We start from the raw sequence: 141,885 nt of genomic DNA, 5'->3' as shown, positions 1-141,885 counted from the left end.
CTCTGCCTCTCCTTCTCTGTGTGTGATTATGATAAATAAATAAATCCTTAAAAAAAGACGCTTTGGGAAGGTGTGCCTGCTCCCCTTCGACTGAACCACAGCTCCTCCTACAATCTGTTGAGCCCTCTTTGGAATTAATTTACATCGCTCACCTCGGCCAGCCCTCAGGACGGAGGCTGCTCTGTAGGCAGACCACACTGCCATCTTCACTTCACAGTCCTCTCCATGCACACCAGTGATGTAAAGGCATGAAGAAGGAGGGCCGGGGAGCAGCCGACTCTCAGAGCGAACTCTCCGTGGGCAGCACTCACCGCCCGACCCCACCCAGCAGAAGATGGCCCACGGGCTCGGATGCCTGCCACTCAGAGATCCAGATGGAGCTGCCGGCTCCTGTCTTTGGCCTGGCCCAGAGCTGGTTTGCTGTGGCCATTTGGGTAGTGAACCAGCAAATGGAAGACCTCCCTTTCTCTCCATCTCCGTCTCTCTCTCCCTCTCTCTGTAACTCTGCCTTTCCAATGCATAAATGTTTAAAACAAACAAGCAAAAACAGGCACTCAGATATGGGACTTGGGAGTCCCAAGTAGCAGCTTAACCTACTGTGCCACAACACGTGCTCCTAATGTAGTTTCCTTTAAAAACAAACAACAAACAAACAAACAACTTAAATGTGTCATAAACAACACCACCACGGAGATCTCTAATTTTCTATAACCATCTGCAGCAGTTGTTGTCAACATTTCCATAAAGTTGAATACCAGGGCCCAATTTCTAGAGGTTATTCAGTAATTAATGAAAGAAGTTTTTAACATTCTAATGTGCACTGGAGGTTGAGAAATAATGAACTTCAACTTATTCTCTCCAAAAATATAATTTTCCAAAATATTCAGCCTCTCTAGTGATTAAAGAAGACTGAAGCAATAACCTGTCATTATCTCAGATTAATAGATAGGCAAGAACTAAAGAATGCCAATACCCAAGCATCAGCATGGTGTTTTCTTCAGTGAGTTACTGCACGGATCACGGATTTAACTTGGTGGCCCCTGTATGGTATTTAAAAAGAGCTTTTGAAAAAGAAGAGGAAGAGGAAAAAGAAAAAAAGAGCTCATTGAGGTTAGCCAAGAAACTGTTAAGCCTGGTTTCCAGTGTGTGTGTGTGTGTGTGTGTGTGTGCCTGTGTGTATAGTGGATAACTACACAAAATGCATGGCTTGCAGTGGGTCAGAGGGCAAAGGGTTTGAAAAATACTGGAGGGGCAGCGCCGTGGTACAGTAGGTTAATCCTCTGACTGCAGAGCTGGCATCCCATATGGACACGGGTTCTAGTCCCGGCTGCTCCACTTCCAATCCAGCTCTCTGCTATGGCCTGGGAAAGCGGTGGAAGATGGCCCAATTCGAATCGGGCAGCTCCAGCCGTTGTGGCCATCTGGGGAGTGAACCAACGGAAGGAAGACCTTTCTCTCTGTCTCTCCCTCTCACTCTCTGTAACTCTACCTCTCAAATAAATAAATAAAATGTTTAAAAGAAAAGAAAAGAAAAGAAAAATACTGGAGAATGTGGGAAAAACACCCTTTGCCCAGCTGCCGTTGGGAATGTAGTTGGTTACCCAGGTGTTTCTCTTCTGAGAATTTAGTCTAAGGAAATAATCTCTCAAATGCACACCTTCAGGTAAGAATGTTCATTTCCTTGCTGTTTACAATAGTGAAAACTAAAAAGACCAACCATATGAATTGTGGTTAAAATCCATGCAACAAACTGCAAGGCAATAAATTTGTATCTATTGACTTGGAAGGGTTTTCAGATACATTGAAAAGCAAAACCCCACGGTGGAGAGGAGAGGTTAAACACACAGACCTGGAATCCACTGGGTGGGCTCTCTGCCATGAGCTGCACAGTCTTGATCCAGAAACTTAACTTTGTCAGGCAATTCTCATACCTACTCCAGGAGGTGGTTGTGAGAATGAGCAGAATTAATACGTGGAGAAGCCCCCCAGTCAGTGTCAAGCGCTTAGTAAGCCCTCCCAAAACGCTAGCTCTACCCATATCAGAGAGAAGAGATTTCACATTCTAAATCTTAACAGCGGCCATTCTCAGAGTGCTGGGATTACTAGGAAATCTCATATACATTTTTGTATATTTAAAATTTATAATCAGAACATGAAAAGACAGAATAAAAATTAGAAACACATTCTTCCACCTTAGGGTTCTAAGACATCTTTAATTTGATGATTTTAGGTTTAAAGATAAATAATACTAAAACAGAAATGGCAGTAACATGTTACCATTGGATATTTCTTACTTCTTGAAAGAGACAAGGTTTGAGGGAACTTTTGCCCCGTCAGGCAATGAACTCCACTCTGGAATTCCACTTCCGTGACACTGGAATTCCGGTGATACCTGCGACTGGTACACTCTGCTTCCCAAGCTGCTTTCTCTCACGTTACCCATCTGAGCCCGCTGATAGAAACCTGTGTCAAATTCCCCAGAGCCACTCTCCCCTAACATCAGACAACTGCATTTCTCATAAGCTGGTAATGACATCCTGTCCAAAGGGAACAAATCAAAGTGAGCTGTCTTTCGTGTTTATCCACGAGTTCCAGACAGGAACCTTAAATGGCCCTGTGTGTGTGGGCGGGGACACTCGTTATTAAGGAAAATGGGAAATTACAGAAATGCACGGAAAAAAGGATTTTAAAATAGCCATTGTTTCCCCACTCATAGTCCATTATTACCATGTTAGTATATTTCCTCCCAGTCTTTTTTTTGTGTGTGTGTGTGGAGTTATCTTGGATAGCTCTAGTCATAGCATCGACTTGAGGTTATATCAAAGGCACACACACCAAGCTATCATATAATTTTCAAAACCATTTTAATGAAGAGGTAAGAATTTTCTTTAAATTTTTTTATTTATTTTTATTTGAAAGGCAGAGAGACAGAGATAGAGGGAGATCTCCCATCTGCCAGTTCACTCTTCAAATGCCTGCAACAGCCATGGCTGGGCCAGACCAAAGCTAGGAGTTCAGAAATCAATCAAGGTCTACAGTGTGGCTGCCAGGGACCCAAGTACTTAAGCCACCATCTGCTGTCTCCTATGGGACTCATTAGCAGGAAGCTGCATCTGAAGCGGGGAAGTCAGGACTCAAACCCAGCACTCTGTTATTGTGGGATGCATGCTAAATCCACTGCACCACAAAGCCTGCCCCAGGTGAATAATTTAATGATTCAGATTGCTTGCAAGTTTTATCTATTATAAATAGAATTATGAAAAATGTTATGTTTGTAAATTTTATGCTGCTAATTTGTTTTAGCTTTTTGCATATGTAAAATTTAAAAATGGAAGTGCTGTGTCAAAAGTCATGAGTATTGTAAGTCTCAGGACTGCTGTTGATATATTAAAATTGACTCCGTTATCTGATTGCTCTCTCTTTTTTTCTCACTGTGGTGGCTTTTCTCATTATACTATGACTCTAGATTCTAGTAGATTTCTTTTTATCACTTGGAAACTTGGTCCTGCATCTTCTAGAAATGTGACAAATACTGAAATTTAATTTCATGAAGTTTATCTGTAATATAATGGCTTTTGAAGTCATTAGGAGTGTATTTGGGGCCATGCTATCAATGGAGAACGTAGATTTATGATTACTACTTAGCAATATTTTATTATGTACAGCTTATTCCATCAAGGATTCATTTATTTATTTTATTTATCTTTCTTGCTCTTTATATTACACCTTAAATTCTTTTTTATAATTTTGTTTTACATTGCACAAGAGTTTTATGCCTTTTTTTGAACATGTAATAATTGTACATATTTATGGGGTATAGTGTGATGTTTCAAGACATTGATACAGTGTATACTAGTCAAATTATAGTAATTAGCACTTTCTCTTCCTTATCTAAACTTCGCTTGCAAACTTCATGCTCCTCTCTTCCAGCTCTTTCTTGCATAACCATGGGTGACAGCTAAAGTCACCCCAGGTGTGCTGTGAAATGTTAGAGCTTATTCCTTCATCTAACTGTGTTTTGGTGCCCATTATCCAACCCCCCTCTACACCCACTTCTCTATCCTTCCCAGCCTCTAGCAATCACTATTCTACATTCAGTTCAACTTTGTTTTCTAACTTCCATATATGAGAAATATCATGTAGTACTTGTCTTTCTGTATCTTATTTCAATTAACATAATAGGGTCTGCTGTTCCATTCATTTTGCTGCAAATTTCAGAGTCTCATTCTTCTTTATGGCTGAATTATATTCCATCACATATATATTCCACTTTTTTTAATGCATTCATCCATACATGGGCACCTAGGTTGACTCCATATCTTGGTTATTGTGAATAGTGCTACAATAAACATGGGGTTGCAGGTATCTCCTTAATGTGATGATTTCATTTCCTCCAGATATATCCCCAGAAGTAGGATAGCTAGGTCCCATGGTAGATCTACTTTTAGTTTTTTGATTTTTAGTTTTTTGATGAACCTCCATTAGTCGTCCCTAATGACTGTGCTAATTTGCATTTCCATCTTGTATGCATAAGATGCAGTATCTTTAGGCCATTGAATCTTCTTCACAGAGCTGTATACTTCCACAGTAGTGATGTGCTGCACTACGTGTGCTGATCATCTCAGTACTCCCTTAGGGCACAGTCTCCCTTTGAAATGGCTAGGTTGAGCCTGAATATACACATTTTTATTTATTTTTTTATTTTTTGACAGGCAGAGTGGACAGTGAGAGAGAGAGACAGAGAGAAAGGTCTTCCTTTTGCCATTGGTTCACCCTCCAATGGCCACCGCGGCCGGCACACCACACTGATCTGATGGCAGGAGCCAGGTACTTCTCCTGGTCTCCCATGGGGTGCAGGGCCCAAGTACTTGGGCCATCCTCCACTGCACTCCCTGGCCACAGCAGAGAGCAGGCCTGGAAGAGGGGCAACCGGGACAGAATCCGGCGCCCTGACCAGGACTAGAACCCGGTGTGCCGGCACCGCAAGGTGGAGGATTAGCCTAGTGAGCCGCGGCGCCGGCCACTGAATATACACTGAATAAATGCTGAAGACTATTGCACCAGGGTTTCTGTCCCCACGAAATAATCCCAATGGTTTTGGTGTGGAATTACAGGAAGCCCATGGATTGATCTGGAAAGAAAGCTTATCCTCACAGAGTTACCTTTCTCTGCCGGGCCAGCCGCCCGTTGATTCCAGCCCTCCATGCATTGCTCCTGAAAATCCGTGCCTTTAGTTCCGTCCCATCTGCTTCCCCCTTCTCCTGTCCCCACTGTAGTCTCACTTTGCACTCTCCCATTTCCTTGGGTAATAATCATAAACATAACACAATAGGAGTTTCATGTGGAGTAGATGAAAAACCCTGAGTCACTTATTTAATGAAACAATTAGTTGACCTGTGTGTTGCCATCAAGGCATAGAATCACAGTTCTCAACCTGCAGGGGCCAAATTCTCTAAGCCATTTATGTCATCTCATTAATGACCTTAAACTTCCACAGTTGTGTGTTCTATTTTTAGCTCTTTGGCTCCACCTTCTGGGTCAATTTCTGCATATTAGGGGGAAATACAGTTGAAAGTCCCTGGCACAGGGCTGGGACGAGTGTGAGGTGAGTTGGGTGCAGGGCTTCAGGTGTCCCATCTGCCTCACCCTGGGCCCAGCCTGCCCTCCAGGGAACCCAGCCACTCTGTGCCAGCAGGTGCAGGCCAAGCAGTTGGGAGATGAAGTCAATCCCCCCCACCCTCCATGGCTCTGCCCAGGGGCCGGCTGTGGTGAGAAGCCCTTGGCCCTGCCCCAAGGCCTCACCTCAGCTTCTCCTGGTCACTCTTTCCTTTTGGTAGCAAAAGACATCAGCAAGCCAAGCCAGTGCGACCGCCACATGCTGCGTGCCTGCTCTCACAGGCTCCCTGGGCCCATCAATTTTACCCAGAGAAACACTTTATCCGAGCTGCCTAAGGGGTCAGCGGGGTCACGGTCTGCACTCCGGCCTCAGCTGTCTTGACCACCCTGAACCACCTCTGACCAGCAGTGCCCAGTTAAGCCTCAAACCCAAGAAGAGCTGGAAATAAGCCAGTGCACACAGGCAAAATAAAACACATTGTAAGGCTGGCGCCGCGGCTCACTAGGCTAATCCTCTACCTAGCGACGCCGGCACACCAGGTTCTAGTCCCGGTTGCCCCTCTTCCAGGCCAGCTCTCTGCTGTGGCCCGGGAAGGCAGTGGAGGATGGCCCAAGTGCTTGGGCCCTGAGCCCGCATGGGAGACCAGGAGAAGCACCTGGCTCCTGCCTTTGGATCAGCGCGGTGCGCCAGCCGTGGCGGCCATTGGAGGGTGAATCAACGGCAAAAGGAAGACCTTTCTCTCTGTCTCTCTCTCACCGTCCACTCTGTCAAAAAAAATAAAAATAAAATTAAAAAAAAAAAAACACATTGTAAAGCCTTCAGCGGGGTGGGGCTGGATACATGGCTGGCTTGCCTCAGAAGTCTTTGTGGGCTGTTCTAACATCGGTTTATGCTGGTTCTATTTAGTCGATGTTTCATGACGTGATGAGGCCTTTTAAATCTTTAGTTTTGTGCTTTTTGAAGTAAGTAGTAAATCAGCAAAAGGTTGGGGGAGTTTGGATAAGGAGAAATTTGTTTACTTAATTAACAAAAGGTGGGGACATTCTCTTTGGTAAAAAAAAATTGGCACTGAAAACAAAGAATCTGAGATGATGAAATTCGGAATGAATGAAAAATGAGAGGAAAAAGAAAAAAATTTCTGGAGTGAATAATCAGGAAGCAAATATCAGAGAACAGAAATGTGCTGGGGTAGCAAGAGGGGAACCCCTGGCTCAGGGCAGCAGGTGGGGACCCCAGGGCACTCAGTGCCAGCCCAGTGGGCCTGCCCCCCACATCCCACACAAGCTGCTTGCAATAATCTCAGAACTGTCACCCAGAGCCGTAAGTCATGTTCTGAATAACGACCACAGGTCAGCAGGAATGCTGACCTGCACAGCCCACACACACCCAGCCACGTGAAGAAGCTGCGCTGCTGTCCATTGCAATGTTGCCTGTCTCCCATACAGTAAGCTGTGAAAGGGAACAGACACGTCCAGAAGACCCCAGGCTCTACATCCCCAGGCTCTGAGGATGCCTGCAACGCTCTGTGACAACAGCTGTGCTCCCCGGTGAGCATTAACTCACTTCTGGAGCCCTGTTAGCCACCCCGCCGTCTACTGCCCAGCCAAGGTGAGGCGCTGTGTGGGGTGTGGGTTACACCACCACAGTCTTAGCTTCTGCCAGTAACTTAAGTGCTAGAAATAACTCGGATCCAGAGTGAGAGGCCAAGGACACAGAATGAATAATGCTAGCTTTGTCACCAAACACACACACAAATTTCTATACATTCTGACCTATGAGAAGTCTTCAAAAATTTCATGAAAAATATACGTTATGAAGGCCAGCACTGTGGCATAGTGGGTAAAGCCACCACCTGTGGCATCAGCATCCTATATGGGCAGCGGTTCGAGTCCCAGCTGCTCCATTTCTGATTCAGCTCTGCTTTGGCCTGGGAAAGCAGTGGAAGATGGCCCAAGTGCTTGGGTCCAAGTGCACGGGAGACCCAGAAGAAGCTCCTGGCTCCTGGCTTTGGATCAGTTCAGCTCTGGCCATTGTGGCCTTTTGGGAAGTTAACCAGCAGATGGAAGACTTTTCTCTCTCTCTGCCTCTGCCTCTCTGTAAATCTGCCTTTCAAATAAATAAATAAATAAATCTTTAAAACAAAGTATGTTATCAAAAAATTTTTAAACATTGATTTCAAATTGTTTGCAGCAAAAGAAACACCCTTTTTTAAAGAAACTTATATTTTAATTACATTTTCATGATATTTTGAAGTACTCTCACTTATTATAAAGTACATATAGATTTAATTTGGGGATTTTTGCACCTTAATTTGCCTCCAAGGAAAATGTTTGAAGAGGAATCAAGTTAAGTTCAGTGAGCAGTGTAATAATTTAAGGGGCATCATATTTTTAAAGATTCATTTATGTATTTATTTGAAATGCAGAGTGATGGGGGGTGGAGAGAGAGTGAAACAGAGAGCTTTGTTCATCTGCAGGTTCTTTCCCCAAATGGCCGCGACAGCCAGGGCTGGGCCAGGCAAACGCCAGGAGCCCCAGACTCCATCCAGGTCTCCCACAGGGACGCACATCCTTGGGCCTCTTCCGCTGCCTTCCCAGGAACATTAGCAGAAATGCTGGATTGGAGGCAGAGTAGCCGGGACTCAAACCACGTTCTACTAAGGATGACAGCATCCCCTTGAGGGGCATCATGAACCTCACTGGAGCCTTGGGAAATCTGACCAGAAACTGCGTGAATGGCAGCCAGAGGCAAGGGTGCAGGACAGGACCGAGGGGCCTGCATGGCCCTGGAGCTGCACTTCCCAGAATCCCGGCCACGTGGGGAGGGCAGATCCAGCGGGCTCTTCCCGCTCTGTGGCTGGCTTCCCCAGCTCCGAACACCAGACATGCCATTCATGGTGTTCTCCGAGCCTGGAACATGGGAAGCTGTAACAAGTACCTGTTGAATAAATAATTTTCATTTCAAATGTTGAAATGGTGTTGTATTAGTTTCCAAGGGCTGCTAAAATTAAAAAGAGAGAGAGAGAGAGACTAGGTGGCTTAGATAACAGCCTTCCCTCACAGCTTGGAAGCCACCAGACCCGGATGAAGGTGTTGGCAAGTGTGATCTCTCCTCAGCCTGTAGATGGCATCATCTCCCTGTGTGCTCACATGGTCCCCTCTGTAACTGGGGGCGAATGTCCTCTTCTCATTAGGACACCAATCACAGGGCACCAGGCCCACACTGGACTGCACTGCACTGTCACCAGGCAAGCCCCCTTCACAGTGGGGCAGAAACTGCTGCAGATGGAGACGCAGAACCAGAGTTGGCTGAGAGGTGTTTTTTTTTTTTTAATAGATTTATTTACTTATTTAAGAGCTAGGGTTACAGCAGAGAGAGGGAGAGACAGAAAGAGAGGTCTTCCATCCACTGGTTCACTCACAAAATGGCCACAATGGCTGGAGCTGGGCCAATCTGAAGCCAGGAGCCAGGAGTTTCTTCTGGGTCTCCCACACAGGTACAGGAGCCCAAGGACTTGGGCCATCTTCTACTGCTTTCCCAGGCCACAGCAGAGAGCTGGATTGGAAATGGAGCAGCTGGGACTTGAACCAGCGCCCTTATGGGATGCAGTGCTGCAGGCGGAGGCTTAACCTACTATGCCACCATGCCAGCCCCTCTAGAGTTTCGTTTTTCCACAACCTCACAAGCAAAGTATCATTCAAGTATCACAGAAATTAAATAAAATCCCAACACGAGACTGTGGGAGGTCATGTTCCAGTTCAGTTATCCCCCCTGAGCACCCCTTCAGACAATGTGGAGAACTTGTTGAGACACTCTGAACCCTACCTCCAGAGACTTTAACCTCGTAGGTCTGGGCAGGCCCAGGAACCTCCAGTTGATTGACAGCCTGGGAGGTTCTGTCCCAGGGCCCCCTGGCTTGTGTGCCAAGCAGGGGTTGCATGGCACTGCAGCCACCAGGCTGATCAGCTAAGTCTCTGCCTGGTGCAGACACACTCTCCTCTCCTGTGAACCAAGGGCTCTATGTCACCTATCCTTGTTTGAAAATTATGCAACATTAGCTACAGATTATTGCAGCTATTTCGGGCCAAGTTATGCGACAGGCATAAAATCTCAATCTTGCAAATTTTAAAGATAGAGAACCTGGGGCTTACAGTGGAAAAGTAATTCACCCAGGCAAGGTCAGGCTGCGGGTAGGGGTCCCGGCCTGGCTTCAAACCAGACGGCCAGGCCTCAAAGCTCCAGTGATTCCTAGACTATTAAATAAGGCATCCTTTCAAATTCTGCAGTGAGAACTTGTATTCAGTGCGTTTAAAAACTCTGTACAGGAAATCAGCTCATCCCAGAGAGTGCTAAGGTTCAAGGCATGTCGAATGTGCTCCCTTCGAAGACAACATTAAGATCTAGTAAGCAGCAACATAATTTTAACAACAGATTTTTGGGAGAATAAAACACTAAAGTAAATATAGATGTCTAGTTTAATATGCCTAAAAACTTTTGAAATATCAAAATACAAAGAAAGGAAAGATTGAACCAATTAAAAAAGCATAGTTAGACAACACAGCCATTAGCTTACAGTGCCACCTACTGTAAAGAAGTGGAAACTACATTAGCCCTCAGCACAAGGGTTTTCCAGGGTATTTTATTGCCCAGTTGTCTAACAGAGACTTTCAAATAAATAATCAAGTCTCTAATATAATGCTGAGCATTGTAATGCTCTAGGGGAACAGAGAACAGTGTTTCCAAAATATATCTAACATCTAACCCCAGGACACTTTCTTCAAGGAGCATCTGTGTAAGAGACCTATTCCTCAGGACACAGGAGAGGAGTCTCACAGAGACCCTAGGACCAGGAAGGAAGCATCCTAAAGACTTTCCTGTTGGGAACTCCCATGTGGGTGCAGGAGCCCAAGGACTTGGGCCATCCTCTGCTGCTCTCCCAGGTGCATTAGCAGGGAACTGGATCAAAAGTGGAGCAGCTGGGATTTGAACTGGCGTCCATATGGGATTCTGCGCTGCAGGCTGGGGCTTTAACCCACTGTACCACAGTGCCAGCCCCCCAAAAACAGTTATTTCTTGTTGGTCAGATCATAGTGATTTTAAATTGTGCATTTGGGCTTAAGTATGAATGTATTTTACAATGTATATAACTTTTATAACATCTAAAAAACCTATTAAAGGGGCCAGCGCTGTGGTGTAGCAGGTAAAACTGCTACCTGCAATACCAGCATCCCACATGGTCACCAATTCGTGTCCCGGCTGCTCTACTTTCCATACAGCTCCTTGATAATGGACTGGGAAAATCAGAGGAAGATGGCTTGGTGTTTAGTGATAATGATAATCTGGCTTACTATGCAAAGTCCAAAAAGAGAATGGATGTCATATTATTTGCTGTGTATATTGTCTTCACTGAATCATGCCACCTACATAATATCTTTCGTTTCTCATTTTATGATCATTATCATGAATCCCATGAGATATTAATATCTCTGTTTTTTTAAATAGCATGTTCATATATAAAATATATGCATACAGTGATTATGGCAAAATGTTAAAAATTATTAAACCTTTAAAAATAAATATAATTTTAAAATCAAAATTACTTGGGGCCGGCGCTGTGGTGCAGCAGGTTAAAGCCCTGGCCTGAAGGCCAGCATCCCATATGGGCGCCAGTTTGAGACACGGCTGCTCCACTTCCAATCCAGCTCTCTGCTGTGGCCTGGGAAAGCAGTAGAAGATGGCCCAAGTACTTGGGCCCCTGCCCTACGTGGGAGACCCAGAAGAAGCTCCTGGTTCCTGGCTTTGGATTGGCCTAGCTCCAGCCATTGTGGCCAACTGGAGAGTGAACCAGTGAATGGAAGACCTCTCTCTCTCTCTCTCTCTCTCTCTCTGCCTCTCCTCTCTTGGTGTAACTCTGACTTTCAAGTAAGTAAATATCTTTAATAAAAAATCAAAATTACTGTTGTTAAATATTACATGAATATATGTAAGTATAAGAATTTTGCGAGGAGGCAAGATGGCGGAATAGGAAGGGAGCACACTGATAGTCCGGGGAGAGACAGTTTAATAAAAGTGGAGATACTGCAGGTTCAAGGAAGAGTAGGGGAAGAAACAGCAGAAGAAACTCTTCCGGAACGCGTGATTCACAGTGGACCTGCGTGGAGAGCGTGGGAGCCCACAGTTCGGGACACCAGCGGCAGACTCAACACACCAGCGCTGGAACGCGAGGTGAGCTGAACCTCAATAGCCAGAGACACCGGCAGGCAAGCGGAGAGAGGAGACTAGAGGGAACGACCCCCGGGAGGGGGGAAGTTCACCAGGCTAACTGGAAGAGAGAGAGAGAGAGAGAGAGAAAAAAAAAGGTGACTGGTACGGACACGGGTTTCTCTCTCTCCGCTCACCTCTCAAGGGCGAGCAAGACAAAGAGCAGGCGCCATCTTGGACATACGTCATAAGCAGAGCGACCTCAGGTCTGCACCAGCCCTGAGCCTAGCAGAAAAACCTGACTCTGGGCGGGGCTAATTAACAGGAGATTAGGACCTAGTAAATTTGTGGTGCTACTGAACTGAGACTGTGAAAAAAGAGACGGTGGGGGAGAGAACTCACAGAATTCACGTGAGTACTCTCCAGAGACGCTATAATTCCGTAACTTTGGCAACCCAGTGGGAGACTGAAGGAGAATTTGAGCCCACTCTGAGGGCAGAACAGATTCCCTGTGTGGTCCTTGGGAAAGAGCTTCCGATCTCTGGCTCCTGTGCGTATATCATTTGCCTGCTAACTACCTCCAACTTTGTTCAGCTGTGCAGAAGTACTTCCCTTTTGAATCAAAAAAAGAAAGAGAAAGAGAGAGAGAGAGAAATCTATCACGCCTAACCTGGGAGTGTCACCTTTGGCACACCAAACAGAGCTCTCAGGCCACACCCATCTCAAGCCTCTAAGGCTCCATCAAAAACAGACAGTCCACTTAATCTAGAGTCATAGTATAACAAGAAAAAGCACCACAGTGAAGAAACCAAATATCTCCAATATGCCAAATAACAAATGCAAAAACCGAGATAATAGAAACAAGGAAGTCACCATGACGCCCCCAAATGAAAAAGACACCCCAATTCAAGATTATGAAGATGATGAGATAGAAGAAATGCAAGAAGCAGATCTCAAAAAATTGATAAGAACATTAAGAAGTTCTCAAAAACAAATTCTTGAACTACAGAAATCCTTAATGGACAAGATAGAAAATCTCTCTCGTGAAAATGAAATATTACGGAGGAATCAAAATGAAACAAAACAACTAGTACAACAGGAAACTGTGATAGTGACGAGAAATCATAATGAAGTGAAAAATTCAGTAGATCAAATGAAAAACACAATAGAGAGCCTTACAAACAGAATGGGTGAAGCAGAAGAGAGAATTTCGGACTTAGAAGACAGAGAACAGGAAAGGATACAGTCAGACCAAAGAAAAGAAGAGGAAATTAGAAATCTAAAACATATTGTCAGGAATCTTCGGGATACTATTAAAAAACCCAACATTCGGGTTCTAGGAGTTCCTGAAGGCATGGAGAGGGAGAAAGGATTAGAAGGCCTTTTTAGTGAGATATTAGCAGAAAATTTCCCAGGTTTGGAGAAGGACAGAGAAATACTAGTACAGGAAGCTCACAGAACCCCTAGTAAACATGACCAAAAGAGATCCTCACCACGACACGTTGTAATTAAACTCTCCACAGTGAAACATAAAGAAAAGATCCTAAAATGTGCAAGAGAGAAACGTCAGATTACTCTCAGAGGATCTCCAATCAGACTCACAGCTGACGTCTCATCAGAAACCCTACAAGCTAGGAGGGAATGGCGAGATATAGCCCAGGTACTAAGAGAGAACAACTACCAGCCCAGAATATTACATCCTGCAAAGCTATCATTTGTGAATGAAGGTGAAAAAAAGACTTTTCATAGCAAACAGAAATTGAAAGAATTTGTTGCCACTCGTCCAGCCCTGCAAAAGATGCTTAAAGATGTGTTACACACAGAAACACAGAAACACGGTCATCAATATGAAATAAGGTAAAGGAAGGAAACCTCCCAGCAAAAGATCACAGGGAATTCAAAGCATATATTAGAACTTATATTTGGCAAATGGCAGGGCAAAGTTACCACTTATCATTAGTCACATGAACGTTAATGGCCTGAATGTCCAGTTAAAAGACACCGATTGGCTGATTGGGTTAAGGAACAAAACCCATCTATTTGCTGCTTACAAGAAACGCATCTTTCCAACAAAGATCCATACAGACTGAAAGTGAAAGGCTGGAAAAAGATATACCATGCCAACAGAAATGAAAAAAGAGCGGGCGTAGCCATCTTAATATCGGACAACATAAACTTTACCACAAAAACTGTTAAGAGTGACAAAGAGGGACACTATATAATGATTAAGGGATCAATACAACAAGAAGATATAACAATTATCAATGTATATGCACCTAACTACAGGGCACCAGTTTATCGAAAAGATTTGTTAAGGGACTTAAAGGGAGACTTAGACCCCAATACAATAGTACTGGGGGACTTCAATACTCCACTCTCAGAAATAGACAGATCAACAGGACAGAAGATCAACAAGGATACAGTAGATTTAAATGACACTATAGCCCAAATGGATCTAACAGATATATACAGAACTTTCAATCCTACAGCTAAAGATTTTACATTCTTCTCAGCAGTACATGGAACCTTCTCTAGGATTGACCACATACTAGGCCATAAAGCAAGTCTCAGCAAATTCAAAAGAATTAGAATCATACCATGCAGCTTCTCAGACCATAAAGGAATGAAGTTGGAAATTAGCAACTCAGGAATCCCTAGAGCATACGCAAACACATGGAGATTGAACAACATGTTCCTGAATGAACAATGGGTCATAGAAGAAATTAAAAGAGAAATCAAAAATTTTCTGGAAGTAAATGAGGATAACAGCACAACATACCAAAACTTATGGGGCGCAGCAAAAGCAGTGTTAAGAGGAAAGTTTATATCAATAGGTGCCTACTTCAAGAAATTGGAAAGGCACCAAATAGATGAGCTTTCAATTCACCTCAAGGATCTAGAAAACCTACAGCAAACCAGACCCAAATCTAGTAGGAAAAGAGAAATAATTAAAATCAGAGAAGAAATCAACAGGATTGAATCAAGAAAAACATTCCAAAAAATCAGCCAAACGAGGAGCTGGTTTTTTGAAAAAATAAACAAAATTGACACCCCATTGGCCCAACTAACTAAAAAAAGAAGAGAAAAGACCCAAATCAATAAAATCAGAGATGAAAAAGGAAACGTAACAACAGACACCACAGAAATAAAAAGAATCATCAGAAATTACTACAAGGACTTGTATGCCAGCAAACAGGGAAACCTATCAGAAATGGATAGGTTCCTGGACACATGCAACCTACCTAAATTGAACCAGGAAGATATCGAAAACCTAAACAGACCCATAACTGAGAAAGAAATCGAAACAGTAATAAAGACCCTCCCAACAAAGAAAAGCCCAGGACCAGATGGATTCACTGCTGAATTCTACCAGACATTTAAAGAAGAACTGACTCCAATTCTTCTCAAACTATTAAGAACAATCGAAAAAGAGGGAGTCCTCCCAAATTCTTTCTATGAAGCCAGCATCACCTTAATTCCTAAGCCGGAAAAAGATGCAGCATTGAAAGAGAATTACAGACCAATATCACTGATGAACATAGATGCAAAAATCCTCAATAAAATTCTCGCCAATAGAATGCAACAACACATCAGAAAGATCATCCACCGAGACCAAGTGGGATTTATCCCTGGTATGCAGGGATGGTTTAATGTGTGCAAAACAATCAATGTGATACACCACATTAACAGACTGCAGAAGAAAAACCATATGATTATCTCAATAGATGCAGAGAAAGCATTTGATAAAATACAACACCCATTCATGATGAAAACTCTAAGCAAACTGGGTTTGGAAGGAACATTCCTCAATACAATCAAAGCAATCTATGAAAAACCCACAGCCAACATCCTATTGAATGGGGAAAAGTTGGAAGCATTTCCACTGAGATCTGGTACCAGACAGGGATGCCCACTCTCACCACTGCTATTCAATATAGTTCTGGAAGTTCTAGCCAGAGCTATTAGGCAAGAAAAAGAAATTAAAGGGATACAAATTGGGAAGGAAGAACTCAAACTATCCCTCTTTGCAGATGATATGATTCTTTATTTAGGGGACCCAAAGAACTCTACTAAGAGACTATTGGAACTCATAGAAGATTTTGGCAAAGTAGCAGGGTATAAAATCAATGCACAAAAATCAACAGCCTTTGTATACACAGACAATGCCATGGCTGAGGAAGAATTTCTAAGATCAATCCCATTCACAATAGCTACAAAAACAATCAAATACCTTGGAATAAACTTAACCAAGGACGTTAATGATCTCTACGATGAAAATTACAAAACCTTAAAGAAAGAAATGGAAGAGGATACCAAGAAATGGAAAAATCTTCCATGCTCATGGATTGGAAGAATCAATATCATCAAAATGTCCATTCTCCCAAAAGCAATTTATAGATTCAATGCAATACCAATCAAGATACCGAAGACCTTCTTCTCAGATCTGGAAAAAATGATGCTGAAATTTATATGGAGGCACAAGAGACCTCGAATAGCTAAAGCAATCTTGTACAACAAAAACAAAGCCGGAGGCATCACAATACCAGATTTCAGGACATACTACAGGGCAGTTGTAATCAAAACAGCATGGTACTGGTACAGAAACAGATGGATAGAACAATGGAACAGAATTGAAACACCAGAAATCAACCCAAACATCTACAGCCAACTTATATTTGATCAAGGATCTAAAACCAATTCCTGGAGCAAGGACAGTCTATTCAATAAATGGTGCTGGGAAAACTGGATTTCCACGTGCAGAAGCATGAAGCAAGACCCCTACCTTACACCTTACACAAAAATCCACTCAACATGGATTAAAGACCTAAATCTACTACCTGACACCATCAAGTTATTAGAGAACATTGGAGAAACCCTTCAAGATATTGGCACAGGCAAAGAATTTCTGGAAAAGACCCGGGAGGCACAGGCAGTCAAAGCCAAAATCAACTATTGGCATTGCTTCAAATTGAGAAGTTTCTGTACTGCAAAAGAAACAGTCAGGAGAGTGAAGAGACAACCGACAAAATAGGAAAAAATATTTGCAAACTATGCAACAGATAAAGGGTTAATAACCAGAATCTACAAAGAGATCAAGAAACTCCACAAAAACAAAACAAACAACCCACTTAAGAGATGGGTCAAGGACTCAATAGACATTTTTCAAAAGAGGAAATCCAAAAGGCCAACAGGCACATGAAAAAATGTTCAAGATCACTAGCAATCAGGGAAATGCAAATCAAAACCACAATGAGGTTTCACCTCACCCCGGTTAGAATGGCTCACATACAGAAATCTACCAACAACAGATGCTGGCGAGGATGTGGGGAAAAAGGGACACTAACCCACTGTTGGTGGGAATGCAAACTGGTCAAGCCACTATGGAAGTCAGTCTGGAGATTCCTCAGAAACCTGAATATAACCCTACCATTTGACCCAGCCATCCCACTCCTTGGAATTTACCCAAAGGAATTTAAATTGGCAAACAAAAAAGTGGTCTGCACCCTAATGTTTATTGCAGCACAATTCACAATAGCCAAGACCTGGAACCAACCTAAATGCCCATCAACGGTAGACTGGATAAAGAAATTATGGGATTTGTACTCTTTAGAATACTATACCGCAGTAAGAAACAACGAAATTCAGTCATTTGCAACAAAATGGAGGAATCTGGAACACATAATGCTGAGTGAAATAAGCCAGTCCCAAAGGGACAAATACCATATGTTCGCCCTGATCGGTGACAACTGACTGAACACTAAAAAGGAAACTTGTTGAAGTGAAATGGACACTATGAGAAATGGTGACTTGATCAGCATAGCCCTGACTGTTAATGAACAACTTAATACATTATCCCTCTTAGTAGTTTTTTTTGTCTGTTCTACTTAATATGACTGGTTTAATTCTGTAATTAATACACAGTTATTCTTAAGTGTTGAAATTTAACTGAAATGTGATCCCTGTTAAACATAAGAGTGGAGATAAGAGAGGGAAGAGATGTATAATTTGGGACATGCTCAAGCTGACTTGCCCCAAATGGTAGAGTTAGAAACATACCAGGGGATTCCAATTCAATCCCATCAAGGTGGCATGTACCAATGCCATCTCACTAGTCCAAGCGATCAATTTCAGTTCACAATTGATCATAATGAAAGGACTAAGAGTCAAAGGGAGCACATAAACAAGTCTAGTACCTGCTAATACTAACCGATAGAATAAATAAAGGGGAGAGTGATCCAACATGGGAAGCGAGATACTCAGCAGACTCATAGAATGGCGGATGTCCTAAACAGCACTCTGGCCTCAGAATCAGCCCTAAAGGCATTCTGATCTGGCTGAAAAGCCCATGAGAGTATTTCAGGCATGGAAAGCCAAGACACTCTGGCAAAACAAAACAAAACAAAACAAAACAAAACAAAACAAAACAAAACAAAACACCTAAATGAAAGATCTCTGTGAGTGAGATCTCAGTGGAAAGAAGAGGTCTTCAAAGAAGGAGGTACCTTTCTCTGAAGGGAGGAGAGAACCTCCACTTTGACTATGACCTTGTCTAAACAAGATAAGAGTCGGAGAACTCAGGGGGCTTCCATAGCCTTGGAAACTCATGACTGGAGCATAGGGAGATTACTGATGCCATAAACAGGAGTGTCAATTTGTAAAGTCAACAACAGGAGTCACTGTGCACTTACTCCTCATGTAGGATCTCTGTCCTTAATGTGCTGTACATTGAGGCTTAATGCTATAACGAGTACTCAAACAGTATATTTCACTTTGTGTTTCTATGTGGGTGCAAACTGTTGAAATCTTTACTTAATGTATACTAAACTGATCTTCTGTATATAAAGAGAATCGAAAATGAATCTTGATGTGAATGGAAGGGGAGAGGGAGTGGGAGAGGGGAGGGTTGCGGGTGGGAGGGACGTTATGGGGGGGAAGCCAATGTAATCCATAAGCCGTACTTTGGAAATTTATATTCATTAAATAAAAGTTTAAAAAAAAAGAAAAAAAAATTTTGCTCGAGATAAAGGCTTCTTCAATCTGAGGTTTCTTTCTTTTGACTTTGAAATTTATTTCCATTGCACCTTCAAATGTTTTCTCCACTGCATTTTTTTTTTTTTTTTTACAGGCAGAGTGTACAGTGAGAGAGAGAGAGACAGAGAGAAAGGTCTTCCTTTTGCTGTTGGTTCACCCTCCAATGGCTGCCGTGGCTGGTGCGCTGCGGCCAGCGCACCATGCTGATCCAAAGCGGGAAGCCAGGTGCTTCCTCCTGGTCTCCCATGGGGTGCAGGGCCCAAGCACTTGGGCCATCCTCCACTGCACTCCCGGGCCACAGCAGAGAGCTGGCCTGGAAGAGGGGCAACCGGGACAGAATCCGGCGCCCCGACCGGGACTAGAACCTGGTGTGCCAGCACCGCTAGGCGGAGGATTAGCCTAGTGAGCCGTGGCGCCGGCCTCCACTGCATTTTTACACCATTCCCTCCTGTTCCAGTTCTATCCTCGATATACATTAGGAAAGTTAAAACTAAGCTATCTCCGCTTTTAAAAACAGTCCCCAGTGCCTCTGAAGCGTGGCTGAATCTGCTCTCCCATCACGGTTCACCTTCAGTGCAGCTGCTCCATTACTTTTCCCACGTCCCTAACAAGTGGTGTCATACAGTTTCCCATGGTTTCACTGTCCATGGGTCCAGTTACTCATAGACAACTACAGTCCAAAATTATTGCACAGAAGATTCCAGAAAGAAACAATCCGTCACTTCTACATCACTCTGTGCTCTGAGCAGTGTGATGAGTGGTCGCGCGGTCAGGCCGTGTCCCACCTGAGGTGTGAATCTTCCCTCTACCCGCACGTCCAGGCCGAGCCACGCTAAGCAGTGACCAGATCCACTGCCTTGCTATCCCAGGGCTGTGCTCCAGTAACCCTCATTTTACTTAACAGTGGCCCCAAAGCACAAGTGGTGATGCTTGCAAAGGGAAACCATAAAGCTCTTCCCTTAAGTGGAAAAAAAAATGAATGCTGTCAACTTAAGAAGAAAAGAATCCTGTACTTAAAGCTGCTATGCTGTGCCGCATGGAAGCATCTGAAGTTATGAAAGAGGAAAAAGAAGTTCTCGTCAGTTGTGCTGTCAGGTCTCAAACTGCAGAAGCGACAGGCACGGTGTGGGGTGAGTGCTGAGCTGGGCTGCAAAGGCATTCAGTCTGTGGACGGCAGACATGAACAGAAGGTGTGCTGATTGTTATCCGTGTCCTATTTTGTTACTAGGCATTGTTAACATTTTACTGTACCGAATTTATAAATTGAACTTTATCATAGGCATGTATATATGGGGAAAAAACATAGCATAGAGTTCAGGCATCCATGGGAGTGGTGGACTGTATCTCCTGCAGAGACTAATATATTCATGTTATTTTTTATGCCTAATATTTCCATTTGTTTTAGCTCCACATTTTGCCCTGATCCCATTGCTAATATCATATTTCATTTTAAATATACAAATAGTGGCCGGGGTCGCGGCTCACTTGGCTAATCCTCCGCCTGCAGCACCGACACCCCGGGTTCTAGTCACGGTCGGGGCGTCGGATTCTGTTCCGGTTGCTCCTCTTCCAGGCCAGCTCTCTGCTGTGGCCCAGGAAGGCAGTGGAGGATGGCCCAAGTGCTTGGGCCCTGCACCCGCATGGGAGACCAGGAGGAAGCACCTGGCTCCTGGCTTCAGATTGGCGCAGTGCGCTAGCCGTAGTGGCCATTTGGGGGGTGAACCAATGGAAAAGGAAGACCTTTCTCTCTGCCTCTCTCTCTCTCACTAACTCTGCTTGTCAAAAAGTATATACAAATATTTATCATACCTGTTTAAAAGTCTTGATCCATCTTCTCTCACAATTCCATTTCTAAGATGTGGTCTTAAAAAAAAAGATTTATTTATTTATTTGAAAGGCAGAGTTACAGAGAGGCAGAGGCAGAGAAAGAAGAGATCTTACATCCACTGGTTCACTCTCCAAATGGCCACAACGGCCACAGAGCTGGGCCGATCTGAAGCCAGGAGCTTCTTCCGGGTCTCCCGTGTGGTTGCAGGGACCCAAGGACTTGGGCCATCTTCCACTGCTTTCCCAGGCCACAGCAGAGAGCTGGATCGGAAGTGGAGAAGCCGGGACACCAACCGGCGCCCATATGGGATGCTGGCACTGCAGGAGGTGGCTTCACCCACGACGCCACAGCGCCAGCCCCAGCTGTGGTCTTATAGTCGTTGCACCTGTTAGGCACTCAGTTATTGAACCACTCTCTCGGATAAGTGCGCATCCGGGACCGCCGGGAGTTTGGGTGTGGGAGTGGAGGGGTGGCGATGAGCAGAGGGTGGCGATGAGCCCGGAGTCCCTGGCTCCCGAGAGCCACATCTGTGCCTCGTGCTGTTCGAACTCTCACGGAAGCAGTAGCCCAGCAGCCCGAGGGTGTGGGTGTGGGCAGGGAGCAGGCCCGGGTGCCCTCATTCCCACTAATTCCCCAGCCAGCAGCGCCCTGGGGCTGGTCCGATTGTTCCAGAAGACTGCGTGCAGGGAGAGGTGACAGCGCCGTCTTGCCACCGCGTCCTACCCTCTCACGAAGGCAGTCTTCGGGCTGGGGGCTGCGGTTCCCAGACCCCGCAGCTTTCCAGACCTAACCACGCGGGAGGGAGGCAGTGGCCTCCACACAGCCGCCTCGGTGGACAGGGCAGCTCCCTGCCAGGAGCCGAAGAACTTCGGAGAAGCCACCTAGGCCACATCCGGGCTAATTCCTGCTGTCCCGTGCCTCAGTTTCCCTCCTCCCTAGATGACGGGTCACAAGAGCTTCTGCCTTGCTGCTTAATTAGGAACGCCCGAGACGCGGTGGGCACACGCTCAGTGCCACCTGTAAGCTGTGTGGAATGCACCTGTCTGAGTCCCCGCCCGCAGGAGCAATCCGCCGGGACTTTGTTCTTCCTGCTCCCGGTACAGGCGGTTGACCCAGCGCGACCCTAGCGAGGGCCCGCGCGGGGTCGTGGCGCGGCCGTCTCTGCCCGGGGCCTCGCGGTGCAGTCGCTGAAATGGACGGTGGTTGAAGCTGGCGGGCAGGGAGGCGTCCGGCCACGCACTGCTGACCCTGCCAGCCGCAGGCCAGGCGGCCTCCGGCAAGACGCAGCGACCTAGTGACCTGCGTGCAAAGGCGGCCGCGGGGCGGCGCTGCGCCCGATCCGCCCCTCTCCCCGCCCGGCCCGGCCCGGCCCGGCCCGACCAGGTCCGGCGTGCAGGCTGCGGGCGCTGAGTCTCCGCGCAGGGCAGGCGGTGCCGGCGGCTGCCAGTCCCCGGCCGAGCGGCTGCGCACGCCATGCAGTGCCTGGGTGCCAAGTACACGGTAAGTGCCCGCAGTCGCGGCTCTCGGTGGGGGGGTGGGTACGGAAGCCAGGAGACAGGTCAGGTTCCCTCCCTCCTGCACGCACCCCACCCCACCCCCGCTTCTCCTTCTCCCTCCGGCTTGCCCTGGAGACACTTGGCCGAAAACACCCTGGGTCCCACCCAGGGGCTGGGGCAGGGGTGAAGGCAGACGTTGGCCGCCGTTCGTGAATTTAGGACCGCCCTCAGGTGCACCTCCAGGTAAGGATTTGGTGGGTGGAGACTTGAAATCAGCGCTGCACGGAGCAGGTGTTTCAAAGGGTCTGAAAGAGCTTCAAGTGGCCTCGTTAAAAAAAAAAAATCATACATATAAAACTTTGAAAAATTTTCAAGCAGGTTTGGGCAGGTTCTCGGGTTGTGTCCACCTGGTTGTTTAACCTCTTTTTTCTCAACTCTTCCCTTTTCTGGAAGGTTTCTGCAGAGAAAACTCCCAGGCAAAGAGAGTGGCGACCCCAGATTTATAGGAAATGCACGGATAAGACATGGTTATTCGTGTTCTTTCTGTTTTGGACTGGCTTGGTAAGTGTGAGGCTTTGCTGGGAAGAGGCATGCGCAGGAGGGGTCTCCGAGATAATTGCGCCCCACCTGTAAATCCCCGAGAGAGGTGCCTGCCATGAGCCCAGGAAAAAGCAAACAAGCGAGCAAACGTAGTTCTCCGGCATTCTTCCCAGGCATCTCCTCACCTCCTAGTCCCTGTGGAGAAGCGGCTGGGGGCGGGGGTGGGCACGGCGCCTCCTCTTACAACCCGAGCTCACTTTACCTTCTACCACACCTCTACATCAAATACTCCCCAAGCCTATGCTGTTCTCCCATGGAGGAAAAATCCAGGGCAAGCCAAGAAATGAATGGTTTTTACTTTAGCACTCTTCCATTTTAAAGATTTATTTGAAAGGCAGAGTTAGAGTGTGTGTTAGTTTCCATCCTCTGGTTTACTCCCCAAATGGCTGCAATAGCCAGATCTGGAGCTAGGAGCTTCTTCCAGCTCTCCCACCTGGGTGCAGAGGCCCAAGGACTTGAGCCATTTTTTACTGCTTCCCCAGGCGCATTAGCAGGGAGCTGGATCAGAAGTGGAGCACCTGGGACTCGAACCGGCGTCCACATGGGATGCTGGCACTACAGAGGGCAGGTTAATGTGCTGTGCCACTGTGCCGTCCCCTGCTTTAGCACTCTTGGTTCACTGTGTTTAGCAGTTGGATTAAACCCCTTAGTTAAATAATGGCTGCTGTTTCCCACTCTGGCCTCCTGATAGGTGTGATTGCTGGTGGACCTCACCAGGCTGGGCCGCAACAGTCCTGGAGGAGTCTCTTAGAAGCTGAGCCTCGACCGTTTTGTATTTATTTTAGAGTTGGAGGCAATAGCAGGGAAAGGCTCATTAAACTTTTTCAAAGGCTGTGCAGATGAAATCAGCCCTGCCAGGTTGAGGCATGCTATTTGCTGCATGGTAAATGATTAATTTCCAGAACCTGATAATAACCACCAGATACTAATTACCTTTGTTGAAAAGAATTCCATTTGAATAGGCCCTAAAATATCACATTTGTTCCTCTTCCCAAGTGAGAAAGGCATTTGTTCACATGCTGACTTTGCAGACTGGTTTCACAGGACAGACTTGGTTCCAGGCCCTGTGGAAGGTCGGGTTCTAGAAGGCGTACCCCATGTGTCTTTGTTGCTTAAGCTGTGGAACTTTGCTCTAGAAGCTGAAAACGACAGCGAGTGCACCTGAAACACCTTCTGCTTCCGTTCCCCCACTGATGTCTGGTGTCTAACCCGGGTCTGTTGTTATTTAACCACTAGGAGCCGGTTCCTGCCTTGTGCCTGATGGCTTTGGCCTTGGGCTATTAATGTTAGTGGGTGGTCTGCCCTAGCCACTCCACACTTCAAGCCTAACACATCACCACTAAACTCTCAGCTCAGCAGCCACCTGGGGAAAGGATTTGTAGCTGGCCTATCACAAGCTGAAGAGTTATGAGCCAGCTGAGAGGTGGCACAGAGGTAGAAACAGCTTTAAAATCACATTTCTTTTGTAAAGTAAATCTGAAGGGTGCAGTAAGTCCAAGCTCTCTTTACTGCACTCAGTTTTAATCAGAGTCCTTCCTTAGCTGACTGGCTTCTAGAATATTCTGCAATACATTAGCCACAGACATGCATCTGAAACAGCAAGGAATGCTTTATCTGCATCTGCGGCTCAGCCTCCGGGTCATAGGCTGGACCTCCTGCCAGGGGATGTCCTGGACAGGATTACTGTTGAGGGTATTCCCCTGAGTTAGGGCTGGACAGAGGAGGCTTGGGGGAAGGGTCCAGAATTAGCAAGCAGAGATGGTCTTGGCAGATAGAAAAAGTGCCAGTCTGTGTTTATATTTGCGCAAAAAGCAAAGTGTGTGTTTGTGTTGAAAAGAAAGTTTGAACGTCTCTGCCTCTGCTGCCACTCCTGTGTCTTCTCCTACCCCGCCCTTTCCAGTTCCTCTTCCCAGACTCCACTTCCCTGACCGCCCCCTCCTTGGGGAGCCCCCAGCCTGGCGTACACTCCTGTATCCCCTGTCATGTGAGGTTGCACATGTATGTTTGGAACTAGATCAAGGATGTTGTACAGTATTCATGGCAGGGACTCAGGAATACCCGAATCCGACTCCAACACCACCCCTAGGAAACTTTCCATTTCTCCCCATAGGCTTTCCAAGGGATCCATCACATACATAACGACAGTAAACGGAAAACAGCACTTCACTGTTGGCTGGCTGGTGAGCTAGCAGAAGTACAGGATCCCTCTCCCCACCTTAAGTCCAGGTGCAACCAGGACCTCACCACACTCCAACTTGGAGGGACAGCAGCCAAGAATGCCAAGGCTGGGTCGGCTTACCGTGCCAGCCTGTGGGGACATAGTGGGTCACACCCACAGCCTTACAGTAAAGACTGAAGGTCCCTGTCCACCAGCCAAGGTGACCCACTCACCCTGGAATCCAAGCAGGTAGACCAAATTGGAGCGTAAGAAGTCAGGAGGAGCAGGGAGGTTTGCTCACCTAGGCTGAGTTCCTGGGGGGTAGGCACTAGATTTTGTTCATCTTTGTGTCCCTGTGTCACTGGCACACACTGAGTACTTAAAGAAGCTTAGTAATGACTGCAGAGTAGCTGGAACATATTTGACTTTGGGACAAAGTACCTTTGCAACATATGTGTCAGTACCATTGATTATTGAATGATGTAACACATTGTCTTTCATGGAATAAGCTTGTCAGTATCAAGTGGTGTTGTAGGTATTGTTAATGGGGACACTTATAACACTAGGGTTGTGCAGTGGGGAGGTAGATTTTCAGTTTTGGTAGAGGGTTCACCAGTGCATAATAACAGAACAGTTTTTTGAAGTGAAATTTTACATATGCCACATTCACTATGAAATTGGAAACAAATAATTATAGATTGCTAGATGTTCATGTCCAAAAAACTCTTGAAGTTTTTTATTGTGTTTTTTAATCACTTATACCAAAACGCTATGTTCAGTCTTGATGTGAACAGTATTTTGTGATATGTCAACTGTTGCCTCTACAGAGTCCCCTAAAAGACAAAAGGGAAATCAGGGTGGACATTAAGACACCACCTAGGACACCCCAGTCTCACGTTGGAGTGCCTGGGTGTGAGTCTTGGCTCCACTTCAGATCCAGTTTCCTGCTAACACGCACTCTGGAAGGCAGCTGGCTCCTTGCCACCCATGTGGGAGACCTTGACTGAGTTCCTGATTCTTAGCTTGGGTCTGACTCAGCACCAACTCTAGTGGGCACTTGAAGAGTGAGCCAGCAGATGGAGGATCTCTGTACCTCTCTTTCCCTCTCTGTCTCTCTGCCTTTCAAAACCTAATTTTTTAAAGACAGACAGAAAGAAGGAAAATGGGGGGGGGGGGTAAGTAAGCATACCCTTATGCACTTAGATAAACCAAGAGCTCCAGGAAAAATAAATTGCGCTTTTTTGATGATGTTAGTTTAGAAAGGCAGGGTTTTGCAGAAGAGGGTAAGAGGCAGAGAGGTGAAGCTTTTCGCATACTCTCCCTCCCTAGTCTGCTGGAACGCGGCCTTGCAATAGCAGGCCACAGGTGGTGCGAGCTGTGGATGGCGCTGGAGCAGGGAGGTGCACTGGAACTGGTTCCATCGGGCGGCAGCATCCGCGGGCCCCTGGGGCTGTGTCTGCCCGGTGGCCAGGCCCTCATGTGCCCCTGGCTTTTGCTAGATGTTCCTCATGGGCTACTCGGTGGTGGCTGGCGCCGCTGGAAGGCTGCTCTTCGGCTACGACAGCTTCGGCAACGTGTGTGGCAAGAAAAACTCCCCAGTGGAAGGGGCTCCTCTCTCAGGGCAGGACATGACCCTGAAAAAGTAAGTGTCTGAGTCACTCCGACCCTTCCAGGGGCGGCAATCAGGACTGGGTGTAAATCAGTGGTTTAGGGGCTGGATATGGTCTTTCCGTGCAAATCTCTGTCAGCCCATCTCATGAAAGGGGAGGCCATGAGCAGTAGCAGAGAGGCAGGTCTTACCTTCAGACGGGTGCAGCCTCCGCTACTCTTCAGCTGTGTGACCCTGAGTAGAGGACTTAACCTCTCTGAGCCCAGTTTTCATCTTTTTAAACTGGTTGTTGTTACACCCAGCTCACAAGGTGGTCTTAAGGATCCAGGGAGACCCTGCATAGCAGATGTTCACTGTCACCATGATTATCCACAGTGTGCAGAACCCTGGCACCAGGGCATATGTGAACCCTGTACCTTCCAAGGCAGTGTTTCTGTGCGGATATACCCGACAGCCAACTGGGAACGCTGGCCACCTGTGTCCCGTTGCTTCCTGGTTGCACCATCAGCAGGGGCAGGCACTGTGCTAGCCTGTTCTTCCCCCCTGCAACTCCACAGAAACCCAGAGGGCAAAGGAGAGATGGGAACGCCTCAGAGGGGAGCAACATCCCCTGCCATCACTCCCTAGGGTGGGGACTGCCGTACAACAATGTTTGAGACGCAATGATCGAAGCAGCCCCAAGGAGAGAAATCCCAAGGGTCTGAGCAGGCTTGGAGTATAAAGTTGGAGTCACCAAAAGCAATTCTCAGACCCCGCTGCTTATCCTCTTGACAGTGGCTTTGCCATATCTGGGCGTGGATTGTCGGGGCTGCCTGGATGCACCTGTGCTCTACTTCCCACTCCGTTCACAGTGCAGTGCTGACAAACAGCCATTCCTCTTCCATTAAGGGGAAACCATGTGGTCCAGTCATCTCAGTAGCCAAAAGGTAGAAGCCACCCAGGTGTCCATGGAGAGGTGAATGAGTGGACAAGACGTGGTGCGGACACACCATGGGATAGTGTTCAGCCTAACAGGCAAGAAATTCTGCCCCCTATTACGACCTTGAAGGCACTCTGCAGAGTGGAAGGCACCAGTCACCAATAGACAAATGTTGTGTAATTCCACTTATATGCGGTCTCCAAAGTCGTCAAAGTCATAGGAACAGAAAGTAAAACGGTGGCCCCCATGGCTGAAGAAAACAGGGACTTGGGGGTTAGGGTTCCATGGGTACAGAGTTTCAGTTCTGCAAGACGGTTGAGTGGTCAGATGTGATGGTAGCGCAATGGGGATGTATTTAATGCCGTGGAACTGGTCACTCAAATGATTACAGATGATGAAGTTCATGCATATCTTAACATAAGTTTAAAAATCAAGTAAAGTGTGCATTTATCATACACCCGGGAAGCCTGTGCCCCCAGCTTCCACTGCCCTTTCTCCCATCTCGCGTGTGGGACCCCTCCTCAAGGTCCCTCCGTGGAGGGCAGCGTTCAGAGCTGCTCCTCCTGGGCCTTTTCCTGTGGTCTCAGCAGCCTGCATGAGCAAGGGTCCAGGAGCCATCCCCACTCACACACGACCCATCAGTGGCAACAGCCAGCTTTGTTCTCATGCCACGTTAGCCAGCGAGGCTGGGTGTCTACAGGGAGGGTCCCCTGAGTGACCTGGCTCTCACACTGGGAGGAGGACCAGCCTTTCCTTCTCAGCTTGGCCCCTGCTTGCTGATCACTGCTTCCTGTGTTCACTGTTCTCTGATGTGGATTTGGACACCTTGGGCTCAGATATGCTTTGGAGGGATTCCGGTGAGTAGGATCTGCACTGGGATGGATCTAACGATCCGTGGCGGTTTAATTAAACTCTGCTGCTCCTCAGGGACTTCCACAGGTGCATTCCTAGAGTTATTCTCCCAAAAATGCTGAATCTGGAGAAGGAAGTTTTGTTAACCCGTGAGTGTGGTTTGTACACACAAGCTGTACAGTTCCCCAGATGAGCCCCGGCTGATATCATAAATGTTCAAGTTTGCTGCAGCACTTGGTTAGCAGAGTTCACCTTGCTAATTCTGTCCTCTGATGGCGGGTGGGTATATTTTTAAGGCCCACAGTTAAACCCAATGAGAGGCAATGCTTTAAGATGCTCTCTGGGTTTCATCTGTCTCCTCAGACACGTGTTCTTTATGAATTCCTGCACCCAGGCAATCAGAGATGAAAGGCTCGGTCCCACTGCCCTCTGCGTATCAAGCTGTCCGGAGGAGCAGCTCGACAGCCTGGAAGAAGTCCAGCTCTTCGCAAACACCAGTGGTAGGCACCAAGGGGCTGCCCGCCCCCCTCTCCCCTAAGCATAGGGACCTAGATGAGACACCCTACCCTGGCCCTGCTAATAACTCCTTGTTACGGCACAAAGGCTATAAACATCTTCTATTGAGCTTGTTCTGTTTCCTTCAGGTCCCTCAAGGTTTATTCTGGGACCCAAGCTGCTCCAGTTGAGCCCCCTGCCCATCGCAGGGGACTGGCCTTCCACAGCAGACATTTAGGGCCCCAAGACAGGATTAGACAGAGGTCAGAGAGCTCTGTGCATTTGGGCACAGCCAGTCCCCAAGAGGCCCCTGCAGACTCCTGGTTGGATTGCTGGCAAGGGTGTTCTTTTATGAAACTGTTGAGGCCACTGGCTACTTTTACTGACCAATGGGACAATCCTATGTTGTATCAAAAACATTTATGTAACTCAGGTAGCTTACTCTGGGCCCGGTATTCAGATTTATGTTGTAAGAGTTAAATAAACAAAAGTGAGGCAGCCCACTGCAGATATCTGTCTGAGTAATGGTGTGCCAGAGTTTTAAAAATTATTTGCAAAGCTGGACTAAAAATGTCAAGTCTCTACAGCAAATAATCGTCACATCATTGTAGGATCAATTGTAGAACTTTTCATTTTGAATTTGGAGTTTTAGAGAGAAAGAAAGGGAAACCCTGACTCCACCTTGGTCCTGTCTCTCAATCTGGGGGCTATGTCTCCTTCCCCATTTGGTGAAATGGCTGAGGTTTCCTTTGCTGCTCCCTGGAAAGGTGGGTGCCATACAGCAAGACGGTACAGTCTATGTGTCTTCCCTTTCCAGGCTCCTTCCTGTGCATCTACAGTTTGAATCCCTTCAATTATACACAGAGTCCAAATGCAGACTCACTGTGCCCCACGCTGCCAGTTCCTCCAAGGTAACAGCCTCCATACTTTTTTCCTCATTCATCAGCAGAAGTTACTTGGTACTTGTTTTGCAACTGTTACTCTTCTAGGCTTGTGGAAAGCTTGAAGGAGATATTGGGTAGAGCACCTGCCTGCAGGGAATATATAGCCTACAGGAAGCCAAGGATAAACAGAGAGGAACTATTTACAATGTGCGTAACAGACAATGGATTAGTAGCTAGGCTAACTAAGGAAAAAATGCAGCAATGGATAAAGATGCACATAGTCTTCAAATAATGATAGAGTTAGCAAAAAGTTACATATGGATTATCAAATGAGTGATTTTTTTTAAAGTAATTGATGACTGCTTTTTCTTCTCCAAGTATTTAATAAAAATAGAAATTAGTTGTTTATTTTTTGAAACCAGACACAGTTCATTTTTATGGCTCTGGATTTCTCTGTAAGCAACAGACCAAGGTGGGCAAGGCTGAGTGAGTACCATCCCTTTCTTCTCAAAGGAAACAAAGAGCACAGGTCCTTACCAAGAATTTACTTGGTAAACCTTTTGTAGGTTCTTGTGTATCTTTTTCAACTCTTGAAGGACTAGTGCATAGAAGGCACCTTATCCATACTTGTGGAGTGAAGTTGTGATGGTGAAGTAATGATTGCCATGGCAAATGGCTCACGCTTGCACCCTTGAGAAGGCTACGGGGAAATACACAATAGATATTCATGGCCACCATTAGGATCTGAGCTGCAGTAAAGGAGGGCTTGGGTTGATTTCCCATTGTCATTCTTTTCAGAAATGTAAGACCGTTTACGAAAACAAAGAGACATTTGTGAAAAGATCCCCTTATAGTAACAATAATTTAGGTAATGCAAAGTATTCTTTTTTAAGATTTATTTATATATTTGAAAGTCAGAGTTACACACACACATACAGAGAGAGAGAGAGAGAGAGAGAGAGAGGTCTTCCATCCAGTGGTTCACTCCCTAATTGGCCACAATGGCCGGAGCAGCACCGATCTAAAGCCAGGAACCAGGAGCTTCCTCTGGGTCCCCCACATGGATGCAAGGGCCCAAGGACTTGGGCCATCCTCCACTGCTTTCCCAGGCCATAGCAGAGAGCTGGATTGGAAGTGGAGCAGCTGAGTCTCGAACCAGCGCCCATATGGGAGGCCGGCACTGCAGATGGTGGCTTTTCCTGCTTTGCCACAGCCCCGGCCTTGCAAGGTATTCTGCGGACCATCTAGTACAGTGTTGCGGAAAGCACAGTAAAAAGCTTATTACATCATAACCCCAGTACACGTGTACCTTCATACATACCTGCATCTATTAAACTGAAATGGAAACTCACAAAACAAGATTTCTCCATAGTACATGTGATGTGCACTAGTAATTTATGTTGTTTCACTTTTTTTTTTTTTTAAAGATTTACTTATTTATTTGAACAGCAGAGTTAGAGAGAGAGAGAGAGGAGAGACAGAGTGAGATCTTCCATCCTCTGGTTCACTTCTCAAATGGCTACAATGGCTCGGGCTATGCCAGGCCAAACCTTGGAGCTAGGTGCTTCCTCCTGGTCTTCCACATGGCTATAGGAGTCCAAGCACTTTGGGCCATCTTGTGTTGCTTTCCAAGGTGGGTTAGCAGGGAACTGGATGGGAAGTGGAGCAGCCAGAACTCAACCCAGCACCCATATGGGATGCCAGTGCCGCAGGCAGAGGCTTTACCTGCCATGCCACAGTGTTTGCCCTCTGTTTCACTTTTTAAAAATAATTTGTTTCCTAATCATCTGGTTGCAAGTGCAGCTTGGAAAATGCCAATTGGGCAGATATTCAAAAAAGAACTTGAGCAGCTTTTAACTGCATAAGGGGCAGAATATAATTAGCCATCTTTGTGGAATTCTTTACTAAAATTCAATACTTGTGTTATAGATAATTAAAGGAGAGAAGAATTGTTTGCAGGGAAGAGTACACTTTCTATTTTTTTATAATATTTTTAAAATTCTTCTTATTGTCAGATATCACAGACATATCTCAGTGACACATAGAGAGCCCAGGAAAAAGCTAGAACATTTTACAGGTTGAAGGAAAATTATTTTACGCTTAGAAGAGTTTCTTTTAAGAACCTTGTTTGTCACTACCTGCACATAGAGGTGAAAGGGAATGGAATTTTTAAGGTTGTCATTTAGCCAGAGTTGGATAAACTCTCCTCTTACTGTAATTAAGATGGCAACTCTAAGTCCATGGAAAGCTCCTGTCTCGATGCTGATGATGATAATAGCAAACATTTATTGAGCCTTTGATCCTTGCCAGGTACTTTTCCAAGCTCGTGGCATGTATTAACTCATTTGGGCCTCACAAAACCTCCTCTGTACTATAAGTATATTTTCGTCTCTGTTTTACAACTGAGAAAACTGAATGAGAGAGAGGTTCAGGTCATACAACCAGCAAGTGGAAAAGCTGATACTGAAACCCAAGCACCATCCAGGTTAATTGTCCTAATCCAGCATAAACAGTTTGAGGCTGGGTTGGTTTCACTGGGCCCGGCCAGCGGCCTCCCTTGGGCTCACGCTGCGTGGAGGACAGGGCTCTGAAGTCCCATCGCTGTGTGCTCAGGTCACCAGCTCTTCTACCTCCTAAGCCAGTGTTGGCCCTTCACGCTCTTCAGGGCAGAGCCTTCCAACACTAACTTGTCCCGTGGAGGCAAAGCTGCTGATTGACTGGCCTTTCTCAGACACAGGGAGAGAGCTATAAATAGCCACGAGGGCTCCCTGTTTCCTTGGCCTACACAAGCAAGTGTTTGTTTAAGATGGAAATTATCATATTTATCATGGACAAGCACTGCCAAGATTAAAAGACTGGAAAACATGAGAAGCGTGGCTACAGGGCCAAAGGACATTTTCTAAATACCTCTTTTTGACTGGCCTGATTGTTTTCTTCTTCCTCCTTCAATCATGTGAGATGTAACCTGCCCTTTGAGACCAATGGCTGACTACCAAGGACGTCTGTCCCTAGGTATGAGCTTTTAAGAGCAGTGCAAAAGCACTGCAGAAGGTAACAGGCAAGCATATCTTTTTCTCTTTGCTGGACAACATCATACTGCATTTTGAGTTCCTTGTTGATTTAAAATCAAAAAGTCTTGAGTTTTCTCCCCCAGTAGACTCTAGGTCCAGCCTCCTGCAAAGGTGCTCATGTGTATCACTGCCTTGTTTGCTCCCACGAATCCCATATACAGGGTCATCTAATACGCAGACAGTTCTCCAGGTTACTCCCTGCACATTTGAATAGCTTTGCTAGTGGGAAGAAGAAAAGCAGAAGTAGGAGAGAAATTGCAGGCTGTGGCCTAAAGACGCACCTGTGTAGAGCTGGCATTGTGGTAGAGCAGGTTAAGCCACTTACGACCCTGGCATCCCATATCAGAGTGCCGCTCTGAGTCCTGACTGCTCTGCTTCCAGTCCAGCTCCCTGCAATGCATGTGCCTGGGAAAGGACCAGAAGATGGCTCAAGCACTTGGGCCACTGCCACCATGTGGGAGCCATGGATAGAATTCCTGGCTCCTGGCTTCAGCCTGGCCCAGCCCCAGTCATTGTGGCCATTTGAGGAGTGAATTAGTGGGTATAAGATTTTCTCTCTCTCCCTCTCTCTCCCCCCCCTTCCTCTCTCCCTCTCTCCCTCCCTCTCTTCCTCTCTTCCCTCCCTCCCTGCATTTCAAATAAATAAAAATAAAATAAAAATGCTCCCATACCCCAGTGAATGAAACACTCAGTGGGCAGTCAGGCAGCTACCTGACATGGGTGACCCAACCCTTACATGCTTTTCTGTGTCACCCTCCAGGATAAGAAGGGTCATTTTTCATCAGCACAGGGTTACTAAATGCCTACAAAACCCCACTGTTGACAACATGAAGATCTTATGGAGAATTGTGTTTGGGAAAAACAAATGACTAAATCTCTATCTGATCTTATTTTTCAGAAACACTAAAGAAAGTTCAAAAAACATTTGCTTTTAGAACAATTCAGATTTATTAGTATTAAGAATCTGTTTAGTAACAGAAAAGAAAAAACATTAGAGGGTTTGGTAATTGGAAAGCAGGAAACTGCTCTGCAGATTCTCTCATTATAGAAGCTGAGTGAACTGATGACAATAGGAATGTACTGAGAAACTCCTAGAAACAGCGAACTCAGGTGGCGTGGAACAAGATTAGTATACTGGAATCTGTAGCATTTTTACATTTTTTAAAAGACTCCTTTTGCTGCTGCAAGGAAAAAAATAAATAAAAGTACCTAGAAATAAATTTAACAAGAATATATAACAATCATCAGAAGAAAAAATTATACTTGAAGTATAAGAAAATCAAATTCAAAAGAAAGAAAAGGGCATACTGTGTTCTTAATAACAAAATTTAACTTTTTAAAGATGTCATTTCTCCCTTGGTTGATCTAAAATGTATCATGATTGCAATTAAGGAAGAAGAGAATCAAATCCAAATACTTACAGGAATTTAGTTCATAAACTGACAGCTCCAATAAGTGACAAAAGCTGCATTCAACACATGACAGTAGGACAACCAGAGCATCCAGAAAGGAGAGTTGGTTGCACACTCCATGCCCTGTGTGAATAAATTCAAGATTGTAATGTATGACATGAAAGCAAAGAGCACTTAGAATAAGCCATAGGGGAGTTCTCTTATAAACTAGAAGCAAAGAAGCCTTCTAGGCCGGCGCTGCGGCTCACTAGGCTAATCCTTCGCCTGCAGCACCAGCACACAGGGTTCTAGTCCCGGTCAGGGCGCCAGATTCTGTCCTGGTTGCCCCTCTTCCAGGCCAACTCTCTTCTGTGGCCTGGGAGTACAGTGGAGGATGGCCCAAGTGCTTGGGCCCTGCACCCCATGGGAGACCAGGAGAAGCACCTGGCTCCTGGCTTTGGATCAGCGCGGTGCGCCGGCCGCGGTGGCCATTGGAGGGTGAACCAACGGCAAAGGAAATATTTTATTTATCTGAAAGAGTTACAGAGAGAGGTAGAGACAGAGAGAGGTCTTCCATCTGCTGGTTCACTCCCCAGATGGCCACAATAGCTGGAGCTGCGCCAATCCAAAGCCAGGATCCAGGAGCTTCCTCCAGGTCTCCCACGTGGGTGCAGGGGCCCAAGGACTTGGGCCACCTTCTGCTATCTCAGACCATAGCAGAGAGTTGGATTGGAAGAGGAGCAGCCGGGACTAGAACCGGCGCCCATATGGGATACCAGGCTTCAGGCCAGGGCTTTAACCCGCTGCACCACAGCGCCGACCCCAAAAACAAACATTTCTACAAGATGAAAACTAAACTAAAAGCAAATGGGCACAATAAGTCACAATTCATATAAAAGATCAATTTCTCTACTTTTCAAAAGGTCTTACAAATCCACTTTTAAAATACTGACCTCTTAGTATAAAAATGGGATAAGAATATGAATAGATACCTCAAAGAAAAAGCATGATGTTTCTTGAGCATCCTCGCTGAGGCTGGACCTCCCTCACTACAGGGGAGCTTCCATTTAAATCTCTGATGCCTTTGCCTGGTAGACAGCAACATGGGAAGGTTTAGTATCCTCTGTATTAGGGTGCGGGCAGAAAGCACGTGCGTGCACTGATGAGGCAGTGCCCTAAGGAAGACAGTTCTTCAGTGTCGTCAGTTATTGCTGTACATAGCTCTAAACAGCTGTCTCTGGAAATGTAATCTGCAGGTGTGCGTGTACAGTGTAAAGTGGCATCTCTGCAGTGTCATCCACTGCAGTATCTGTAATAGCAAAAGGCTGGAAACAGGGGCCGGTGCTGTGGCGCAGCAGATTAACACCCTGGCCTGAAGCCCTGGCATCCCATAGGGGCGCTGGTTCTAGTCCCAGCTGCTCCACTTCTGATCCAGCTCTCTGCTATGGCCTGGGAAAGCAGTAGAAGATGGCCCAAGCACTTGGACCGCTGCACCCGTGTGAGAGACCGGAAGAAGCTCCTGGCTCCTGGCTTCAGATCGGTACAGCTCCGGCCATTGAGGCCAATTGGGGAGTGAATCAGCAGATGGAAGACCTCTCTCTCTGCCTCTGCCTCTGCTCTCTCAGTGTAACTCTGACTTTCAAATAAATAAATAAATCTTAAAAAAAAAAAAAAAGACTGGAAACAACCTAAATGGCTGTCAAGAGAGCTACTTAAATAAATTACAGTCTGTCATTTCATATAATACTGTTTAGCTTTTTAAATTAACAGATTTATTTCCTTGAGAAGCAGGGTTACAGAGAGAGGGAGAGACAGAGAGAGAAGTCTTCCATCAGCTGGTTTATTCCCCAGATGGCCACAACGGCCAGAACTAGGCTGATCCAAAGCCAGGAGCCAGGAGCTTCTTCTGGGTCTCTGATATGGGTGCAGGGACCCAAGCACTTGGGCCATCTTCTGCTGCTTTCCTAGGACATAGCAGAGAGCTGGGTCAAAAGTGGAACAGCCATGACTCCAACCGGCGCCCACATGGGATGCCAGCACTGCAGGTGGCGGTCTTACCCCCTATGCCACAGCGCCGGCCCCGGCCTCTTTTCTGTCTCACATGAAATAAAAATCCTTGAACAACCTTTCTAATGCAGTCAGGGGCTATGGGTTTATCTTTTTCTTAATTAAAAAAAAAAAAAAAAACACCAGTACACTAGGTCTAGCTGAGAACTTCTTCAGTCTGCTAAGGGCATCTGTGAAAAATCCACCGTTAATATTATACCTTATGGTGAACTATTCAATGCTTTCCACCTAGGATTAGAAACAAGACAAGTGCACTTACCACTTCTATTCAACTTTGTAGTAGAAGTCATAGGAGTTGCAATAAACGAAAAGAAATAGAAAGTAAGAAGTAAAACCATCTTTATTTACAGATGACCTGATTGTGTACATAGAAATATGCAAAGGAACCTACAAAATAACTATTAAACAGAAAGCAAATGTACAAGATACAGGTGAAATTGTATTGCTGAATATAGAAGCAAACACTTTAGGAAATGACATTTATTTCAACTTTTATTTAATAAATATAAATTTCCATAGTATAGCTTATGGATTACAATTGCTCCCCGCCCCCATAACTTCCTTCCCACTCGCAACCCTCCCATGTCCTGCTCCCTCTCCCATGCCATTCGCATCAAGATTCATTTTCAATTCTCTTTATATACAGAAGATCAGTTTAGCATATATTAAGTAAAGATTTCAACAGTTTACACCCACATAGAAACATAAAGTGTAAAATACTGTTTGAGTACTAGTTATAGCGTTAATTCATATTGAACAACACATTAAGGACAGAGATCCTACATGAGGAGTAAGTGCACAATGACTCCTGTTGTTGATTTAACATTTGACACTCTTATTTATGATGTCAGTAATCACCCGAGGCTCTTGTCATGAGCTGCCAAGGCTATGGAAGCCTCTTGAGTTCACAAACTCTGATCTTATTTAGATAAGGCCATAGTCAAAGTGGAAGTTCTCTCCTCCCTTCAGAGAAAGGTACCTCCTTCTTTGATGGCCCGTTCTTTCTGCTGGGATCTCACTCACAGAGATCTTTCATTTAGGTGTTTGGTTGTGTTTTTTTGTTTTTTTGTGGTTTTTTTTTTTGGCCACAATGTCTTGGCTTTCCATGCCTGAGAAACTCTCATGGGCTTTTTAGCCAGATCTGAATGCCTTAAGGATCTGAAAGTCAGAGTTAGACAGAGAGAGGAGAGGCAGAGAGAGAGAGGTCCTCCATCTGCCAGCTTAGCCCCCAACTGGCCGGAGCTGTGTTGATCTGAAGCCAGCAGCCAGGAGCCTCCTCCAGGTCTCCCACACGGTTGCAAGGGCCCAAGGACTCGGGCCATCCTTCACTGTCCTCCCAGACCATAGCAAAGAGCTGGATCAGAAGTGGAACAGCCAGAACTCAAACCGGTGCCCATATGGGATCCCGGCACTGCAATGGCTTTACCGCTATGCCACAGCACTGGCCCCAAACACTTCTTAAAAGAAGATATACAAGCATCCAATAAGTATGTGAAAACAGGCTTAACATCAATTGCCATCAGAGAAGTTCAAATTAAAGCCAGAGAGAGAACACAACACACCTACTAGAAGGACTTAGATTGATTTTTCAGTTCCGATAAAATTTTCCTTTTTTTTTTTTTTTTTCAGTCAGAATGAGCCATAGAACAATTTAAAGTTTACTACTCAGTACTGGTGAGGATGTGGAACAATTAGATTTCTTATCTATCACTAGTACAAGTGTAAATAATGTAGCCAGTTTAGGGGGAAAAAATGGTAGTTTCATATAAAGTTCAGCATACGTACACTTACCATACCACCCAGTAAGCCTGCTTACAGGTGTTAACCCCAGACAAAATGAAAATATCCATCCATGGATTATGAGACATATATAAAAGACATTTGTAGCAACTCTGTTTATAAGAGCCTCAAACTGAGACTCAATGATTGTTTACAGCCCTTGTCTCTTCTATTGAGGAACAGTATTTTTTTTTCTTCATACTCTTTGTTGAACTATTTTACTTAGTGTAGGGTTAACTTTACGTTAAGTGAACTGAAAGTAGATTTTTGTAAAAATTGAGTGGGAATGGGAGAGGGAGGAGGAAGAAGGGTTGGAGCATGGGCAGGAGGGAGGGAAGTATCACTATGTTCTTAAATATGTATATATGAAATACATGAAACTTATGTAAAATTTAAAAAAAAATAAGAAAAAAAAAAGCCTCAAACTGAAACAGCTCAAATGGCAACACACAGGCAGATGGATACACAAATTGTGGTATGATTATACCGGTAAATGGTACTCAGTAATTAAAAGCAGTAATGTGCTGATACGTGCCTTGGTTGAATGAAGGAAGCTGGACACAAAAACAGATATCTTCTGGGATTCCATTTAAATGGAATTATGCAACAGTCAAAACTCATTTATAGCAGCAGAAATCAGATCAGTGGTGCCTGTAAAGGGATGGGGCGGACTTGGAAGCAGCCAGGAGGGAGCTTTGAGCAGTGCTGGACATGTTCTGTATCTTGAAAGAGATGTGGGTTCCAGGGACGTGCATGTCTGCCCAACGCCTCTCACTGGCTATTTCAGATCTGTGCATTTCACTGCATGCAAATTGTACCTCCGTAAAAATAAGAGGAATCCCTTGCATTCTGCTATGAACAGAGCCACAAGATACATTACTGTTTTTAAAAGCAAACTAAACAGCAGTATGCTTTTTGCATAGAGACATACTATACTTATGCTTTATGTTTTTACATAGGTATAATTGACCAGATGAAACATTTGCATATATAACAATTAAACAAGAGCCACAAGATACAGTTAGAAATCAGCTTAATTTCTGTCTCTCTCATCTCTTTACATGTATTAGGAGGGTCTAGTTTTTCCCTTGTGCTTGAAGCAAGATACAGGCAGTTACCAAGGCTCCTCTGGCCATATTTATGTTAAGTTGAAAGGATACTTTTGATTCGGACATTAAAGTATTCAACCCTATGTGATAAACTCCTAACTTCAGGGAGGTCCAGGGAGGGGGTTGGGATCACCTGCCTCTCTCTCTCTCTCTCTCTCTCCTCCCACTTACCCCATTCTTCCTTTCCCAGTTTGCTGACACAGGCTTCTCACTCTCAGGGGCCGGAGCAGGCAAAGCAAAGACAGGGAAGAGGGCAGCAGCGTTCTGTGGGCGGGGAGAGTTGAGGCCAGCTCTTCCTCTCAAGGGCACTTCTCAGGGTCTCTGGGGCTCTCTGGTTGCAGTGTACTTCACGTCCAAGTGTCCTCTCTCTCTGAGGCTTCACCTGTGGTCAGCCATGATCTGCAAATATGAACTGGAAAATTCCAGCAATGAACAATGCTAGGTTTTGAGTTGAAGACCATTCTGAGTAGCGCGATGACATCTTTCATTACAGTATATTGCTAAACTTCTTCTATTTTGTCAGTCTCTTCCTGGGACAAATTTGTAAGTTAACTTTATCACAGGTATGTGTGGATTGGATAAAACATAGTCTGCATGGGGTTTAGTACTTTCCACAGCAGTTTCAGCCACCCACCAGGGTCCTTGGACCATACCCAAGTGGGGAAGAGGGATGCTGCACCCCAGTGCATCGCAGCTCTGGCTGGTCATTTAGGAGGCCTCCCTTAAGCGGCCACCTGTAGCCTCTGTTAAGGTCCCCATAACCTTCCATGCAACTGCCATAGGCCTGATCAACAGCACCCCACACTGAGACCCCTGCATATGTGACCAACATCTGGACCTTGGGAACTCTTCATGTATCCTTCGTCCTGACAAAAGCCACAGGGGCAGGTAGTCAACTCCCTAATTGTAGCTGTCCACTCTGCAGCCCAGCCACCCACCCTCCAGGTTGCTCAGGGCAGCTCAGAACTTACCTCTGGGGTTCCTTAAGCTCTCTGGGTTTCCCATGAAACCCCTCTCTGAGTGAGGAGTAGTACCCCTCACCCAATTCCCCTTAGGGACTGGGATGAAGTCACATGAGTTCTCTTTTTTTTTTTTTTTTTAAACTCTTCAGACTTGCTCTTCCACTGCAGCTGCACACGTCAACACCTAACAAAGTGAACCTTATGCAAATAAAAAAGATCCTGGGGAGAATAAAGACTGACAGGAGAATCTAACCATTTGAGTAATGTATAACCACCTTCCTCAAGGGGATAGAGAGAAAAGGAACTAAGTGACTTTGGAAACAGCTTTGTGACAGGGGACTGAAAGCTCAAAACAGAAAGAATTGGATGTAAACACTACTCTAGGTGTTATACTACTATAGGCCTACAGGGGCACTGGTGAGCCATTTGGCCATCTGGAAAGCTCGGATTAGGGTTGATTGTAAAGAGGGCCTAGAATCAGCTATTCCCCGGTGGCAATGAGCCCACTCAGCATTATCTAATTACTCTTCTCCAAGGGTTCCCTGGAGAAATGGCTGACCCTAGAGCTCGGATCAGGAAATGAGCAGCTAAGCCTCGCATTACCTTAGAAAGCCAGAAAGTAAAGAAAACGATGGCGCTCATCAGAAAGACACAGCGAGGAGGTAGTGGTGGCAGGTGAAAGACCTCCTAGTGGCTAAAGCCGGAGCAATTTGAACAACAGAAAAATAATGATCATATATTATTTTAAACCAAAATAAAATAAAAAATACCCCCACTAACACAAATCAATGATTCAATAAATAAATAAGAGAAAAGAGATACACGTTCCCTACAGGAGATTCCCAAATAATATAAACTTCCTGGAGGTAGGGCTGTATTTCCCTCCCCTGGAGAGCAGGCCCCAGACACCTTAACTCACCTCTAGAGGATAGAATATAGAAAGAAAACAATCACTCCACAGGCACCCCCTTAACAAGTCATCCAGGTTAACCTCAGCAACAGTGTCACATTGCTATCCCGTTCCCTGATGTGAGGGCATTTCACCTCTGGGACAGTTTTCCCAAAAACTTGTAACTGCAGTCTCAGGATGAGAAAACATGAGGGAAATTCTACAAATCGGGGGACAGTTTACAAAATACCTGCTCATGAATCTACAGAAATGTCAAGATCATAAGAAAAAAGGAGAGGCTGGTGCTGCGGCTCAACAGGTTAATCCTCTCTAGCAGTGCCGGCACACCAGGTTCTAGTCCCGGTCAGGGAGCCAGATTCTGTCCCGGTTGCCCCTCTTCCAGTCCAGCTCTCTGCTGTGGCCCGGGAGTGCAGTGGAGGATGGCCCAAGTGCTTGGGCCCTGCACCCGCATGGGAGACCAGGAGAAGCACCTGGCTCCTGGCTTCGGATCAGCGTGGTGCGCCAGTCACAGCGCGCCAGCCGTGGTGGCCATTGGAGGGTGAACCAATGGCAAAAAGGAAGACCTTCTCTCTGTCTCTCTCTCTCACTAGCCACTCTGCCTGTCAAAAAAAAAAGGAGAAGGAAAAAACTCTCATGGAGAAAAGAGGAACCCTGACAACTCAACGTAGTGTGGTATCCTGGGTTGGCTCCTGGAACAGGAGAAATTTGTTAGTGGGATGTGATGCAATGTGAACAAAGGCTATAGAGTTCAGTTAGTTGTATAATAATAATGTTAAATCTTAATCCTCAGTAATGTAACCTGGCTGTCTAAGATGTTAGAGGCCAGCGTTGTGGCATGGTGGGGAAAGCCTCTGCCTGCAATGCAGACATCCCATATAGGCACTGGTTTGAGTCCCAGCTGCTTCACTTCCACTCCAGCTCCCTGCTAATGCACCTGGGACAGCAGCAGAAGATGGCCCAAGTGCTTGGGCCCCTGCACCCACGTGGGAGACCTGGAAGAAGCTTTGGGCTCCTGGCTTCAGCCTGGCCTATTCCTGGTCATTGCAGCCATTTGTGAAGTGAACCAGCCAATGGAAGACCTCTCCCTGTCTCTCCCTCTCTAACTCTGCCTTTCACATAAATAACTCTTTAAAAAAAAAGAAGTTAACATTAGGAGTAAGAGTTCACAGCAACTCTTACTATCTTTGCAATTTTTCTGTAACTCAACATTCTTCAAAAATTAAAACCTTATTTTCTAAAAAGACTTACTTATTTGAAAGAAAGAGAGAGTCAGAGAGAATCTTCCATCCATTCGTTCGCTCCCTCTGCTGCCTTCCCAGGGACACTGGCAGGAAGCTGGTTTGGAAGTACAGCAGCCAGGAATCAAACTAGCGCTCTGATATGGGATGCTGGCATCATTAGCAGTGGCTTAACCCACTCACTCACAGCACCACAGAAGGACAGATACTGCGTGATCTCAGTTATATGTGGGACCTGAAAAAGTCAAATTCATGGAGACAGATGTTGGGGGCCAGGGAGGTGGGAGGTGTTAGTCAATTATATAAGATGAATAAGCTCTAGAGGTTTGGTGTACAGCATGGTGATTATGGTTAACAGTCTTCGCTGATACTTGAAACTTGCTAAGAGAGCAGGCTTAAGTGTTTCCACTGTTTAAAAAAAAGGTAACCATGTCAGGTGCGGTATTTGTTAATTAGCTTGACTGTTAATCACTTCACAAGGGACATGTGTTTCAAAACAAAACTTAGTACACTTTAAATATATACAGTTTTTATTTTTTTAAATGTGGCCTCCCAAGTCTAGGTGATCGGTTTCTCTGGGGCCAGATAATCAGTTTCCCGTCCAGAGTATCAGCTAAGGGGCCCTTTGCAAAAAGGATGCTAAACCTCTGTTCATTACTACAGACCTTAGATTTGCTTGGTTGTTGAGAATTTTGAGGAACCATCTTTTTTTTTTTTTTTTTTTTTTTTTTAAGATAAATGATGGAACTCTCTCGTTTTCAGCAAGCCCTTTCCCTTGTTCAACCGGTGCATCCCTCAAACACCTGAGTGCTATTCCCTGTTTGCGTCTGTTTTGATAAATGATGTCGACACCCTCCAGCGAATTCTGAGTGGAATCATGTCAGGAAGAGACACGATCCTCGGCCTGTGTTTCCTCTCTTTAGGTAATTTTCAGTGACTCCTCTTTTAGTCACTGCTTATGGAATGCCACACTTTCTAATACTCATCTATGTTGAACAGTGAAAATTAGCTTCTTGGCATAAATATAAAACTTCATATTTATTTTCTTTCTAGATATTTTCAGTGTTTCAGGGTCAAGTGGGAGAGGGAGCAATAGAAATGGGAGATCAGCTGATTCTGTGCCAAGAAGCCTTACTGGGTGGGGTACTGGGTGCGGCGCCTTAACACACTGATCATGTTCCTGGGTCTGGCCCTCTGCTCTGCACAAGGGGTGAACGTGCAAGTCGGATGGCCAGTTTATGAATTGTCCGTGAGAGGCACAATCATCAGGGAGACTAGAACCATGAGCTTTCACTAGTTTGTGCTCTGCAGAAGGATGCTAATGATCAAGAGAAAGAGGAGGGTGTGTCCGTGATGTGTCCAGCTCCTCCGAGGAGCACAGCTGTATTGCATTGTAGACAGGTCAAGGTCTTGAGCCAAGACTGGCCTCCTCTTGGCATTTCTGGGAGCAGCTACCCACCTTTGGCCCTTTGATGTCCCATTTTCTATGTTTGAATTTGCTGAGTCCTATTAAAAGTCAGCTTTTACAGGTTAATATACTCTGCCAGTAATTTTAGACAATCGTAGTAGCCTTTCCTGCGGCAGCCCCTCAGCCATTAACATGTTTCTGCAAGTTTACGAATGTAGTTTTACATAATTTCATCACCAAATGTTACTAACTCCCAAAAGCCTGAGGATGTTTAGTCACAGCCATGTAACTTCATACAACTCACATAGGCTGCTTTGACTCCCAGAGGCTGGCCAGGTGACCATCTGTGGGATCTTCAAAAAGTTCACCAAAAATGTGTATCGTGAAAACACTATGCATGGTTTTTACAATATTTTTGCACCAAAATAAGCTTACGTTTAATTCAGTTTTTCCACAAACTTTCTGAAGTACCTTCATGCATGCACAAAACAATCCTGAAACCATAAATGATAACCTAGTGTACCCACAGCTACTGTGTGCTCAGTAGATTCATAATGGTATTAATAGCTATCATGACTGAGCATGTGTCACATTCCAGGTATTGTGCTTATTCTTTACTCATTGAAACCTCATCAGAATCCTGTCCCCACTAGCAGGAGAAGAAACTGAGGCATAGAGATGGTAATGGATTTGACCAAGCTTCCATGTCTAGTGGAATGGGTGGCAAGGCGGAGACTCAAACAGCCCTGTTTGACTCTAAAATCTAAATTATTAGCCACTGCACTAAAATATTTATATGTAACCTTGATTTCTTGTTTAAAAACAAAACAATGTTTATAAATTGAAATATTAAGAAAAGACTAAGAAGCCCAAATATTGGAAAATGAAATGAAGTATAGATAATTTACAATTAGAACTTAATATTTTTCATTTTAAAGGCATTAACCTTTCAGATTTAGTAAGAGTATCTGAGAACCTCTGAAGTTAGAACTTCATGTAAGCCCAGTGTGAAGTCAAAAGACAAAAGTATGGTGAAATTTTCAAATGTTTCACTTGGACTTTTAAGAGGAAAAAATTGTTTTTGAATATTTGGGAATAATACTTTACATGTTTTAATTAATAAGGAATGCTGACACTTCCAGAAGCTGGCTTACCATAGCTGACTGAACCTGTGTGTGCTTCAGAGTGGCCAGAGTGTATCTTGCTACTTGTGCCTGGCATCTGGTAGATGGCCCAAGATATTTAGAGACTGGATAAAACCGTCATCCCCCTGGAGGGTCTGGTCATCATCGTCTTGCCGCCTTCTTCCTGTCCTCTGTTGTGGGATTTATATGTTTTCCTTATTTTTTCAGCCTTATCTTTGGCCATGATGTTCACCTTCCGATTCATCACCACCCTTCTGGTTCATATCTTCATTTCATTGGTTATTTTGGGGATGTTGTGTAAGTATTTCTTTTTGATTAACCCCTTTTTGATTGACTGAAAAGCCTTTCCATGAAGTATAGAGCTTTGAACGTGGCCTTGAGCCACCTGGGGTCTTGGGGAGTACTTAGTCCAGCCCTAGCATATCACATCTGAGAAAACTCGGGCTCTGAAACACCAGCCAAGAGCAAAGGCAAGGTCTGGTCTTGTTCCTTCTGCCACTGTGTGCAGCCCTGAGATGAGCCTGCCAAGCGAGGGGTCCTGGGGTGGGGTGGGATAGGGGGATCCACGACAGTAAAAGAGAATTCCAGTGCCTGTTGGAAGCATTTTATAGGATTTATTCAGAGCTTGCACCTCCCCTATGGGCATGTGGTGCCCACAGTTGCCATGGAAAGAAAAGCCACAGGTCCGAGGGAGAGTGGCGTGTTGGAGCCCTGTAGCTGGGTCTCGTATTTCCCTCCAGTTACTCAACTGTGGGTCTCACCAAGAGTTGTTGGGAAAGGAGGTCAGAGGGACAGGGACATGCAAGAGGCTCCAGGCCCAGTGTTCACCGACATTTTACTGTTATGGCCACAGTGGCTTAGTGCCTGGATTAGGCAGCTCTGCCCCAGGCAGCAGGGAGTCCTGGAGCCCCGTGTTGGAGGACGGGCAGAGCGTCCTGTGAGGGATGTTTCTCCATCTGTGTTAGTAAAGACAGCTGTGACCTTCCCACAGTGATGAGGCCATGGCGTAGCAAGGGTGTTGTCCCTAAATGCAGGGTGTTTACGGGCAGTGTCCTCGGGACGAGCCTCTGAGGCTGAGGAGAGCCACCTGGCTGTGTAGGTAGAAGCCAGTATCCAGGTTCCCGCCACAGAGCTTGTCTGAAAATCTTAGACTCTGGACTCCCTCATTGTTCCTCTCACCGTGCTGTCCGGGTGGCTCCCCTCCTCCCACAGAGACCCAACTGCTGGGCTGGGCACCCGCGGTCTGGGGTCACCTCCCAAAGACAGACAGCCGTCTCCAGAGTGGCAGGCCCCCGGCCGGGCTGCCCTGGCTCTGCCCAGCCCCTCCACAGAGGGCAGCTGACAGCTACCGTACAGCTCGGGCCCCCTGGGCCCTGTTTGGACGGGGCTCCCAGGGCGGTCCCCGCCAGCCGGTTTCTCAGGGCCTGTGCTGAGCTCCTCTGCTGTTTGCTTTGCAGTCGTCTGCGGCGTCCTGTGGTGGCTTTATTACGACTACACGAACGGCCTCAGCATAGAGCTGGCCACCGAGAGGGAGAACATGAAGTGTGTGCTGGGGTTTGCCATTGTGTCCACGGCCCTCACGGTAAGGACGCCGTGCCAGCGGCGGGCCCAGCAGCTGGCGCACACTCCGACATCCAAATCACCACCTCCTCACCAGAATCAATTAGAATCTGTTTTTTGTTCCCCTCAGCATGTGCGCTCCCTTGTGCCTTGATGCCTTGGAGCATCGTGGGCCACCAGATCCAAGCTTCACCACCCACGGGGTGAGCAGGGAGACATGCCTTGGGCTCCTTATCTGTCAAATGACAATACTGATTCACAGTTGTCTACAGGGGTGTGGCCTTCCCCAAAGGGTGTATCCACAGCTGAAGCTCAGAGTTCACCCAGAGTGGGTGGGGAGAGGGTGGGGAGGTCCTAATGCTACCTGAAGGGCAGTGCTCCCTGCTCTGCTGGAGAACTGAGCCCAGAGGAAGCTGTGCTGGCTGTGCAGCTAGGGGCGGGCCATGCCCAAGGAAGGCCCTGCCTGCCCTGTTTTGGATCCTGGCTAGCCAGCCCAGCCTCTGCCCCCACAGAGCTCTGCACAGGGCAGGCACGTGGCCCACCAGAAGAGAAAGCCAGGTGCTGTCACCCCAGTCCAGCACTGATCTCCAAGGGGAAGGAAGTGATTAGCGGCCCTTCTCCCCTTCCCTCACTCCCCTTTCCCAGAGCAACGGAAGAAGGGGGAGAGGGAGAAGAAGGGTCACCTCCCTCACAGCTCACCTCACTTGTGTCCTGCTCCCTGCCCTCCTGTGTCCTCACCTGGATCCCAGAGAGACCCCTGTCCACTGCCGTTTCTACTTGGGCAGTGTTTATGTCTCCTGACTTCTCAGAAGCTGCCTGGCAAGCCAACTTGAGAACATTGTTCTGGAAGGTGAGGGCCACCTGTGAACACTACCTAAGTAGATTCAACATAGCGTCTAGCAACCATGGGTGAATTGGGGTGAGTCGCATTAAATACTCACCTCAGGGCATCAGCTCAGAGAACAGGTAGAAATTCAGCTGCCTAAAGCCCAGAGCCCAGAGGAATCAGAGTGTTGACCTCTGGGCAGTGAGTCAGCTCTGCTGCCACCCAGCCCAGCCCGGCCCAGCCCCAGGAGGTGACACTGATCTCTATCAAGATTGGGGGAAGCAGTGGAGTAGAGATTAACGGTCCTTTCTACTGGACATCCTTGCATAGTTCTTATGAGTGTCAGGAGGGCATCAGTGTCAGTTGTGTCATCCATATAGATTATCTGTGTGTGTGTGTAGATAGATGTAAAGCATCTATGTATCACAAGTGGTAAAACACATTTGTTAGCATTCCATTGGGAACTGGAAGCCTGGTTTATCTGCTTAAAGGTATCCCTTTGCTTTGATAGAATTGTAAATAACAAACCAAGTTTCCCTTCCTTGTTGGTTGTGTTAGCAATGAAAACAGAGACAGGAGTTCTGCTCAACTATCCAGACCCCTGCTGAGTGTCTTGCTAGGAGGAGGAAGGGGCACTCCTGACCCCGACATGCACCACAGGGCCAGGAGGGGCTGCTCCCAGCACAAATTTCTGCACTTTATCACACTGTTCTTGACTGTCATTCCTCTGCTCAGCTGAGAGTAGAGTAGGCAGGAGCGTGGCCTGCACAGACCTCAGGTGCAGGTGCTGGGAGGGGTCCATCAGGAAGGCCCTGAACTGCCATCTGCATGGGTTTCACCTTTATCCAGAGGCGCTGGGGAACCACTGATGGACTTTGAGCAGGGAGCTGACATCTTGGCTCTACCTTTTACCAAGGGAGATTGAGGAATGGAGGCAGGGTGAGGATGAGTTGGGGGACTCAGGGCAGAAAGTTATTGGGGTTGTTGGGGTCTGGATGAGAGGAGCTGCGGCATCCATGGGAGGATGAACCACTGGGTTCTGGGGGTTTGCGGGCTCTCGAAGACTGTGTGGGGCTGTAGGTGTGAGTATAGACAAGCCAAGAAGCTGGGCCCTGAGGAGGAGAAGGAGAGAGATGGAGTGGCTGGAGGGGGCTGTGAGGTGAAGGATGGCCTGTTCGGCCAACAGGAGACATGTGTAGGTAGCTATATGGCAGGGAGGGCTGCTGTGAGCACCTGCACTGTCTTTTCTCTCTTTCAGTATCTTGGGTTGGGGCAGAGGGAATAAAACACAGCTCCCTGACCCTGAAGGACCTCATTCTCATGTTTCTCTTGCTCTCTAACAAAACCTCAAGGACTTTTAGGGAAGGACTGCATCTTGCTCACTGTCTTTACTGTAACTTGGAGCCCAGGGCCCAGCAACACAGTAGATGCTCAAGTAGGGGTTTGAGAATTTCCCTGTTCAATGATAACAAAAGGAGTGAGTATCTTAGCAGAGCTGTGTACAGAGACGTAAAGCAGTAGGGTTTGTTTTTGTCTCTACCTGGTGCTCCGTTATTTTGAAATAATTTAACCCCTTTCTCACCAGGTAATCCTGCTCGCCTTGATTTTTGTGTTCAGGAAGAGAATCAAGTTGACGGTGGAGCTTTTCCAAGTCACAAATAAAGCCATCCACAGCTTTCCATTCCTGCTATGCCAGCCGCTGTGGACATTTGCCATCCTCATTTTCTTCTGGGTCCTCTGGGTGGCCGTGCTACTGAGCCTGGGAACTGCAGGTAAGAGCCTGGGTGAGTTCATTACCCTGGAGTTGTTTACAGAGGCCGTCACTGTTATGGAGCCGTGGGCCTGTTTCTGGGGGCACCACGGCTCCACTCCACCAGAGGTGTCTGATGATAGCAGTGATGGTGTTATGGCTGGGTCGGGGGACAGCGGGAAGTGCCTTTCCCTCTTTTGTGTGGACTTAAAATAAAGAAGTTGAGCTTGTGTTTCATGAGAGAATAAATTCAGTAAGGACTGAAAGCTTTATGGACGACTATAATCCTCATATGAACAAAGGCCAAGAGAAAGAATATTATCAAACATCTCCAGGCTGAAATTTTCTCCAAGGTAATTTACCAGCCCCTCTCAAGTCAGTAGTTGATAAAGAGGAAGCCAAGAAAGCCCAGGCTTAAAGTTTGTTGTGCCCAGCAGAGTCAGCTCAAGTTGAAATCAAGCGCAGAGTGGAAGTTCACATTGCTTTGGTCCTGAAAAATAAAAAAAATAAAAAAAAAAAAAAAAAAAAAAAAAAAAAAAAAAAACACCATATCCTCCATCATCTTGTTATATCCAAACTGTGGTTCCCCACCGAAGGAATGCCTCGGCGTCAGCTGTGGTGCCTTAGTACAATAGGCACCCTTGGGTCCTAGCCTCTTCTGAGATTCGGATTCAGGTGGTTTGGGGTGAACCAGTTATATATAGATATAAATATAGATGTCTATATAGATATTTATAGATGACATGAACAGGGCAACTACATGTCACAGCAGTACTTTTCAAGGTGCCATCTGGAACCAGGTATGGAGCCTGATGCCGAAACATCCGTCACCCCATTGCTCCCTTCATTGAGAAAGTCCTGCTGTGGGGAATAAAGATGCCGCTGAACAAAGCGATGAGCTTAGCGGTGCAGTTGCTCTGCCTTCTGGCATGAGCTCCTTGTCTTAGTGCAGACTGGTGACAAACAGTGTGAGGACACGTGGACTGGGACTAGCAAATAGCGTGAAGACAGGCAGCTGGAATGTGCGCTTCCCTTTACAGCACTGTCCTGGACCTCCGCTCCTCTCCATGACTTGTCCAGGCCCAGAGTCACACTCTGATGTGAGTGCAAAAGAGCAGGTTGCGCGCTGACTCTGGCCAGGCAGACGGGAGCCACAGCAGGTGTCAGATCTGCATGGTTAATGAGGCTCCTTAATGTTTAATCAAGTTTGTCTTGTCCCTTATTCACAACTGCTGCGAAGGTGATTCTTGGCCTGGTTCCCCCTTCCTCTCCCCTGGAATAACTGAGGCCCAGCATCAAGATGGCCAGCAGGCTGCCATTGGAAGCCCTCCTTCCAAACGGCACAGATGCCCTAGAGGCAGGCTCTTTTGCAGGGGAGTCTGGAAGCTTCCGGAAGACTTGCAGCGAACTTCTGCTTATTATCAAGGAAGGAACCTTGGCCAAACAGATATATCCTGTAATTAGTCTGAATGACGTTTTTCTGAGAGTGAAAGAAAACTCAAAAGAGCAGGGACTTAAACAAGGGAGGAGCTAATTTCCTGCTCAAGTAGATGAAGTCCACGAGGAGGAGAGCCATGCCCACATAGCCAAGGAGCCACGTACCTTCTTTCTTGTTCCATAACCTCCACTCCTTGCTTCCACCTCGTAGTTAAAACAGGCACTCCTGCTCCAACCACCATCTCTCTCTCTCTCTCTCTCTTTTTTTTTAAGATTTTGTTTATTTGAGAGATAGAGTTAGAGACAGAGAGAGGGAGAGACAAAGAGAGGTTTTTCATCTGCTGGTTCACTCTCCAAATGGCTGCAATGGCCAGAGCTGGTGTAATTGGAAGCCAGGAGCTTCTTCCTGGTCTCCCAAGCAATTGGGCCCTCTTCCACTGCTTTCCCGGCCCATAGCTGAGAGCTGGATTGGAAGAGGGGCAGCCAGGACACGCACCAGTTCCCATACTGGATGCCAGCACTGCAGGCAAAGACTTAGCCCACAACGCCACAGTGCAGCCCCCCCCCTCACTGTGTCTCTGTTAAGGAAGTGGCAGGAAGACAAGCGTGCCCTTCCCAGAGGTCACAGGCACACTCCCAGCTAACCCCACTGGCCACATCCTATCTGCACGGGAAGCCAGGAAACGTGATTCATCTGGGGCAGCCGTGCACAATGAAGAATGACCCGCAAGAGAAGAGGGGGACAGAGGTCTCCACCAGAGCCGCACTGGACAGTTCCTGTGGCTTGCTTGCTTGCCTTGTGCTCAGTCCCAGTCAGAAAGGACAGTGGCCTTGGTGCATGAAGGGAACAAGCACTGTTGAGGTCTTCCCAGATTCCAGCCGTGTACTAGGCACTTATTGTGGTCTCCTAGGCAACACAGTCCCCTTGTGATTTGTGTGAGATTGCACTCGAGTTGCAGGCAAGGACACTGGGTTCTCTGGAAGTCATTTGGTGCGGGTCACACAGGTACAGCCAAGAGTGTGGTGGCTCCCTCGCTCCGCAGCTCTAGAATCGAGCCAAGCTCTTCCCACTACCATACACCTGCCCTGTGTCTGGGAGGCAGAGCTAGGAAGTAGAAACCAGGTCTCCTCGGGTTTATCTGTTCAAGATGAAGCACTGTTGAGGTACAGCAACCGCCTTCTCCATGCAGGCATTGGCTGTGGCGTGGTGCCCGGGCCTGCAGCTGCAGGGCAGCACAGAGGACCCACAGGCTGACAGCCAGAGCCAGCTGGCCGTGAGGTACGGCAGGAGGTGTCCGGGGCCAGGACCCTGGGCGGTGGCTGTGAGGTGCCGGAGCCATAGCCTCCAGAGAATTCCCCGGGGTTGGGTGATGTCTTGGGAAACAGGGGAGAGGGCCAGTGAAGGACCTGCTCTTTACAGCATGGGTGGCCCAACTCGCTGGCCGCTGGTGGCTGCTGAGTCTGGATAAAGTAGGCTGTGCCTGTAGTCAGAACCCATTAGGTTTTGGAGCAGGGCGTGTTTGTCCTTCCTTTAATTCACAGGTATGTGGTGACCACGGTAGGGATGAGGCGCTAGGCGAGGCTCTAGACAAAGGTGGGGAACAAGACCCAGCTGTCTCTGCTCACTTCAAGTCGAGCGGGACAAGCTGACCACTGCACTTGATTGCAATCAGGCCTGATGAACATGATGATGGGAAAAATATGGGAAGCCACTGGAGCAGCAGAGCCAGGGCCTGGCCCACCGTCACTGTCACGGCGGCTGCTCAGAGGATAAGCTCTCTATTGGCCTGTTGTACATTGCTATAACAGCACCCTAGGCTGGGTAGTTTATAATAAAGACAGGTTTATTTAGCTCACAGCTTTGGGGGCAGAAAGTCCACAGCAGTCCTTGCTGGCTCTGGCAAGGACCCCGTGGCAGCTGGCATCGGGGTGGGAGTGGACGTGCGAGGTGTCACCTGGGGAGACAGGAAGCCAGAGAGAGTGGGGAGGGGTCAGCTGTTCTAAAACAGCCCTCCCTCCAGAACTAACAGGGTCCCATGAGAACTATGTGCACCCCCCCAGAATGCAGCACCCCAATCCCCAGTCACCTCCAACTGGACTCCACCTCCTAAGGGGTCCACTGCCCCCCAACCTCGCCACACTGGGGACCAAGCTTCCGACACACTGGCCCTTATACAACAAGCCCCTTGGCAACAATAGCACGCTGGAAAGCAGCAAAGGAGGATCCAGCAGAGAGAGCTGGAGGTGAGGTCAGAGGGGGTGAGCTGTCAACCTGCTGCCCATAGGTTCCCCTTGCTGGGGCCCAAGTTGAGCCCACGGCCTACAGAGCAGTGAGGCTGCCCAGCTGCCAGGATTGAGAGCAGGAGGGGCAGGGAGCCCAGGAGCCTGTACTTGGGGCCAGAAGGAAACATGCTATTATGCAGCTGCCTTGTGGGATCTTGTGCAGAGTGGGACCATTCTCCATCAGCAGAAGGAGCAAGATGGCAAGGGTGAGAGGCAGAGGAGGCCACAAAGGGAACCAGGGCCCACCACCGGATGTCAACATCTACGTGGATCAGAGCCCCCCTACCCCACCCCACCCCACCCCACCCCACCCCTCTCCGCTGGCCTTGGGCATCAGAGAAACTGGATCAGCCTGGCCTCTCAGGCCGCCTGACTCGCCTTCCACTCACCTGTCGGCTGACCCAGGTGCACAGAACGCCCTTTGTTTCCCAAAGCCTGTCCACCTGGTGCCAGAGCAGCCCACGGGCAAGTCAGCAGCCGCATCCCACTTTGATCTTCAGGAGCTGCCCCAGCTGCACTCATGAGAGACCATGAGCTGCCGTCTCGTCTCCTGAACGCACCATGCACAGAGCCCGATTGTCTCTTCACGTCCCCTAGGCAGCTACAGTGAGGACAAGCTCTCTCTTCAGTCTAGGGCTTTTGTGGGAGGCTTTCCAAAGTAGGTGAGTGGTTGTGAGTTTCTTATGTGTCAGATGGTTGAATGAGTTCATGCTCATATTTTGTGTAAACAAGAAAAATACAGCAAAAGCTAGGAGTGGACATATGTTGCTCGTGCTTGGTCAGATGAGTATTTCTCTTGTGTCTGCCAGTCTGTCAACTCACTGATGCATTCTGGTTTGTTTGGGGCTTGTTTCAACACAGCAGAGCAAGGGCCCCAGTTGTGATCTTGTCTAGTCCACTGGGAGGCGTCTGCCACCAACAGTGTGACAGTGACTCTGAAAGTCCAATGGGGAAAATGAGAACTGCAGTTTCCCTGAGTATCCAGCAGGTGCCGCTGTGGGTTGGAAAGAGTCTGACAATCGCTCACCCCAAGTTGTCCTTAAGGTGCTCTGGAAGCCCTGGAGATGGTGCAGTGGGAGACACCCATGTAGCAGAGAAGGATAAGTTTCCCCTTAGCTCCATGCTGCAGTTAGAAGAGGTGGTTGCAAGGGTGTGTGGAGCAGGCATGGTGACCATGGGATAGGCAAAGGCCTGGGCTTGTTGAGCAGAGTGGGCTCAGAGGGCTTCCCACCAAAAGACCTGGAGTCCAGGCTGGCTCTGGCCACGTGGATGTTAATCCTCCTTCTGCCACTTTTGCAGGGAAAATTAGGACTCTAACGTGGATGAACTAGTGCTAAGGATGCTTGGTGTTGCCTGCAGCTTGTGCTTTAGCCTCGGCTCTGCCTGACATAGTTGAGAAGAGGATTTAAAAGGGCATTGTCAGGCTGGTGCCGCGGCTCACTAGGCTAATCCTCTGCCTGTGGCGCCGGCACCTTGGGTTCTAGTCCCGGTTGCCCCTCTTCCAGGCCAGCTCTCTGCTATGGCCCGGGAGTGCAGTGGAGGATGGCCCAAGTCCTTGGGCCCTGCACCCGCATGGGAGACCAGGAGAAGCACCTGGCTCCTGGCTTCAGATCGGCTCAGCGCACTGGCTATGGCGGCCATTTAGGGGTGAACCAACGGAAAAGGAAGACCTTTCTCTCTCTGTCTCTCTCACTGTCTAATTCTGCCTGTCAAAAGGGGGGGGCATTGTATGTGTTTCTGGTTTGTTTTTTTTTTTAAGTTATCATAGAAATAAAGGATAATTGAATTTATTTCACAAAAGCCTGCCAGTGGTCCAGCCCTGTGCCAGGAGGAGAGTGACAGGAGAGATTTGAAGCATTTCCAGCTTTTTAAGAGGTTTAGGGTCCATCTGGCAGGTGCCAAGGTAGGCAGTGTCCACATGTGTCTCTGTGCTGTTGCTCCTGCTATGTTCTCCATCCAGAACCACCTTCCCAATGCTCACCCCAGGTCTCTACCCCTAACTGCCTCAGAAGTTGTTCATTTTTCAAGATTTGTCTCAAGAAAATAACTAATAATCATTATTATAAGTGTAGTATCTATAATAAATATTTGAGCGGCAGAGAGAAACAGAACTCCCATCCACTGGTCTACTCTACAGGTGCCAGCTGCTCAGTCCAGGTCTACCATGTGGTTAGCAGGGACCCAACGACATGAGCCATCGCTGCTGCCTCCCCAGGTACACACCAGCAGGAACTTGGAATCAGGAGTGGGAGTCAGGCGTCAAACCCAGGCGTTCCACTATGGGACATGAGCATCCTAACCAGCAGTTCAAGTGCTAGGTCAAATACCTGCCCCTTGAATATGGTATTAGTTACAAAATGTTCTATACATTTCTGAGGCATACTTAGGTTTTTTAAAAGACTTTATTTATTTAGGAGGCAGAAAGAAAGGTCTTCCATCTACTTGTTCACTCCCTAAATGGCCACAATGGCTAGAGCTGCACCGATCTGAAGCCAGGAGCCAGGAGCTTCCTTTGGGTCTCCCACAGGGGTGCAGGGGCCCAAGGACTTGGGCCATCTTCCACTGCTTTCCCAGGCCATAGCAGAGAGCTGGATCAGGAGAGGAGCAGTGGAACATGAACCAGCACCCATATGGGATGCTGGCACCACAGGCGGAGGCTTAGCCTACTACACCACAGTGCTGGCCTCTGTACTTACGTATTTTTCCTTGTAATGTTTTTATGTACTTCATTCTTACATGCCCGCTTTGTGTTGAGCCCTGGAATTGCACTGTGGGCTGCCAGGTGCCCTGGGTACTTGAGATACAGCAGTGAGTACAACCAAGGCCCTGTTCTGCAGGCTGCTTACATTCTCGTGAGTGATGACAGAGGGGACGAGTAAATACATGTCCCTGATGACAAGTGCTGCGAAGAACAATAACGCAAGCAGTGTCCTCATCGCACAAGGGTAAGAGGCCCTGCAGGCGAGCGACAAGTCCTTTCCTTCCTGAGCCTGCTAGCTCAGTGTGTCACACCTGACGGGAGCAGTGCGTGCAGACTTGGTGAGGGAGTTCACATCCGTATCATGAGATGTGCAAGCTGGGGGTTCTCCATCAGCGAGACTTTCCTCTTTGTCCCTAATCCTCATTCTGCCAGAGCAGAAGCTGAAGCCAGTGGGAGACACACAGGATGTGGTCACAGCCTTGGGGGATGGGAGGCACAGGATCCTTGGACCCGTTTGCTGGAAGAGGCCCAAGGGAGTACACAGAATGTGCTAGAAAGCACAGCCCTTTCAAGTTGGGCCTGCTTCCTTTGGGAAATTATCCCAGCCAGCTGGCTGGCCTTTGATGGTCACTGTTACATCTCCATAGCCTTTGCCATGCTCTAAGGCTTGCGGACAATACGCAGAGTTCCAGCTGGCTGTGCAGTGAATCCCCTCCAGGTGACGTGGGTGCTGTCTAGGGTCAGCTCTCTTAGGTTGCCTCCAAATCCCTGATAGGATATATTTCTTGAAGAAGACGACCCATACCTCCATTCGTTCAGGTAATATTTATTGGACATTTACTTTGTGCCAGACCCTGTTAGATGTAAAACACAAAGCTTTCTTTCCACGTAGGAAGGTTGGCAGACATGGACATTAAATAGGATAGGGAATTTTATGGTTCTTTGAAAGTTGATAAGTGAAGAAAAAGAAGAGATGAGGACTGGGAAAGGCATGGGGGATGGGAGTGTAGTTTTCAGTTGGGTGATGTGGCTGGTACTGTGGTGTAGAGGGTTAAACTGCTGCCTGTGACGCCAGCATCCCATATGGACACCAATTCTAGTCCTGGCTACTCCACTTCCGATCCAGCTCCCTGCTAATGCACTTGGGAAGGCAGTGGAAAATGGCAGAAATGCTTGGGCCCCTGCACCCATGTGGGAGACCTAGAAGAAGCTCCTAGCTCCTGGCTTTAGCCTGGACCCACCCTGGCTATTGTGGCCATTTGGAGAGTGAACCAGCAGATGGAAAATCTCTCTGTCTCCCTGTCTCTCTCTCTGTGTGTGACTCTGCCTTTCAAATAAATAACTTTTTTAAAAAAAGTTGGGTTCTGGGGGCCACAATGATAAGGTGGTAGCTGAGCAAAGGTTGGAGGGGCCCTGAGACTGGTGGTGGCAAGGGGAAATGTCCCAGGTGTAGGGACCAGCAAGGAAGCCCAGTGAGTTGACTGGAGTGGTTGTGGGAGGGCACAGGGTCAAGTTCCTGAGGCCTCGTTGGCCTGTATAGGAACTTTGGCATCCCATCTCTTGTGGGAAGTCTTGCCAGGATTTAAGTAGGATAGAAACATGACCTGATGGTGTGGTAGGCATGGTTGGGGAGGAGGAGGTGGTGGTGGCTCAGATCAGGGTCACGGCGCTGGAAGGGGCCTGACTGGCTGTGAAGCTGGGGCCTCGGGATTTCCTGACATTTCAGGTGAGGGACGCACAAGAAAGAGGAGGAAGTGACGACTCTGAGGTCGGTTATCCTGAGCACCTGGGAGAGGAGATGACAGCAGACCGAGGCGGGGCAAGATGTCAAGTTTTGGGAGTAGATCAGAACTTAATTTTTGATCGTGTTCATTGAGATATCTTGTAGACAGCTGGATAGAGATGTCCAGTGGGCAGTGAACTATGTCAGTCTGAAGTTGGGGGCGGGGATCCCAACTGCAGATTTACATTTGGGAATTTTAGAGCAGGTACACAGTATTCAAATACATGAGATTAGAAAGAGTGAAGGGAAGAGTTCGAGTTCGGAGGACTTGGCTTTGAGGCTAAATTGCCCTGGAGGTGAGGAGGAACCAGCAATGGAGACTGAAAGGGAGTGGCCCGAGTAGGAGGAGAAAGAGCGAGGTGTCCTGGAATTCAGGGAAAGTGTCTGGAGGCATGCAGGCGATCCAGTGTGGCAGGTGCTGCTAGGTCAGCACGATCCAGGGCTGGCCGCTGAACTCAGAAGAATGCAGGTGCACCAACATTGTTTGGAAGGAGAGGGAGGGATTCATGGTGGGAGCAGGTGAAGAGGAAGCGGGAGGGGTGCATTGGGAAGAGCAGATGCGGAGAGATGGGGAGGAAGCTGGAGTCCAGGTGTCTTCAGGATGGGAGTCAGTCAGCAGGACTCGGGAGAGGGGAACATTTCCATGCACAGGGCGAGAACTGCCCTCGAGATGTCTTCAAGCAGGTGACAAAGGGTAGACTCTAGGGGAGCAGTGGCCTCAGCATTAGGGAGATCAGGTATGGACTCATGTTGATAAGACTCACCCTGGGAGTATATCAGCAGATGGGAATTCTCAGTCTCTTCCTCTTTCTGTCTGCTTTCAAATAAATTCAATAAAAGAAAAAAATTTTTTTAAAAAGGAAGCGACCTGATTTTAAAATAGGCATGCCATTTGGCCAGTCATTAGGGGACAGTGCAGAGATGTGCATCTGTTATGTGACCCTCAAGGCCAGGCCTGCAGCCACTGCCCAGGGCCATCCTACCCACCTTAGATTTTCCATGGGGGAACTGTGGCCCAGATTGCTTGTCATGTATGTCAGAGCTGAGCCTGGAAGCAAGTTAAAAGACCCTTTGACCACCATTCCTGAAAGCCATCATACCTTGGGCTCTATCCATAGTCCGGTTCTCATTAACACCCCTTAACCGCCCTGAGTGGTAGCTGCAGCGCCGTCCATGATAGCAAACCAACTGGTGGATCTTGCCTGCACTGACACAGCCGTCCAGGAGAGGGCAGTCGTATACCCAAGTGGGTCTGCCCCACCCACGCGCTGGCTCTGCAACCCACAGGCTCCAGGTTGTATCCTGTTTCTGTTTCCAGGCTTCCCTCCTCAAGTCAGAGTGCCTGATTCTTTGTGACTGATTGGGTAAAGCAATGGCTTTCAAATGGCGATTTTGCCCTGGGGGTGGTATCTGGCAGTACAGGAGCCGGGTAGGGGCCCTCATAAGTGGGGAGGGGAGGGAAGCTTCTGGCATCCAGAGGATAGAGGGACTGCCGGTCAACACCGGCCCTGCACGAGACAGGCCCACTGCCGTTAAAGAAGCCTCTGGGCTAAAATGGCAGTGGATGTGCTGGGTTGAGAGATGCTGCCCTCAAGAGAATTCTCATAACTGACCTGAACAGATAGAAAACTTTTTAAAATTTTATTTTATTCATTTGAAAGAAACACACAGAGGTCCCTCATCCACTGGTTCATTTCCTCAAGAGCCCACAACAGCCAGTGCGGGGCCAGGCCAAAGCCAGGAGCCTGGAACTGAAGCTGGGTCTCCCATGTGGGTGGCAGGGGCCTGATTTACTTGGGCCATCACCTACTGCCTCCTGGCATCCTCATTAACAGGACTGGAACTGGGAGGGGAGCCAGGACCGAAACCCAGGCACTCCAGCATGGGACGTGGGCATCCCAAGAGGCATCATAACAGCTATTCCGAACACTGCCCCAGAGATGGCTTTGACAAAGACATTTGAAAGAAACTCTGATCAATCAAAAATAACAAGTTTTGTTCTTTGGGGAGAAGGGGTGGCAAAGATTTTAAGGCCTAGTTAGATCTTTTATTTTTCTTTTAAAGATTTATTTATTTGAAAGTTAAGAGTTACACAGAGGGAGGAGAGGCAGAGAGAGAGGTCTTTCATCTGCTGGTTCACTCCCAATTGGCTGCGATGGCTGGAGCTGTGCTGATCCGAAGCCAGGAGCCAGGAGCATCTTCCAGGTCTCCCACATGGGTGCAGGGGCCCAAGGACTTGGGCCATCTTCTTCTGCTTTCCCAGGCCATAGCAGAGAGCTGGATCGGAGCAGCTGGGACTCAAACCAGCACCCCTATGGGATGCCGGTGCTTCAGGCCAGGGCTTTAACCCTCTGTGCCACAGTGCTGGCCCTGCTTACATGGATCTTGACTTAGTACTTCAGCTGCTCTGGGATGTATATGACTCCATGTTTGGGCAGCACAGGGCACCAGCATGAGAGATGGTCCCCTCTTAGTATCCAGGGCTGTTGTCCTCACCTTCCGACTTTCTGAAGAAAATAGTCCTCCTGCCCTGTGGAAATGTTCACCACCCTCAAAACCCGTGTGACGCCGTGAACCTGTTCTTGCAAAGCCACAATGGGCTCTGGAGGAAGAGCAGTGTGTTCCCCAGCCCAGGGCACTTCTGCATTCCAGCACCGGCTTTGCAAAGCCCGCTGACCTGGGCCACCTCTAACTTGCATTCTGGTTGCCGGGGCCACCTGGCTGCTTTGGGAATGCAGCACGTCCATTCTGGGAGAGCACAGCATTCATCCCTGCCTTACTGGAAGCAGAGATGCCTGCAAGCCCACGTGAGCCCCGTGTCCAACAAATTGCTAGCTTCTCTTTATAAGTCAAGGTGTTCCACTGTTCCCTACAATGGGACTCTTGTTCAGCGGGGCAGAGTGCCTAAGGAATGAAGACCGGCCTCCGTCGGTGGGATCAGTTGCTCATAGCATAAGAAGCCTCCCCCACCCCTTTCCTTTGTGTGCAGACCCTATTGAGTACATCTAGAGGCTCATGAATTATGAACCCAAAGACAATTTATAGCTACAACAGGAAACAGGAACCCATTCCTAACTGTTGTTCAGGCTGTAGGTGTCACCAACACCAAAGTGCCCGTCGTCTTCCTTGCAGTAGTTTATTTAAAATACACAAGTGGGCATGTTGGGGCCTGCAGGGGAAGGCGTTTGATGCAGTGGGCAAGACAGTATTTGGGACTCTCGCATCCTATATTGGAGTGTGTGGGTTCAGGTCCTACTTCCACTTCCAATTCCAGCTTCCTGCTAATGTGCACCCTGGGAGGCCTCCCAGCAGGTGATCCTTTGGGTCACTGCCACCCACATGGGAGACCCCAGGTTGAATTCCAATCCCCTGACTTCAGCCTGCCCAGCCTTGACTGGTGCAGGCATTTAGAGAGTGACCCAGCAGATGGGAGATCTTTCTCCGTCTCTCTGCTTAAAGTGAAAATAAATAAAACCTTTAACAACAACCACATTCATAGTGGGAGGACATCCAGAAATCAAATGCAGCTTGATTAACCAGTATCTGAAGAGTTGCTGCTTAGAATGAGGGAAAACCCAGAAGGGTGAGGCCGTGCAGATGGCTCAACACTGTTCAAGCTACTTTTCTTGCCTCAGTTGAACACAGAACTGTGCTCCAGAAGTTTATCTGTCATCATTATCACTGGCGGGGTGATGTGTTTATGCACCAGGCCCTATTATCAAGCACTTTTCCAGTAATCTCATTCCAGTCTCAAACTACTACCAGGAAGTTGACCCTCTAAAGAATGATACTCCAACTCCAAAAAGCCAAGTACCTGTCCCAGGAAGGGGTTAAGTGAGATTTGAAACTAGGAAGGTGGATGTTTTAAACGTGCTGGAAGAGTTTGTGTTTGAAATGAAAACTGAATCCCTTTGAGAAAATGAGCTTCCTTGTCTTTTTCATGAAGTCTAAACTTTTGGCGAAGTGGGTTCCCTAACGCAGCCCTAATGGCTCTGTGTGGTTTCATCAACACAGTAAGTGCGGCATTACGAAATGATGCGGGGGTGGGGGTGAACACGGGGTTAGAGTCAGCTGCACCCGTCTGCAGTCAGGAGCAGTGCAACTCCGGGAGTTACCTGATGCTTCCAAACCTCAGTCTTCACATCTACAAAGTGGGGTGAGGACTGGATCATTTGTCAGAGGTCTTGCAAATTGATTACCATTCAGTCAGTCACTGTATCGGTTGTTGTAGATACGTTTTAAATGAGTGTTCTTGGTTTGGGGTTTTGCTTTGGAGATCATACAGTATGCTGGGTGCTTCAGCCTTCCCACATGTGGTCTCATGGAATGCTAAAGGCCAAGCATGGAGAAATGTGGCCTGTTGAAGCATTTTCCACGCTTGGGAAAGTACTGATAGAAGCATGCTTGTGTTTAAACTTCAGGAACTGCCCAGGTGGGCGCAGGCGGCCGAGTGGACTATGAGCCTCTTTCGGGCGTTCGGTACATGTGGTGGTACCACTTAGTCGGCCTCCTCTGGACTAGTGAATTCATCCTTGCGTGCCAGCAGATGACGGTAGCGGGAGCAGTGGTCGCGTCTTACTTCAACAGGTGGGTCAGCCTTTCTACTGTTGGGTTGTCTTGTGTGGTAGCTCTAGGTGGGGGTGTCGACTTAATCGCTGGGTACTCATCTGGTGGTGAGAAGAAATGCTACCCCTCCAGTCTGTCCCATTTCCGAGCTCTCTTGCTTTAAGAAAATTGAGAAAGAAGGTGAAGGAGGAAGTAATCGTGTTGCTTAGAATTAAAAGATACCTGAAAGAAAAGGCCTAATTTTTCAAGAAATACCCATTCTTCTTGACTTCAGAGTTAAATATCGAATATACTTCAACAAGTTTTGTGACCCTTGTTTTGTCCAGTGGAAAATCAGGAGAACATTTGTTTGGAAAATAATCTTAAATCCTAAAGAAAATTCTGTGTTATAATAAAATATAATCTGTGTCCCTATAGCTAAGTAGTAGAGAATTAATTACTTCTATGTTTATACTCTATTCCCTCATGAAGGTGAGCACATGTGTATACACACACACACACACACACACACACACATGAACCCTTGGCCTCTTTTGTGTGGGGCTCTTCACAGGCACTGTGAGACTGCGGAGGGGCAGGACCAGGACAATGACAGGTTTGGCCTTGGAACAGGAAGTTGACTCCCCATAGAGCTGATTGGCCTGTCGGTCCAAATGAGTAGATAAACATGAATTTTCTGCCCCTGGTGATGCACGCCTTGGAGCGGCTACCTCTTGCCGGTAAAGAACACGGCAGGGTCTTCATATCGTACCGTTGTGTGGAAGCCAAGTCATCAGAGACCCTGGAGGATCCTGGAAGCAACTCACCCTTGGCATTGAGACCTCCGGGCAGCCGGAGGTGGGAGGCAGGCGGTGCTTGTTCCTGAGCAGGGGAGGAAAGATTACGCTCATCGAATTGGCTGGCAGGCAGCATCTGACAGTGCAGTGTGGTTATTTTCTCAGAATCCCGAAACCAAAGCATTTTCAATGAGGACTTTTGATTTGGAGTTCCAGTGAATCCTACGCATTTTTCTCCTAATCCCTTCTGCTGTCTGTAACCCACTCTCCAACCCCCCCCCCCACCAAAGAAAATTCACAAACGAGTGAAAAGGAAGCGCACGAGGGCAGGGAGCTTCAGTGTAGGCTGGAGGGAGGGTGTCTGACTCCCGGCTGCTGCTCTGCCGAAGACTGGGAGACCCGTCTGTGAGCTGGCCGAGTGCAGAGGCGCAAGTGAGGGGCAGGCTGAACTGAGTCACTGAATCCCAGGAAGGCCCACAAGTTCAAGTATAAAATGTACTTCCAAAGATGAGCTGAGCGTTCACCCCTCCTCCATGGCTGCAGAAGATGGAACTCTGCCCTCTCGACTTACAAGCCAGAAGGGGGTCTGGATGCAAGGTGCATGACACGGCTGGGGCAGGGCCAGGCAGTGTGCCGAGGGCAGGGGCAGTGAGGGAAAATTTAAATGCTGAATCCTGAGGACCCCACCACCAGCAGGCCATATTGCACAGTTCAGTCCCATGTTGCGGGCAGCCAAGGTGATAACCTGTAGCAGGAGACCAGAGGATTCCCCTCTAGAGAAACCATCTGATCCAAGCAAAGACCTAGAGGTAGTGCCTTGCAGAGACCTCCCTGACCCCGACCAGTGAAATGGACTCACTGACTCCTAACCAAACAGCGAGGCTCAGCAAGCAAGGAGCCGCTCCCCTCACACAGAGCTCTGAGCCACTCGTTAACTTGAACTGGAAGGCATTGATTGTTAACCATGGAAAGAAGAGCACTTGTGAAAGGAAGAGATCAAAATGAGTAAATCAAACAGAAGAAATTGGGAAAAGAGACACATGCAGGCTACAGAAGACCTCTCCCTCCCGCTCCCCCTCTCTGTAACTCTGCCTTTCAAATAAAATAAATAAATCTTTAGTAAATAAATAAATAATAATAGAAGAGAGGATAAATAAAAAGAGGATAAATTTAGGAATCCAACAGCTGACCAACGTAAGTTCCAGAAATAGCAGGAAAGTTTTGCTGTTGTTGTTCTTAAAGAAAGGAAATTATCAAAGAATGTTCCCCAAGGCTGTAGGACAGGAGTAAAGAGAAGATTCCAGAAGCCTCTTGGGGGAGAGGGAGACACAAACAAGATTCCATGTAAAGGATCAAGAACCAGAATGGGATCTGACCTTGAACAGCAGCCCCTCTGAAGCAAGAAGACAGTAGAGGGGCCAGCACTGTGGCGTAGCGGGTTAACACCCTGGCCTGAAGTGCTGGCATCCCATATGGGTGCTGGTTCTAGTCCTGGCTGCTCCTCTTCCCATCCAGCTCTCTGCTATGGCCTGGGAAAACAATGGAAGATGGCCCAAGTGTTTGGGCCCCTGCATCTGCATGGAAGACCTGTAAGAAGCTCCTGGCTCCTGGCTTCAGATCGGCACAGCTCTGGCTGTTACGTCCAACTGGGGAGTGAACCAACAGATAGAAGACCCCCCCACCCAGTGCCTCTCCTCTCTCTGTGTAACTCTGACTTTCAAATAAATGAAATAAATCTTTAAAAAAAAGAAGAAGACAGTAGAGCAAGGTTGGCACAGTTCTGCTGAAAGACTGTCTCCAACTTGGAATTTTATAACTGTTTGTAATATCAGTCAAGGAGAAATGAAAATAAAATCATGCTCAGACACACAAAGTCCCAAAAGATTTCACTCTCTGCATCCTCTCTAAGAAGAATGTTGTCCCACTGAAACTCATGAGCAAGCCAGGGAGGAACAGCTGGGTTTCAGAAAGTGGGTTCCAACCAGGGAAGGTGAGAAGGGAATCCCCAGGGAGGTGGCCGAGCAGCAGGTGGAGAAGATGTGTGGTGAGGGGTGCAGCAGGAGGCCGTGTGTTCTAGGAGAAAGGTCCCCATGAAAAGACGCTGCAACAGAGAGGAGACCAGCTGGGCTTGCACATGTTGAGAAGAGATCTAAACTTTAGTGAAGCATTTAATGATGCCCATGAAAAACCAGTGAATAATAAGCGTGAAACAGGCCAGTGCTGTGGCATAGTAGGCTAAGCCTCCTCCTATGGCGCTGGCATCCCATATGGGCACCGGTTCATGACCTGGCTGTTCCTCTTCCAATCCAGCTCTCTACTATGGCCTGAAAAAGCAGTAGGAGATGGTCCAAGTGCTTGGGCCCATGCACTAGTGTTGAAGATCTGGAAGAAAGTCCTGGTTCCTTGCTTTGGATTGGCCCAGCTCTGGCCATTGCGATCATTTAGGCAGTGAACCAGCAGATGGAAGACCTCTCTCTCTGTCACTCCCTCTCTCTGTAACTCTTACTCTCAAATAAATATTTTTTTAAAAGTATGACAATTATTAATGCCAGGAAAAAAGTTGTACAGGAAAGGAAAAAGCTACTTGGATCAGTTGTGAATGTTATTCACTACACGCATTACTTACTGAGAATGTAAACACTAAGCATGAACTAAAATCTTCACTATCATTACATTGGGAAGGAGGGGGATGGGCCAATGAGTGTGGAGGAGGTAGAGGGTTTAGGTTGTATAAGAAAAGGAAACCAGAATCTTCCATAGTGAGGAGTCAGTAGACACTGTCTTAAACTGAAAAATAAAGACATAGCATTAAGAACATGTAATTTTGAAGTGTGCAGTAAGTTCCAGAAGAAACAGTTTAAATAGGCCCTACAGGGAGAGAGACTTAGGGATGGAGAAAAAAAAAAACTGCTGTTTTTTCCTCTTAAGTCTATTTTTTTAAAAGATATGTTAATTTATTTGAAAGAGTTACAGAGAGCAGAGGCTGGGGCGCAGTAGGTTAATCCTCTGCAGTGCCGGCATCCCATACAGGTGCTGGTTCTAGTCCTGGCTGTTCCTCTTCCCATCCAGCTCTCTGCTATGGCCTGGGAAAGCAGTAGAAGATGGCCCAAGTCCTTGGGCCCCTGCACCCGTGTGGGAGACCTGAAAGAAGCTCCTGGCTCCTGGCTTCGGATTGGTGCAGCTCTGGCCTTTGCAGCCATTTGGGGAGTGAACCAGAAAGGAAGACCTTTCTCTCTGTCTCTCTCTCTCTCTCTCTCTCTCTCTCACTATCTATAATTCTACCTCTCAAATAATAAATAAAAAATATTTTAAAAAACCAAAAAGAGCAGAGGCAGAGAGAGGGGCGGGCAGAGAGAGAGGTCTTCCATCCGCTGGTTCACTATCCAGACGGTCGCAACGGCCAGAGCTGTGCTGATCTGAAGCCAGGAGATTTTCTGGGTCTCCCATGTGGGTGCAGGGGCCCAAAAACTTGGATCATCTTCCACTGTTTTCCCAGGCCATAGCATGGAACAGGATCAGAAGTGGAGCAGCAGGGAGTGAACTGGCACCCATATGGGATGTCAGTACTGCAGTGGTATGCCACAGTGCCAGCCCCAATTAAGTCTATTTTTAAAAAGAAAAAAAAAATTCTTTTTCTTTGAAAGGTAGAGTTGGAGAGAGGGAGAGAGCAGGCTTCCCTTCGCTGGTTCACTCCCCAGATGGCTACATTAGCCAGTACTAGGCCAGACTGAAGCTAAGAGCCAGGAACTCCATCTGGGTCTTCCACGTGGGTTAAGCCTGGTTTTTTGAGGTACTTTGCCTATTACTTTGATTTTCAAAATAAACCAATTAATTTAAAATAAAACACATGATTTATTTTTAGCACTACTATTTCTTTTTTTATCGAGTTCTGCTTTCTTTTTGGCTTCCTGTCTAAATTTGAAACCTCAAGGTTTTTTCTTATCTCAAAGTTCACAATTCTTTAATACCACGTCCTGGCCAGCACACAGGGTGAGGATTAAGTACAGCCAGAACGCATTCATCTTTGTCATTCTCATAAGCTCTAAGAGGGCTGAAGAGCTTGTTTACAGGCCATCAAGTGCCAGGATATGGGCAGCTTGCAAAATTCACCTTTTAGAACCATTTGCTTGAAGAGCAGTCAACTGAGAAACATCAAGGTGCTGTTAGGCGTGTGATGGGAAGGAACTAGAAGCATTTAAGTCGGAGAAGGGACACTTGAGGCATGACTTCATCATCATTTTCAAATATGCGAAAGATGGATTCCAGCTGTTCTGGATCTGCTAAGGAAGACGGGAGGAAGCAGATTCATAGCAAAGCCTCAGTAAGGGATTTGGATGGAGACGAATGCGTTTCTCAGCCTTAACAAGAGTTAAGCGAAAGAACCCTGTTCTTTGTAATAAAGACAATTCTCGTTTTCTGCAGGATTGGAAAAGATGAGCCTGGCGACCCCATCTTGCAGTGATTTTTGCTGAAAGCAATATCAGGAAGGGACCACGGAGTGCTCCTTAACTCACTCCCAGTTGTACATTGGAGGCCACCAGCCCATGCAGCACACACTTTGTCCAGAATCCTCCAAAAAAAAAAAAAAAAAAAAAAAAGGATTCTTTATAATGTGGGGAGAGTTGTTTAGTGAGCCCTAGGCTGGATCTAACTGGAGCTAAAACTTGTTCCTCAACCCTGAAATTGCTTGCTCCACTTTATGCTGTGTTATCCCAGGAGGCTGGAAGTTGCAAAATAGAACCTATGTACCATGACCCAAAGGTATTAGAAAACCTGAGTAGGTGGACCATTAACCCCTTGCCCAGTGACTTAGGCTGGTGTGGTTGGTGTTCCGAGGATCTGGCTCCTTTGCATGGTGCCAGGCGTGCAGGTGCCATAGCATTCAGGTGGCCACGAGTCTCAGAAAACAAGGAACCTGGGCTGCATGCGCACATCCTGGAGAGAGCGTAGCCTCTAACATCGCCTGAGTCTTCCTCCCTGCTACAACCCAGCAGAGCAGGGTGGTTGTGGCCCAATCAGAAGGAGTTCTGTGCACATTACTCCCTCCCTGGAGACCCCTGTATACGTCTGATGGAAGGTCTCGTCCTCCCTAGCCTTCGGATTGGCTCGATGTGCTCAACGCCACCATGCCAACTCCAGGCCAAATCTCAAAATATGGTTACATGTAGAGATAGGTAGAATTTTACGCTTCACTGGGTGCAACCCTTTTCCTCCAGGCAGGTGTTGCTGTTGGATAGGGGGACAGAGCCAAGGGCACCAGATAACGGGGTGATGCTACCTAGGAATGAGGAAGAGTGCTAAGATGGGTGCCTGAAGGACACTGCACTTACTTAGCTTTGGCTTGGGTTGCAAGCGCCTTCGCTTTAGGTTCTCTTACTCTCCCAGCTTCTAGAAGCTCAGCATCTTCTTCCAGCCAAGCCCTGCTGAGCCCAGAGTCATAACCAGCGTGTGTTACGCACTAGGGAATCAAGGCAGCACACACACTCCTCTGCCTGAAGCCATCCATCCTGTTGCAGTGCAACTGTCTCAGAAAGTTGATGCCTCCCCCAGTCTCAGTACCTGGAGGACAAAACCCCGAGGCTCCATCCTCAGTGGCCATGAGTCATTGATTCCCCTACCAGATGGAAAACAAGCACTAGCCCCTTCCCCCTGCACGCCCTCTTGAGCACCGTAAGAGGTTCTGTGGCACATAAATCTCCACAGTGGAAAAACTGACAACTTTTTATTTCTTAAAAAAAAAAAAATGGGAAAGGGAAAACTGAATCCGATTTTCCTGGCCTACACTGCTATGTAGCTGACCAGATTCAAATGAATCCCTGTCCGCCCTGGCCTCCCTGGCCTTCCAATTTTGAACACACTGGACAATGGGTTGAAACACGTGCCACCCTTTCTTGGGACAGCAGGGCTGCAGTTCTTTGGCTCCCAACAGCACTTCCATGTTCTCGGCTTCCTCTGAGCTGATTTCAGGAACAGCGAGACACAGCCACTGCCAACTCGGGAAACATTTCTGGCCGCGTTCCCTTTCCTCTCTTAAAACCCAGGTTGTTGTCAAAACCTTCACTCAGAGTGGCTTACTAGCAACCCGAGCAAGTGGTAGAAAAATCCATTATGCAGAATCCAAGCCTCACTTGGAATCCTTGAAGTCCCTTCTGGGAAAGGGCCTCATTGTCCAGGACTGGCATCAGCGGGAAGTCAAAGGGTCACCAAAGGGTTGCATCAACCCTCCTCGCTCCCCTCCCCGCCCCGTCCCGCTTTATCCTGCGTAGGGCAAAGGCTGTGCCCATTCCATCCCTTTTCACTCTTTTCCCTGCCTGTGAAACTGACTTGTACACATTCTTGGGAGCTGTGTCATGACAAGTCCCGTAAATGATTCACGCTGGAGTGACCTTTAAAAGAGAGTGGAGAAATCAGCTGGATTTCAGGAGCCTGGAGCTATGCAGAAGCCAAACACACGGGGCTCTGTGTGCCTGAGCTCACTGTTACCTCTCTGGCCGCTGAGCCTGGACATGTGATTTGGTGATGATGTTACTCACGGAGCTAATGCCAGCAATGTTTACGCTTGCTCCTGCGTAACCTAAACCTTGGAGATTGTGATCTAATTCAATTTCTGAAAATGAAAATGAGATTAAGGGTTGGTGGAAGGTGTTGTAAAGAGAGAAATTTGTTTATAACTCATTAGTCTATATTTTTACAATTTTCTGTCCTACATCTGTTCATATCCTTGAAAACTACCAAACAGAATTAAATTATTCGAAGAAATAATTTAACCTTAGCCACGAAGGAATATAAAACTCTTTGCCAAATGTGTCACTGCTTTGTAAATTGCTAGTAAATTATGGTATTAGCAAGTTGTTAGTGGGATGGCACAAAAGACACCACTTGGGATGCCCTCACCCCGTGTCAGAATGCCTGCTTAAATTCCTGTGCCTCTGCTTCTAATCCAGCTTCCTGCTAAAGTGCACCCTGGGAGGCTGCAGACAATGCCACAAGTAACTGGATCCCTGCTGCCATGTGGGAGACCTGGAGTTCTGGGCTGCTGGCTTTGGCCTGACCCAGCCTGGGTTGTTGCAGGCATTTGGAGAGAGAACCAGTGGATGGAAGATCTCTCCCTGTCCATCTCTCTCTCTGCCTTTCAAATAAAATAAAAATCTTAAAAATTGATGTCAATAGTTTGAAACAGGTTTTTGGTTGCTTTTTTAATAGTGGTTTCAATTCAGTGCCTTTTTATTCCGATTCCCAGAAATAAAAGTGATCCTCCAGATAATCCGATCCTGTCATCTCTCTCCATTCTCTTCTATTACCACCAAGGAACAGTGGTGAAAGGGTCATTTTTAATCACTATGCTAAGGATTCCAAGAACCATCGTCATGTATATTTCCAGCACTCTGAAAGAGAAGGTAAGGCAGTGTCGTAACATCAGTCCTGAGGGGTGTTTGGGTGGCAGAAAAGTTATGGGAAAGTTACAGCAGGTGCCAGGGCAGGAAGGTGACCTGTGGTGGTGGTCATTCAGAAGGCTCCTGTGCCCCTGAGGTCTACCCCTTGCCCCAGCAAAGCTCTCCCCCGCCCTGTTTTGTTGGGTTGCCTGCTGTGTGGTGGTGGAGGTGGGGTGGAGAGAGAGTAGCTCTGAGTTAGCTGGTTTTCATGCTTTTTTAAACACACAGAAAATGGCATGGATCCTTACAGTGAAATTAAACAAGGTTCTGTAGACATTTTTTTTTAAGTCAGAAAATACATGAAAGTAGGACTTTGTTTGCTTCTGTTTCAATGGTGAAATAGTCCCTTCCTTTTGTATTTCCCAGAGGGTACAACAGGAAGTTCCTGGTGTGGATGAGGAAGAAGGGAGGAGAGAGAGTGTGAGTGTGTGTGGTGTGTGTGTGCATGCACACTCATGCTTGTGAGTGAGAAACGGGCAAGCTGACCTACATCCCAGCTTGAAGGACAGAAAACTGTAGGGCTTTTGTGCTCCAGGGTTTTCTCCTCCTTGGTTTTTATTTCCATGCACATTTGGTTATGAATGCCAGTGGAAACCAGAACACCAGGAAAACAGCTGTTCTCATGGTATTTCTGGCCTGCCAAACAAGGGAAGATTGGACTTCACCCAGCTTTCCTGTTCTCACACACTCTTCACTCTCCCTCATCCCCACCTCCAGGTTTTGTGACTCGGTCAGTTTCACAAACCTACCTGATTCCAACTTTGGGGGTATAGCTCTGGGTCCTTAAGTAATTTGGAGAATATACACAGGCTCATATTATATTTTTGAATTTTTTTTTGTTGGGTCACTTAAAGCAGAAATCCGAAGTCTTGATCTTTTTAAATCCATAATCAACATCTAAGGTTTGTATGTCAGTTGGGACCAATTGATTGAATGTCACGTAAAATTATCTGGCTTCCATATGTTGAAGTGCATTCCATGCCACTGCTTGTGGATCATTGAATAGTTTCCTGTATTCCCATGGACATCTTGCCTGGTTACAGTTTGGTGGCTTGAAGAGACATTTCCACAGCCAGGGCAAATCTAGCTACTTCTGGACCTCCCATTTTGAAATTGACCCTTCAATCTTAGGAAACCTGAAGAAGGATTTCTTGAGGAAGACAATAGTTTTTTATTTTAAATATATAAGTGTGTGTGTGTGTGTGTGTGTGTGTGTGTGAGAGAGAGAGAGAGAGAGAGAGAAGAGAGAGAGAGAGGGGCACTTAAAAAATTTATAAATAGATCTAACAGCTATGTTTACTTTTACAAATCCATTTTTGAAATCCATGCGTGGGTTTTTCATGTTTTTTATATATTTTCCTTGAACTTTCTGAAGTCCCATGAAATACATACATAAGCAATAGAGAATCATAAACTACCGAGCCAGCTGGGAGCTTGCTGCCCCTCCTGGAGCTAGGGACTATAACCTCTTTGGGGAAACAGCCTTCCATAAATCTGAAAGAGAAGTCGGGGAGAGACCCAGGGTCCCTCTGACTGAGGTCTATAAAGTTATTTATCACTCCCCAGAAGCCCCCTTCCAGTGATGTCACTGCTGGAGAAATGTATCCTTAGGTTAGCGAGAACCGTCTTCCTCAGCACGCTTGCAGCCCAGGGCCGTGCCTACGGTTTAAACATTTCACACAGCCACTGCCCTGTAATCTTTCCTACATTAAAGAGGCTCATTCAGAACCACTGCAGTGCTGACAAGTCTCCAGATCAAGTTTCTTCCAATTGAATTAACACTGGGACAAGAAAATATCCATATAAGGCTGTGTTATTCCTGGGGTCCTCATCCTAAGCTATTTTAGGATTGTTTGGAGGGATTTTTTTTTTTTCTACTCTGGGCCTTGGGTAGGACATGGTCCTTCACCCCTCCCCCCAGCATTTTCTTTAACTGCTCATTCCTGAGTTATGCACAAATCAAGTTATATTTCAAAGGACCGATTTATCTCTTGAAATTTAGTCCTGAAAGTCTCACTATAGGATTTATTTTTCCAAAAGTTAGGCTTGATTATTTATGTGAGCATATAACCAGGAACCACAATGTATTATTTGTTTGGGGTTTTGAGTTTTGTTTCGTTTTGTTTTCTACCTCTGGGATGTGGATTTTTCTTGAATATAAACTTTGGGTTGAGAAAGTAAAGTATGCCATTTAAGACACTTGAGGGCAGATGAAGAGAGGTTTTTTTTTTTTTTTTTTTAACTAGAACCAGAGGCCTATTTTGCCTTTGCCATTGACTATGAGCTAGTCCTTTGGCCTTTCTGCTGAGGTTCACAGCTGCCACACAGGTAAGCTTGCAGGAGGGGCTGTTTGGTGGTCAGTAGCAGTACTAATACCGAGCAGTCCTGTGAGCAAAGTAGGGGCTCTTCCACCTGGAATGAGAATTGCCCCCATGTCCCCAGGTGTGTAATTCAGTGTGGGGAGCAAAGGGGCTCCAGAAACTGCTGCTGCTCATGCCTTCTCTCTCTCTCTCTCTCTCTCTCTCTCGTGTTTCACGCTGTTCCTGTGGTTGGACCCTGGTCCCAGCAGCACAGCCTATGCGCGAGGCGCACATTCAAATGTGGCCACTGCTGTTTCCAGTACCTCGACAAACACCTGTGCCATCTCAACCAGGTATGTTTCCTGTCACGTGCCCCAGGAACACACAGAGGGGTCCGGCTGGCAGGTTCTTCTGTAAAAGGGCAGATCGTGTAACTATTTTAGGCTTTCAGGCCATCCGGTCTCTGTCAGGATTGCTCACCTCTGCCATCAAACCACAAAAGCAGCCGGAGACAAAATGTAAACCAATGAGCGTGGCTGTGTTCATGGATGCTGACATGTGAGTTTCATAGGACTTTCAGATGTCAAGAAATAGTCTTTGTCTTTGGATGAATTTTCCAGCCATCTTAAAGTCATAAAAATCATTCATAGCCGCGGTCGGTGGAAAGCAGGTGGCTGGGCAGATCTGGCCCCCAGGCCGATTTGCAGGCATATACCCTAGGCTGTGAAAGCTATTCCTCAGATTCTCCAAGAGAAGTGTCTCTCCTTCCAGAAATAAAGAGGGGAAGGAGTCTTTCAAAGCCCTAGCACAGTGAATATATATCAACCAAGAGCTAATTTTCAGTGTCTTCTCCAAGAGCTATAATTTTCTTGAGCTAGGGAAAGAATTGCCTCCCTAATTTTTATATATTTCACCAGGCTTTCCCTTTTAAGCTATAAATATTCCTTTAAAATGATTAAAATTATATATTACAATTGTTTGAATTTCAGATGGTTTTTGTTCTCTTCTGAGTCTTTCAAATTGATGGAACTTTAAATATATGTTTTATTTTTTTGTAGATCATTTAGGAAATTTTAATAGCCCTTGACCAAATTTACACCAAACAGTATTTTTGTAAGTCAACAGATTGTTTCATCATTTAAATGTTCACAGAAACCTCACTTCTTATTGTTTCCCCTCTTCCTAATAAATGTACCACTGCAAGTAAAGGCAGTAATTACACCATCAGCGTTCAATGTCTTATAAGTGGTATTTAGAATGCCTTTCATTATTCACAGAGAAGGGTGGCCTTTTATAGTAAAACTTTTTTTAAGGCTCTTCCTAAGAATCTCAGAGTACCTCTTAGAACACATTTCTTGATCATTTGGATTATTACAAGTAGGCACATATAAAACACAGGAAAATACCGTAGCACCTTTCATAGTATTGGACCATATAATAAGTCGAGCCAAACTATGAATGTACTTGTCATGGGATAAGATAAGTGTGCGTGTATACCAGCTTACTTCTTAAGCATTTTGAGATACATCACATAACTGTGTGAAAACTATGACAAATTATAGGGATGCACAATGTCAAGGCTAAGAAACATGGACTAGAAAGTCAAATTCTGTTTTTTCTGTGTTCCTCTTTTTTTTTTTTTTTTTTTTTTTTTTTTTGACAGGCAGAGTGGACAGTGAGAGAGACAGGCAGAGAGAAAGGGCTTCCTTTTGCCGTTGGTTCACCCTCCAATGGCCCCCGTGGCCGGTGCACTGCGGCCGGTGCACCACGCTGATCCGAAGCCAGGAGCCAGGTGCTTCTCCTGGTCTCCCATGGGGTGCAGGGCCCAAGCACTTGGGCCATCCTCCACTGCACTCCCAGGCCACAGCAGAGAGCTGGCCTGGAAGAGGGGCAACCGGGACAGAATCCGGCACCCCGACAGGGACTAGAACCCAGTGTGCCGGCGCCGCAAGGTGGAGGATTAGCCTAGTGAGCCGTGGCGCCGGCCACTGTGTTCCTCTTTCACTCCAGTTTTCAACCTGCCCTGCCTGTAGGCCCCTTGTGGTTGCTGCAGGAGTGGGGAGATGGGTGAAGAGGAGGAGGAGGTTGAGGCTGGCTCTGTAACACCCCTCTCTGCCTTCCCTTTCCACCAGAGCAGCTGCACTCTGATGGGAGCAGGGGTGTAAAGCCATGAATGTTTCCTTTGAAGCCAAGACTCTGCTGCTGAGATACATTTGAAAATCACTCTCATCATTCTCGTGTTGGTTTTCTCTGCCCTATTGCTAAAGGACATACTCTCTACCTTTTGCAGTTCCAAAGCCTTATAGTAACCAGTCCTTTTCCCTTGCGAGTTAGAAATGGTTCCAGGATCATAAGTGGTATAGTGATGAATCCTTATGACAGATATACAAGGAGAGTAATTGTTCTTGAATCACAAAAAGGCTGTCCTAGCCTTGACCCCGGCAGTGGTGCATGCAGGAATAGGTCTTTGGGATTCCAATCAGGAGGCCCGCACACTAGACTGTGGCCTGAACAGCTGTCATGGAGTCTTGACCTGGGGGTGACCCCTATACAGCTGGGCAACACCAGCTGATGTGGGCACTGCTGGGAGGCCTGAGTTTTAGGAAGCTGAGAAAGAAAGGAAGAAGAATGTAAAAATAGTTTTAAAAAGAACTGATAGGAACACTGATGGAGATGGCAAGGTCGCTTCTCTGGTCTAAATCCACTCCGGGAAAGCAGGTGAAGATTTTGAGAATAAGGGTGATGACTGGATAGTGGTGATCACAGCTCTTGTTGATCTCATTTGGCAGTGGACAAAGGAAAGTGAGCTTGAAGTGAAAAAAAAATTCAGTTAGCTTTCAGAGACATTTCTGGGCATCGGAATGAGTTACTAGGGAGACCTTTGGCATCGCCGTCTCCAGGAATCAGATTTTAAAGGTCTGGGGCCTATCTTATTTAACTTGTTTTGTGGAATAGGAGCTGAGAAAGCTACAAGGGAATGAGATCCATTTGTTACCATCAAAAACCCAGATGCACTTCTGCAGTCAACATCAAGAAGCCCATTGTGTTTTACCAGTGCTTTTTAAAGCTTCGTCTGTCTTCACTAAATTCTGGGGGGAGGCAGGTGGCATTTGCTGAACCTTGTAGACAGCCTAAGGCTGTCTGACAATTCAGTGGCAGATTTTGGGGGTAAAACTCCAAATCTCATCATTTCTCATTTATTTGTCCCTCTGTATCATAAATACCAAGTGTATGTGTGTCTGAAAAAATTGTATGTGTTCACCTTCACATTCATTTATCGAAGAATCTTTTTTTTTTTAACTGTGTGTAAACCATTTGAACCTAACCATAACTAGGGAGGTGACAGTTCAGAAATGTGGGGCCAGCATTGTTTCATAGAGCACCAGCAGCCTATATGGGCAACATTTGGAGTCTTGGCTGCTCCACTTCTGATCTAGCTCCCTGTTAATGCACCTGGGGAAGCAGTGAAGGATAGCTCAAGTGCTTGGGCCCCTGCACCCACGTGGGAGACCTGGAAGAGGCCCTGGGCTTTGGCCAGGCACAGCCCCAGCCATTGCAGCCATATGGGGAATAAGCCAGTGGATGGAAGGTCGGTCTCTCTCTCTCTCTCTCTCTCTCTCTCTCTCTCCCTTTCAAATAAATAAAATAAATCTTAAAGAAAAGAAAAATGTGTGATTGTGTACTGGAATGAAGGCCGTGGAAGTCCTGAAGCGGAATATTTGTAATTGGGGAAGGTCATTAGCCTTGGTAGTTAGGAGAAATTTCATAGACGCAGTCTAACCTGAACATGGGGCCCCTGCTGGCATTCACGAGCTAATTACAGCAACAACAGCAATCGCTGTGGGCGATTGGCACTTCACCACATTGCCACTTGTGTGCTAAGCATTTTTCCTGCATTCCGCCAACTGTTAGTCTTTGAGGCCCTTTACGATAGCATCTGTAGTTTACAGATAAGGAACCTGAGTGGGTAGAGAAGACACATCCTTAGTGGCAGAGCTAGGCTTTGAATCCAGGTCTGTTTGGCCTCTGGGTGCATTTTTTTAAAATAGCCACAGAGGGATCCGTGACCACCGTCCAGGGTTGTTCAAGGCCTTGCCAAGCCAGGGTCCAGACAAGTGAGTTTGCTGGCAGAACAAGTCTGGTTATGTGGCAGGTTTTTGTGGGAGAGGACAAGAAAGGTGTAGAGTCACTGAGGGTGGTGAGCTATGAATCATGCAATTATAGATTAAGAAAGGCTGCGTCAGGGAGGCCTGGCCCTGCCCAGCTCACAGGCAAGTCAGTGGTTGAAGCTTCTAGGAGTCTTGCTGAGCTCAGAGAGCTGCAGGCAAGGAGACCCTGCGGCATCCCCACTCCCTCTCAGTACTTGCCAGGGCCCGGGCTGAGAAGCCCCTGTGGAAGTGGTGGCACTCCTTGTGGTGTTTTGTGTGTGTCCACATGCAGCTCCTTGTGGAAGTGTCCCCCTAAGTGCACATTCTTGTCCCTTGTGGACACACACACACACAGGTCGCAGTTGGTTTTAGATCAGTGTTCCCCAAGGAGCAAAGTCCATGGGTGGACCACAGCACTTGTCCTGATAGCTCCAAACTGATCTGAACACTCCAGAAAACTCTTTTTGATTTTTACTGGCAGAATTCCATTGGTTTTAATGTTTGAGTACCATGGGAGGCTCTTTATCAATCAGTAAAGTAGATAGTGTGTTATTAAAGCTCACAAAAATGTGTGTGTTTTCAACCAAAATTGGTGTTTTTGCTTAGTTTCCTGAACACTCAAATCCATTAATCCATTCAGGCCAGGCCTAGCTACCTGCATAGTTTGGCTGTGTCCCTGTGCAGTGGTGGGAGATGCCTGTGTTGTCAGTTGTCTTAATGAACATTTTACTTGTGTTCACCATTTGGGTCCCGTTCAGTTGGCTGTGTGTATCACTTGAACCATTGCCTTCCTCTGCAGTCTTCTTCCAGCGGAAGTGGGAGTAGGTATAGGAAGTGAGCTGAGGGCTGATGTCAAAGGAGTTGGACAGCTATGATTTCTATTCCAGTCTCGTGGGAGAAGCCCCTGGGCAAAGGAGACTCCTGAGTCTGGTGTGGCAACAGCTTGCCTCTGCCTCTTCCCTCATCGGGTAACTTGAGTGAGTCACCTAACCTCTGTGAGCTTCTGCAAAGTGAGCAATTGGGTTAAAATGACCCCTAAGGCTATTGTGCAGCTTGCTGAAACATGGAGTGTCCAGACCAGGGCTGGAGCATGCGGGTGCCCCCTTGCCCCCTTGCATGGGACATGGGGGTGAGAATGGGAAAAACACGGACTGTTTTCCAAAATGAAAGGGTCATTTTATTTCACGTTGTGCTTGGCCAGGACTTAACCTGTAATCACAGAGGCACACAAGGTTTCCATGTTGCCCTGATCCTGAGCCTCCAGAATCTGGTAGCACAGCTTAAGAATGTGAGTGGACCAGGAGGAGCCATGGTTATGTGTGATCCCCACGTTTCAGTGACACCCCGTTGTGCTGCTGGGTAGTGAGAAATGCAGCAGCTGGCAGTACAGTCTGGTAAGGCCCAAGCACCTGATCATTCTCACATCCCATTTTTTGCCAGGTAGTGATCAGCTGATGAGTCTGGGCCGGCTGTCTTTGAGGGGACAGGTGATTCTGGGGCATATGATGTGGTCGGTAGAGTGTGGTGCAGCCAACTTTCCCTACTTCCTGCTACCCTCACTCTTGGCATCTATCTAGGTATGTCCTGCAGTGTGAAATGCACACGTCTCTGCCTCTTTGCATTTGCCCAGCAATGCCAGCAGCTTCCTGATCAGAAAGGTCCCAGCCAATCTGCTGGAGTGTGGTGCACAGAAAACCTCAGTGTCTCGGGAAACAGACTCCCCTCCCCTCTGTCACCCCTAGTGCTCCCTCCCCAACCTGCCCTGCCTGCCAGTACTTCTTTTCTGTGAATATAATGTTGGTCTCTGTACTCTAGGCCTTTGTGGCAGACTCAACTATAATATCTCTTTCTCCCTCTCCTTGCAGTGAGCTCTGTTTCGCTGATTCTCTTTCTCACAGTCCATCAATAGCAAGAGCATGCGGTGACTTCCATGGCAGGTTCTAGTTCATCCCAAGCCAATTGGCAAATCTCCAGTGACTCTTCCTCCCTCTCCCCAGAGTAGCATGTGTGTCTCAGGAAAAAAAAAAAAAAAAAAAAAAGGCCAAGTCCTGAATATTGTACAATTTCTCCCTAACTTACATTTATTTAAAATGATGTTGAGGACCTTAAGAAGCAACTTTTCTTTCATATCTGACATAGCCATAAGGGGTGGTGTCATCACAGAGCATGCAGACAGCCGTTCTTCTCACCACAGCAGTGGTTCTGAATCCTCCCACTCGCACCAATTGGTTTAGAGTTATTCCCGGGCAGCCAGCTGATGGTGAGGGCTCTCAAGAGCTGCCCCAGGGGTGCGTTTTTAGGAAGAAACTCACAAGTGTGTCAATATGATAGTTTGCATTAAGGCTCCTGTATAGACAATGATAATCCCCACAGCCAGCTGTTCCGTGGCAAATGCTAAAACCCTGGCTTTAAATAGAAAGGAATGGAGGCACCTATTTTTTCAAGGCCCCAGACTGTCTGGGAGAAAACAAACTGAATTTTCTTGTGTCTTGGTGCCTGGCACAGAAGCTGCTGGGCATATGGGCATGGCTTTGTCTGGCTCTCCTGTGCACAGCCTCTCTGGAGCCCAGTTTCCACCTGCTGTGAGCATGCTGTAAGGGTCAGGGCCCAGGAGGGTGAGGCCCTGCAGCCCCCTCCAAGTGGGCCTGAGCCTCCTCTAAGTCCCTTTAGGGCAAGGCCCAGGGAGCAGCTGCCATCTTATATTAGACTGAAGTCCAATGACTTGGAATTCTACCTTCTTAGAGAGGCAAAGTAGCATTTGCTGAATCCATGATGGCATCAGCGTAGGGAAGGGAAGAAAATTTAGCAAGGGCACTGGGAATGGCAGGAAACTCTCCTTGAAGGCAGCTGAGCATTCAGCATTAATCGCTTGACTTTCTCTAAAGTGTGCAGCTCCTAAAGACAGGAATAGCTGCCTATTTATTGGGCACTTACTGTGTGCCAGCTGCTGGGCTTTTGTGCATTAACCACCAACAGCCTCACAAATCCCCTCTTCCTTGTCCAAGTTCTGAACGATTGAGAGATGCAAGATCAAGCAGGTGAAGATTAAAAATAACACCTTGAAACCGAATCAGCTGAGTGGAAAATGCACCACAGGAACAGTTGTAGGCAGTAACCTGGTTAATGTTTCACCCCTGAATCTGAAAGGCTAACCCAGGCCCAGCCAACAAGGTAAACCTCCTCCACGAGCTGAGAGGCTGTGTTCTGGGTGACAGGTGGACTCCAAAAGAGAGTGAGGGAGGGGCTGAGCCAGACTGTGTTCTGCTTCTCCTTCAAACTCGCCCAGTCCCCAAAGTCTGCCTTCTCCCCTGAGAGCAAACGAGAGGTATCACCTTCCCTAACGGAGCTCCCTGGCTATGGAAATACAAAGCCAGGGGACTCAAGACCACCCCCACACCAGGACTCAAACCACTCTTCCCCAGTCCACCAGGGTGCTCCTCCCACAAGGTAGGAACTCGGAGCCCCAGGTCGGCAGAGATCGCAGAACACCAGCCCTCACTAAAGCAGAATCTGGCATCCAGCAGCTTGAATGCCTCGACCAGGATTGCTCTTTCTGGTTCCCTCTTCTCCGTCTCGTGTCTTCTCCTCCCTGCCCTGAGCACATTGAGACAATACAGACAGATAAGTATGTCGCATCACACGGTGTGTTGCCATGAGGTGCTGCAGCCTACCTTTTGAGCGGAACTACATATAGATCTCCCCCACCCCCCATCCCTTGAGAAACATGGAAGACAGGACCACACTCACAGGGGCGGAGGGCAAGGAACATTTGGGTCCTGGAAGATCAAGGTCACACCCTTTATTCATGGCACCAAATCCTCGGCTTTCCTCTGTGCCCCACGAGCCTCCCCTGCCCTCCTCACAGTTCAGCCCTTCCTTATTCCAGAAGATAGCAGCCACATCTCCTGAGAGCTACTTCTTCCTTCCTTCTTACCCTCTTTGGATCAGGGTCCATATATCCATTTTCCAAAAAGTATGATTGAGTGAGAAGAATGAAAACCTTGAGGCCGACAGACCTGGGTTTGAATCATAGCTCCTTGACTTACTCTGTGACCTGAGACAAGTTACATCACCCCTGCTAGCCTCTCCCCTCTTGATCTCAAAAAGCTCATAGAGAAATATAATCGGGTTTATTTTGGTGCAAAAAAAAAATTGAAATCCATGTTAGAGCTATTTCATAATACACATTTTCCACAAATACTTTGAAGACCCCTTATGTAAAGCAAAATTCTTAATACCTACCTCACAAGCAGTTGGGAAAGCCAAAAAAGCTAATATATATAATCATTAAATCTTGGTACCAGGCTCTTACTTCATGCTCCATAAATGTTGGTTTCTTTTGAAGAGAAGCATTGGGTTACATTACTATAATCTACTCATTCATTCACCAAATACTGGAAGTCTAAACTGAGTATAAAAGTGTCTCTTTCCCAGGGTTATGATAAATAATTAAAGTGAGAATAGTGAGAATATTTGCAAAGGTCTCAGTTTTGTGCCTGGCAGATCGGAGTACAAACTGAATCAGTGGAAGTTGTCATTATTATCAGCCCACTAAGTGTAGGAGCTCCTGGTTAGAGCCTGGGGCGCTTGGGACACAGCGGAGTTCATTTGATGACTCAGCAAACTTGCTCAGGTAGGGATGTGTTAACATAATCGCATAGGCAGGGAACTTCTCTTCCAAGTACACCTTTCTCTTCCCCACGCCACCTCCAGCCAGAACCACTGCAGTTCTTTTTAGGGGAGCTGGATGGTTAAGAACGGTCCTTCTGGTCCTTGCAATCCAGAAAAATGCCCGAGTTTTCCCCAACAGAAAGGTTTATGGTGCAAGAAAATCTGGCGTTCAAATGCAAACCCAAGACCAGGGACAGAGAACCAGTGTGACCCAGACAGAGAAAGCCTGCCCCCACCCCACTGCCCAGAAGGTGGGCTTCAGAGCCTGTTTCTTCTGCATCCGGCCCTTGTTTCCTTTCTCTCCACTCCTGTTTATCAGCACTCAAGAGCCTGCCACCGCCTAGGAAGGGCACCGGGACTGTTTCCAACAACAGGGGTTTAAAAAGTCACTGGATCCAAGGAACTGCCATTGGCCTCACGTGAGACTCTTCACGAGCCTCAGCTCCGTGCTGCGTGGGAACCAGCGCCTGCTTGTTCTTTGTAACTTCTTGTCATGACAAGTCCCAGGTACACCAGAAAAACACTGAGGGAGGCTGCCTGTGTTTTTAGCTTTGATCTCTGAAAAACACCTTTGGAGTCAGCCAAACAACTCATAAATAAGGAAGCAGGTGAGATGTGCAAACCTTGCTCTGAGAGAGGGCGTTTGGGTGTGACCATCTGAGAGCCCCTCTCAATATTCTTCGCGTCTGCAGGCTGGTGTCTGTGGTGGGCTCCCCGCTTGCCTGGTAACTGAGGCTGGGCCAGGCCACCATCTGCCATCACAGTAGGCTGGGGTTGGGTGTGGGAGGCTGTTCAGAATGGAAGAGGGAACTTTCACAATCCAAGTTATCAACATAACCCCAAGTGCCTAAGGAATGTAAAGATTATAGATGAGTTTCATCATTCTCCAAATTCATTTAGTGTAGGAAATGAAATTAAGCCATGAAGTAGCTCCTACCACAAATCTAATCTTCCTGTTGATGGAGAGCAGGTTTGTTCGTGTTATTTCTCTGGTTCCTCTGGAACAGGGGTCTCGTCAGAAAGTTCTGCCTGCCCACTTTGAAATTCGCGTTCACCCCACCTCCTTTCCCCATCTTCCTTTCTTTCTTATTTATTTATTTTTTGACAGGCAGATTTAGACAGAGACAGAGAGAAAGGTCTTCCTTCCATTGGTTCACCCCCCAAATGCCTGCTACGGCTGGTGCACCGCGCTGATCCGAAGGCAGGAGCCAGGTGCTTCTCCTGGTCTCCCATGGGGTGCAGGGCCCAAGCACTTGGGCCATCCTCCACTGCACTCCCGGGCCACAGCAGAGAGCTGGCCTGGAAGAGGGGCAACTGGGACAGAATCCGGCGCCCTAACCGGGACTAGAACCCAGGGTGCCGGCACCTCAGGTGGAGGATTAGCCAAATGAGCCACGGTGCCAGCCATCTTATGTTTTTTTTAATTTAAGTCTTCACTAGTTTTCCTGAGGGATTCTTTTTTTTTTTTTAAAGATTTATTTGTTTACTTGAAAGGTAGAGTTTACAGAGAGAGAAGGAGAGACAGAGAGATCTTCCATCTGCTGGTTCACTCCCCAAATGGCCACAATGACCAGGGCTGGGCCAGGTTGAAGCCAGGAGCCAGGAGCTTCTTCCAGGTCTCCCACATGGGTGCAGGGGCCGAAGCACTTGGGCCATCCTCTGATGCTTTCCCAGGTATGTTAGCACGGAGCTGGATCGGAAGTGGAGCAGCCAAGACTTGAAGCAGTGCCTATATGGGATGCCAGCACTGCAGACAGTAGACTTACCCTCTATACCACAACACCGACCACACCTTTCTAAGCAAGGCACTGTCTGTGAGTACATTCCTCAGCTGTCATTCTCCAGTAGTCTTTGTCCTAGATGTTGAGACTTGTTGGGAGAAGGAAATGATCGTCAGCCAGAGACTAGAAAATGTATTCATGAAAAGAAAAATAAGGATACGTGAGTCATGGCAATTGAGGGAGTAATAAGCCACTTCAGTTTAGTGCTTGCTAATTCTTGTTCTTGTTCTGTTACAAGTTGGAATCTTATGATGCTCTAGACTACCATTACCTGCATCTCTTCTTTGAATGTCTTCCTCATGGGTGTGGATCTCAGCCACAAACTCAGATGTCCAACAAGTACTATATTTTGTTTCTCAAACTAATTTTTAAATTTGAGCTCCATTCTACTGGACTGACACAAAACTTAATCTCCTATCCTTGGGCTCTCATCTTGTGGAGTTATATGAGGTGTCCAGTGTCCCAGGCGTTAGTAGAGGGAGGTTGCCCTTGAGACATTCCCATCATCATGAGGTCTTCAGGGCTTCTTGGGAAGCAGGAATCTTTTGCAAGGCCACCTATGTTCCTGTCTGCCTAGATGTGCTAGTGGTAGGTGATGAACTGCCCTGGTCACCTACAAGCTCCATATCTGTGGAACCCCCTCACTCCTGGGCAGACAGGACCTTGTGAGTGGCTGTGAAAGAGCCTTGCCACTCCTCCATGATCTGCTACAAATAGCAGACGTCAGTCCTCCCTTCATTCCTGTCCCACCCAGTGCTGTGTAGAAAGAAGACCTACACTCCAAGAACTTTGTCTTATACTGGAGTCCCCTCCTTTCTCCTTTTCACCTGGAAGCGAAGGCCTTAAAGAAATAAAGTTTTGGAAGACAGAGCCTGTAGTAAGAGTTGCAGACTAGATGCCTTCTTGCCCCCTTCCCCACCTGGCACCCTAACCTCACCTAGGGGGATGAACGTATAGCCTGAGTCTTGCTTGAATGGGAAATGCACAGAGGAGAGAAAGGAGAAAACCCTCAGGAGAGCATAAAGTAAAGCATTGAGCATATATTAGGGATAGCTGTGCAGTCTCCCTTCAGTCTAGTCTCATCTCCCTAGACGCTTGAGAGACAGATTCCATGAAAAGTAGGAGAGGAAGCAATTCAGAGAATTTTGGTTCAGTTGGCTTTCTTATGTAGGTGGGGCTAAAAAGTTCCTAAAAGTTTTGGCAAGTAGATCCAGGCTTAGACAACTCGCCAGGTGGTTTCATCTGCTCCCTCCTCCTGCCTGTGCAGAATGCTTCAGTTGGCACAGGGGTGGGGTGAAGAGTATTTGCCAGACTTTGCATTCATCCAAGGAATGAGACAGCTGAGACTGAGTGACTTCATCAGGATGCATCTCAGCGGGGGTGGAGAAGGGCTCTCTGGGTGTGTTTGTCCTGCCTCCATCTTGCCTCCATCAAAGCAACAACAAAGAAACTTGGTGAAGTCCAAAAAACATAAAGCTACAGAGCTGACTTTTCTCATTGGAGCTATCCTAACCACACCTTGAACTGACTACAAAGGAAACTGCTCTCTGAGCAGAAGTACCAGTGGAGAGGGGAGGCTCAAATGGGAGATCCAGACATCAGTCTTGGGAGGTTCAGACAGAAAACATCTGTCACACTAAAGGCACAGTAATTAAGACAGTGATACTGACATAAACACAGTATATGCTAGATAGACATATAGACCACTGGAACAGGGAAGAGAGCCCAGAAATAAACCTTTGCAATTATGGCCATATGATCTATCTATCTTTCTTTCTTTCTCTTTCTTTCTTTCTTTCTTTCTTTCTTTCTTTCTTTCTTTCTTTCTTTCTTCCTTCCTTCCTTCCTTCCTTCCTTCCTTCCTTCCTTCCTTTCTTCTTTTAAATTTATTTATTTGAAAGGCAGAGTTAGAGAAAGAAGAGAGAGAGAAAATTAAAAATAGGCAAAGGAGACTTTGTCAAACTTTAAAACTTATGCATATCAAAGGAAACAATCAGGGTGAAAAATCATCCCCTGGAATGGGAGAAAATAATTGCAAATCACATTTGGTAAGAGGTTAATATCCAGACTATATAAAGAACTTGTATAACTCAACAACAGAAAAAAACTCCAAATGACCCAGCTAAAAAATGAGTAAAGAACTTAACAGAAATTTCTCCAGAGGAGCTATAGAGATGACCAATGAGCACTTAAAAAGATACTTGGCATCATGAAGCTTTAGGGAAATGTAAATAAAAAAAAATCACCTCATTCCCATCGGGATGTCCATTATAAAAGAATAGAACATAACAAGTGTTGGTGAGGAGGTGGATAAGTTGGAACCCTTGGGCATCACTGTTAATGGAAATGTAATTTGGTTTAGTATGGTAGTCACTCAAAAAATTAGAAATAAAATTACCAAATAATTTAGCAATCCCATCCCTGGTACGTAGCCAGAATTAAAAGCAGGATCTCAAAAAAGATATTTGTACACTTAGGTTCATCATAGCATTATTCACCATAGCAAAGAAGTAGATGCAATCCAAACTATCCATTGGTGTGTTGATGGCTAAGGGAGATGTGGCACTTACATCCAGTGGAGTAGACTGCCTTTAAAATAGAAGGGAGTCTTGCCTTACACTACCATGTGGGTGAACCTCAAGGATGGGATGTTAAATTAAGCAGTCACAAAAGGACAAATACTGTGTGATCCCACTCACGAAATATCCAAAGTATTCAAAAATGATAGAAACAGACAGTAGGAAAGTGGCTACCAACAGCTGGGGACCAGGGGAGGGAGAAGTCATTTTCAGTGAGTTCAGAGTTTCCATGTTGCGAGGTGAAAGAGCTGAGGAGAACTGTCACACCACAGTAGGAATACACGTAACACCCCAACTAAGCTCTACCCAGAAAATGGGTAAGGTGCTAAGCTTAATGTTTTATGTTTTTTAACCACAATTAAAAAAAAGAAGAGTAATTTATTACAGTGAATGCCTTTTAAGCAAATGTGTTTTTCTCCTAAGAGTTTTCCATTGCAGGGTGGACCAAGCGACGGTACAGCTTGTATATGTATTCCTGGCAAGCAGCACCCTGTTAGTTTATTGCCAGGCTGCTGACACTAGGCCTTTCTCATCTGGCCTGATGGGTCAGCTTTGGCCACGGCGGCCCCACACCCACCAGCAATGTGTTTGCGGGGGGACAGACCCACAACTCAGGATTATTTCCCCAAAATGTGCAACTCAGGAAAAGCGCATCAACATTCCCATTTCTGCTCTCCATCTCCCACTTGCAACTTCCTCAGTTTGGAGCTTCAGATCAGAAATGCTTGATGTGCTCTGAAGAAACCAACCTTTAAAATATATAAATGCAGTCATTTATGATTGAGTCTGTACAGTATACCAGGTACCCAGCGAGAGTTTTGCATATGCCGTCTGTGTATCCTCTCGAGTAGGCAGTGTCTTAGTTCATCTGCTGTTGCTGTAACAAAATACCTGACACTGGTATTTCTTTCTTTCTTTTTTTTTTTTTTTTTAAGATTTCTTTGTTTATTTGAATGTCAGAGTTACACAGAGAGAGAAGGAGAAGCAGAGAGAGAGAGGTCTTCCATCTGCTGATTCACTCCCCAATTGGCCACAACGGCCGGAGCTGCCCCAGTCCGAAGCCAGGAGCCAGGAGATTCCTCCAGGTCTTCCCATGCAGGTGCAGGGGCCCAAGGACTTGGGCCATTTTCTACTGCTTTCCCAGGCCATAGCAGAGAGCTGGATGGGAAGTGGAGCAGCCAGGACTTGAACTGGCACCCCATACACCACAGCACCAGCCCCACTGGGTCATTTTTAAGGAAGGACATTTCACTCCCGTGTCTGGAGGCTAACGTCCCAGATGGGGCAGCCACACTTGGTGTGGGCCTGGTGTCATGTGGTTACACCGCAGAACCGCAAAAGGGGCCGTGCAGAAGAGGAAGCAGGAGCTAGGGCAGCCTGGCTTGCTTTTAGAACAGTATTCTCACAATAACTAATGCAGGCCTCAATCCCCCTTAGCAAGCCAGTCACTCTCAACGGCCCCACTGCCCAACGTCTCTACAATGGCAGGCAGATTTCCATGTGAGTTTTGGAGGGAACAAGCCATACTCCGAGTGTTAGAGAACCTGCTGCCCACTGCCCATCTTTGGAGGAGGGACAGCCAGGAAGAGGCAGGAGAACAAGTCTGCACCCCCAGCCACGGGATCTAGGGATAGTTTTACCAGTAGGGTGGGAGAGAGTGGTAAATGGAAATGCTGGCAAGGCAAGTTACCGGCAGGGGAGGGGTTGGAAGGCCAGTCTAGAGCAGTTGTGTCCTAAGAAAGCAGGGATTTAAAAAGATACGGTCAGACCCACTGTTAAAGCTTAAGACAAGGAACTTTCGGGGAAGGAATGGAGAGATAAAACAAGAGGTTTTTAAGTTTGCAGTTTCAGGGGAAACCCAGTTAAGGGGGAGTCCCAGCTGCCATCACCCTGATAGCGCTAGGTAAAACCCCTTGTGCAGATAAGGAAACTGAAGCCCAGAGACTGAAGAGCTTGCTGGGATGGCTACACTGAAACCAGGTGGTCATCTAGGACTCCAGAAGCCACAGACTCACCAGTTTCATTGTGCTTCCTGGAGTCCTTCTCAAAGGAGCAGGAGGAGGAAAGCAGTGGTGCTCACTAACCAGGGACAGGCCCATCTGTTTAATCTTTCTAACGAAGCTGAAGTCAGTACCGGCGCAAGCCTTGCTCATCCTCTGCGTTTCCCATTTCCCAGGTCCACAGCCTGATCTGGCCTTACAGAAGAGCAGGCCTGCCTCTGGCTCACTCATTTCCTGCACTGATTATGCGTAGGTCCAGTGAGATAAATGGACATGACAGTGCTCTGTAGCTGGGAAAGAGCTTATTGGCCGGAGGCAGCACTTCCCCTTCCCCACGGCCCTCAGTCCTGGACCTGCCTGCTCGCAAGAACCCGACAGTGGCTGTGCTGCGTTTTCATTGTAGGGTGCAGAGCTCTGCTGGCAGATCAAGGGAAGGTCATGTTCAGCAAGATGTAGAGACCTACTGGGGCTTTTTCTAGATCTGTGCAAGAACAGGGCCCTCTCACACTGAGCACTGCCAGTGAATCCCCGATTCACGTTCAGCATCATCACCTCCCCTGGGTCACGTAGCCTTCGGAGAGACCGTTTCCTCCTCGTTAAAATGAATGGTTCTCCTAGGGGACAGCTGGGCTGCCTTTTACTGAAGGAACAAATGAATCAATCAACTGCGAGATTTTTATGAAGAAATCATCCTTTGTTCAACAAACATTAGCCCATCAGAGAGGGTGGGGGTCAGGAAGGAGACAACCTCTGCAAGCAGAGGGACTGCATGGGTGACGTGCAGGCGACATGGAGCATGCTTGTAAGGTGGCAGGCCTGGGTACCCCTTACCAAGGAACACCAGGCCCACTCCAATGGGGAGGCTGTCTTTGTTGGAGGGGCTGCAACTCTTCAAATCCCTGACAAAGTCAGAATAATAATGAAATGCACTATAATCAGGAGGCAGGAGGAAGCGCAAAAGGACTCATCAGTAACACTGCTTAAACTCAGAATGCAGTGTAAAAAATAAGTACTCTAACCTCTTAATATTTTTTATAAGGTTTTAGCAAGATCTTTCAGAAGGCTCCATCTTTCATGTGAAGGTCCGGTTTGCAGTTCAAATATTCCTTCAGTTTCAGTTTCGTTTTCTTTGTGGCAGTCACATTAGCAGTTGGGCCTGTATTTAAGATACTACATGGAGCTAGGTTCCATCTCTCTGTCCACGCTGCGTCCTTCTGTCTGTGATATGTGTACAGGAATGTTGGGGTGAGCTCCTGGCGATGCTATTTAGCAATGTTTTTTTTCAGAGGGGTGGGATCAGACTGAGTTTCTTGTTTCTTTTTTATCTTTCTGTGTTACTTTGTTATTTTTTATGATGAGCATGAAATTAATAAAGCCTTGATTCTAAAAGTTAGGCAAAAATCCATCCCATTTTAAAAGAGCAGAGGCGACTGCCCAGCCTCCTCCCTCTCCTGCTCACCTCCCGCCCGCCCGGTCAGACCCCGAGGGGACTGGCTCGCTTCCCTACTGGCTAACTCCCTGGACTTTTGTTGGTAACCTGGCGACCAGTGGATTCCTGATGGGATCTGAGCAGTGAACACTGGGCCCTGGGAGGCCCAGAGGCTGTTTGTGTTTGTGATAAAAACAGAGCTCTGGATGGAACTGGCTGGGGGCGGTTGCTCCAAGCTGGCCTGCACGTCCCAGGCAGGGCCCTTCGTTGAATGGCACTGGGGTGTCTCCGGACTCGGATTTCACCATGTTTCTTTGCATCCTGAGGCAGATCTGAATGCCGGTGTGATTTGTTCATCGTTCAGTTTCTCCAGTTTGTTTTACTGGTTCTTGCTTTATTTTGAGTTAATAAATATCAGCACTCTGTTAAGACGCATTCCTGAAATAAAGCGGGCTATTCATGGCAGGGTTTTTGGCAAATACCTTCCTCCTCTATGGAGAGAAACTGTTTATTTTTTGAAGAGTCAACAGAGACTCAGGTTCACCATTCTGCCAGCAGAAGCAGAACCCCTGCCGCTGAGCGAGGGGACCGAGGGCCACGCTCCACGCGTGGGGACAGAGGGCAGAACTGTGCAGACGTGGGGTTGGACTTCGGGAACCAAAAACCGCTCTCGCTCTGTAAGAGCTATGATTAACATTCTTGGATCACTCTCAAAGTAAGTGAAAGAGGTGCACTAGCTTTGCTGTTAGCTGAAAGTTCCCTCGAATTGCTTTCATTTTGCCATAGTAATTAGAATTTTCTGTAAAACGGGAGTATTAATACCCACAATGATTCCTTCACCGAGCAGCGGTGAGACAGCGAGGTGATGAAATAAGAGGATGAAGGGGGTGTGCCAGGGGTTGCCTGGTCCACTGTGACGCCCACCACCCACATGGCCACTTTAGCAGAGAGCTTCAGAGCCAGCAGACACCCTTCCCAAGCAGGGTACCAGGCACCTAGGGTGGGACGTCACCTAGGAGGCCTCTCAGCCAGGCTGTGGTGGCGAGCTGAGTGGAGCCTAGCTCTGCCCACTGAGCCATCCTGTCGCGTCCTTGTCTCTTTGGGATGGCGCAGCTCAGGACAGAGCTGCTTTATGACTTTGAACCTTTGGGCAGGAAAAGCAGAAAGTGCAGTTCAAAGTAAATGTTTTCCTGCAGATGGGCTGAGTGAGTCAGAGGCCCATTTCATGGCAGGGTGACGCAACACGGCTCGCCCGCGTCTGACCTGGGCCTGCCGCCCAGCCTCGCTGCCCTGCCGCACCAGGTTGAGGTTGTTGAGAGGACGGCGTGAGTGAGTGGTCCGGGGAGGGCGGTGTGGAGCCTGGTGTGCAGTATGCACGCAGGCCGCCTTCGCCACTGTTATTTATTGGCATTGCACGCCTGCAGGAGGTGCACGCCTGCCTGAAGTGAAAAGGCATAGATAGATACGAATCGTGAGGCTGCTGTGCCTGGCCACTTGGGTTCTGTCCTAAGGCATCTCCTGAGGAGCGGGGAAAGGAGCCAGAGCAGCTGAGAAGAGCTGCAGTTCCTAGAACTTGTATTTCCTCCTCAGAGAAGAGCTCGCTGTCCTGGGGCCTGGCCCCTGGCCTGTGACTGCGCCTGGGGTCAGTGTGTGCAGTGGCCACACAGCACTTAAGCCCACCTCCAGCACAACGCTGTGGACATCATGGAGCTACTTGGGGGCACCCCAAAGCTTGGGGGGACAGAGCCTTGGGCAGTGCAGAGCTTGTGGCTCAGCAGAAGATGGTGATGAGGGGCATGCACCCAGAACTTCGCCTGCAGTCTGGGAGAACTTCCAGAAGCTCAGGCCGAAGAGCAGGGGGTCCTCCCCACCTTCCTGTCACTGCCCTGTCTTGTGCTCCACAGCGAGGCAGTTCAGCCCCAACAGGCAAGGTCTGGCTCAGGACTCCTGCAGACCCGTATCTGCCCCACTCCTCTGCTGGGCCCCTCACTCCAGGGTCTGCACAAGTGACAGCTCAAATCCCGGCTCCACAAAGTCTTCCCTGTTCACTGCCTGGCTGTACACCCTCCTCTGCTGCTCCGCAACCTGTTGCTCTTGTACTTGTGTTCTGGTTCCTGGTTCGGCCGTGCAGGACTGCCAGTGATGTCCCTCCCCAGCACTCCAAAACTTGGGACGGTGCCCAGTAGATGATGGTCTGAGAAAGCTTGAAACTGGTCAGCCTGTGCCTAGCAGGAGTCTTTTTTTTTTCTTTTTTAAAAAATATGATCTATTTTATTTATTTGATAGGCAAAGTTACAGAGAGAGAGAGAGGGAAATTCAGAGAGAGAGAGAGGTCTTCCATCTACTGGTTCACTCCCCAATTGGCCACAACAGCTGGAGCAGGGCTGATCTGAAGCCAGGAGGCAGGAGCTTCCTCAGGGTCTCCCATGTGGGTACAGGAGCCAAAGCACTTGGGCCATCTTCCACTGCCTTCTCAGGTGCATTAGGAGGGAGCTGGATTAGAAGTAGAGCATCTGGCACTTCAACTGGAGCCCATATGGGATGCCGGCATTGCAGGCAGCAGCTTTACCCACTATACCACAATGCTGGCCCCTGGAGTCCTTTTATTTAAAAAAAAAAAAAAAGATTTATTTCATTTATTTGAAAGGCAGAGTTAGAGGGAGAGACAGAAATAGAGATTTTTCTTTTGCTGGTTCAATCCCCAAATGGCCACAACAGCTGAGGCTAGGCTAGGCTGAAGCTAGAAACCTGGAACTTTATCCAGGTCTCTCACTTGAGTGGCACGGATACAGGCCCAGGCACTTGGGCCATTACCTGTTGATTTCCCAGGTGCATTAGCAGAGAGCTGGATCAGAAGTGGAGCAGCCTGGACTAGAACCAGCAGTTTAATATGGGATCCTGGTGGCATGGGTGGAGACCTAAATCCCTGTGCCACAACTCCAGCCCATAACAGGAGTCTTTAATCTTTTTTTTTTTTTTTTTTTTTGGAGTCTTTAATCTTAATCAAGAAAGGGAATGAGAATTGGCACCAAGGGTTGCAAGCCCACCATGGCAAAGTTGTGGATCTTTTGCATTTTTGTAACTTCAATTTCTTTCTTTAATTTTTTTTTATTTTTTTAAGGAATACAAATTTCCTAAGTACAATTTTAGGAATATAGTTATTTTTCCCATCATACCGCCCTCCCACCCAAACTCCTCTCCTTCTTCCTCTCCCCTTCCCAGTTCCACTCTCCATTAAGATTCATTTTCAATTAACTTTGTACACAGAAGACCAACTGTATACTGAGTAAAGATTTCAACAGTTTGCACACGTGCACACACACACACACAAACTGAAAATTAGTTTTATAGTTAACTCTCATAATACAACTCATTGAGGACAGAGGTCCTGCATGGGGAGTTAATGCACAGTGACTCCTGTTGTTATTTTAACAATTAACACTCTTATGTATGTCAGGGACCACCTGAGGCTCTTGACATGAGCTGCCTAGGCTATGGAAGCCTTTTGAATCCACAATCTCCATCAGCATTTAGATAAGGCCATAAGCAAAGTGGAAGTTCTCCCTTTAGAGAACAGTACATCCTTCTTTGATGGGCACTTCACTTTGATGGGTCTCACTCACAGCGATTCTTCACGTAGAACATTTTTTGCCACAGTATCTTGGCTTTCCATGCCTGAAATGCTCTCACGGGCTTTTCAGCCAGACCAGGAAGCCTTAAGGGCTGATTCTGAGGTCAGAGTGTTACTTAAAGTGATTGTCATTCTATGAGTCTACTGTGTGGACTGCTTCCCATGTTGGAACAGTCACTCTTTTTAAATTCTATCTATTATTATTACTAGACACTTTATCCTAATTATGTGATAACTTTAACACTTAATCCTATCTATATGTTCACTTTAACACTTAATATGATCACTTTAACAATTAAGATGGCATTTTTACCACCAACTTAATGGGATTTGGAATCCCATGACAAGTTTTTTTTTTTTAATTTAATTTATTTGAAAGAGTTACACAAAGAGAGGGGAGACGGGAGAGGGGAGGGGGTCTCCCATCTGCTGGTTCACTCTCCAGATGGCCGCAATGGCCAGAGCTGTGCCAATCCAAAGCCAGGAGCCAGGAGCTTCCTCTGAGTCCTCCATGTGGGTGCAAGGACTTAAGGACTTGGGCCATCTTCCACTGCTTTCCGAGGCCATAGCAGAGAGCTAGATCGGAAATGGAGCAGCTGGGTCTTGAACTGGCACCCATATGGGATGCCAGCACTGCAGGTGGCAGCTTTAAACACTACACCACAGCACCAGCCCCCCATAACAAGTTTTTAAAATGTACCCTTAGGAGTAAGTCCATAGGAATATATGCAGAACTATACAGCTTACAGTTACAAACTTGTAACTTCAATTTCAGGACACAGGGATATCCATTTGTTTTGTGAAACTAAAGAAACACACACCCTGAATTTTGTCTGGCAATAAGTTAAAGCTACCTCTTGATTGCTTGCTTAAAGAGTAGCCTTCAAGATGTTCTGACTCACTTTTGCAACCAACACAGAGAACATGCTTCCTAATCCTTATTAGAGGCTTTTTTCTACAGAATACACTCGCGTGGTAACCCCAAGTTTTGTCAGCTGGGGAAGATACACGTGTTCCGTGGAAGGAATTGTGATCTTGAAAAATTAGCCTAGTCCGTCTTCCAGCTGCTTGAAAGGATGCAGCTTCTACTCGGGACGAGTATTAATTGGCTAATGCTGAAACTGCAGAAATGTTCACTCCCCATCCTGCGCCTCCAGTGATCCTTCCCTCCTCCACCTCTTCATTCAGACATTAATTCTAGGTCTCTGTTGCACTCAGGGTTGAATCTCGTGGTAGAATGTTGCTGCATAGTAACTGCTGGAAGGCACATGTAATTTCCCTGTCACAGTGTTTTTGATGCCCTCTTCCAGTGAGCAAGAAACATTAAAGAAGAGATAAATGGTTGTGGGCCCCCAAATCTGTGGAGTCAGCACATGCATGAGAAAGTCCCCTTTTAACCTTTAATCATCCTAGCCAAGGAGCAAAATTGATTTTTATTGCTTATACGCAAGGGTGCTACATTGATTTTGAGGCAGTGAGCTTCTGGAAAAAGAAGTGCACATAAAAACTGTATGCCCCCCTCCCGAACCCTGCATATGACTCAGAAATAACCTCAATCTTGGTTCAGAGCTGGAGGCAGAGCCCGAATGCGAAGAGAGTGAGTGGCACATGGCGGAGCCGGCACTATGAAGCAGGCCTCCCTGCAGCCTGGGATGGCGGAGAGGCAGGCTCCACTCTCTCTGGCCCCCTGGGAGAGTGATTAAGGCCCATGGACAAAGGAACCCTGGTCCTCTCCATCCACACCCCCTCACACACTTGCAGAGCGGCTTCTGTGTTCCCAGTTGTAAATGATATCGTCGGTGAGGTCTGGCTGGTAACAACCGCCCTTTATGGCACCGTGTCCGTGTGCCTGGTGCTTTGCTAAATGCTTTATGGAGAGCGTGTTCTTTAATCCTCCCGCAGCCCTTTGCAGCAGATGCTACAGCTCACTTTATAGATGAGAAAATTGAGGTCTCAGTTTAAGTTGTTTACACAAGACCCACAGCTCGTCAGCTGCAGAACTGGGATTTGAACTCAGACAGTCTGGCTACAGAGCCTGTGCTTCCTGTGACCACGACGCTTTCAAATAGCAGTTGTCCTCCTGGAAATACAGTGTTCTGCCTCACTGACTCACCAGGGTGCCTACAAGATGCTTTTGATCTTGGTTTCCAGTCCGCGAAAGAACAATCCTGATTCCTCACTCGCCCACCCTACAGATGTGTTTTGAGTATTAATGAATGGTCTGTGGGGTCTCTGAGAACCTTAGATGATTGAAGATTCTTAGTTAAGTAAAATGAGCAAATGTGTTTCTACAACTCTACCCACGGCGCAAATCCACACACTGAAGCAGCTGGTTTGGGGTTTAAAAGCAAATTTCATGTCTAGTCTGGGTAAATCAGAAACCCAATAGTCTGTGTGCACTACCACAGAGGCAGTTTCACAGGGATTTAATCTGCCATGCGAGTGAAAAATCCCCTCTGAGCAAGCGTGGCGCCTGCTAGGCAGGATGGCCCCTGGCCTTCTTGAGACCAAACAGTCCTCTCCCGTCAGCCTGGGTGAGGAGAGACTCGGTAAGTTGGGTCAGTCCGTTCTGTGCCCTTAATCCCAGACTTGCTACTCTTGACCCCTTCTTCCTCTCGCTCTGACTAGGACCTGCGATGTGGGGGGTGAACCAGCCCAGTAGAACCCAAACTAGTCTCCTCGTGGCATTTCTGAAGGGTTAATTTGTATATCATGGGATGAAAAATTCAATGCTTTTCTAAGCCAAAATAAATGACAACCCAAGCAGGTAGTATTCCTGTGCATTTTGATGATTGTAAATTCTTTTTGATAGCTGAAGTGCAAATTACATTTTTAAAAAATATTTATTTATTTATTTGAAAGGCAGAGATAGAGAGATAGAGAGACAGAGAGAGAGGTCTTCCATCCTCTGGTCCATTCCTCAGATAGCCACAATAGCCAGGGCTGGGCCAGACCAAAGGCAGAAGCCAGGAGCTTCAGCTGGTGTCCAACCTGGGTAGCAGGGGCCCAAATACTTGGGCCATCCTCTGCTGCTTTACCCAGGCCATTAGCAGGGAGCCGGATAGGACATGGAACCCGCACCCATATGGAATGCCAGTGTCACAGGCAGCAGCTTTACCCACTATGCCACAACAACGGCATTTTAAAGATTTCAAGAGAAATAGGAGAAATAGATGGTCTTGAAATGATGTGATCCTAAGAGGAAGGTATTTTAGAAAAATATTCTCATGTTGTGGCTGACGCTGTGGTGTAGCAGGTAAAGCTGCTACCTGTAGTTCTGGCATCCCATATGGGCGCTGGTTTGAGTCCTTGGCTACTCTACTTTCAACCTAGCTCTCTGCAATGGCATGGGAAAGCAGTGGGAGATGGCGCAAATGCTTGGGCCCCTGCACCTGTGTGGGAGAACCAGAAGAAGCTCCTGGCTTCAGATCGGCTCAGCTCTGGCTGTTACAGCCATTTGGGGAGTGAACCAGCGGATGGAAGACCTCTTTCTCTGCCTCTGCCTCTCTATAACTCTGCCTTTCAAATAAATAAATCTTTTAAAAAAATTCTCATCTGAACATAAACACATATATATTTGTTCTCTCTGGCTTAATGTTATTTCTGGAAATTTATCCTTAAATTATTCCAAATCAGGAAACTAAGATATTAGTTGCAAATATTATAATATTTACAAACATTATAATAGCAAAATATTTGGAATTAATATGTCCCCCTCACCTCCCTGACAGATGTGTATTAGTTTAAAACATTATAGGCTGGCGCTGTGGCTCACTTGGCTAATCCTCCACCTGCAGTGCTGGCACCCTGGGTTCTAGTCCCAGTTGGGGCGCCGGGTACTAGTCCCGGTTACTCCTCTTCCAGTCCAGCTCTCTGCTGTGGCCCAGGAGGGCAGTGGAGAATGGCCCAAGTGCTTGGGCCCCTGTACCCGCATGGGAGACCAGGAGGAAGCACCTGGCTCCTGGCTTTGGATTGGTGCAGTGTCGGCCGTAGCAGACATTTGGGGGTTGAACCAACGGAAGGAAGACCTTTCTCTCTGTCTCTCTCTCTCTCTCACTGTCTATAACTCTCTCTGTCTCTCTCACTGACTAACTCTGCTGTCAAAAAATTTTAAAAAAATTATAGAAGTTATGTAGCAACATGACATTCCATACTGTATAAAGGAAAAAGATGTACAGTTGTGACGCTGCACCATTTACATTGTCCATTTCTCATTCCAGAATTTCTGTTCAGTTTGTTTTCTACTCAGCACCTTCCTTTTTCCTGCCGTCTGTGAGCGCCTTGCAGCCCCTGTCCTTCCCTTATCTCCTTAGCACCACACCATGCTTCCCCAGCCTGCTGCCCCGCTGGTTGTCAAGGCACAGATTCCCCTCTCCCTGTGCTGTTCATCTCCTTGGAGCGCCTGCCAGTCATTCCCACCTCATGGAGGGTTATTGTCTGTTGGACCCCACCATTCTCTGGCCTCAGAGATGCCCTGGTAATATCAGTGGTCCCGGGTAGTGCATTTCCTCACCACTTTCCTGGGATGGTTGGTTGATTTTGAGTTGGGTATGAATACGGAGTTTGTGCCCAGAGCTCAGTTCCCTCATAAGAGCCTGGTCATTGCTCTGATCCCTGAAGGGTTAAATCCCAGCGCCTAAAGCCTCACTCACCACATGCCTAGTGCACCTTTGGGTCCAGCTCTCACAAATCACCAGGGGCTGCTTTCTTTCTGGCACCCAAACTTCCTTTCCTGCCCTCAAACTCTGCTGTGCATTAAAGAATAATTTATGCCTTACTCATCATTTCCATATGTTTGAGGTGGGGCGTTCAAACCACCATGCTGATGAGACGTATTTATCTTTTCCATCTACTGTAACTATATGAAAATATATGTGACTAAAACCAGAGACTGGAAAGACTTGGAAAAGAAAATGATTTGTTATGGGTAGAGAGAGTGAGTTTATACCAACTGTCTTTCTCTATTTTGTGATTCCACTGTATTGTCTTTAAGATCATTATAAGAATCATCTTTTAAACTCTTTTGTTTCAGAATGCATATACCACAACTGCCATTAACGGAACAGATTTTTGTACGTCAGCAAGAGATGCACTCAAAATCTTGTCCAAGAATTCAAGTCATTTAACATCTGTTAACTGCTTTGGGAACTTCATAATTTTTCTAGGAAAGGTGAGATGTCTTGATTGAATAAATAAAGGGACCTGGGATTCAAACAATTTAAGCTGTGCAGTAATCAGTTTGAAAGGGAACTGATGTGTCTTGTGCACTTCCTCAATAGATGCTGTGCTTCGTAACTCATTTAGTCTTCAGTCCCACAAGCTAGCCCTAGTTTGCCGATGATGAAACTAAAGCTGACTTGCCTAGGATCCCACCATAGGTAGAGCCAGTTTGTTAATCCTAGTTTTATCCCCTTACCTCTGGTGAATTTTCTCTACTATTCAGATTCCCACTTTTCCACGTCTTAAGTGAAAATAGAATATCACAAAATGAGTTTTGTGGGTCTTTCTTTTAGGTCATAAAAATATATGGCAATAGAGGCTGGCATTATGGTGCAGCAGATTATACTGGTGGCTGCAAGTGTGAGCACTGGTTCAAATTCCAGCTGCTCCACTTCCAGTCCAGCTCCCTGCTAATGTGCCTGGGAAAGCAGTGGAAAATGGCCCAAGTGCTTGGGGCCCTACACCCATGTGGGAGACCCAGATGGAGTTCCTGGCTCCTGGCTTCAGCCTGGCCCAGCCCCTGCTGTTGTGGCCATGTTGGAAAACACTGTCTTTCTGTAAATCTGCCTTTGAAATGAATACATCATTTTAAAATAGTATTGAAATAGTATTGAAACTTGATGAGATTTGTACATAAATGGGCATTAAGTCTATAAATAAGAGAATTGATTAATGTCCTAAATGGAGCCAAAGTTACATTTCTGCTGTGATTTAAGTTTTTTCAAGGAATTGTATGGTCCTGTGAAGTAAGGGAGCATCTTGGAGCTTCAGCAACATCTCATGGGATAAAGGACACAGCCCTGAACTTGAAGTCTTTCACCACCATTCTGATTCACACTTTTCAAACTTCAGGTTTTTTTTTTTTTTTTTGTAAAAAAGATTTATTTACTTATTATTTGGAAGTCAGAGTTATAGAAAGAGGAGAGACAGAGAAAGAGAGAGATCTTCCATCTGCTGGTTCATTCCTGTTGGCTGCAATGGCCAGTGCTGGGTCAGGCTGAAGCCAGGAGCCAGGAACTTCTTCCAGGTCTCCCATGTGGGTGGTGGCGGTCCAAGCACTTGAGCCATCCTCTGCTGCCTTTCCCCAGGCCATTAGCATGGGGCTAGATAAGAAGTGAAGCATCTGGGACACAGACTGGTACCCAGGTGGCAGCTTTACCTGCTACACTACACCACCACCTCCAAACTTCAGATTTCTTACCTATAAAGATACTATGTCCTAGCCAGGTTTAGGGAAGAGTAACTGAAACATTGATGGAAGTGGTGCACCAGCCCCTCCCTGATTGTGCTTCGATTTAGAAGGTTCTTGATACCATGTCCCAGTATCTGCACAATTCTCACAACCTAATTCTGTACATCTGTTTGCCTAACCCCACTTCCACCACCTGATGTCCCTTGAGAGTCTTGGCCACACACACCATGACCTTCCCACCATGTTCTCTTTATTCCAAGCTAAGCACTCATGCTTCTTTCAGCCATTCTACCACATCTGACATGAGTGCCCAACCTTTGGTAGTACCCATAAGTGAACATAATAAACAGCCGGTGTCGAATATGGGCACGCTGCTTCTCATTCAGCATGTGGTGTTTCTATGGTGTTTGGCATACATTTCTGGTACAGTACTGTAGTAGTCATGTTTGATTTCACATAGATTTAAGGTTCAGTTGGGCCCCAGAGGTGTTTCATGTGACAGTAGCCATCAAAGCACAAAATAATCATGCCTTTTAAAACAGCCAGAATAGGCCGGCGCCGCGGCTCACTAGGCTAATCCTCCGCCTTGCAGTGCCGGCACACCGGGTTCTAGTCCCGGTCGGGGCGCCGGATTCTGTCCCGGTTGCCCCTCTTCCAGGCCAGCTCTCTGCTGTGGCCAGGGAGTGCAGTGGAGGATGGCCCAGGTGCTTGGGCCCTGCACCCCATGGGAGACCAGGAAAAGCACCTGGCTCCTGGCTCCTGCCATCGGATCAGCGCAGTGCGCCGGCCGCATCGCGCTGGCCGCGGCGGCCATTGGAGGGTGAACCAACGGCAAAGGAAGACCTTTCTCTCTGTCTCTCTCTCTCACTGTCCACTCTGCCTGTCAAAAAAAAAAAAATAAATAAATAAAAAAAAAAAATAAAAACAGCCAGAATAATGTTAAGTTGTAGTTGTATTTAAATAGGTAGCAGGTACAGGCAATTCATGTAGTGATTAAGATACTGGTGGGATGCCTGCATCCCATATCCGAGCACCTGAGTTCAAGTCCCAGCTCTAATTCCTGACTCTAGCTTCCTGTTACTGCAGACTGCGAGGCAGCAGTGATGACTCAAGTCATTGGGTTCCTGCCACCTGTGTGGCAGACCAGGATTGAGTTTCCAGCTCCCAGCTTTGGCTGCTCAGCCCCAGCTGTTATGGACATTTAGGGAGCGAACTAGCACAGGACAGCTCTCTAACTCTGTCCCTGCCTCTCAAATAAATAATAAATTAAAGTCTCAGTGGATAACATTGTTTAAGTAGCTTTGTAGGATTGCAGGTGACATTTTCTAGTAACAGCTTTCAAAAATTTTTGGAATGTCATTTTATCTTTACAATAGGCTTATCTTTTATTTAGTAATTCACTTTCTGGTATTTCCCTTAAGGAACATTTAATAGCCAATGAGCTTTTAATGACAATGCATTAACCAGTGAATCTTTGATTTCTTGAATGAAACAGAACTGAGACTTCCCTCTCTATCTTGTGGACATTTGGGGGCAGCGTGAACCTCAGGTGGGCTCCATTCCATCTCTTAGAAAATTAGGTACCTCATGGCCTGTACCCGTGGGGCTGGGGATGTAATAAACCCAGACAGCAGCAAAAACCTACAGTAGATCCTACTGTTTACCCACACCAGCCCTGGAAAGCCCCTCCACTTTAACCCCCATCACTTAATCATCTATATTAAACCCACTCAGTGGACAGTTGCAGTGTTAAATCCTGGCACTTATTAACAAAATTTTAAAGTAAAAACTGCTTCTTGTACTGTGAAGTGAAACATGGAATAGTTTTTGAGTTATTATTCCTTCAATGCAAATACAAAAACTAGGAATAGAATGAAAGGACAGGCACTCTCTCCGCCCACCCTCACAAAGTGGTGGTTCTTAGACGTGGATTTTCATTTCTCTTTTACTTCCTTCTGCCAACATTCCTGACAAGCATGCTTTAGGACAGGGCACACACTGTCTCAGTCCCCGCACACATAGGAGACCGTCGGAACTGACAAAATGTCTTTGTTAAGCTGTTTCCAACAAACGCTTGTTTTGGACAGGTACTGGTGGTGTGTTTCACTGTCTTCGGAGGGCTGATGGCCTTTAACTACAACCGTGCGCTCCAGGTGTGGGCAATCCCTCTCTTACTGGTAGCGTTTTTTGCCTACTTAGTAGCCCACAGTTTTTTATCTGTGTTTGACGCCGTGCTGGACGCACTTTTCCTCTGTTTTACTGTTGACCTGGAGACAAATGATGGATCATCAGAAAAGCCCTACTTCATGGACCAAGAGTTTTGGGTAAGTTACCATGGCATTTCCTTTGCAGTCTGCCCCACAATCAGTATGGAAGAATTGCAGAGGCGGTTCACACCCAGGTCTTTCAGAAGGCTCTGTGGGCTTCTACTGCCACACAGCCTCAATGTCCCGAGACAGGTGTAGGTGCAACTTCCCCAGTTATGAACAGATAGGTTCCTCAGTACGAGCAGTGCCTTTGACTTGGGGTGGGGGAAGGTGTTCTGGACACAGAAGCCCAAATCCCTTAGTCTTAATGGTTTGCTCTGGCCTCCTGGGTGGTCCAGAAGTCTCTAGAGCATCACTACATGCCCAATCGTGTCACAGGCAGTGTATTTTCGGGGGCGCACACATGCCAGGCTGCACCAGCGTCCAGGGATCTGCAGTGCTCCGGCCCAATTCACCACTGTGGGGAGAGCCCCACCCTCCGCAGAGTCCCCACATGCTTCTATCTGCAAATAGCAGGCAGCTGTTTCCAACAGTCGCGCCTGTGCGCCTTATCCTGTGTACACAGGGGCATTTTAACAGCACTTGGTTCTCGGTCACGTTGACATTTTAATTCTGTTGCCCTAAAATGTAGGTAGTAAAGCCCTTTGAGCTTGAAATAGAGCACTCTGCAGTTCGGCAGGCACTGAAGTTTAACAAGCACTTCTTTTGTTGAAATGCTCATCCTTCCGCCCGTCAAACACGGAAGCACCATGTTTACTTTGGCGTCTATTTTGACTTATTTGTATGTAGTCTGAAGAAGAGTGTTTGAGGGTGGGCCAATTCACACTTTTCCAGAGAAAAAGCCATTCAGAATTCTAACCCCCTCCCCACAACATACTTTAGGCCAAGAAGAGACTCCTACCTGAGGATTCAGTTCCCAGAACCCAGCAGGGCCAAATCAGTGGTTACCAGCAAGGCAGGTTCCTCATGCTGGTCACACTCACTTTTGTTTTTCAGAATTTCGTACAAAAGACCAACAAACTGCACAGTGCAAGGGCAGAGGGAGACAAGAGCTCGCTAAGGAATGAAGGGGGAACAGAACTCCGGCCCATTGTGAGATAAGTGCCTGATGACGTGTCCCAAGAGCTGATCACAGATGGCCAGGCCTGGTGGACCCTGTTCTTTGTCTTTTTTTTTGTCATGCTTTGACTTTCTTACAATAGTAGAACCATAAAGTGTAGAGCCTTTTTTGGACCAACTGGGATAGATAAACTCTTTCAAAACCTTGTTTATATGCACCAATTTAAAAAGTACATATGTAACAACTGATGTTTCTGAGGGCAAACAATAAACCTTTTTGGATTTTTTTTCAAGTAATTCTTAAAGCTTTTTTTTTATTTATTTATTTAAAAGCAGATACAGAGTGAGGAGACACAGATCTTCCAACTACTGGTTCATTCCTCAAATGGCTACAATGGCTGGAGCTGAGCCAGGAGCTTCTTCTGGGTCTCATTCATGGGTACAGGGACCCAAGCACCTTGGCCATCTTCCACTGACTTCCCAGGTGCAATAGCAGGGAGCTAGATTGCAAGTGGAGCAGCCGGGACTAAAACCAGCCCCCATATGGGATGATGGTGTCACAGTTGGCAGCTTAACCCTCTACATCACAATACCGGTCCCTAAAGCCTTTGTTTTTAAAGAATCTGAACAGAAATCCCTAAACTATTACTTTCATACAGGGCAGAAATTCTCTCTACTCATCCAATCCTGGAAATATACTAAATATTTCAGCTTATTAAAGTATAATTTTTAGTTTGCATAAAGATAAAAACCAAAAGTTTACACTCAAACTGGAACCACTACAAGAACTGGGCACAAGGAGGACAAAGGCAGCAGTTCAGCCAGAGCAGACTTAGCTGGTTAAGCAGGGGACAGCATTATGGCACAGTGGCTTAAGGCAATGCCTGAGAGTGCCAGTCCAAGTCTTGGCTGCCCCACTTCCAACCCAACTTCCTGCTAATGTGCCTGGGAAAGCAGCAGCAAATGGCCTGAATGCTTGGGCCCCTGCCACCCACGCGGGAGACCTGATGGAGTCCCTGGCTCATGGCTTCAGCCTGGCTCGGCTCTGGCCACTGTATCCATTTGAGGAGTAAACCAGTGGATGGAAGTGCTCTCTGCTTTTCAAACAAATCTTTAGAAAGCTAGAGGCACCCTTAGCAAATAAGATATTCTGCACAAATGGATTCCAAACAGCCCCACGTGAAAACCCCCTGGAATGTTTTTGAAAATACTTACACCAAGACATCATTTCTAAAGACCAGGGGGGGGGGGCACTTTTTAAAGCTTTAAGCAAGCAGGAGCATTTTCCACGCTGATTGGCAGCCTCATCTGTTGGATGGGCAGGTAGAATGATTTGCCAAACAGGAGGACCAGCCTGGCTTCTTAGGCAGGGCAGGTAGTGTGAAATAAGGCTCGCTTCTCAAATAGCTCTTCAAAGAGGACAGGAAGCAGCCCGACAGCTCAGGTCTACCTTCAATGCAGCTGAGTTTCTTTCAACAGCACCACTGAGTTAGCTGCGCAGCCCCAGGCTCCCTTTCTCAGAAGCAGTAAACCCGGTCATGTGGAGTGACGGGCAAGGACACCTGGCTTCTGTAGGTTCATCAAGCCATGCCTGCACTTTCATTGTCTGCCCTAGCAAAGCAGGCTCATCTTCACCCAAGTCCAGCACAGCCCATCCTATCAGAAGAATCACGAGGCTGAGACAGGGTCGGGTAGTTGCGAGTAAAAGTGACTGCATTTCTGTCACCACCTGACTCAAGGTTTAGGTTTTACTATAAACCCTAGCATGTTACAAAAACAGTAATCCTATTCCTGATCCAGTGTTTCTTATTCAATACTGACCCTAGGATAGGAATTCAAAATCCCCCCTACCCACCCATATCCCTGAAGAGGATCTGAAGATTTTCCAAGTTGAATTTAAGATGAATCTGGGGCAGCCAAGTCACAGAGAAATAAAAGCAAGAGCCAGATAATGGCTTGGGTCCTGGCTGGCATTTACCGGGCAGGGCTTTCATTTATCTCCTCAGCTACCTCAAGCAGGGAGTGCAGTTTTGTGTGGATAAAATAAAATAATGCTAAAGTATCTTGAAACAATACCTGGGAAAGAATACTCTTAAAAAAAATTCTACCTGTGTGGAAGCTAGCCAGAAAATAACCAGTCGGTGGCTCATATGAATGTTCAAAAAAAATATTTATTTATAAAAAATACAATGGGATAAGTTTATGCTGAGAAATGCAGCAATAAATACAGCTGAAGAAAACAGAGCAACTCTACATTGATACATTGGCACAAACAGGAAGAGCACGCACCACCAAAGGCCCGGAAGGCGGCAGGCCACGTCTGTGCACGCTCCTTCAGCAACACGCTCTGAAAAGCTCTTGTCAGCTTGGGTAAGAGAATGAGTACACATATAATCACAGGTGCACACTGATCAGGACTTTATTTAAAAATTAGCAAACAATACTGTAGAAACATTGATATGTAAATTTCTAAAATGCTGCATATCTTAGATTTAGTTGGCAAAAACCACAATTAGCAAGAAGCATGAGTTTAGTCTTCCATGTAGAAACCAGATACACTGAACTGTAAAAAAAGAAAAAGAGAGTTCCTACTGTTTGAAAATACCGATTTAAGATTGTAAAAATGCATAGATCTTTAATAAAAGAATTGGCTGTACAAGAGTACTCCCCTTTCACAGTATTCCTTTTTACTTCATGTGCGAGTTACTGGTTATGCTGTAGGATTTAACTGTTACAGCACTAAAAGGCAACTATTGAGGGAAGAGGCAGAGAAAGGAAAAAGGAATGTATGTAAGGCAATTTCTTTTTTAGGTATAATAAGCATAATAGTGTTTTAGGAAGACGAGATAAAAATTACTCAAGGCTAGCTTGGTTCTCACTGAACAGGAGCGATGGACTGAATACCGGGCTCCTCTGGGTGTCTCTAGTAATCAATGCCCTGGTCACCATACTGGTAATCCCTGCGGTAGTCATCCTGGTACTCGCCATGATACTCATCTGGGTATTCTGCCTGGGAATCGCTATCACTGATTTCCGACCCGTTTGTCCCTGTCCCTTGGCTTCCATTGTGAATGGCAGGCTCTGTTGGGGCGGCACAGTATTTGGGATCATACACCTGCCGCCCAAGCCCGTACACACTCATTCCTTTCTGGGAAGCAACTTTGTTGGTTCCCATCTGTAGAGAGATCGTCGAGTTGTCCACTGGCTGTAATGTTAGCTTCTGATCGTAGATGTCTCTTCTGGTACCCGGTGCCAACATCCCTGCCTGGCATCAGAAAATACCGAAGTTAAAACAGCAGCTTCAGACATATTCTTGTAACTCTTTTATAAATTATGAAACCCATTTTGAATGTGAATATAATACAGTAACCTCCAGTTGGCTCAGGAGTTGTAAAGCTAGTTTACCAAAATATCCAGACACTGAGTCATTTTTATGAAGCAATATTCACTGATTTCCAGATGGGTCAGATCTCCCTTTCAACCCTTGCTCTGCTGTCAGACTGTCTATGGCAGTCTGATAGGCAGAGTTAGACAGTGAGAGACAAAGAGAAAGGTCTTCCTTCTGTTGCAGCCGGCGTGCTATGCCGATCCGAAGCCAGGAGCCAGGTGCTTCCTCCTGGTCTCCCATGCAGGTACAGGGCCCAAGCACTTGGGCCATCCTCCACTGCCTTCCTGGGCTACAGCAGAGAGCTGGACTGGAAGAGGAGCAACCGGGACATAACTGGCACCCCAACCAGGACTAGAACCGAAGTATCGGCACCACAGGTGGAGAATTAGCCTAGTGAGCCACGGTGCTGGCTGGTAACTGACTTTTAGTTTTAGGTTTCCCACATGAAAAATGGAGACAATACTACCTCCTTTGGATCTAGGAGAAGATAGCATATAAAGAATGTAAAAACAGGGGTAGGCATTGGGGTACGGGGGGTTAACCCACCATTTGGGATGCCTGCTTCTCAAATCACATTCCACATCATTCCACACCAGAGTGCTGGTTACAGCCCTTACAATCCAGCTTCCTGCTGATGCACCCTGGGAGGCAGCACATGATGGCTCAAGTGCATGGGCCCCTGCCAACCACTTGGGAGACCCAGACAGAATTTCTGGCTCCTGGCTGTCGTGAGCATTTGGGGAGTGAACTAGCGGATAGAAGGCATCTCTGCCCTTCAAATAGATGAGAATAACTTTTTTTTTTTTTTAAAGGAACATAAAAAAGCACAATGCAGGCACACCTGAAAGCTACATCTGAATGGCTATAAAGACTATACACACTACCTAGATTACCCATCTCAAAAGCTTGGAATACTACATTCAACAAGCACCATGCTGAGCCGCCTCACAAGGCTCCGAGACACGGAAGAGCCACGGCTGCAGAGAAGCTGGTCCATGAGCAGGGCTCAGCTCCTCGTTCTTCCTTCTCCACTCAGCCCTGGGACACACGTCCAGAGTTAAAGTGGTAGAAATGCAAACCGAGCGGCAGCTGTGGGAGACACTGCCACGTGTGGCAGGGTGCATTCCACAAGGCAAACATGAAACCTCAACCCCCTGCCCCCATCCTGCTGGATGGAGACCTGTGTGCTCTAACGGCTACGGAAGCCTCCTGCTGCCAGTGTTCTGTCCGTATGTGACCAGGACACACTCCTGTCTTGAGTGTTATTACAGCATGGGCATGTTTACCACACTGCGTTTTCCATCTCCTGCTTAAGAACTTCTATTATTTTAGGAACTACTTAACTAGCATTTAATAGGAATTAGTTCCTATTAGTTACTATTAAACCAATTCCTATTAAATGCAAATTAATAGTTCTTTGCAGAATACCGGATTTTTTTTTTTTTTTTTTTTACCATCTATTAACTTAAAAAGGGCTCCTTTTAGGAGCCAGCACTGTGGCATAGTGTGCTAAGGCTCCACCTGTGGCACCCCATATGGGCACCAGTTTGAGTCCCGGCTGCTCCTCTCATCCAGCTCCCTACTATGGCCTGGGAAAGCAGTAGAAGATGGCCCAAGTACTTGGGCCCCTGCACCTATGTGGGAGACCTGGAAGAAGCTCCTGGCTCCTGGCTTCAGATCAGCCCAGCAGATAGAAGACCTCTTTGTCTCTCCCCCTCCCTCTCTCTCTAACTCTGCCTCTCAAATAAACACATAAAATCTTGAAAAGGTTCTTTAAATCTTTTCTTTCTCTAGCAAAATTTCCATTCCTGAAGGTATAGACTGTAAATATATTATACAAAAAATTTCTATTTATATAAAGTTAATAGTAAGGTAAGTGCTACTTAAAATTGCTCTTTTATACTCTGGGCTGCAACTATTAAAAGGCATCACTTACCTGGCTGGCTCCTTTGTTGGTGCCCATCTGCAGACTAATTGTGGTCTGATCAAAAGGTTTGTCAGTTTGCATTTTGGGATCGTAAAGATGCCTCCTGGTTCCATAGGCTGTCATTCCTGCCTGGCTGGCACACTTATTGGTTCCCATCTTTTAAGTTAAAAAAAATAAAATTAGCACTAATCATCAGAAGTCAACAACATATATAATACAAACAAAACAAATGGAAGGAGTGCAACTGACAAGTTCCTAAGCTAAGGTTCAAGTCAACCAGGCACAAAACTTCTCTCTCTGCTTTTAAAGATTTGAGATTTCAAGTGCTAACTGTAAAATTTTCCAAAACTTTACTGTTTATAAAACCTGATCGCTAATTCACATGAACACAAAAAGCTATCACAGTGGCAGAACTGTGAGTAATCTCCCTGCTGCTCTTCCCCTGCTCTCTCTCAGCTTAAGCAGGGGCACCTGCTCCAATCATTAGTAGTGCGGAAGCAACCTCAGGCCAGGCAGTATGCCTTTCTCCTCCAGATCTGCTTTACATAAATGTAAAAGCAATGCCACAGATTTTCTCTGGAAGCTTAATAGGAACTTCTTACTTTCAAAATCACCATATTTTCATGGGGGAAAGAACCATATTTTACTCCCCCAAATCTCACATCATTGGACAGGCCAAAGTGAGAGGCAGAAAGAAGATTCTGAACCCAACTGAGGTCAGAGGAGCAATGATTAACTTTTCTGCACCAAGAGCGGCTTCAGGACCAACCAGTACAGTATTCACTGCTGGTCTCTTTTCCTTAAAAACGAGATTTGTTACAGAAAACCTTTACTACTGAAAGTAAAACCTCTTCACTGAAGATTTAGAAAATACACATGAACAAAAAGAAAAGGGAAGAGAGATCGTTGTAATGCCACCATCCAGACACTGAATGTGAGTCAACATCTTTAATGTTCCCCTCCTGTTCTCACCTTGTGTACGTATCAATAGCTACACAGACATATAAACAAACATGTATAGCCAAAAATATCCATGTGGATTGTTAAAAATCACACCCGCCACAGTATTGTGTGACTTGATTTTCTTTCTTTAATCTGTTTCAAACTCCAGGGTATCATTGTTACAAGTTCCTTCTAAGGGGTTATAATTTAACTAAATGACTACTGTTTGGATACAATTCTGTGCCTGGAAAATAAGCCCACTTCACACAGGACTAGTCAAGCAAGGGCAAGGAATCAAGCAGGTATGACAGTGCAGCCCATGGCACTGAGGGCATTTAGCAGTGATGTTCTTGCTACACTCTCAAAGGGAAAAATGTGAAAAGGAAAAAAAAAATCTAAATTATTTCCTAAGAATTAAACTGACAAATTCTGGCAGGGTTTGCAAGCCACATCATGCTTTCTAGGGTAAATAAATGACTTTGGGATTAAGGTTCTGCAAAACTGCTTATATTGTCAGCAACATTTAGGAAGTCATAAAGTGAATTTTCTTAAAAGATACTGTGATTAGAAAAAAAAGTTCATTTCCTGGACAACCAACTTTCAAGTGAGGTTTCTTCCAAAATCCATCAGTCTCCTAGGCTTTAAATCATATAACCATTCCCAGAGTCAATGTGACAGTCCTTTAATGTTGTCTTTACTTGCAGAGACTTAACAGTTTGCATGGCAAGAATTAATGTGATTGAATATGGGACTGCGTAAGCCAACACCACGTCACTTACCTGCAAACCAATCACACTCTGGCCAGCTTTGAGTTTTCCTTCATCAAAACGTCTTGTTTGTTTTTCTGCATACTTTACTCCAATGTCAATGGTTGTATGGAACCCTTTTGTCTTAGCCTGGGTGGAAACATACACACTAACTGAAAAGGGACGCTTAATAGACACACTGAGAAGAGCTGTACAGCAGGTACAACAAAGAAAGCATCTGGGCCGGCGCCACAGCTCACTAGGCTAATCCTCTGCCTCGCGGCGCCAGCACACCGGGTTCTAGTCCTGGTCGGGGCGCCGGATTCTGTCCCGGTTGCCCCTCTTCCAGGCCAGCTGTCTGCTGTGGCCAGGGAGTGCAGTGGAGGATGGCCCAAGTGCTTGGGCCCTGCACCCCATGGGAGACCAGGAGAAGCACCTGGCTCCTGCCATCGGATCAGCGCGATGCGCTGGCCACAGCGCGCCAGCCGTGGCGGCCATTGGAGGGTGAACCAACGGCAAAGGAAGACCTTTCTCTCTGTCTGTCTCTCTCACTGTCCACTCTGCCTGTCAAAAAAAAAAAAAAAAAAGCATCTGTCTATAGAGGAGGGTTTCATGAGGTAGACCCCAAAAGAATGCAAGGCTGCTCACGGATGCAATGCCCCCTCTGCAATGTGAGCGTTCTATTAAGCTCCCTAACGCAAGTCAGCAGCCTTTCCACAAAGCTAACACAAGACAGGCCCCACCCACCAGGTCTGAGTCCCCAGGGCAGAGCAATGACGCAATTCACCATTGGGGAATTCTTTTAATCGGCCATGAAAGACATGTACGTACCAGCCCTGCCAGAGCCACCAATGTAGTCTGAACCTGGGTCATATTGCCATTCTCGAAAAGATCGTTTGCTTCGAATATGTCATGTGGCTTCATCCCATAAGCCTGGATAGCTTTTATAAAGTTGCCAATATTCTCCAACTACAAAGAAAAAGGTTCACATAGCATTGAGGGATAAATGTTGACTGTTGCAATATCTAAGAATTCTAAGTTTTCATGACTAGTTTATAAGATGCTGGACAGAAAGCTACTTGGCAAGGATTTATACCCTAAGCACAGCTCTCTGGTGAGGAAAGATTAGAGAGAGTCTCTCTCAATGAGGGTCACACAATGGCCTCAATACTTTTATGCAGTTGGGTATTTTCAGCTCTTTCAGGGCAAGATTTTCCTTATAAATATTTGAGAATTCTACGTCAGAGCTATCCAGTCCTGGAATTTTTCTGTTTGTTTATTTGTAAGAGAAAAAGAGATAGTGAGAATTCCTATCCGCTGGTTTGCAGTCCAAATGCCCACAATGGCCAGGGCCAAGGCCAAGGCCAGGGTCAGGTGCTGAGAACTCAATCCTGTGGGTGGTAGGAAGCCACTGCTGTCTCCCAGGGTGCGTGCACTTTGCAGGAAGCTTAGGTCAGAAACTAGAGTCAGGAATCAACTGCTAGGCTAACCACGGACCCCAGTTACGGAATTTTCTTTGTCCAACTACATTAATAAAAATCCACATGTTTTAATTCTAATTTAAGAATAAATTTGTGTGGGATGGGCATTTTGCATAGTGGTTAAGGTTCTACTTGGGATGCTCCCATCCCATGTAGGACTGCCTAGATTTGAGTTCTGGCTTTGCTTCTAATTCCAGCTTCCTGCTAATGTGCACCCTAGGAGACACCAGGTGATGCAGCAAGTAGTTGGGACCCTGACACCCACATGGGCGACTCAGACTGAGTTCCTGGCTGCCAGTTTTTGCCTGGCCCAGATCTACCTGCTGTGGGCATTTGGAAAGGGAGCAGACAGGAGATCTGCTTTTCTCTTTCTGCCTTTCAAAAACATAAAATAAACCTCAAAAAATTGTGGTTACTAAATGCTTATTTTTGCATATCTCAACACTTGGTCAAAACCAAATAAATGTCTAATTTTACTTAATCATATATTTGTGAACTAAGATTATTTCTGATATAGTGTTTTTTTTAACTTTTATTTAATTAATATAAATTTCCAAAGTACAGCTTATGGATTACAATGGCTTCCCCCCCCATAACTTCCCTCCCACCTGCAACCCTCCCCTTTCCCGCTCCCTCTCCCCTTCCATTCACATTGAGATTCATTTTCAATTCTCTTTATATACAGAAGATCAGTTTAGCACATATTAAGTAAAGATTTCAACAGTTTGCACCCACATAGAAACACAAAGTGAAAAATACTGTTTGAGTACTAGTTATAGCACTAAATCACAATGTACAGCACACTAAGGACAGAGATCCTACATGAGGAGTAAGTGCATAGTGACTTCTGTTGTTGACTTAACAAATTGACACTGTTTATGGCATCAGTAATCACCCTAGGCTCTTGTCATGAGCTGCCAAGGCTATGGAAGACTTTTGAGTTCACCGACTCTGTCTGATATAGTGTTCTATAATCAACCATTAGTTGTTATATTAAATACCTTTACCTTTTTCTCTTGTTGATCCTTATGATTTAGGTTATATTACTCTTTGTAAGCTGTGTCAACTCCCTTCTAAAAGTAGGTAGACTAAATATAGGAAAACTGGAGTGGGTGTTTGGCCTAGTGGTTAAGACATCTGTGTCTTCTGTCTCTCAAATCAATCCATCAAAGTAAAGCTTCCGAGCTAAATATGTAATGACTATAAAGACGTTCAATATGAGTAATTATGGAAACAAACACTGGCAAAAACTATAGTGATGCACACAAATTCCTGCCAAAACCTGTTTTACAAACTAATCAAAAAAGCAAAAAACTGAAATCAAGCTTCCACTCTATAAAAACGTAAAGCGGCCAGAGCCGGAGGCTGGACCGGCTGTTACCTGAGGCCAGTTTAATGAGGACTCGTTCACCTTCTTCACTGAGCCTGGCTGCAGCTTGTTGATGAGTCTGAAAAGAAAAATAAGCCAGAAGCTTCATTTAGCGGTCACACAACAACAGGGATTGGAATACAGAGCTGGTTCCTTTTTCATCAGTAAAAGAAAGCATCCCCCACACATCTAGAACCTCAAGGCTTGGCACCCTGGATGGGGAAGGCAGGTTGGACAGAGGCTGCAGAGGGTAGCGGGGGTGGGGGGGACTGGCGACCGGGACCCTGGGGCCTCCACTCACTCGCAGAGGATGATGCCGTCCTTTAGGCCCAGCTGGAAGTTGGTGCCGATGCTCATGCCCGTCACCTCTTCAATCCAGTTGCGAAGGTCTTCTTCTGCCTGATGGTCATACTTGGACGCAATCTGAAACACAAGCCAACCAACTTGAACATCGCTGCCGCGCAACCGGCTCTAACTGTGCTCATTGTCCATGAAGCCCGCAGAGTTCCCCGGCAAACTCAATCAACCTTCCCAGCTCCGGTAACCAGTAACCGGTGAAGGCGGTGTCCCAGAGGGTTTTCAACAGCACACGGAGATAAGCTGGCTCTGAGAAGATACCCGTCAAGCGCAGGCAAATTCCCACTCACGACACACAGGAAGTGACAAGGACTGAAGAGTCTCTTAGAGCTGGCATTAGCTGTGACTTAAAATTTTTCACCATCTCCATAGTCCAGACAAAGATGGGGAGAGGATTCTGGCACATGCAACCATTTCACAAGTATTTCATCTAGCCAAGACCTAACATCCCAATCGTTTTGTTGCCGGGAAGGTTTTGGTGTATGCCTTCTATGCATCCAAATACACACTACATATTGCCCACATACACACTTCCAATCCCATGTATGTAGCTTCCATCCATGACATCCCTCACAGGAAGGAAAAGCATTTTATTCACTTCGGGACCCTTAGTACCTAGCATTCTACCTGATATCCTGTTAATAAAACTGAATTTAATAATAAAGGCAACAACACAAATGCCATGCTATCATACATGCTGAAACAGATTCTGAAAGACCCCTTCATAGTAAGACCACAGACCTCAATTTTGAAAAATAACATTTGAACAAGATATTGTTTAAAAAAAACCACACGCTCTGGACCAGCATTTTGTCTCAGGGGGTTGAGCTGCTGCCTGCCGTGGCAGCATCCCATGAATGCCAGTTGGAGTCCTGGCTGCTCCACTTTTGGTCCAGCTTCCTGCTACTGCACCTAGGAAGGCAGTGGATGATGGCCCAAGAGCTTGGGCCCCTGCACCCGCAGGGGCAACCTGGATGGAGTTCCAGACTCCTGGCTTTGGTCTGGCCCAGCCCCAACCATTGTGGCCATTTGGGGAGTGTCCCAGTGAATAACAGATCTTTCTATCTCTCCTCTCTCTGTAAATAAAATAAATAAATCTAAATAGCTGGGCCTGGACCAGGCTGAAGCCAGGAGCCAGAAGCTTCTTCTGGGTCTCCCACTTGGGTGCAGGGTCCAGGTACTTGGGCCATCTTCTGCTGCTTTCCCAGGAGCATTAGCAGAGAGTTAACTGGAAGCAGAGCAGCCGGGACTCGAACCAGTTCCCATATGGGATGTTAACACTGCAGGCAAGGCTGAACCTTCTACATCGCAGCGCCAGCCCCACATGCTCAATTTCTTAAGCTCTTCCTGGTCGTCCTGTCCTTTTTTAGTATATGTGCTGCCGAAGTGAGCACAGTCCTCCTGTCCTTAAGGAGCTGGTCCATTATCAAGAAGAGCAGAGCCAGGAAGAAGGGAGGCCATGTATCGCCTGCCTTCTCACACAGCACAGATGAAAGCGATAGAGACCACGGTGTGGGAGTCAACTGAGACATTGCTGGAAATGAAAATGAACAGTGTCCGTGTCTGCTGTGGGGCCGGTGGTTACCATCTCTACTTCCAATTCAGCTCCCTACTAATGGCCTGGAAAAAGCAGCAGGAGATGACCAAAGGTCTGGGGCCTGGCACCCAGGCAGGAAACCCAGAAAAAGCTCCTGGCTTCAGCCTGGCCACTGCAGCCATCCACGGAGTGAACCAGCAGAGAGAAGGCGTCTCTCTCTGTAACTCTGCCTTTCAAATAAATAATCTTTGTAAAATATTTTAAATAAATACATCTTTTTAAAAAAGTCTTTGCTGTCCATGAGACATAATTAGGTTTAATTACTGAAAAGAATGAAATGGCAACATCACATCTGAGTCATGAGGAGGTTCATTGAGTCCCAGTCCAGACCAGTCACAGGCAAGCAAGCACAATGGTGCAAAATGCCCTCGGTTCTAGTGCCAGAACACAAGGCTGTGGGCTGTTTTCAGGTCCTTGGCAAGAGAGAGCCTGAATCAGCAGGACCAGGACAGACACGTGAGAGGCTGGCCTGCTTACCTTTAAGTCCCCTGACAGCAAAAACCAGCTCTGTCCCACTTGACTCTGGCTCCTTTTCATGTCTGTCCATAGCCATGACAGCCTGTTCTACCGTCCAAGGTGGGGAAAAGATTCCCACTTCCCAGGCAGGAGGTGGCAAAGTCACACATTTACAGGCTCTCTACCACCGGCACCTCCACATATCCCATGGAACACAGTGAGACCACTCCTTAATCTCCCCCTTGCCCACACAGAGGGTGAGGCTTCTGTTCTGACACAGCATATTTGATGATTATATCATGTGGAGAGATGACAGATCTCAATCCTCTCCCCCACGAGAGAGAAATGACTCCACACCTTCAACAGAAGAGAATTCAAGCTGTAGATGTACTTAACTGGGAAATCCAACCAGTTTGCATTTTTATGTTATGATGACTAACACTGCAATATTTCATAACCAACACTAGGCACAATATAAAGCTACCTAGTGTGTGATGATTCTTGCCCCTTGTATCGCTGCTCCCTGGAAAACACAAGCCTATTTCTATTTCCTGCCAGCTGGGGTCCTACGGGCTGGAGAATGGGGAAGGGAGAGATGGTAGTGCTAGAAGATTCTGCCACAGGGACACACCTTGCCCCTGGTGAGCAGAAGTACCTGCTCATCCCAACACCTGCAATGAATGTTCCTAGGTAGTGTTGTCTCCTCCAACATAGCAAACAAGTCCATTTCTATGTGGCTCCTAAGCTGGTGTACTAACTTTTTTTAAAAAGATTTATTTATTTGAAAGGCAGAGTGAGGAAGGGGAGGGGGGAGGGGGAGGGAGGGGAGGAGAAGGAGGGGGAGGGAGGGAGAGGGGGAGGGAGATGGGGAAGGGGGGAGGGAGGGAGATGGGGAAGGGGGGAGGGAGGGAGATGGGGAGGAAGGAGGGAGGAAGGAGGGAGAAGGGGAGGGGGAAGGGAGGGGGAAGGGAAGGGGAAGGGAAGTGGGAGAGGGAAAAAGTCTTCCATCTGCTGGTTCACTCCCCAAATGGCCGCAGTGGCCGGAACTGGACAAATCTGAAGCCAAGAGCCAGGAGCTACTTCCGGGTCTCCCACAAGGGTGCAGGGGCCCAAAGACTTGGGTCATCTTCAACTATGCCTTCCCAGGCCATAGCAGAGAGCTGGACTGGAAGTGGAGCAGCTGGGACTAGAACAGGCATCCAGATGGGATGCCAGCACTATAGGCAGCAGTTTTACTTGCTACACCACAGTGCTGGCCCCTGGACTAACTCTGAGTCTTGATTATATTTTCACGGTGGAATCCTGTGGTTAGGCAGCTAGAAGGAGAAGCCCTATGTCAACTGGAGATGCGGGGAGTGCAGGGAGCACACGGAGAAGAAAAGTGCAAAATGGTGCTGCGAATAAGCATCAGCCATGGAGAGCGCATTGTAACTGTGGGTTGAAATGTGTTTTAAAAGTGAAGGGATTCTCAGCTGGAAGATACATTTCAATAAATCTGAAGAAACACATAATCTGCTAGGATGAGGCAAGTTCTGTCTTAGCTCCAAGTCAGGCTCAACCCATCTTTGCTGTGAGCCCTTGGAGACTTCATCTAACATCTCCTGATCCAACAATTTCTGCTTGTACAATAAGAAGGCTGATCTGAAGAATGCAGGCCCTTCCTACTCTACCCTGTATATACAATTTGGTCAAGCATCAAACTTGGCAAGAAATATTTTCTCTTTGTTTCTTCAAATGTAGAGGTGGAGGGGTAGGGAATTTTTTCAGGATGATGGTGGTATTCTTACACCAAATGAGAATAGCTATTGTTTAACCTGAAAAGTATAGAATGAGTCCAATAGACTCAGTGCCGTGCCCCAAACCACAAAGCGATTACAGCCTAACTCAAAATATCCTGGATCCCAGAGAGGAGTTTTCATCTGTGTGGACAGTCCTCCCCAAAGGATGGGGGAGATAGAAAAATCAAGCGCTGCAGTCAGACGCACGTGGGTTCAAGTCTCTGCCCTACCAACAACTGGCCGTGGGTTCCTCTGAGACTTAATTGTACCAGCAGGTGCACAGGAGCAATTCACAAGCACTTATATGCCCACCTCAAGGCCCCATTTGATAAACGACAATTTAAAACTAGCCATGCAACCACATCTTACAACTGTTGCTTTTGACTTAGGGTGTTCCCTTAACTAAAGGAACAGCAAGGATTTTTCTGCCTAAATACTGTTAATATTTGTCTTAATAAGTGAGCCTTCTGCAGTCCAGTCAGCTGCAGAGGACTATTTTAAAATCAAGGCACGTGAAAGCAATTAACAAGTCAGCGTTGGTTGGCCAGTAAAACTGATTGACTATTTTCATCAGAAAGCTTTACTCTCTGAACATGAGATGGAAAAGGCTGACCCTTTCCTTCCTCACAACAAAAGAAAGTGAGCTTAAGAAAAGGACTTGATCATATGGACACCTTGGGGGAATTTTACTGGACCCTGCTCAACAATCACTCCTTTGCATTGTTTATAAATTTGCTTTGCTCTATTTCAAATGTTGCTTGACCTTCCCAGATTCATTTCGTAGATGTTCTACCTGCTCAAACTCACTGCCCGCCCCTTCTTCACACACTTGTCTTCTTCTTGAGGGCTGCCTCCTGCCACCTTTCTCCTGGGCCGGGGTGCACCTGCTGGAGACTCCTTTCTGAAGCACCAACATCCTTTCCAAATACAACCAAAGGACAAAGGAAACAGAAAAGCCTCCTAGGGTCCCAAGTGCAAGTGACCATCCTCCCTGCCAACCAGCTCGGGGCTTGTTCTGCTCTCACTCCCTGGCCAGCTTGCACTGCTCCACTTCTCCCTGTGCAGGGGGAGCCAGCTCAAGTCTGGGGGCTCTCTGAGCTACGGAAAAGTGCATGCCCGCATTCGCACTTCACTTCAAATCCTGACCAGTGCTGTCCAGCTCTGTGGACTTTCTTTACTCCTTACTTTTAGATTCCTAATATAATGTTGTTAAAAAAAAAAATTAAATGGTATAGATGCACGCGGAGTCTGCATTCTCAAAAGACATGACATGACACTGCGCCTAAAATGGGGGTAGCAGGTTCTTGTGATAGATAGTGGAAAAATAAAAATCTTAGATACTGCAAAGCCTGACAACTCTCCAGGCTCAACCCTAGCCAACAAAGTCTTGTTCCTTTGTGCTCAATCTGGTGGGGGCAAGGAGGCAATTAGAAAAAATGTCTAAAATGACTCTTAGGGAAAGCAGTAGTAAAGCGAGGTTGAGAAACACTGAGATAAAGTGAAACGTGCACTCTCTCTTCACCCATCTCCCCCAGACCACATTCCTCCTGGAGGTTGGAGCCTCTGTCCTTCAGCCAATTCTCCTTCCATGGGTGTCATGGTTAATCATATATGAGACAGACCCACTAAGATCCCCTTCAAAACAGCCCGGGGCCTGACTTCCTCACTGGGAAGAGACACTAGATCAGATAAAAAAACAAAAACAAACAAAAAAAAACCCTCTGGGTTGCCAAACGCTGAGGCCTGAGAAGTTTCCCTCTCAGGATCCTCAGACTGGGAGAGTGGCTTCAAAACCCGCTCAACAGCTGACGCTGCAAGCACAGGCATTCAGCCAAGGTACAATTCCAGAACAAGGCAGGGTGCACCTGGCAGGAGGCAGAGTGAGGATCTTTGCATACAAAGACCGCCTAATGGGGCAGGCGTTTTGCACAGCAGTTCAGATGCCTGCAACCCAGATCAGAGTGCCTGGGTTCAAGTCCCCGCGAAGCTCCAGACTCCAAGCGAAGCTCCAGACTCCAACTTCCGCTGATGTGCACCCTGGGAGGCCACAGATGGTGGCTCAAGTACTTGAGTCCCTGCCACCCATGTAGGAAACCTGGAATGAGTTCCTAACACCCGGCTTTAGCAGGGCCCAGTCCTGGCTGTCGTGTTCATTTAGGGGAGTGAACCAGCAGATGGAAGACCTCTTTCTCTGGCTGCCTTTCAAATAAAATGTAAATGATTTTTTTTTTTTTAAAGAATTGTGTGATGATGGCCTGCTACACCCAAGCATATTGTAGATCCTACTAGAAGAATGAAGACTATGTGTTTTCCACATACCTTCCTCTTCACAGCCTGCTCTTATCACAGATCTAGAAGCAGACAATTCCGGGTAATTGTCTCTGGTGGTTACAATAGAACCTACTCCCAAATCTCAGTCCTGTCTGAACTCATGAGGCTTCCCCACCTGGAGCCACAAGGGTAATCCAGCATCGCCCAACTCTCTAGGCACAGACTCCTGGTCAGCCTCTGCTTCAGGTGTTTTCCTGTGGTCCTACTTTCCACTTCTCCTTCTGTCTTTCATTCAAATGGCCTATACAAAGCCAGCACAGTTCAAAGGCAAAGTCCTTGCCCTAAAAGCTAACATTCTGGCAGAAAGAGACAAACATTAAATAATGTGTGAGAAAAGTGTTTGGGGAAAGAAAAAATATATACATATATTATATATGATGCAGGGTGTTTAAAATAAAGGGAGAAGAGAGTGATGGAGGCTAGCACGGTTTCAAAACAAACCGAAGGCATTTCCATCTCAAATACCAAGAAGCCTCTTCTTGTTCACTGTCACTTGTCATTCCTGATTCCTCACACAGGCACCACAGGACACAGCTTTAACAGATCCCATAAAATGTAAAAATACCTTTACAAATTTCTTAAGGATTCTTGGTAGGGACACAACAGACTGAAGAGCACATGTTTTGATGTTGATTTTCAAGAAACAGTTCCCTGTTGTGGCACAGTGGGTTAAGCCACCACCTGCGATGCCAGCATCCTTTATGGGCACCAGTTTGTGTGCTGGCTGCTCCACTTCTGATCCAGCTCCCTGCTGATGGCCTGGGAAAAGTAACTCAAGTGTGTGGATCCCTGCAACCCATGTGGGAGACCCAGAAGAAGCTCCTGGCTCCTGGCTTCAGCCTGGCCCAGTCCTGGCCATTGCAGCCATCTGGCGAGTGAACCAGAGGATGGCAGATCTCTAACTCTGACTTTTAAATAAATAAATCATAAAAAAACACCTGTTCCCCCAACTCCCGTGGTTACATAACCTTGATAAGCGACAGAACCCTTGCCACCCCATTTCTTGTGGGGCATCTCCTTCCTTCCAGGACCCCTGTGGGGATAAAGTTCATTCCATAGGTGAAAGAGTTCACAGCTAGACCTGATATCTGTCAGAATTAACATCCTCTGTATCAGCTCCAGTACAGAGGCATAGGCTTTCTATTAGCCAAAGCTCACTGCAATCTGTTCACTTCACTGTCTCCACTGCAGACAGACTCAGCTTGGGTGCTGGCCCTCACCACAGTTACTCTCATCACCGCCCATCTCGATGCTCAACACCTCTCTGCCTCTCCGACTTTGCTCAAACTCATCTCTCTGCCTGTCAAATAAGAAAGGAAGAAAGGAAGAAAGGAAGAAGGGGGGAAGGGAAGGAGGGGGGAAGGGAAGGAGGGGGGAAGGGAAGGAGGGGGGAAGGGAAGGAGGGGGGAAGGGAAGGAGGGGGGAAGGGAAGGAGGGGGGAAGGGAAGGAGGGGGGAAGGGAAGGAGGGGGGAAGGGAAGGAGGGGGGAAGGGAAGGAGGGGGGAAGGGAAGGAGGGGGGAAGGGAAGGGAAGGGAAGGGAAGGGAAGGGAAGGGAAGGGAAGGGAAAAGGGAAAGGAAAGAAAAGAAGGCCAGCCCTCTCAGAGACATAGCCTGATCTTGAAATCAAGGTATCAGCATGTGGCACCAGCACGGTTTTTTCCTTTCAAATACATACAGTCAGAAATACAAAGACACTACAACTCAATGTACAAACACTGTGGAAATGGCAAGAAACAAGGTGTGGGGTTGGCACTGTGACGTAGCAGGTAAAGCCACCGCCTGCAGTGCCAGCATCCCACATGGGTGACGGCTGGGGTTCTGGCTGCTCCACTTCTGATCCAGCTCTCTGCTAATGCGCCTGGGAAAGCAATGAAAGATGGCCCAAGTGCTTGGGCCCCTGCACCCACATGGAAGACCTGGAAGAAGCTCCTGGTCCTGGCTTCAGATAGGCCCAGCTCCAGCCACTGTGGTCATTTGGGGAGTGGGCCAGCAGATGGAAAATCTCTCTCTCTGCCTCTATCTGTCCCTCTCTATAACTCTGCCTTTCAAATAAATAAATAAATCTTAAAACAACAACAACAAACAAGGCTTTAGAAACACCTATAGAGTTATTCCAGAGCCTAAAGTAAATAGTATAACAAATGCCAGGGTAAATTCAGAAAAAAACAGAATGTCAATTTTGTCTTCTCTGTCTAGAAAATGACAGGCATTCAGACTATAAAGTTTAGAACACAGATAGTTAAATGTGGGTTCTGAAAGGTCAAATTCAAACGAGGAGGGAATTAAATACAGAGGCTGCATTCCCAGAAGAATTAGACTCAGAAATAACCATTAACCACAGCTCAGTGTCAGAGAAATCTTGGTAAACAGTAGTAACATGAACCTAAGGCTAGGCCCACTCCCTCCCCACCCCCAACCCCCAAGCTAGGGTCTCTCCAGTACTGGCTGAAGAGCCTGTGGTCCTCCCAGGGTGGACTGCAGGAGAGGATGTGCAAGCCTTGGGGGTGGGGGTGGGGCAGCTACCTCCAGTGGTTGGCAAACATACAGCAAGGCAGGAGCAAGAACTCTGTCCTGCCCCCTCTTTGTCCATCCCTATGCCCCCAGAGCCTAAGCCTGGTGCATAAGGAGACTCTTTCAGCCACTGATAGTATTATCAGTCTGGGGAAATGGTTCAGATTTGTACCCACAGGGAATCTGCATTTGAATGCTGCTGGTTTTCAGGGGGGTCACAGCTCCTTGATCTGCCACTCCAGTAATCTTAGATGGATCACTAGGGACAGACTTGCTTTACTCTCTGATAAGAGGCTCTTATGTCTCTGGCACCCTCTCCCTCCAATCTGGTAACCCTAGTCCATTCTGGTAACCCTAGCAATCAGGGCCCAGTCAGGAGGACACCAGGCCACCATGCTGATCCATGGGCAATGATGTGCAGTTCAACAAAGTTTGACAAAGATCTGTTCTCTTCTGTTTGCGTACCTAATGATTGGGAAACTTGAACCAGGGTACTTATTAAACTCAAAGAAACTGGGAATCAGAAAGATCTCACTTAGCTTAATAAATTATTCATGGCATATGTAAAACCTTGCTGCAAACTTCTAGACTAGTAATGCTTACTCAGTAAGTTGGGTAAATTAAATTTTAAAAATCCCTACCTAAAAAAAGTTAATGCGATCTTGGTTCACACAGCTGCATGATGCATTTCTAATGTTATCTCCCCCACCCCTTTTTAAGACTTTATTTATCCTTGACAGGTAGAGTTTTACACACACACACACACACACACACACACACACAGTTGGGGTCGGGAGGGTCTTCCATCCACTGGTTCATTCCCCAAATGGTCACCAACTTTTGGAGCTGAACTCATCCAAAGCCAGGAGCTTTTTCTGGGTCTTCTACAAAGGTGCAGAGGCCCAAGCACTTGGGCCATCTTCCACTGATTTCCTAGGCCATAAGCAGAGAGCAGGATCGAAAGAGGAGTAACCAGGACAGGAACCAGCAACCACATGGGATGCTAGTGCCACAGGCAGAGGCTTAACCTACTATGCCACAGTGCAAGCCCCCAGCATCTTTACACTTGGAGGTATCTTGTCCACATCAATGGATTATTCTGCTGCTCCAAAGAACCAAGTTGGGGCTGGCGCTGTGGTATAGCAAGTAAAGCCACTGTCTAGAGCACCGGCATCCAATACGGGCACTGGTTTGATTCCTGACTGCTCCACTTCTGATCCAGCTTCTTGCTAACGTGCCTGGGAAAGCAGTGGGAAGTGGCCAAGTGCTTGAGCCCCTGTACCCATGTCAGAGACCCGGATGAAGCTCCTGGCTTCAGTCTGGCTTGGCCCTGGCCATTGTAGTCATTTGTGAAGTAAACCAGCAGATGGAAGCTCTTTATCTGTTTTTCTCCTCTAACTCTGCCTTTCAAATACAGAAAATAGGGGTCTGTGTTGTGGCACAGTGGGTAAAGCTGCCGCCTGTGACACTGACATCCCACATGGTGTAGGTTAGAAACACAGCTGGCTCCACTTCTGATCCAGCTCCCTGCTAATGCACCTGGAAAAGCCGCAGAAGATGGCTCAAGTGCTTGGGCCCTGCACCCAAGTGGGAGATCTGGAAGAAACTCCTGACTACTGGCTTCGCCCCTGCATCCACTTGGGAGACCCAGAAGAAGCTCCTGGCTTTGGCCTCGCTGTTGTGGCCATTTGGTGAGTGAACCAGTGGGTGGAAGATCTTGTTCTCTATCTCTTTCTATCTCTCTACCTCCTCTCTCTGTAACACTGACTTTCAAATAAATAAATCTTAAAAACCTTCAACAGCCTACTCTGAGAAGCTGGCTAGCCTGGAGTGGCTATGTGTGAGCTAGAAGGGACTCTGAGGATTTAGGAGAAACAGGCTGGCTAGCAGCTACATATTTAGATGGAAGTCACACGGCAGAGGCAGACAATAACTGAACGCCACACAGAGAACATACTCAGATAAAGATGTATAAATCAGGATCAGAGCTGTGGCGTAGTGGGCTAAGCCTGTGCCTGTGGCACCAGCATTCCATGTGGGTGCTGGTTTGTGTCCTGGCTGCTCCTCTTCCTGATCCAACTCTCTGCTAATGGCCTGGGAAAGCAGTGGAGGATGGCCCAGGTCCTTGGGTCCCTGCACCCATGTGGGAGACCTAGAAGAAACCCCAGGCTCCAGGTTTCAGATCGAATGAACCAGCAGATGGAAGACCTTCCTCTTTGTCTCTCTCTCTAACTCTACCTCTCGAATAAGTAAATAAAAAAGATCTAAAAAAAAAACAAAAAAAAAGGCATAAATTACAGGGGGATGGGCTGAAAGCAAACTGAAATGGAAAACTACCATGGGACAGCCAACAAAACACAGGTGTGAAGATGACCCGTAAGAATGCCTGCTGGAGAACATTCTGTCACTGGGAGAGGCCTGCCGTGTCGCGATTTCAGAGATCTATAGAGATTTTGCTAAAGTCCCGTAGGAAAAAACAGATAACAGAGCCGTTCTACATGCGCTGGTTTTCTTTGTCTCACCGCCAGCACACTTCAGAGCTCGCCACGCCTCTTGCTGTACTCACTGGTCCCTGTTCCTTGCTGCTGTCATGTTAGGCACTCATCTCTCCCGCCTGGCTCCCTGGGCCTGCAAAACCACCTGGGCGCGGGACAGCACCGAGAGCTGTCTTCTCTTAATCTGCACGGTGTCACAGCAGTGGGTTTTCTGCAGCTTTAGAACGTACACTAGTGAGCGTACCCCCAACCACCTCTTCAGTCAGTCCCCTTCACTCGGGGAGCCTCAGACTAATGAGAAAGCCAACATCACCATGCTCAAAGTCCTGCTCTGGGGAGGAACTCGCCTCTACCAGGGCGGGAAGGCCCCTCGCTCCCACATCAGTGACCCCACTCATCCTGGCGCTCCCACCCGCCAACCTTGAAACTGCATCAAGACACCAGGCTATTCCCTTGCCATGCCACAGGTTCCTGATAGGACAGTGGGGGAGGGGGCAAGAAGAAATGGAATCCCGACATTTCTGGTGGCCCTGGGGAATACCTCCACAGGGGGGATCCAGAGAAAGATCTCATGCATCCTATAGTAGGGTCACACACGGAAGAACAGAGCTTTTCCCAACCAGCTACCAAACAAGTGGAGCACCTACTTTTAAATGTGGAGTAGATGCTGGCTAGTGAGATGCCACTCAAGTCTTGCAGATACATGAACTATGCAAGACAGCATCACCTTTCTCCCCCAGTGAGAATCAGAGGATGCAAAGTGCCTATTAAAAAGGACAGAATCTCCCATGTCCTATTTTTTTCAAGGTTTATTTATTTGAGGCCTTGTTTGGAAGTTTTAGCAGGGGACTGAGACCGGTCCTCTTCTAGCGGGGAAGGTCGTCCTCTTCGACTAAGTGTACAGCTTCGGGAGGGAAGCACATGGAGCAGGGAGGGAGGAAGGGGCACCCTTGAATCAACCAGGGAGATCAATGGGATGACAGCACAGCCAGATCGCCTTCACAGCCTGTCTTTCTGTAAGGCAGAATTACAGAGAGAGAGAGGGACACACACACACACACACACACAATCTTCCATACGCTGATTCACTCCCCAAATGGCCAAAACAGCCAGGGCTGGGCCAGGCCAAAGCCAAGAGCTTCTTCCATGTCTCCCACATGGGTGCAGGGGCCCAAACACTTGGGCCATCTTTCCCTGCTTTCCCAGGCCACTAGCAGGGAGCTGGATGGGAGGTGGAGCAGTTGGGATATAAACCAGTGCCCATATGGGAAGCCAGCGCCACAGGCAGGAGCTTATTAACCCGCTGAGCTTCTTATGCACCAAAACAAAGGAGGAAATAACCAGTTATAAAACTCAAGAGTCTCTATTAGGTCATCGGGCACCAGCTCCATAGACAGTAAAGGCAACACCACATTTCCTACAGCTGTGATGTGATCTGAGCTCAAGAGGGAGTGGTATGTTCCTGCAGAAGCACTGTACTGTCGCTCCCCGTCTTCATGGGGGAACGACACTAAACCCTGCCTAGGCTTCATATCCGAGTCACGGCACCATTATGTCGCTCCCTGTCTTCGTGGAGGAACGACACAGGACCCTGCGCTGTTCTTTCGTCTGCTCGGCCCTCCCCGGGTTTGCTGCTGGTCCTTCCCGGGTTGGCTGCTGGTCCTTCCACCTCCGTGGAAGGGCGGTTCCCCCTGCCACATTCCCCACTTCCGCGGGGGAGCGGCACACCGCCGGCCGGCTCTCTCGGGGGCTGCACAGGTGTTCCCCTTAGATGTTCCTCTTAGATGTTCCTGGTGCATGCCGTCTCTCTCCTCCTTTATAGTCCTCCTCCACCAATCCCAACTCTGCTACCCACACGCCGAGTACGCTGCTCTCCTCCAATCAGGAGCAGGTCCCACAGTTTATTGGTTGAACTGGAGGCAGCTGTGTAGAAGCTGTTTCCCTTCTCAGCGCCATATTGTGGGAAAGCAGGTGCATAGAATAAGTCTTAATTCCAGTAACTTAGTCTAGTCCGAGTTGCTCCCAGTTGCTCCCCACACTGTACCTCCCACCAGAGTGCTGCACCCAACACAAACGTCTGCTGGTGACCACGTCGTGAAGGCACAAACCAAAGAAACCCACCTCCTAGGCCATCCCAGATCCAGGGTCAAGGGCAAGCGGAGTGAGTAAGGGTCCAGCTGCAAAGAGGCCTCAACAGGACTCAGCAAGAAGTAGTGGCGTCAACAGCGCATTCCGCACACGGGCCGAGGCTGCACCTATTCCTATCCTGCAGTCCACAGCGTCAGATGTCAGTGGCTCCAGGATGACGAGATGAGGAGCAATTTCACGTGAGAAGAGGAACAACGGCAAGGGAAAGGGACATGGCTTGTGCACATCAGTGGTGTTCTCACCGTGTACTTCCCTTTGCTTTCCCGGCTTGGCCGTTTGTGACGGCCGACCCTTTCCCTCTGCTCTTAGCTCCCCTGTCTAGCTGGATGGAGCCTCTCCTTTTACTGGCCCAGCCATGCTACCCCACCTTGCCTGAAACAAGCAAACCTTTGATTGAAACTGCTACCAGCCTCAAACACTGTCCTGTTTCTCTTTTATGTCGTGCCAAGCCTCTCCATTTCTCTACATTTAGCACTCCCTCCTAACCCCCTGGGAACTTGCTCTACTGAAGACCATCTCTGAAAGATCAGCAGTGACCTCTCAGCAGCCAGGCCCAGTGGCCTGTTCCCGACCCTCCTCCGGCCTCCCGTCTCCGTTCCCCCCACTTCCTAGCAAAGAACACTCTCCAGGACCTCCTCATTCTGGCTTGCCTGCTCCAGGCTCAGCCCCTCCGCATCTTTCCCTTGAAAGAGGCTGACTCTCCCTGGGCTACGGCCTCAACTCAACATGGCCAAAGTATGGGCTCTGGCCACTGAAGGCATGGGTGGGGGTCTGCTGTCCACCTTGCAACCAGTGTCCTCTGCTGTAAACCAGAGGCCGTTCGCAGCACTCACCCGGGTGTGCTGAGTCACACACACTGTGTGGAGCTAATAAATACCAACCCCTCCTTCCAGCCGTGCTTTACTGGCCATTCCTATCCACGCACAGAAAGACCTCCTCCTTTAAATGCGGTGTATCATGAAAACAAGTTACATGATATAACAGCCATTGTGATAAGAGATCATTGTAATGCTAGTGAGCTTTCTGCTTAAAAGTACTGCTGATGTTAGCAAATAATTTATGAAAGAGATGCCCTCCCTCACTCTATGCTCAACTGACAACTCCCACAGAGGTCTGTGGGGGCCACAGATGGAACAGGGTTCACAGATGGCAGTAGCTCAGGATTTGCTAATAAAGAACTAGGTAAATGACTTGAATTTTGAAGAGGCCATTGTGACCCAATTTTGGTTTTTATTTTTATTTTAACTTCAGTACAGATCTTTGGGGCCAGCACTGTGGCTCAGTGGGTTAGACCGCTGTTTTTGACACTAGCATCCCCTACGGTTACTGGTTCGAATCCCAGCTGTTCCACTTTTAATCTAGCTCCCTGCTAATACTCCTAGAAAAGCAGCAGGTGGTGATCCAAGTGCTTAGGCCCCTGACACCACGTGGGTGACCTAGATGGAGTTCTAGGCTGCTGGCTTCAGCCTGGCCCAGCCCTGGCCATTGCAACCAGTTGGGGAACAAACTAGTGGATGGAAAATCTCTGAATCTATATTTCAAACAAATAAATCTTTAAAAAACAAAACAGATCTTTCATACCACTGAGAAGTATTGCAACTGGCAATACCTAATTCACACTTAAGTGTTAGATCAGTTATGTACTTTTCCATAAAAGTACTTAAGAAAATATCCACAGAGCCAGCACTGTGGCACAGAAAGTTAAAGCTACCACCTGCAGTGCCGGCATCCCATATGGTGCCGGCTGGAGTCCCAGCTGCTCCACTTCCAATCCAGCACTCTGCTAATGTGCCTGGGAAAGCAGAGGGAGATGACCCAAGTGCTTGTGCCCCTGCACCCATGTGGGAGACTCAAAAGAAACTCCTAGCTCCTGGCTCCTGACTTCAGATCGGCCAGGCTCTGGCAGTTGCAGCCATCTGGGGAGTAAACCAGCAGATGGAAGGTATTTCTCTTTCTCTTCCTCCCCTCTGCCTGTATCTCTGCCTTTCAAATAAACAAACCTTAATAGAGGACTAGTAAACAGTGAAAATCCACATAAAAGACGATTGTCCCGTTTCTAAAATGGTGGAGCTATATTCCAAGTTATACAAGGTCTTAATAACAAGGATTTCATTCACGAAGAAAAAAAGTTGAGAGAGGGGGGAGCAGGCATTTGGTCTAGCAGTTAAGACGTGCGGGACACAGGTTGGATTGCCTGGGTTCACTGCCGAGCTCTGGCTCTGGATTCCAGCTTCCAGCCAAGGCAGACCCTGGGAGTCAACAGGTGATTGCTCAAATAATTGAGTTCCTGCCACCCAATTATGTGCCACATCAGAGATGCGTACTGAGTTTTGGCTCCCTGCTTCATAACCTTAGCACTGCCGGCATTTGGGGACTGAACCAGCAGATGGAAAATCTGTCTCTGTTTCTCAAAGATATTTTTTTTAAAGATTTTATTTATTTATTTGAGAGGCAGAGTTACAGAGAAAGGCAGCAACAGAGAGAAGTCTTCCAACTGCTGGTTCACTCCCCAAATGGCCACAATGGCCAGAGGTAGGCCGATGTGAATTCAGGAGCTTCTTCTAGGTCTCTCACATGGGTGCAGGGGCCCAACCACTTGGGCCATCTTCCACTGCTTTCCCAGGTCATCAGCAGGGAGCTGGATCAGAAGTGGAGCAGCTGGGACTCGAACCAGTGCCCATATAGGATGCCAGTGCCACAGGCAAATGCTTAACCTACTATGCCACAGCACTGGCCCCTCGAATAAATCTTAAAAAAAAAAAAAAGAGAGAGAGAGAAAGAGAGAAAAGGTTCTCTTGAGCAAGGAAGATGGTAGAGATGATGTGTCCAAAGGTTGTGGGCTCAGGAGCCAGATGTGGCTCCCACGTGGAAGTTCTTTCCACCCCTGGATGTCCTCCACCCCCTGCCGTGCTGAGACAGGAACTCTGTCTACTACACACAGTCCACAGCACAGGCAACCCTTCCACCTGCCAGAAGAGGGTTAAGGACTGCAGACCCAGTGGGGGCTTGGGCTGTGGCTCAGGACAAAGCCCCCTCACTTCATGGTGATCCAAGACACATTCATGAGCCACTGCCACGTCTCTGTGTGGTGCTGATGGGCACCCACACTACCGCATCGAGGCAAACCACCCCACGGGAACCTACACTCTAACGGGAGTGGCCAGCAGGGTTCAAAAGTTCACAACAAGACATCTGGCAGGGATGGCTCAGACTACAGTCTAACTCTTGCACTGGCCCCTGCAAAACAGCACCCCAGCCACAAGCAGGTTTTGGAAGGTGCTGCAAGAAATGCTGTCCACAGCAGCTCTGTCCCCGGATGAAAGAAGAAAATCAGAAACCTGGCTGGCCACGTCCACGCCTGTATGTGTGGCCCCTGTGAGGTGGGGGATGCAGGGCTCGTTTTAAATGCAGCATCCCGGTCTCTGAAGGAATGGCAGGAGAACCCAGGAACAAATGCCTCCCGGTGCTTGGCACAGAGGACAGCCGCTCGGGCAAAGGCCGCCAGCCCCACAAGGGCTCTGAGGAGTACCCGAGCGTTCCAGCTCAGCGGCTCTGCTAGGGCCAGGGACTGCGACAGACTCGCACTGTGCAGCTGCATGTCCGTTGAACTTCTCTACTCCATTAGAAGGATAATATGATTGCTGTTGCTATTTTTGCATTCAAAGTAGAATCACATGTAGGAATTAGCCAACAGTATGAGCGAGGTTAGCTACACATGGCATTGATTATTTTCGCTCTTATTTCCTCCCACGTGAAAGGAGGAGAGAGGGAAAAGTGCAATAAAGCATGGTCTCTACTCATTTGCAGGGCCTGTGCAACACTAAGGAGGGTCTAGAAGCTGGGCATGGGAACAAAGATTGGTGTCCAAATACAGGGGAGGGAGCGAGGTGAGAGAGATGCTAAAATCCCAGTCTGCCCGGTTCACGGTTTGGACCGCCTGGGAAATTCTTGGTGAGAGAAGGAAATAACCAAGAAGAATGCTTCCAAGCACAAAGGGCCTGCTCTCTTCTCTGCACTCAGATCCCCGGCTTTCCCACTGCCGATGTCCCGCCCAAAAGTCACACCCACACCCTGAGGTTTCCTGCTCCCATCCGGGGTGGGGGTGGGGCAGAGGAGAGATGCTGTGGAAGCGCCCTCCCTGCCTCGTGGGAGAGCGCTAGGAATTTGTCCACTCAGCTCACGGACTTCACACAGAAGGGAAGCTTCGGACAGCACCCATGGCTGACAGGACTCAAACACTTGCAGGTCTACATCTTACCAGTCGAGTGTGGAAGAACGCAAGCCCCATCTGAAACCCGGAACAGAAGATGTTTCTTGTTGAAGAGAAACTAGGAGAAAAAGAATACTCTCACACCCAGAAAACCAGATCTGTCGCGCTACAGAGCCGTCCTCAGCCACGAGGGTGGTGTGGACAGAGCGGGCAGGGAAAGAGACCCAGATTTCACGGAGAAACTGTACTGCGGGCCACCACAAGGCAGTTTCTTGGGTGAGGACTCCAGGGGCGGATTGCGTTCCTGATGCAGATGTGTAGGGGCCGCTTGGTGTCATGTCTGCTAGGAGCCTCACTGTGTTGAGATTTTGGGCAACTTGTAGAAGACAAAGAAAGCTCAAAACACAGGAACAAACCTAACCATCAGAGAGCCAGCCAGCAAAACGGAACAGCAGCCAATACTTACATAATGTGTACTTTGGTTCCAGGCACCATCCTAAATACTTTTCATGATTATTTTGTCTTACTTGTTTCTCCCAGCAGCCGCATAAGGGTGATTATTATCATATTCTCATTTTACAGATGAGACACTGATGGTTTAAGTCTCCTGCTTGAAGCTTAGAGTAAGGTGAATAATCAGGCTTCCGAGCTGGTCTCCACGTCCTTAACCACTAAGTTCTCATGGACAAGAACCTTACATGAGAGCTACTGGGAAATCTTCAAGTCCACAAGGGTTCACATGGTCAGGTTTCTATGAAGCTTGCAAGATACTGTGTATTTCTCATGGGACCTCAAAAGCTGTATAAACTTCAGTACCTGGGCTCCAGAAGTCCTTAAGAAAAACCCGAGGGTACGAGAACACACAAATAAGGGTGCAGAGTCTGTGTATGGCAGGGAGTTCACTAAGGCACATGGCACATGCTCGAGGAGGCCAATGCCTGGAAAAATCTGGAACTTGCCAACAAAATCCAAGGAAGAGCTTCTTCCTGCCACCGCCTGCTCACAATGCGAAGGAGACGATGCATGTCCTCACTCTCCTGATACAATGGTAGTAACAGGTGGAAAAACCAAAACCATCCCATGGTGCTTTTTAAAGGTCGCAGATAATACTCACTGTGGCTCATGATATGCTGTGAAGTGCGGAGGAAGGGAAAAACACTCACTAACCCTCACATTCCTCCTGGACATGAAACAGGCAAAGGGAAAAAGAAAAGGTATATACTTCTGGTTGATGGCAATATTGCCACTGACTTCACTGCTAGTTCAATTTTCACAGAAAAAAGAGTAAAAAGCTGAGGTCACAGGATAGCAAACTGGATATGACATGATCTGATCCATATACAAACTTCAGAGTAAGTCTAAGCATTTCAAAAACAGAAACACAGGGGCCAGTGCTGTGGCACAGTGGGTTAAAGCCCCAGCCTGCAGTGCTGACATCCCAAATGGGCTCCGGTTTGAGTCCCGGCTGCTCCACTTCTGATCCAGCTCCCTATCAATGTGCCTGGGAAAGCAGCAGAAGATGGCCCAGGTTCTTGGGTCCTTGCACCCACATAGGAGACCCAGGAGAAGCTCCTGGTTTGGGATCAGCTAAGCTCCTGCCGTTGTGGCCATTTGGGGAGTGAACCAGTGGATGGCAGACTTCCCTCTCTGCCTCTACCTCTCCCTGTAACTCTGTCTTTCAAATAAACAAAATAAATCTTAAAAAAAAAAAAAAAAAAAAAAAAAAACACAGAAGCATGGTACTTCTCATTTCAGCAAAGGATATCTTGTTCATCAGTTTTAGTCAAGAATGGGAGTTAGGTGATGTGGACAAATACAATGGCTGGGGCTGGCACTGTGGCACAGTAGTTTAAGTCTCCACCTGTGGTGCCGGCATCTCATATGGGGGCCGGTTCGAGTCCTGGCTACTCCTCTTCCAATCCAGCTCTCTACAATGGCCTGGAAGAGCAGTAGAAGATGGCCCAAATCCCTGGGCCCCTGTACCTTCATGGGAGACCTGGAAAAAGCTCCTGGCTCCTGGCTTCGGATCGGCGCAGCTCCAGCCGTTACGGCCATTTGGAGAGTGAACCAGTGGAAGGAAGACCTTTCTGTCTCTCCCTCTATCTGTAACTCTGCCTCTCAAATAAGTAAATAAAATCTTAAAAAAAAAAAAAAAATCACAATGGCCAGTCCTCCCAAGAGCAAAGATTCTAGCTTGGCTAAACATACATCTCTCTAGCTGTCTCCTGGGAGATGCTAGCATTGGCCAAGGCTCTGCAGAGGGGACCTTGGTCATTTCTTCCTAATTTGGAACTCCAAAAGGAACTAGCCAATATGTTTCATAAGAGATAACCACAAAATCAGCAGCAAAAAGGGAATTATCTTAATGATAAGTTTTCAGTGTAATTTTAACTCATAAACTGCTTAAGAAAAACAAGCTATAAAAATCACCATAACCTTCAAAAACACACACTACAGAATTCCCTTAGGTTGACTACTCTAATAAGGTTATATTCAATTTCTAAAGATAACAAAACCTATTCCTGATGGGTAAATTCATTAAATCAACAAACATTTATTAAGCATCAACTGTGTCCTAAACCATATTCTAAAATATACCAGGGCCTGCATTGTGGCACAGCAGGTTAAGCTGCAGCTTACAATGCTGGCATCCCATATGAGTCCCAGCTGCTCCACTTCCAGTCCAGCTCCCTGCTAATGCATCTGGGAAAGCAGAAGACAGCCCAAGTAGTTGGGCTCCTGTCACCAAGATGGGAGCCCTGGCCATTGTGGCCATCTGGTGAGTGAACCAGCAGGTAAAAGATCTTTCCCTCTCTCCAACTTTCTCTTTTGAATCAATCAATCAATCTTTAGGAAATAGGATATTGATCATTGGGGCAGGTGTTTGCTTAGTGGTTAAGAGACCAGGATTGGGGCTGGTGTTGTGGTGCAGCAGTTAAGCCACTGCCTGTGATGCCGGCACCCAGTATGAGCGCAGGTTTCAGCACCAGGATTCCAATCCAGCTCCCTGCTGATGTGCCTGGAAAGGCAGTGGAAGATGGCCCAAGTGCCTGCACCCCAGCACCCACATGGGAGACTCAGATGGAATTCCAGGCGCCTGATTCAGCCTGGCTCAGCCCCTGTCATTGTGGCCATTTTGGGGGTGAACTTGCAGATGGAAGATCTCTATCTCCCTCTCCCTCTCTTTCTAACTCTGCTTTTCAAATAAATAAATAAATAAATAAATCTTAAAAAAAAAAAAAAAAAAAAAAAAAGAAATCCAGATTGGGCTGCCCACGTCCCACAGTGGAATACCTGGGTTTGATGCCCAGCTCTGGTTCCTGACTTGTTTGCTGCGAATGCGGATCCTGGGAAGCAGGAGTGATGCCTCAAAACCTAGGTTCCTGCCACCCACACAGGAGACCTGGACTGTGCTGCAGGCAGCTGGGGAATCAATCAGCAGGTTCAAGTTCTCTTTACTTTTCTCTCTCCCCCAAATAACAGAAAGTTTAAAAATACATAAATCATGAGCTATATGGGTAAATAATAGAATTCCTTATCTCTGGTGAAAAGAGATGATAAAGTTGTTAACTAAAAATCTAGTCCTGAACTTTAATGTTAAAAAACAAAAGCTAAAGCCATCTACACCTCTTTACCAAGGCTCTAGAGCTGCAGCAGCCGACATGCAGACCACCAAAAGGCAGAATTCGGAGCTGGAGCTACCCTGAGTTATTCTGATCAGGGCACCTTAGAGCAGCTGCTTGTCCACAGGGCGCTGGGCAGATTGGCTGGGAGGACCCCCAGGTCCCTTCTAAGGTGGTTTGGTTTACTCTTCAGTGACTTGGATTTGAGCAGTAAGTCTTCTAAAACGGTTTTTAGCTGCTGAGGAATACTATTTTACAGGCAAGGGAGCTCTGAGAAGCTACTTTACCCAAATTAGACACGCCATGGGAACAGAAGGCTGCAAGAATGTACGTTTCCATTTTTTCACTCTTTCAATTAGCCTCCTCTTCAAAACTGTACTGAGGTAAGATGATCATGCTAGCTCCCTGCCCCACACTTCCTACCCCCAATGTATCTCCTCCACACCCCCCAGTTTATTCCCTTTAGGCTCCCCCAGACCTGTAAGCAAAGTTCCCAGAGCGGGCAAACATTGTGGTACAGCAGGTTACAATGGCATCCCACACTGCAGTCCCAGTTTGAGTCCTGGCTGCTCCTCTTCCAATCCAGCTTCCTGCTAATGCACCTGGGAAGTGCTTGAGCCACTGCCACCCATGTAGGAGACCTAGATGGAGCTCAGGCTTCTGGACTCAGCCTGGCCCAGTGCCGGCAGTTGTGGCCATTTAGGGGAGTGAACCAGCCAATGGAAGATAACTCTGTCTGTCTCTATCCCTTTCAGGTAAGTAAGTAAATCTAGCAAGGGAAAAGGAAAGGAAAGGAAGGAATGAGCAAAGGAGGAAAGGGGGAGGTGGGGGGAGGAATCTCCCTGCAGCATTGGCTCCAGGCCCGCTGAGGGCGCACTTCATCACATCCTCATCATTATCGGAAACTACCCTGACTCCAGCATGGAGCTCAGAGCCCAGTGTCAGGAAACGCCCTGCTTCCCTGGGGGACCTCTTGTTTTTTCATGGCTTATGAGACACAGAGCTGCTTCCTCTTTCACTTCAGCCTGCAAGATGCGTTCAGAGGCTGGTTCAACCTGTGTGAGACAGGTCAGACCTCAGCACTCCACGTGTTTGCAGCCTCCACTGATCCATCGCCAGCAGCTCCTCCTTTTTCCCTGGCCCTGTTATGGTTCTTTGTAGATGGCAAGTTATTGATCCTTTTGTTCTTATTAAGAAAGACTGCTGATATTCCAGGATCAAGGAGTCTGGTGTTTTTTTTTTTTTTTTTTTTGGCTGATTTCAAACATCTTCCTGCCTGTTAAAAACAAAAAAACACCTGTCTGATCTGCCATGTATTATCTCACCAAACAAGTATCTTAAGGATTTTTTTCCTAGAATTTTACTGGCTATAAACACTTAAGATCAAAGACTTTCTAAATCCATTGATGAATGACTTCCGCGGACAAAGTAAAAAAAAAAGACTAAATGTTTATTAAAACAAACTGAATACTTAAAGAGGCAGGGACATACAAATCTAATAAATATAATGCCAATATATATTTTCTTTTTTTTTTTTTAAAGGCAGAGTTAGATAAAGACAGAAGCAGAGAGAGAGGTCTTCCATCCACTGGTTCACTCCCCAAATAGCTACAACCACCAGAGCTGGGCCGATCCGAAGCCAGGAGCAAGGAGCTTCTTCTGGGTCTCCCACATGCGTGCAGGGGCCCAAGGACTTGGGCCATCCTCTACTGCTTTCCTAGGCCATAGCAGAAAGCTGGATTAGAAGTAGAGTGGTCAGGACTTGAACTACACCACAGCACCAGCCCCTCAATATGTATTTTCTACTATTAGGAGCTAATAGGCACTAGGTACTTAAGTCAGACGCATCTCAGCAATGAAGTTTTACAGAAGATGGGGATGAGTAACTGTTATTTCTCCACATGACAGTTTAGGAAAGAAGGACAGGGGTGGCAAGCCCAACATCATACTGGTAGACAGCCCATGGAGGAGTGGGCACTAGAACCAATGTGTGCCTGACTCAGAGTTCATGCCACACTGCCTCCCCAGGCTGTTAATATTTTTTCTACTCTGTTACAAAAGGATTAAGGATTAAAAAACCCTAACATTTAATCAAGGTATCAATTACACAGTTCCTAAAGAAAAAGTAGGGAGGAATCAAACCCCACAAAGTCTAAGTTCACATTTCCATCCACCCATCCTCCTCATCTGTCAGTCCTGGGCCCTCCGTCCAAAGGCAGTCTCACACAGAGGCCCGACAGACACTGATGTCTGAATTCCAAGTCCAGAACAGATGAGAAACAGCATTACATGAATAATCACAATGTCAGGGAGTGACAGGAGGGTAGCAAAAATGCAACAGCGATTTCTCCGAAGGCACTGTTGTCAGGGGTTGAAATTCTGAGGATGAGCCAACCTCCTCTGTGACCATAGGCAGATCTCACTCTGAGCTGCAGCACCCCATCTGCAGAGGAGGCTGGATCATCCCAGCCACCCTTCCCCCTCACAGGGTAGCTCTGCTCTGCCGATCAAAAGCTTTGCTATGGAAGAATACTGTATGAAAAGACCACAAAAGGGGCGACTAAAAACCAGATTAGGTACTTCCAGGGACAAGCCCACAGGCTTTGTAACTAACTTTTCGAAGGCTGAGGTTTTACTGTCTTACTGCTGTGAGCTGGCCTCAGACTATGCACCTCCTTGTGTCTGCTCAGTTAAGTAGGAAAAGGACAGAAGCTGCTCCACACATTAGTCAGCAAAAAGAAAGTTAGCATGGATCTTGTCATCTCAGGAAAGTCAGTCACTTGAAGGGCTGCCAAGGTTATCAGTGTCTCATTTACAATGCAAAAGGTAAAGAGACTCAAGGGATGCCAGCCAGGAGTCACGGGGCGTTTCTCCATGAACGCCCCAAGCCAGGACAGGGTTTTTAGGACGTGCTTATTCCTCACAAACGCCTCTAGGGTTCACAAACCTAAGCCACAGAAGGGATGGAACCGTGCTTTGCAGCAAAGTTGTCAGGTGGTGTGGCTTGGATTTCAACCTCACATACAAACCACCTTTCTGTTCTTTAAAAAGGTGCTCAGGGGGATGGCCCAAGTGCTTGGGCCCCTGCACCCGCATGGAGACCAGGAAGAAGCTCCAGGCTCCTGGTTTCTGATCGGCGCAGCGCCGGCCGTGGCGGCACTTGGGGAGTGAACCAACAGAAGGAAGACTTTTCTCTCTCTCTCTCTCTCTCTCTCTCTGTAACTCTGCCTGTCAAAAAAAAAAAAAAAAAGGCTCCGGAAACTATTTTCTAACTTGGGTAACACATTTGGAAAGGGAGAGGACTTCAACCTTTCCATTTTAGCTGTGCAGACTGAAATCAACTCCTTGCTTCAAAGGCTGTATGTAAGGTGACGGCCACATCTCTGCCCCAAGGCACTGCAGGACCTCCACGCCTCTCCGCACCGCGTCCCCGCAACCCCGGGATGTGCCGGCTCCGACCCGGCCAGGGCGCCCCGCCAGCGGCGGGCCGGTGCGGTAGCGATCCCAGCGGGCCACGGCTCCCGGGAGGTTAATGGGAATGAAGTCGCGGCAGCCTCCTTTGTGGCGCTCGGGCCGGAACAGCAGAGAGGAGACAATGAGCGGTCTGTGCGCAGTTCCGCGCCGATTGGCTGGTCTCTCCCCCCAGAAACCCCTGATGTCATGGGCTTGGAATGCAGGGAGGGAGGAAGGAAGGAGAGGATTTGGGGAGGGGGACGCCTCTCATCTCTTTCCCAGGCCAAAAGTCCCAAAGATAAACCCAACGCATTCTTAACGTTCGATGGCAAAGCTGAGCGTCCCCAAATGTCTACCACTCTCCAAACTGCCACTCAGCAAACAAGCCCTAAACAAAAGCAGCCCATGGGTATCTTGAGAATCTAATGGGCTGCGAACTCCCCGGCACGCTGCTTAAGTCTCCGAGGGTCCCCAGCGCTATCACTCCCAACGCGGCGCGCTCGGGCTTTGTCTGGGATCCCCGCACCGCAGCAGCGGCTGCCTGCGGGCGCCGACAACTGGACGCTGCCCAGGGTCTCAGGGGTCGGTAGAGCCCTCGGCGGTCCCCCTCCCAGAGAGGCGGCGATGAACAATAAGGAACCCCGGTGTGGCCACGTAACTGCCTAACGGCTCCCCGCGCAGTGTAGCAGGGGGAGAAAGCGCGCCCGCGGGCCGGAGCCCAGCCCAGGCGGACGGCGGGGCTGCCCTGGGACCCGCGGGACACCGGCGCGCGGGCCAGCCCCGCCTAGGGAGAGAACGTCCAGACAGGAGCGCCCCCTTCCCCGAGGGGCGCGTCCTGCAGCCCGAGAGCTCGGCGCTGCGGGAATCCGGGCGCCCGGGAACGCACCGCCCGCCGCTAGTCCCGGCCCTTAGAAAGCCGGGAACAAAGCCAGGAGAGCGATCGGGAGCCGGCGCCCCGGGCCCGGGGAGGCGGCGCGCCGAAGACGCCCAGCCACCCGCGAGCCGCCCCGACGCCTCCTCCTCTCCGCCGGACCATGGAGCCAGGGCGCGCGGGAGCAAAGCACGGCCCAACGCCGACTCCGCCCGGCGGGGGCCTGGGCTGCGTCCCTCACCCCTGGCCCAAGAGTCCCCGGCCCACCCGAGCCCGGGCGTACCTTGTTCTTGACCTCGGCCGACAGCCCGTAGGAAGGGCCCTTGTTGAAGTGGGTCATGGTGGCTTGGAAGGCGAAAAGGGGCTGCGCTGGGGTCCCGGAGTCTGTCGCACTCGGCTTCCCCCTCCTGGCCCCGAGGAGTGGCCGCCGCGGGGGATGCTCGGAGCTCGCTCCTGGGGCGGCGCGAGAGACGCCCTTGACGCGACGGCGGGGCGCAGGCGGTGCCTGGGTGACTCGGTCCGGCTCGGTCCGACTGGGTCCGCAGAGCGTCGCGCTGCGCTCCGGAGCCCCGCTGGCCGCTTCGCTCGCTGCCCGCACCGCGGATCCGCACGCACTGCCCCCACCGCCTCCCCGGGGTTTTCAGGGATTGGCCGACGCGCCCGGCCAATGGAGGGCCGCCCTCTCCCGCCTCTCCGGCGAGGGGGCGGCGCTCCTCCCCGCGCGGGTCCCGGGCTCCCGCCCCCGCCTCACGCCACCCGGACCCGCGGCGCGGCGGCCACTCCCCTAGACCCGGCCGGGGCACTGGGCGTCGGCCTCTGGCCGGTGTTTGGGGGCTTCCCGGGCTCGGGAGCCTCACGTCCGCCTCCAGGCGCTCTCCGCGCCTCTGGACTCAGCGGGCAGAGGAAGCCCACCAGGGCTGACCTGCCGCCTTCTTCCCTGCCGGGGGCGCCCGGACGCGGGGTGGGGCCTCCCCACCCGCTGCTGGAGTCCACCGTGAGGGACCTCCACCGACACCTGCTCCTCCCTGCCTCACACACCTTGCACACCTGTCGAGCTCACCTCCACCCCGCCGCCGCCGCCACGGGAGCAGCCCAGGCTTTGGGCCAAATTCGAGCTCACTCAGCCTCAGCCTCTAAATGGCGTGCGGAAGAAACTGGGGAGTGTCCCATGGCAAAGCCTGAGACCCTTCAAGTCCGTTTCTGGATTCGCAGCCCTTTCTGTGCAAACGACGCTAATCCGGAACTCTGCTGGTCCCAAAACCCAGGCGGCTGTCGCTCTTTTCATTTTGAAACTGGAGCCCTTTGTGCGGAGATGAGCATTTCAGACCAGAGGTGGGTTTCATCTTCTGGTTTCTTACCGCCGCTGCGGTCATCTGATAGGAGCCGAAAGCAGACACTGTCACCTGCCTGTGCTCCTGCCGCTGGCCCAGCCTAGCCGTCCACCAAACGTTGCATCATGTACTCCCCCGGAAAACGACTATCAGGTAGACCCCCTGTCCGTTTCAGAGGTGAAAAAGCTCAGAGACCTAAGCATCCTGTCCAGGGGTGGGCTGCCTCCACAGCCTCACCTCTTGCCATCACTTTGGGGTCCACTTTCAGGACAAGTTTCAATCCCTGAGAGCCCGGTGTGAGAGCTTTGCTTGCCAAACACCAGCCACCTGCTCCGTGGGCCAACCGGCTTGAGAAGAGGAACCAAAAACCAAAAAAATCTCATCATAGTTGAACCACCCTGGCATGAAATAAATAAGGCAATATAGGCAAGACATACACAAAAGCTACTCATTTTGTGAAGATTTCCCAGTGACAATGGGGGATGACATTTAGGAGGAGAGTGAGATTTATAAAGGATTTGCTAACTTACTCTGCAGGTGATATGACAATTAGGTCATTCTTCCTACACAAAGATGACACAATCGACCCACTCTTGGTGTGGCAGGCAGCTCGGGCTGTTTTTCCAGTAGGGTGGCAGTGGCAGTGTCTCATGCACAAGATTTCACCCACTTTTCTTTAGTGTGAGAGACAGCAGCCAGATCTGAGGACAAATCACAGTGCCCAGTCTTGGAGCTTTCCTGCAGCCATCTACACCCGACTGCCTCTGTTGCACCACAGCCAGAAGAGAAATAGACAAAATCATCTGAAGTTGCTGCCTTGGGGTGAACAAGATGTAGGTGTGAACTCATGCAGTTAATGGGACTGAGAGTGGAGACTCCATCCAATAATGGTGTCTGGGAGGCGGCCCTGGTGGGCGGTCCTTAGCCTTGAGGGCGTGCCTGAAGGTAGTTCTAGAAGAGGACTGGTTATAAAAGCAGAGCCCGGCCTAGTCACACTTTCTGCTTGCCAGCTTGCTGTGTGTTCCTTCCTCCCCACACACTCTGGCACTGCCATCTGCCAAACCGTTGGGGCTGGCCTGGTCTTGGGCTGTAGCCATGAAGAACCATGAGAGCCCAAATCAACCTCTGTGTTTGGTAAGTAGCCTGTGCTAAGTGTTTGGTTTTAGTAAAGAAAAGCTACTACATCTGCCCAGAGGTCATTGCTTATAGAGTGTTCGAGAGTTGTATTCAGTTTGTCATGGAAATGGGAATTGTACCGTTTAATGTGAGTTATCTAACAAGTCCAGTTTCACTTTGAGATGATGGAAGTGTTCTGAAGATGGACAGCAGCAATGGTAGCTCAGCTACGAAGTGCACTTCCGTACTGGAAACTCTTTTGGACACCACCACTGGAATTTACTATTTGAAGGACCGTTGGTCCTATTGGATTCCATTGGTACTCTAGAGACTGCATTCATTTCTAATTTAACTCACTCTTTAGGAATAAGTAATAAGGAAAACCTGCAGAATTTGTGCTATTTTGGGGGCAGGTGATTAGCCATGTAGTTAAGGTGCCAATTAGAGTGCCAACATCTCAATTCATAGTACCTGGGTTTGAGACCCAGCCCCCAGATTACAACCTCCTGCCATTGCAGGCCCAGGGAGGCATCCCTAATGGGTCAAGTAATTGGGTTGCTGCCACCCATGTGGAAGACCTGGATTGAGTTCCCAGCGCTAACTTTGGCCTGGTTCAGCACCTGCTATTGCAGGCATTTGGGGAATGAACTGGCTGATAGGAAAGCTCTCTCTCTTTCCCTCCTTGACTCTCAACTAAATAAAAATAAAAGTTAAAAAGGAGGATAATTTTTATTTATTTATTTATTTGACAGGTAGAGTTATAGACAGTGAGAAAGAGAGAGACAGAGAGAAAGGTCTTCCATTGGTTCACTCCCCAAATGGCCGCTATGGCCAGCACTGCGCTGATCTGAAGCCAGGAGCCGGGTGCTTCTGCCTGGTCTCCCATTGTGGGTGCAGGGGCCCAAACACTTGGGCCATGTTCCACAGCCCTCCTGGGCCACAGCAGAGAGCTGGACTGGAAGAGAGGCAACTGGGACTAGAACCTGGCGCCCACATGGGATGCCCACGCCACAGGCGGAGGATTAACCAAGTGAGCCACAGCGCCGGCCCAAAGGGGGATAATTTTTAACAACTTTATGTAAATATAATTGATATACCACAAACTATACATAAAGAGCATTGTTTGATACAGGCATACACACTTCATATACCCATAAAACCCACCAGCACAACCAGACAATGGACATGTCCATCACCTACAAAATTTTCCTCATGTAACCCCTTCATCCCCTCCCTCCTTGCCTGCCACCTTACCAGGCAACTACTAATGTGCTTTATATCAGGATACGTTTGTATTTCCTAAAATTTTATATAAATGGACTCACACATTATATACTATATTTTATCTGGCTTCTTTCACTCAGCAAAATTACTTTGAGATGCACTGATATCATAGCTTATGTCATTAGTTCATTCTTTTTTATTACTTTAGCATGTATTTCTTTGTAGGGATTCACCATAGTGGTTTTATGCCTTCCCTTGTTAATGAACATTTTGATTGGTTGCAGCCTGGGGCTATTACATATACACTGTGACCCTGTAACTCTGGTGTTACGTTCCAATAAACCATCAGAAAGCAGAGTATATCATA

At 47.5% G+C, this 141,885-nt stretch overlaps 2 protein-coding genes across 12 annotated transcripts; one reads left to right on the top strand and one right to left on the bottom strand.

The window, feature by feature from the left end:
• Positions 1-20,753: 20,753 nt before the first annotated feature.
• On the top strand, positions 20,754-102,460 carry SLC44A3 (solute carrier family 44 member 3). 9 transcript variants are annotated; one of them, XM_017346061.4, is made up of 15 exons: positions 20,765-22,178; positions 22,628-22,735; positions 26,432-26,574; positions 28,707-28,812; positions 29,625-29,718; positions 42,981-43,141; positions 44,979-45,068; positions 46,229-46,353; positions 48,743-48,929; positions 61,533-61,698; positions 69,694-69,850; positions 72,453-72,539; positions 97,458-97,595; positions 100,925-101,161; positions 102,101-102,460. In XM_017346061.4, the coding sequence occupies exons 2-15, from the start codon at positions 22,699-22,701 to the stop codon at positions 102,203-102,205; spliced, it is 1,833 nt and encodes a 610-aa protein (XP_017201550.4). In that variant the 5' UTR covers positions 20,765-22,178; positions 22,628-22,698; the 3' UTR covers positions 102,206-102,460. The 9 variants fall into 9 exon arrangements, with proteins under 9 accessions (XP_069933039.2, XP_069933040.2, XP_089193181.1 ...); XM_089337053.1 differs by having other exon boundaries at positions 20,768-22,178; positions 72,456-72,539; XM_002715848.6 differs by having other exon boundaries at positions 20,768-22,178; positions 28,676-28,812.
• A 1,854-nt stretch (positions 102,461-104,314) lies between these two features.
• On the bottom strand, positions 104,315-139,850 carry CNN3 (calponin 3). 3 transcript variants are annotated; one of them, XM_089337056.1, is made up of 7 exons: positions 139,709-139,850; positions 112,318-112,439; positions 112,029-112,095; positions 109,998-110,135; positions 109,200-109,316; positions 107,488-107,634; positions 104,315-105,428 (listed from the first exon to the last, which is right to left on the bottom strand). In XM_089337056.1, exons 2-7 carry the CDS (start codon positions 112,371-112,373, stop codon positions 105,087-105,089), a joined length of 867 nt encoding a protein of 288 aa, XP_089193182.1. In that variant the 5' UTR covers positions 112,374-112,439; positions 139,709-139,850; the 3' UTR covers positions 104,315-105,086. The 3 variants fall into 3 exon arrangements, with proteins under 3 accessions (XP_089193182.1, XP_008263078.2, XP_089193183.1); XM_008264856.5 differs by lacking the exon at positions 139,709-139,850 and adding an exon at positions 138,131-138,460; XM_089337057.1 differs by lacking the exon at positions 139,709-139,850 and adding an exon at positions 125,664-137,541.
• Between the last annotated feature and the right edge of the window lie 2,035 nt (positions 139,851-141,885).

Source organism: Oryctolagus cuniculus, chromosome 7 (assembly GCF_051225735.1).
Source record: "Oryctolagus cuniculus isolate XC-2025 breed Fujian yellow rabbit chromosome 7, ASM5122573v1, whole genome shotgun sequence".
In the NCBI taxonomy this organism is placed as follows: domain Eukaryota; kingdom Metazoa; phylum Chordata; class Mammalia; order Lagomorpha; family Leporidae; genus Oryctolagus; species Oryctolagus cuniculus.
This window is presented reverse-complemented; position numbering and strand designations above follow the sequence as displayed.

What these genes read in the sequence shown, in the direction of transcription:
- CNN3 (XM_008264856.5), bottom strand. Translation starts at nt 138,187, where the DNA reads ATGACCCACTTCAACAAGGGCCCTTCCTACGGGCTGTCGGCCGAGGTC. An exon ending in CGGCCGAGGTCAAGAACAAG is followed by an intron (nt 112,440 to 138,130) that starts GTACGCCCGGGC and finishes CTTGTGTTTCAG; the next exon opens with ATTGCGTCCAAGTATGACCA. An exon ending in GACGGCATCATCCTCTGCGA is followed by an intron (nt 112,096 to 112,317) that starts GTGAGTGGAGGC and finishes TTTTCTTTTCAG; the next exon opens with ACTCATCAACAAGCTGCAGC.
- SLC44A3 (XM_002715848.6), top strand. Translation starts at nt 22,152, where the DNA reads ATGCAGTGCCTGGGTGCCAAGTACACG. An exon ending in GCTCTTCGCAAACACCAGTG is followed by an intron (nt 28,813 to 29,624) that starts GTAGGCACCAAG and finishes TTCCCTTTCCAG; the next exon opens with GCTCCTTCCTGTGCATCTAC. An exon ending in TTGTGTCCACGGCCCTCACG is followed by an intron (nt 46,354 to 48,742) that starts GTAAGGACGCCG and finishes CTTTCTCACCAG; the next exon opens with GTAATCCTGCTCGCCTTGAT.